Source organism: Meles meles, chromosome 11 (genome assembly GCF_922984935.1).
Source record: "Meles meles chromosome 11, mMelMel3.1 paternal haplotype, whole genome shotgun sequence".
NCBI classification, from domain to species: Eukaryota; Metazoa; Chordata; class Mammalia; order Carnivora; family Mustelidae; genus Meles; species Meles meles.
In genome coordinates, this window is record NC_060076.1 from 87,889,933 (window position 1) to 88,008,817 (window position 118,885).

General features: G+C 44.8%; 1 protein-coding gene across 1 annotated transcript; it reads right to left on the bottom strand.

Moving 5' to 3' along the window:
• Window positions 1–4,310: 4,310 nt before the first annotated feature.
• Window positions 4,311–65,440, bottom strand: FAM189A2 (family with sequence similarity 189 member A2). The gene is made up of 11 exons (XM_046021883.1): window positions 64,825–65,440; window positions 54,638–54,694; window positions 29,085–29,195; window positions 21,283–21,411; window positions 19,352–19,459; window positions 19,129–19,262; window positions 13,563–13,692; window positions 13,330–13,408; window positions 10,578–10,730; window positions 8,073–8,365; window positions 4,311–5,166 (listed from the first exon to the last, which is right to left on the bottom strand). Exons 1-11 carry the CDS (start codon window positions 65,233–65,235, stop codon window positions 4,963–4,965), a joined length of 1,809 nt encoding a protein of 602 aa, XP_045877839.1. The 5' UTR covers window positions 65,236–65,440; the 3' UTR covers window positions 4,311–4,962.
• Window positions 65,441–118,885: the final 53,445 nt, after the last annotated feature.

Here is a 118,885-nt window from a genome sequence, read left to right on the forward strand (position 1 = left end):
CTGCCGCCCCAGTTGAGTCTTCGGATGGCAGCAGCCTCACAACTGACCCGAAGCCAGAACCATCCAGCCAAGCTGCTCCCAGATTCCTGACTCTCAGTGCCTGTGACATCATACACGTTGATTGTTTGGGGATCCTTTGTTACACAGTGGTAACTGACTGATGCAGTCAGCAGGTTCTGTCCGACTCCCTGCAGTAAACACCCTGCACCACCAGCACGTGCCCTTCCAGGTTCTTCCTGTAATACAAGTTCCTGAACTTGCCGTTGAGGGAGAAGGTGGGAGGAGGATGCAGTCCCAGTCCTTTCTGGGCGCCAACAATATGGCGGGTGTGGTGAAATAGACATGGGCTGCCACATTGGACTCGGCAAGATTTAATCTCGCCAACTGTGTGTTCTGCAGCAAGTACTTTAACATTACAGAAACTCCTTTTAATCATTTATAAAATGGTAATAATAAAGCAATCAGGCATGAAGTCACGATTGCTGAGATACGTTCTGCGACGCACTAGGCACAAGCTATGCAGACCGTCAGTTCTTTCTCTTTCCCGTTCTTTTCTCTTGCTACTCACACGTCAAGGACTTCGCTGCTGACTGACTCATCTCAAAATGCCAACCACAAAAATCATGTTTAAATCCCAAGACTTATTTTTATTTTCTTTCTTTCTTTCTTTAATCTATTTAATTTTAGAGATGAAGGTGGGGGGAGGGGCAGAGAGAGAGAAGAGAGGAAGAGGAAGAGAGAGAGAATCTTAAGCAGGCTCCACGCCCAGTGCAGAACCCAACGTGGGGCTCAGTCTCACAATCCTGGGATCGTGACTTGAGCCCAAATCAAGAGCCAGACACTGAGTTACCCAGATCCCCCTCAAGCCTTACTTTTAAGGTGGATCTACTGTGGATTTACCGTGGATTTACCATGAAGCTAGTGAAATTCAAGCACCATGGCTCCTCACTTACATGGGCCCCTTTCAAGGCCTCGTACCTAGTTTTATATTCATAATTTTGTATTCTTTTTCCTCAAGAAGGGTCCCTAATCACAAAAAAAAAACATATCCTACTCTGTAGAATGCAAGTAAAGTAGTAAATAAGAAAAGCCATTGCACTAAATACATTTGTCAATAAAAATAAAACAATAAAATGAATTCAATTCCTAGCTCAAAACACTTTAAAAGGAACAACAAAGTAAACCAAAAGAAAGCACAAAAATAATAAAGATAAAAGCAGAAATTAATGAGAGAATAGAGAAACAGGAAATTGACAAATAAAATCCTGTTTTTTCAGCATGGAGTTTTTCCTCAAAAAGTTGAAAATATGACCCAGCAATTGCACTACTGGGTATTTACACTAAAGATACAAACGTAGTGATCCGAAGGGGCACGTGCACCCGAATGTTTATAGCAGCAGTGTCCACAATAGCCAAACTATGGAAAGAACCTAGATGTCCATCAACAGATGAATGGATAAAGAAGATGTGGTATATATACACAATGGAATACTATGCAGCCATCAAAAGAAATGAAATGTTGCCATTTGCGACAACATGGATGGAACTAGAGGGTATTACACTGAGCGAAGTAAGTCAATTGGAGAAAGACAACTCTCACGTGATCTCCCTGATATGAAGAAGTCGAGAAGCAACATGGGGGGGCGGTTGGGGGATAGGAAAAGAATAAATGAAACAAGATGGGATCGGGAGGGAGAAAAACCATAAGAGACTCTTAATCTCACAAAACAAACTGAGGGTTGCTGGGGGGGGTGGTTGGGAGAGGGTGGTGGGATTATAGACATTGGGGAGGGTATGTGCTATGGTGAGTGCTATGAAGTGTGTAAACCTGGCGATTCACAGACCTGTACCCCTGGGGTTAATAATACATTATATGTTAATTAAAAAATCCGATTTTTTAAAAAAGTCAACAAACGAATCATTTGCTAACTTTGTTAAGATGAATAAGAGAGAACACAAACTAAAGGATGTCAAGGAGGAAATAACCATTGCAACAGAAGAAAAGTTTAGAGTTATAAGAGACAACATCACAACATGACTTTGCAAATGGGGTTGCCTGGGTGGCTCAGTCAGTTAAGCCTCTGCCTTCGGCTCAGGTCATGATCTCAGGGTCCTGGGATCGAGCCCCGCATTGGGCTCTCTGCTTATCAGGGAGCCTGCTTCTTCCTCTCTCTCTGCCTGCCTCTCTGTCTACCTGTGATCTTTGTCTGTCAAATAAATAAATAAAATCTTAAAAAAAAAAAAAAGCTACTCATGCTAATTAATCAATCTTCTGGGGGTAATTCTGGTAACTGCATTTGGGATCTTTGTCACCACCTCTGAACTGCGGATCCTTAAGGGATTCCGAATGCCAGCAGACTGCCCTCCCTGTGTATAGTCAGTATGGACGCCCGTGTTCATCGCACTATAATGCTGAGGTTTGTCTAAGTATACCACACGCAGACACACGAACAGGGACATGAATTGTAGAACTTCTAATTCCCTCCCACGGCAAATACATATAAAATATTGTGTTCTAATTATATTGCAATTATATCACATATTTTTTACTGTAATATTCCTTTAAGTCCGAGATGCAAGACAGAAGTCCGTTTTCTGACTTCCCCAACACCTTCAGATCTCGCAAATACATGGGACAGCCCCCGGGGGGCCAGATCACGCTTCAAAGCAGAGACAGGTCCCCCCTGCCTCCTGCCAAAGTATCAAGCAATGCCCGTAGTTTCATGCACCCCTTTCCTGTTCTGGTTGTTACTGGCAAATTCCCTTTCCTCAGAATGGCCCAGACCATCCCTGAGACTGTTTCTCCGAGGCTAGAAGCAGACGCCATCAGCACGTGGGGCGCCCACCTACCTTCCCCGAGCCTTCACGGTAAGGCCCGCGATGGCGGCCGGAGGGAGGGGTGCAGACTTCAGGAGGGGGGATGGAGGGATGCATCTAAAAACAGTGCCGTCCCGGTGTGGGACAAAGCATAAAACTCCAGAGGTGAGAAAGGCCTGGACTTCTCTCCCAGCCTCACCTGGAGACCACAGGCTCCGGGCAGCCACGCAGCTGGCAGGAGAGCACCCGGAGCAGGTTCCGTGGGCTGCTTACGGCCGTCAGAGAGCCTGTGAGGGGCGGGGCTTGTAACACACTGGAGACCCCAGCAAAGGGGCCCAAGCCCCAGTGGGCAGCTCTGGTGCTGAAAACTAGGGCTTCTAGAGAAATCAAGAGGTGGCTCACCGGCAGAGAATTCAGGGCCTGGGGGTGGGCAGATAGAAGGGAGAAACTGCCATGGGAAGCCGCATCCCCCTCCTCCACAACACAGGGACCCCAGCCCAGCAGGGGCATCTCCCCCAACACACACGGCTCTCCCTGGCTTCCAGCTCTGTCTCCCTAGCCCGGCTTCCCTCCCCCCAGAGCACCTCCACACACGCTTCCCCTCTTGGTTACTCAGTCCCCAGACCCCTCGGCAATGCCGCCTCCGGCCTGGCCCGCTGGCTTGCAGCAGCCCACCTGTGCCCCCGTTAGCCACGCTCCAAGCCTCACCCAGCACTTTGTCAGACACAGAAACACCGAACCGTGGCTGCCTGGAAGGTTCTGGAGATGGGCTGCTGGCGTGTGCCTGGCTTCCACACCACTGAACTTCGGAGCGACCTGGGGCAAGATACTGAACCTCATCTTCCTCATCTGTAAAATGGGGACAGTAAGAGGCCCACTCTGAGGCCGCTGGGTGGTGGACGGAGAGTGTGGGAAGCCGCTAACAGTAGCTACAGCACAGGCCACCCAGCAAGGCCAGGATCCCCTCAGCTCACAGCTTCCTACCCCAACCGCAGCTAGTCTCCAGCAGCAATTTGAAACGTAAACTAAAGCTGTTATCCCCTGTGAAAAACTCTCCTGGGGCACCTTACTGTTAGCAAAAAATCCAGCCTGAGGGTCTCCCTACCGCTCCCCTTGCTCTCAAGTCCCATTGTCCTCTAGTGTTCCTGCATTGGCTGTTCCCTCCCCCTGGAACACCCTTCCTTCCCTGACCCTCAGAAGTCCAGGCCAGCTCAAACCTCACCTCCTCAAAGAAGCCATTTTGTAACTGTCCTCTTCCTTCTTGACACGACTCCCCAGTCTGTAATGCCGGCTAGAAAGGAGCTCTGGGAAGCTGCTCAGCCAAGTGCCGCCAGCTGAAGGGGAAGGTGCCTTGTTGCTTAAACTGGTTCGGGGACCTGCCGGGGACCTGAGAGGCTGCCCACTGCTGTCGCGAGTGCTCAACCCCTCGGAAGGAAAGGCCTGGCCACCTACACCCACACAAATGTTGTACACGGAGCCCAGAGGTCCAAAGTATGCGTTTTTATTCTCGTTTGGGCCTTCACCGTCTTGAGTTTTGCAAGCACGAATAAATGGAATCAACAAGAACCTCTCCCTAAACGTCTTTCATTACCATTTGTCACTGAGCGAGCTCCCCGTTTTTCCTAAGAGACTGATTTGGGGATGACCTAAAATGAAGCTTTACACGTACAGAACACCGGGGTTAACCATCCTGCTTCTGTGCCCATGGCCCCCTGGCTGAGCAGCGGAAGGCTGTGGGAGCCAGCAGCCACGTCTTTGGGGAGTGGGGGTGCTCGGGGAGCCGAGAGCCAGGGGGAGGGAGGTGGGCGAGGAATGTCAGCCCAGTTTCGCCCACGTGGCCTGGCAGAGGCTGGAGGGAGGCTGCCTCCGGGCCTCCAGATCAGGCCTCCAAAAGCCAAATGGGCCTGGAAGAACCCGCTTATCCACCCCTGAATGTCCTCAGTCAGCAGAGCGAGGAGCTGGACAGTGGCAACAAATGTCCTCCAGGGGGCCTGGCCCACTTCTGAGGAGAGCACAGAGGTCACGCCTCCTCCAGCCGGGTCGCTCCAAGGTCAAGGGGATCATTCCGCCTTCCAGTCCATCTGCCGTCCTGCCCCTCCCTGGCCAACGCCAGGAGCGCTGCGGGTGGGGGGGTACCCCACAGGTTCACAGGACGGTCTCCCGGATGACGCCGATGAGGCTGTGGGGCCGCTCGGCCTCTGCTCGCTGGGGCCTCCTCTCGGTTCGGGGCCTCCCTGCCGGGACGAAGGTGCTGAGGTCCCCGCAGCTCCACAGGTGCAAGAAGCCAGGCTGTCTCGGCGGGGGCGGCGCGTGGGCCCGGGAAGTGCTGGGCTGCAGCGGGGCCATTATCTTGGGGAGAGTAAGAGGGTGGGGGAGGCGTTAGGCTGCACCGGATGCGGTCCCCCCCACGCCTGCCTCCTCTCCCACCCACGCCCTGCCTGGCTCCATCGCTTTGGAAAATAGGGAGTTTTCCCAAAGTGGAACACGCTAGAGATTCCAGAGATAATTTCCACAGATGGCCTCTTTCCCAACGTTCCTAAAATGTTTCCCAAATTTTCTATTGTTTCAGCTGCCGACCTGCCTCACGTCACTCCCCTGATTTGCCCGTGGCAGGTTCTTGCTTTATCTGTAACAGTCTTCTGGTCATTTTTACCCCGTTTCCCTGCGGTCGGAGGCAGGGGTTCTCGCCTGCACGTTTCTGGAGGGGAGGAGAGGGGGCTGGTAGCACAGATTCCCCCCTCCCCGCAGCAACTGTGACAGGCAGGGCTGGAACCTCTGTATTTCTAACAAGAACCCAGGTGATCCCGATGTTCTAGAAAAGTCTGGCATTCTGTCTGGCATTCTGGCCGGCTAATAATGAGTTTATAAAATGTCACCCCAAACCAGTGAGGCTGCCAACTGGTCTGCTAACCCTGTGATAACAAAACGTAATAAACAACATAACACCTTGGCCAGTTTATTTGTAAAAAATGCTTAAGAATGGTTCTATGCTAGATCTATTTTACAATGTAGCCTACATGTAGCTTGAAATATATAATATTATCGCTCACTTTGTAAAATGGCAAACATATGGGAAACCCCTCATCCAGCTGGGACTGAGGAAGTCCGTACAATTTCCAGAATTTGCACAGTCATGCTACAGGACCTATAATACGGTTAGCACCTTGAGAAAAGCCCAGGCGTTTCATGGCCACCTAATGTCACAGAAAAACCACCAGGCTGATTTTTTGTTTAGCTTGTACCATTCTGAGATTTTGAAGTCCTCAGGTTAATCTCTCCAAAAGATGGGACATTAAATTTTGCTAACACGCTGTCCCTATATGTGTCTTCAAAGCCCTGTCCTTGTTTCCTGGTCAAAAATAAAATTCCAACATTCATAGATGTCCATCACTGTGACATGTAAGGTAGGGCCAGAGGTTTTGGCAGGGATAAACATCAAGATGGATCTAAAACCCATTCCAGTCCTACTAGGAAAAGTGAACATGTACAAAGCTGGGTAGAGTCGGAATAAACGCCCTCCTTCTGCTTGCCCCTCCCTCCTTCTGTCTGGGGCTGGTGTGGCACCAGGAAGCCTCGCGGCTGGGGCCCGCTCCTGGGAGGTCCCAGCTGATGGCCGGGTCCATTGCAACAATCCCGGCACCTGAAATTCTACCCAGACTTGGCACAAAGACCCAGCAACATCTGTAGTGAGAGCATGTGGCGAGCTCTAAGTACTTATTCATTCTCCCCAAAGCTACTTTCCGGGGCAGACTGAGCAGAAGATGCAGACTGATGGCTTGGCAGACGCTCTGACTCTCACCTCACTAGAGCTTGGCAGCCGTGGACAAGTGACTCCAAATACTTGCTCTGTGCGTCGGGCTGCCGGGGCCAGGCGGAGGGAAGGAGGCAGGGCATGACTTCTGGCATAGACCAGGGTTAGGAGGATGTACATGTCTCCCCTACAGAGATACCAACTATGGCGTGACCCAAGACCACCGGCGTCATGACCGCTGTTTGAAAGCGGACAGCAAGAGGGTCTGAGGTTCATGTACGTCTTCGTGCGAGCAACCAGACGGCTCTCCCGGGTCCCCTGAGGGGCTGGGAGAGAAACTGGCTTCTGGCTTCTGTCAGCAGAGGCCAGCAGGTTGAAAGGGAAACGGAAAGGAAAGTGAGAAGGGACTTGCTCCATCTGTCTTAACTCGCCTCAGACCCTGCAGCCCAGCGTCCAGGTTACTGCACACAGACACGGCCAGGAAACACCAGCGAGCCGCTGTGCTTTGCGGTCACAACAGCCACCCCACGTCAAGGGACAATGAAGCAAACGGCTTGATCCCAGGATGCTGAGATCATGACCCGAGCTGAAATCAAGAGTCGGTCGCTTAACGGACTGAGCCACCCAGGCGCCCCCGGGGAACGGTTTTTTAAAGAGGTGGGAAATTACAGCTGTGATCCATCCCCAGTTCTCGTCAGAAGGAAGTCCCCTTCAGACCACCTGGTCCGACACTTCACCTTAAAAATGAGAAAACTGGGGCACCTCTGTTAGGCATCTGCCTTCAGGTCAGGTCAAGATCTCAGGGTCCTAGGATCAAGCCCAGGGTCTCCCTGCTCAGCAGGGAGTCTGCTTCTCCCTCTCCCTCTGGCCCTCCCTCTGCTTGTGCTCTCTAACTCACTCTTTCTCTCTTCCTAATAAATAAATAAAATCTTGTAATAAATAAATAAATATAAATGAGAAAACTGATGACCAAAAGGATTATGTTACATGCCTGATTTTATCTTTCCCCTGGGTGACTTCAGGTGAAGGAATTGTGCTTTTTCATCTATAATCTACGGAGAAAAGATAATTTATTCCTTCAAGTCCTATCGATCTAGGTGTCTTGCCATCATTTCATGGGGATCTGAAAATTCATGTCTGTCCATCATTGCCAGACAGGACACCCTGTCAAGGGAAACCCCACTTGGCAGATGGAGAGCTGAAGGGGCCCCACGCGGCCCAGACCCCTTTTGCTCCCGAGCGACACAGCTTTCTTATCCCAGGCCTGTTCCACGTTCCAGGAAATCAGTTTCTCTCTCTGGACCTGGAAGCTTGTGGAAAAGTCATCAGGCCTGAAAAGAAACGCTCTGGGTTCCTCTCTCTCCTTCCCCAGACCTCCTTCCCCCAACTTCCTTGATACCCTGACCTTGAACTTAGGGCACCTCGGACAGGAAGTCGGAGAAGCTGTTGCAGCTGCTATGGAAACAAGCTCTCGGAGCCGGGCCGAGGTCAGTAATCACACTACCTGCTCCAAGAAGCTGGCGCTCGTGATGGCCTCCTCCATGTGCTCCTCGTCGGACTTGAGGACGGATTTAATGTTCTCCACCAGCTCGTGGATGTCTGGGGTCATACGGCAGGACGACTGCTCCAGGAACCTCGCCACCAGCAGCTTGGTGTCCATGTAGGACTTGTAATCTATCAGGGACCGGGGCCGGCATCGCGCAGCTCTGGACCGCAGACCTCGCCTCAAGGTCACCTCGGCCAGGTCCGGTCTGCCCTCGGTCTGCGTGGCGGCTTCGCAGCTGAGCACGGGGGCAGCTGTGGGCGGAGACAAACAATACATGCACATTGGCCTCGCCCCAGTGAGCTCGCGCCGACTCCAGGCAGCACGGGCCACAGCACCCGCCACAGCACGGGCCACTAAACTCAACATGGAGAGCATGTTGCAAATGCCAACGACCATGCACATCTTGCTTGTCATCTTGCAGAAAGAAAGGGGGGAAAAACAAAAAACAATGACATAAGCTCATTCCCTGCAGGTCCAACAGGATGCGTTCCCCAGAACATTTCACGGTGCCATGGAGAACACAATCACCACAGGAGCGACAGATGACAGGGGAGGGCATCCAGAATGGAGCAACCGTGCCGGGGGTGATGACCAATGTGGGGGGATGGGCGGGCGAGCAGAGGAAAGGCGGGAGATGGGTGACCTGATGAGAGGATGCTCCAAGAGAAGAGGATGCGGGAGCCTCTTGGAGAGGCTGAGGAGAGACGAGACTGCGGCAAAGGGAGTGCTCCGCTCCCTCTGACTGTACCTTTGTCCTAAACATCCTCAGGGCATGGTGTTGACTTATCCACGCTCACGCCATGGCTGGGAGGCAGCTCTAGGGCTGACTATTCACAGAAAGAAAAATCTAGGTGCAGGGAAATCACCCGTCATTCCAGAAGTCAGCAGCGGCCTGGGAAATTTCACCGCCAGGGGCTCTAATGTCCACAACTACCTACATCAGGAGGGTTAAGGACCAGCAGAACATGACTGTGCCATCGGGTGGGCGAAGGGGAACGCAGGCCCGGTCTCCGCATGTTCATAAGCCAGCCAGCAGCCTTCAGTGTACAGAACCCTGGAGGTTTCAGTCTGGGAAGGCCTGACAAGCGGGAATTTGATATTCAAGGAAGAAAGGAAGTGGAGGGTAGAGCATAGGTAGAGGAAGGGGAGCGCTCCTTTTCCTCCGGAGAAACGTAGACGCTCTAAACTGGGTTTAGCGGCCATCTTCCAGCCTGCCGCGTGCATGTCCCAGGAGAACCGGGGTTTTCCAGGAACACTCCCTACGGACACTCCTGTGTGAGGACAGTCAGGGACTACACTCCGTCACGGGAAGGCAACCCGGTCCTTCTACAGTCAAGGACTCCAGCAGGTAAACACGTGTCTCCTTCTCCCTGCAGCACCCCGGATCTGGAAGGACCTCACTAAGCTGTGCAGAGAGCCAAGCTCCTGTTGAAGCAGGCAGGTGGCCCGCTCGAGCCCTCAGCTTGCCAGGTCGGGTGGAGACCTGCCGTGAAATGGGCCTGGGGAGCTGAGGGGCCAGGTTGCCGGCCTGTGGGTTTGCAGAGGTGCTGAGTCCCGGGCGGCCGGACTCCCCCAGCTCAGAAGACAGGAGGAGTGCTCTCTCTGGCTCCCGCACAGTCAGTCCAGAGCTGCAGCGAACAACACAGGCCGTCAGAGGGACAAAACCAGGACTGCAAGGGGGTGACATGTGGCCCCAGAGACAGCAGGGTGAGAGTGCACAAAGTTGTATTTGCACAGAGCAGGGCAGAGGCACTTGTTAGAGGAGGTCACCGGAAGAAGCCTGTGCTGGCGGGATTAAAGATTTTCATTTTCTCCCTTTCTTTCCTTTATTTTATTTTTGCAGTTTTCCACAATGAAGAGCTATTTGGAGATGTTCAGGTATCCACACATTCAGAGAAAGCACTCAGGGTTATTTTAAGTCTTTAAGATTTTTTAAATTTAAAATTATTCAAATGACATCTATAACAAACTCCACACAGAAAGGGAGAGAATGCGAGTGTGACTTTCATTCTAGCTAAACTTCTTAAAACAGGTCGGATTTAAATAACTCAACAACCTATACACGGTTTAAAAAAAAAAAAGATAACTTAGGTCATAAGAGAGGGGGTAAAAAAATATATATATATGCCCCTTTAACTTTTTCCTTAAGAACATTTATTTCCAGAGGACCGCGAGCACCCAGAAATCAGAACATTTGCCTTTTCTTCATGTTGTACCTAGAACACTATCGTGTGCAACTAAATGCTTTTGTTGACAATGAAAAGACTCTACCAGCCTAAAACAAGGTGACCAGTGAATATTCCTAATGTGGTTGGCAAATATCTTTTTTTCCCAAGACCTCTTATCCTCTCTCGAGACATCTCTCAAGCTGCAGGGCGGTGGGCGGCCCGAGCCACCGCTTTTGACGGGCGCCCATGGGCAAACACACACGGCGCTGAGTAAGGAGCTTGGGGAGGGACATACCTCTCTCCGCAGAATGACGGAGCACGGGGTCGCTCCTCGATCTCGTCCTCAGGGCTGGGAAGACTGTCCTGCTTCTCGTGGGAGGCAGCTGGCTTGCAGCGGGAGTTGAGAAGGATGTGCTTTCTTCTCCAGCTGTGTTAGCAATGTCCTCACCTGATTTTTTTTTTTTTTTAAAGAAGAGAAACATAAATTTTTTCACCAGTTGCTGCCTTCACAAGGTTGGGCAGGAAGCCCCTGTGAGCCCGAACATTCAGGGGCAAGGGGACACAGTTAACCACATTTGCTTGGGCTGTTGGCCAGGTGAGTTTTTACTTCCCAGCACTGTGGGAAATGCTGCCTCTCCAGACCACCCCTCCACACCTAAAACAAGCCAACAAAAAATTGTAAGTCCACGAGTAAAGTCAAGAAGCCCTGCCAAAATGTCAGGTGTTTTGTGTTTTGTTTTGTTTTTTTTCTTTTTCCTTCAAAGGGCTTAGAATCTTCTCCAGGGAACCCTCCTGGTGTGGTGCCAGGAAGCTCCTCACCACTTTCCAGTTTCTGGCAATGCGAAGCGAGCCTTGGCGGGGTGGGAGGAACACCTGCCCGGGTCAGGGGACTTCCCCAGGGCTGCAGACCACGAAGGCAGGCTGTGGAGGTGTCCGCACAGCCCAGGGTGCAGGCTGGGATGTGAAAGGCGTGGCGGCCAAAGGCAAAGAGACTGTGGCCACCGCATGGATGCGGAGAACCACTCAAGAAACAGATGACTTCTGGGGCGCCTGGGTTAGGCCACCACTGTGGCTCAGTGGGTTAAAGCCTCTGCCTTCGGCTCAGGTCATGATCCCAGGGTCCTGGGATCAAGCCCCGCAAGGGGCTCTCTGCTCAGCAGGGAGCCTGCTTCCTCCTCTCTCTCTGCCTGCCTCTCTGCCTACTTGAGATCTCTGTCAAATAAATAAATAAAATCTTAAAAAAAAAAAAAAAAAAGAAACAGATGACTTCTGCTCAGGACAAGCACATCACAGCCTTGGTGAGCCTGAGTGTGGTCTGGGCAACTTTCTTAAGAAACGGGAGAATCACAACCATCCTTAGGGAAGAGAGCACTGCTGCCTTCTTCTAAGACGGAAGGTGAACAGAACAGAAACTCATTCCAAACCGTGCTGCTGAAAAATCACCCCCACCGAAACCAGCTCGAGAGAGTTGATCCATTATTTTTCACCCCTGCCATTTCATGCTGGTGGACAGTTCTCTAGGCCATTTAAAAACCCCTCCAAAGCCAGAGAGCTGCAATCATGCTCCCTTAAATGACAAGGATAGCTGTAAACTGACTCTTGTCTTTTGAGGCAGGACGCAAAATCAGCATTCACTAGGCTTGAAGGCGGCATGACCCAGACCCGAGGTTATAAATGACAGCACAATCTCTCAGCAAATCATCCTGCCATAGACAAAACCCATTTTTCCTTTTAGAAGAGCCCCTCTTATTTTAACAGGAGAAAGAAATCTTAGGTGGCAAAACACGGGAATGCCAAATTAAACTCTCTAATCCCTTTCGCAGGTCCCTGAGACAAGTCTGGGGACTCATCAAAGATTCTGAGCCTATCTTTATTTCTGTTCACACAGTCTCTCCTACTCGCCAATTGTTGACAGTATTTTTAAAACTGGAAAGAAGGATGCAATTTTTTTTTTAAATTTTCAACATTTACTTATTTGAGAGAGCGTGAGTGGGGGAGGGGCAGAGGGAGAGAGATGAGCAGACTCCCCACTCAGCAAGGAGCCCGATTTGGGGCTGGATCCCAGGACGCTGAGATCATGACCTGAGCTGAAGGCAGAGACTTAACCCACTGAGCCATCCAGGTGCCCAAAGAAGGATGTAATTTGAACCATTGGCTTCAAGATATCTGACCTCCAACAAAATATATAGGTCATTTTTTTTTTCAGTGAATGTGATTGTATTTAAATTATTCCAAAATAAGACTGATGAAAACACATGAAGGGGAAAAAACCCTCAAGGCCTTAGGATTTTACTATCAGCAAATTACTTCAGGGCGGGTGTTATTTTAGGCAAGTTCGAGACTCTAAATTTCTGCTTTCTCTTATCTCGTAGGAATTTCTTCTCATTTCCTGTGATACTTATTGTATATTCTGGAGAATATTTGATGACTTGTTACAGGAGTTTTTTAAAAAAAATTCTTTGCCAGCTTATTTATTTTTGCATTTTTAAAAAAATTATTAACATATAATGTATTATTTGTTTCAGGGGTACAGGTCTGTGATTCACCAGTCTTATACAATACACAGCACTCACCACACCCCATACCCTTCCCAATGTCCATCCCCCAAACACCCCATACCTCCCACCTCCCTCCACTCCAGCACCCCTCAGTGTGTTTCCCGAGATTAAGACTCTCCTATGGTTTGTCTCCCTCTGTGGTTTCATGTTGATTCATTTTCTCCCCTTTTCCCCTGTGACCCTCTCCCTGTTTCTTAAATTCCACATAAAATATAGTTGTCATTGGGGCACCTGGGTGGCTCAGTGGGTTAAAGCCTCTGCCTTCGGCTCAGGTGGTGATCTCAGGGCCCTGGGATCGAGCCCCGCATCAGTCTCTCTGCTTGACGGGGAGCCTGCTTCCCTGCCCCCAACATTTGCCTCTCTGCCTACTTGTGATCTCTGTCTGTCAAATAAATAAAATTTAAAAAATATATATATATATAGGTCATTGTTTCATGATGTCTTACTCGACAGAATCCTGCGTTTGGGCAGGAATCGTGTGTTTATTACCTTGAGTCAGTGGCAGGCAGATCGGTTCCAAGGGGCTCGCGGCACCTTCTGATCCTCCTGGCACGTGGAATGAAGACCCCTATGTCACAGGAGAAAAGAGGGCTATCTGTGGGTATTCAGCTCATCTCCCACCTGGACTCCACTAGACTTAAAACCACATTGAGGACCCGTGTCCCAGGGTTCTCCGCGCGCCAGGCTGCGCTTCCCACCAGCGGTCAGCACATGGACCGTACCTGCTCCTGGTCCGTCTGGCTCACCACAGCTTCGTACGGAGGCGGGGGGTCCAGGGGACAGAACACTTCCACACCTTTGATTCGTGCTCCATAGATATGGGGGAGGGGAATGACATCAGGACCGACCATCCTAGGAAAAGCATCTTGGCATCAGGAAGCAGGTTTACAGACCGCGGGTCTGACGGTGCTTGCTTCTGCGTGATGATGGCCTTTGCCTCGGGACGGCTATGGGCGGACAGAGCAGAAGACCCCTCACCCCTCACCGCTGCATGACAGTCTCCTGGCCCAGAATCAGGGGGATAATCTCAGCTGAGGGAGGGCCCAGAGTTTCTTAGGCAAGTGACAATGTATAAAATACAATGCCATCATTGCTTTTAAAGCCACTAGCCAAAAAGCAAGCAATAATCCATAGACAGAAAGCAGATTGGTGGTGGCTAGGGGACGGGGAACAGGGGGTGACCGCTGAGTGGGTACGGGTCTCTCTGGAGGGGATGAACACGCTGCAGAGGCAGATGGGGGGTAGATTACATAATACCGCGGTTGTACCAAATGCCACTTAATGGTCGACTTCCAAATGGTTCCACTCACGTTATGTGAACTTCACCCCGATGAAAGAAAAAACAAAACTAGGGACTCAGGGCAACACAATTATTTCTTACATTAGTACATGACAAGATTTCTTGCCTGGGTTCACCTAACGTCTGATTCATGGTGGAAACTCCCTATATGTTAAGTAAATATTTGAAAGGCTGAATTACTTTTTCTCCAGGAAAGCGAAAAACATCACAGCTCAGAGACAAAGCAGGATGAAGGAGAGCGACCCTTCCTAAATACAGTCAGTCAAGCAAACATTGGTTGAGCACCGGCTTCAAGCCAGGCATGGGGACTTCTGTCCTGTGAGTGAGAGGCCCTCCATAGCAAATAACTAAATAAACCTCAAGGTATTCTGCCTGTGTTCCTAGAAAACGACACACACACACACACACACACATACACACACCACACACACAAATAACCTAGATAATAAAGAGCCTCAACTATGAAACAGCGGTTTAAAATACACAGAAACTTGTTTCTTTTGACCACACTTCCAGTTCTAAAGTAAGTCAGTCCCAGGGGATTAAGAGACAGCAGAGTGACCACAGTTAATAATACCGTATTCCCTATTTTAAGGTTGCTAAGAGAGTAAACCCTCAAAGCTTTGATCACAAGAAAAACAATCCCGCAACGATGTGCGGGACGGATGTTAACTAGACTGATGGGGGCCATTGCTCCACAATATGCACTAATATGGAATCATTATGAGGTACCCATGAAGCTAGTAGAATGTTCTAGGTCAGTTTTATAACCCATTTTAAAAAGATACAAGGAAGACCAGAAAACCTGTGCTCAGGCCATGGGGCACTGGAAAATGAAAAGAAGAGGTAATAGCAGTAGTTTCGTGCCCGTTTCCGAATGATGAAAATGGTCATGAGCTGAAGGAGATGGGTGAAACGGCCCGGACCAGCTGCATGCTCAGAAAGGCGCTCTGTCGAGTCGTGGTTGTTTCATTTTATCCCTGTGCCCATTTATAAAAATGCAACTGGTGGAGGAAAACAAGTTGAAAAAGAGGTGATGTTCTTTTTTCCTTGCAATAAAACGCAGTGAGCCCTAGGGACTCCTTCCGTCCTTTCCAGAGGGCCAGGCTTCCGTCCTGAATTAGCAGGACCCCAGGAGCCATCTTTGCAGCGCTCTCAAATCCCCTGGCTTCCCCCCTTGAGCCAGGTCCCCACATTTCCCCCTTGCTGTGTCCTCCCCAGGAACACCCCCAGCTGTGCCTGCTGCTCTGTTAGCTCTGGTGGTCTTTGACATCCCCCACCCAGTGGCTATGTTCTCAGAGAAGAGAGGGTTTGCTTGGGGCCAGGAGGTCAGAGGAAGAGACTTCCGTTTGAGATCTTAAATGACCATGGAATCCCTTTAAGAAGCGGGGGAAGGGGACACATTTTCTTTAAGTCAACCCCAATGAACGGCTTCTTATGGTCGTTACTGTGATGACCAAGAAAGCCTCCGTGTGACAAAAGATGCTTCTAGAAAAGAAAAGGAAAGTTCCTTTCCTATGAAGCAGTTCTTGTTCCCATCTGTTCAGTACATAGGGATCTGTAGGGTGAAACTGGTGCTCTGTGTCCTCACTGGTGTTCTCCTGAACCCTGATGGGCCCCAACCCTAGCTAGGGGGTTGGGGAGGTTTGCAGACTATGGGAGGCCCAGGCCTCGCCTCCAGAAATTCTGCTCTAATTGCCTGTGGTGGTGTGCAGACAGATAAGAAGAGATTTTTATCTCCTAAAAATCAGCTAAGCTGCCATGAGATGAATAAGGAAGCTGGGCTTCAGAGATGGCAATAGACCCTCCCGCCTTGCCGGGCGCAGGGTCACCCTGGCAAGAGACCCCAGAGCCTGGGCTCCTTAAGTTCACCCAAAACTCTCCAGGAAGCCTTCGTTCATGCTCGTGAGCACTGAGTATGGACAGGAAACCCACACAGAGTACACCAAATGAGTTCTCCTAAGGTGACAACCAGGCTGTGGGAACTCCTGCAAGGGAGACACAGCAACTAATACGACCAAAGAGTGGTCCTCCCTTGCGTCCTGGGCTGGCGGTGAGGGCTGCTGGGCAGAAGCGCACTGGGCACACGGTCACCCTCCAGCAGAGCCTGGCTCCCCCTGACTTTGGGTTTTGAACCTCACGAGGAAAGGGAATGAGTTTATTAGGTTCACCACCGAGGAACAGATGCCTGTGTTCAGTTTGCCATCATAATCCGCGTTCTGTAACACGTCACGTCCCCACGGTGCGACCAGGTCCCCAGTCACGGAGCAGGTGGGAGGCTCTCCTATTCAATCCCAGATCCAACTGATTTCTGAGGGTGGGGGCGGGTGGGAGGCTCCCTGGGGCCCTGGAGGAGGAGAGCTCAGCCCCGACTGTCCTTACAAATCAAGTCACGAGGCAGAAACCCATCTTCGGGCGGAAACCTTCACTGCAATCAGGTTTCTGTTTCTGGCAGTAATTTGAGAAGTCCTTTCTCAAGCAGGGGCCAAGGCATGAAGTGGTTGTATTTATAGAAAGTAAATAAATAAACCTCTCTGAGAAGTCATGATACCTTGCAGGAAACCGGAGGCTTGCATTACGTGAAGACTCTTCATGTAACCGGTTGTGGAAACGTTAAAGAAAACATTCGTGACGGTTCTTGCCTGCCTGCTTATAAGAAAAACCACCACTTGGCGTCAGTCGGTGTCTATAAAGTAGATATGGAAAAATCTAGCAAAGTGGGGCAAAAGCAAAAATACCTTTGCTACAATATGTATCGAAAGGTGAATAAATGTAGCCGTTATAACAGTGGACCATCCTCTGGTATTGGGAGAATTTCAGAAAGCAAGGCTGTTTGCCCACTGTAGATAGGATCTAGGCCTCCATGTACAGTCTATAGTATAGTATATAAAGACTTTAGGCCTAGCAGCGTCTTCTTTCCCGCAGGGATGTATTGCTTTAATGCCCTCCCCCATGTTCCTTTCGGAAAGTTCTGAATGGTAAAGCCCTTGGTGAGAAGCTTGTCTGGATCTGGCCAGGGGCGGTCTCAGGACTCAGAGGGGTGAATCCAGAAATGCACCCACACCCTCAAGAGTGGAAACACCCACACTGGTGCGTGTTACTATGGAGGAACTGAGAAGGAAAACGGAAGAGAGGAGGGCAGGCGGGGGAGGGGCGGTCCATAGGACACGCACCGGACAGCGCCACTCCTACACCCGCATGAGTCACTTTCCCTTTCTGCCACTGCAGGAAATTAAATCTGTCTGTTGCCTCCTCTTAGGTCAACCAAGGGCTCACCTCCAATCTCAGAGAGCCAATTAATTCTCCGTCTCGAAGAGGGCATTTCTCTTCCCAACCACAAAATTACAGGCATTTTTTTTTTTTAACTGCCTTCCAGCATGTCCCTCTGCACACAGCCTGAGACTGGGCTAAGGTATGAGCAAGCGTGTCCGTCAGCACACAGATACGTCTCTCTGGTCCCTGTAATTTCTGCCTCATTTCCCTATATACTACGGAAGTCATCCTAGCCCCCCGCCCCCAGCTTTGAAATTCCAATACACCGCCCCCTGCACAACTGGGAGGCTGAATTTCCCCGTGCATCCATGGACACCCCTCCAGCTTTGTGGCCTTCTCACACTCCCCTTAGGTGGGCAAGGAGGGGAGGGCATGCAGGTGAGCAGCAAGTTGGGGGGTCACTCCTGGAAAAGAATGTTAATGGTGTCTGGGCGGTAGCCCACACCGGTGACTTGGTTCAAAGCCACAGGCAGCCGCCCTGAGCACTAGCAAGCCCATTTCCAAAAGCCCCAAGGCCAGCACCACATTTGTCTGACGACTCTCCACATCAACCTTGGGGCTTAAAAGTAGAAATTCCTGGCCCTCTGAATCTCAAGCTAAAGACACGAGTCTTTCTTACAGAATTCAAAGATTTTCTTTTGGAAGCTTAACGTTTGCTGATCGTTAAAACTCGGCTTAAGTAAGATCCTTTAAAACTCGGCTTAAGTAAGATCCTTTCACCCACGAAGCCAACCCTGACTGGCTGACTCTTTCTCCAAGGCCCTCTGCAGCCCATCTGCCATGCTGGGTTAGGTGGTCCTCCCCGGGGCACTCAAAATCTCTTTTTTGAGAATTTTTAGGATTCTTGCAACACTCATCTGTCATGACCTAGACTGTGAGTCTCCTGAGAGGGGTAGGAAGTAGGTCTATGTCATCTATCTAGAAGGTCACCAACCCAGCAGGGTAACTAATAAGTGGCAGAGGACGGATTAAATGTTTGTTGAATGAATAAACAAAGTCATTCTTTAGAGAGGTCCAATGCTAGAAGTTTGTAACAGCCAGACAAGCGCACGCAGCATTTCCTTCTGCAGATAGTCATTTCTGAAATTTAAGAAGCAAACGATAGATTTTGAGCTAGAATTTGAGAAAGCAAATAAGCGTGGTGTCTATTTTTTCTAGACCAGGGAGAAGTCATGAATAATTAATCTCTGCTTAATGGCTGGGAAGAATGTCATGATTTGGGACCCGCTGATGGTGTTATAATGAACATCGATTTGGCCTCAGCGCGTTTCCAGGGCAACCTCAGCACTCAATCAAGTCACATGACAGCGGCTGTCTCACTGGGTGTCAGTTTTCCTGGGAAGCTAATTGAAATGGAAAAAGTATATCCTTAGGTCAAGGTGGGACTTTTCTTTGGTTTCCTGCTGTTTATCAGACAAAAGAACAGGGCAGGGGAGGGGGATAGAAAATCCTGAAAGGGGGCACCTGGCTGGCTCAGCTGTACAGCGCACAAGAGGCTTGATCTCACGGTCTTGAGTTCAAGCCCCACATTGGGCAGGAAGCCTACTTAAAAAAAGAGAGAGAGGGAGAAAGAGAAAGAAAATCCTGAAAAATAACACCATCTGTCTAGATTCTGGAGAGCAGTGAGCTCATGTTATGAATCCTGGAAACCTTTCCGTCTTCCAAACCGAGGACACCTCAGGCACAGCTGGGGCAGGGACCCAGAGGAAGCCTACCTGCGGTTCATCCGGGGTGTGCACGAGTAAAACGTGGCGAAATAGGAAGGGGGGGGCACCGGCGGCACGAAGTCATCGGGGTCTGGGATCCGTCCATGTTCTTCGACTTCTTCAGCAGAAATCTGAGATTCGTCCTGATGAAACGAGCACCTTGGTTAGTCAACAGGCTTCACGACAACGGCTCCGTGGGACACGGTCATGGCACCGCGAGGTGGGGACTTACGATGCAGGCTCTTCTGGCGGCAAACATCTGGAGGTAACGAAGGGCGGCCGCCACCAAGCAGACGGTGGTCGTCAGGGCGTTCAAGGCACACAGGGCGAAAAGGACTTTCTAGAACAAGGAAACAGTAACACCCCTGAGCACATGGAAGCTGACAACCAGAAGGCAGTAGAAAAACTCCTTTTTTTTTTAAGATTTTATTTATGTATTTTACAGATCACAGGTAGGCAGAGAGACAGGCAGAGAGAAAAGAGGGAAGCAGGCTCCCTGCTGAGCAGAGAGCCCGACACAGGGCCCGATCCCAGGACCCTGGGATTATAGCGTGAGCCGAAAGCAGAGACTATAATCCACTGAGCCACCCAGGCACCCCAAAAAACTTCTTTAAATAATAATAATGATGTCTCAATAGGGCTATTCTGGTGGGAAAACACATGCGAAGCACTTTGATATCAGGCTCATGGTAAGTGCCAAAGAAATACCAGTTACTGATACGGCTCTCATACAGTCAAGTATTTTAATTTTAAAAATTTATCTTAGAGGCTTCCTGTCCCTGAAAGCCCTGATATTACAAATTTTCTTTTTGCCAGCATCAAACTGTTGTCTGGAGATGTTCCTTCCAGGAGAGCAATGAGTATCTCTTCTGAAGTTGGTGTCCCTGGCCTCCCGCTCCTATCGCCTCCCACCGCAACGGCCTGCTGCTTGAGCCGCAGCCACGGATTCTATTTCGGGAGCGACTGGCTGAGCTCCCTGGGCACCCAACTACAACGTGGTGGGGGGCGGGGGGAGGCCAGCCAGAGTGTAAAAAGGGCGCCTCTTCTCCAAACCCACATCTCAAAATAGCCGTAAGCACACTTCCAAAAGTTTCTGTTGCCACGGTCCTGGCTCCTCAGGGAGGCTTTCCCAAGAGGGGTCCTGGCTCACAGAAAGTTTGGGGGTGACTCAGCTACCAGAAATCCAGAAGCCGAAGATAGAAGGCCACTTTTACATTCTATACAATTCAGAGAGCTGGCAGCCGGGAGATTCCTCCTTCGAACAAGAAAACAAACCCCAAACAAAGATCTGAAGAAAAGCTCATACCTCAGGGTTCACCAGCTGAGCTTCTCACTCACTGGGCTAACGAGCCAAGAGACGAGCCCTAAGTCCCGACTCAACTTTGATCCAATTCCCTACTAAAGGGTAATTTTTTTCCTTCTCTGCAACTGGTACCATTTATTTTTGACCTCTCGATTATTATAGTTGTGCCCATGAAACAAGAGGCAAGGGGCATGAATTTCCCTTGCGTGTTCTAACCTATATCTCTCCTAGGTCTCTGTCTGGAGATGTTCCTTCCAGGAGAGCAATGAGTATCTCTTCTGAAGTTGGTGTCCCTGGCACTCTGTAGGTGTCTGGGCTCACCAGCATCGAACGCCCACGGGCGTCCACGGAGCCAACAAAGGAGCATCAGAACAAGGACAAACGGGCACGCAGTTGAAAGGTTTTGCCCAACAGGGGCGCCTGGCTGGCTCAGTCGGCAGAGCACGCAGCTCTTAACCTCAGGGTCATGAGTTCAAGCGCCGCGTGGGTGCGAAGCCTTCTTTAAAAAATCAGGTTAAGCTGCATCAGCTGTGTGTCCCTACACCGTGCCTGTATCTGTACGGATACACATGTACATCAATGTACCTACACACGTATGTACATGTTGAGGCTCCTTTACGTCTTTTGCTATGTTGTAATTCTCGAACACAAAGCAAACCAGCCATCATCATTTAAGGGTCACACAATCATCTGTGCTTCTTCCCGAAGTCACTCCTGTCTCTGGGTCGCTGACGAGGGCTGGCTCCTATCTGCTTTCAGCAGCCCCATTGTGTGAAGGAGGTAACAGAGTAGGGATAGTTCAAGTAGCTTTGCCCTCTCCAGAGTGTATTACTGACGGGGGTGGGGTCCGTTCAAGTTACCTTGAGCAGAAGGTGAACAGCACCACAAGGCTGAACCGGAAAGAGTTTCAAGGCATTTTCTTTGTCTGTGCATTTGGCTGGTTGAAATTCTTCACAGCAGAAGCAAATCTTGCCTTCACCCAAGTCCACCTTAAGGAGGGAAAGGCAGAACCATAATTTAATTACTGAGAATAAATACACAAGCTACCCATGGGAGCACTCACCCTGCAGAACGAGATATGGCGGTGTCTGGATCCATCAGGATAGGCCCGGGTATGCCGTCACAAGGACAAGGTTATTTTCTGAATACGCTAATGGCCACTGCAGGTTAGCAGGGGCTCTGCTCATCTTTGTCCCTTAGGAACCCACGCTGATGAAGCACACACCATTCTAGGATTGATGATCGCTAAGCCAGAGGGGTGGAAAGCACATGATAAAATGCACCTTGGCGCTTAACGTAGGGCTACTGGATAAAATATGAGACACTCAGTCAGAAAACTATTAGCTGTTTATTTGAGACCCAGATTTGTGTTTTTACTTGCTTAATCTTGTAACTCTAGCTTAAGTCTTCCTCTTGCAAACGACGCTCATCCCTTTAGCTCCCATTTCATTGCCAAAGTGAATCCTACGGCCCCACCTACCTAACTCCGAGGGGGCGAGGAGGTTCGAGCTTCCATGTGCCTGTGGGAAACACAGGGTGTATACGGCAAACAGTAGCCCTAAACCGTGTGTGTAGGCTTAAGGAGATCTCTCAGCTGGACATCTTCAATGTGGTCGCAGAATTGAAGCGATAACGTAAGTCATGAGTATCTCATATTTTGTAATGAAATGTTTTGCAAACTTCTAGCCACGTTTCGAAGGTTCTCTTGAATCAAGTTGTGAAAATACGCAACACCTGGTTTTGGCTAATGAACACCCATAATTTGGGAGCAGATGTTCATTCTTACTTGCTTTGCCTCTTGAGTTGTCGGAGTTGGCTATTCTAGTGTGGCTAAAAGGGAAAGCCATGCCCTTTTCATATTTGTTAAGGAGGCAGCTTTGACATCACTAGCTGCAAAATTCTTCAGGAGTCTTTTTTTTTTTTTTTTAAGATTTTATTTATTTGTCAGAGAGAGAGAGAGTACACACAAGCAGGCAGAGAGGCAGGCAGAGAGAGGAGGAAGCAGGCTCCCTGCCGAGCAAGGAGCCTGATGTGGGACTCGATCCCAGGACCCCAGGATCATGACCTGAGCCGAAGGCAGTGGCTTAACCAACTGAGCCACCCAGGCATCCCTCTTCAGGAGTCTTTAAGAATAATTGAACATCGGGGCGCCTGGGTGGCTCAGTGGATTAAGCCACTGCCTTCGGCTCGGGTCATGATCTCAGGGTCCTGGGACTGAGCCCTGCATCGGGCTCTCTTCCCTGCAGGGAGCCTGCTTACTCCTCTCTCTCTGCCTGCCTCTCTGCCTGCTTGTGATTTCTCTGTCAAATAAATAAATAAAATCTTAAAAAAAAAAAGAATAATTGAACATCTACAGTGTTTGAGTTACTTAAGAGGAAAGAAAGTCTTTTTTCTTATTGAATTAAGATTCTTACCTTCTTTGATGGGGGGAGGGGGGTAGGGAGAGGGTGGTTGGGTTATGGACATTGGGGAAGGTATGTGCTATGGTGAGTGCTATGAAGTGTGTAAACCTGGCGATTCACAGACCTGTACCCCTGGGGCTAATAATACATTATATGTTAATTAAAAATTAAAATTAAAAAAAAATTCTTATCTTCTAACCAAACTTACCTTCTAGTTATCCTGTAGTCACAAATTTACTGTGTTTTTCCAAATTAAGAGAAAATGTAGTTCTTTATAATATGTTGATTAGGAAGCAAAGGGAAAATTTTCCACTAAATATTACACATTTGGGGGGGTTGGGTTTCTCTTTCTTTGAATGTGAAACTTACATACACACACAATTTACATACACATTTACACATACCATTTACACAATCTTAAGTAATGCATACCCCTGTGCCAAGTCTTACCAACCTTACCAACATACAGACCATAACATCACCAGAGAACATTCCACCATGTCCTTCGCCATTAATCTCTGCCCCCACCCTCTTACAGGCAAACACTGTTTTGATTTTTTTCCACAAGGATTAGTTTTGCCTCTTCCAAAACTCCACGGATTCTATAAGATTTTTTATTCTCTGTCCCCAAACCACGTTGAAAGGGGACACATTATTATATCAAACACCGATGCCCAGATCTTGATGTAAATTCTGCCTCTGACACCAAGAACTACTGGAGTTACCTCATGGACTCCATCTCTACCCTTTCCTTTCCACTTGGTTTCTGTCCTTTCCTGGTTTGCCCACAGACACTCTTATGTCAATAACGTCCCCACACCTAAATCCACAGTCTGACCCCAGACACACACAAAAGCAAAAGACTGTCTGTGTTTGGATTTTTCTTCCATTGTCTCACATTTTTGAAGGCACCCCCTGCTGCTAAAACCTACATTAGATTTTTACTTTCTTTTTTTTTTTAAGATTTTATTTATTTATTTGATAGAGATCACAAGTAGGCAGAGAGGCAGGCAGAGAGAGAGGGGGAAGCAGGCTCCCTGCGGAGCAGAGAGCCCGATGTGGGGCTCGATCCCAGGACCCTGGGATCATGACCTGAGCCAAAGGCAGAGGCTTTAACCCACTGAGCCACCCAGGGGCCCCTAGATTTTGACTTTCTAAGGGAAAACTACTGTGGCCATTCAGACAGGATTTCTCCAGCCAGGGTCTGGGTGAGGGTGGGGTGAGGGGGGATGGGGTTTGGGAGGTTGAGGGGGGGGATTTTATTTCCTCTTGGGCTTTCTCTTAGTCCCTCTTGTATGAATTAATAATAGTCCTTACTAATAGTCCTTACTAATGGGCTAAATTCAGCAGGTAAGTGTTACTCCTAATGGGCTTCTTCCTTTGAAGCCCAGCTGAGAGCTCCCGGATTTAACACCAGCAGTACTATTTGGTAGTTACTGATAAGCCGTCATTCAGTTGCTACATTCTGCTCCTGTATCCAAGCCCCCTTCTTCCCAAACACCAACCATGCTCACTTTTCTCAACACCATGCCGTGCGGGTTTCCAGTTCTTGCACTTAAGTCAGCTTCAGAATCTCACCTACCGATTCGATTAGCCTCCCGCAGCTAATACCCGGTGTCATCTTACAAAGTACTCCCCTCCCACTTGAGTCCATTCTTGGTCCAAGGCATTCAGTGAAGAGAGAAGACAGACCAGTGTGGGCTGCACACACGTGCTGGTATTACTTAAACACAACCAGACTTGTATGTATCCGGAAACCTCAGCTATCCGGAACTTCCGGGGTGAGCTGGTCCAGAAGCAACAATTTTCCAGAAGGGTGAAGGTTAATCTCTTTACATAGGGCTTTTGGAAAATTTAATCATTATCCAAATAAAAATGAGTATCAGTGGCCGCGCCCAGTTGACACGGCAGCCCTGAGTCTCTGCACAAAAAGGTACCAGGCGACATAGCATTTTGGATTTCTTGTTCTTTCTGTTCCTGACCCTTCCCCTCCCTTCTTCATCTCGGCTCTGCCCCAGTATTTCTGCAAAGTTGTTCCAGCTTCTCTTTGATCTCTTTAAGCATCCATGAACATCCCTGTGCAAGCCTCTACGTGAAAACCATCCACGCTTCAACCTTGATGCTGTTCCCTGACACCATCAGACCCTCCCATCTCTCTCCTCATCACCAGGATTATGGTTCTCAACACAGGCTGCTCATTAGCATCTTCTAGGAAGCTTTTTACAAAGGAGGACACCTTCTTTCGCAACCAGGGCACTGCAAGCTGACATGACAAGGAGTTCTCACACGGCCACCATCAGACTGACAAACAGTAGAGAGAAACGCTTGTAGCTGGCAGAGAGTGACCAGTAGAAACGTAAGTTGAACCCTTTAATAAAGGAACTGCCTGTATACCTTAAGCTAAAAAATCCTTATTCCCCAAGCACGCTGGGAAACTGTTTAGCAGTTTCTTATAACGTTACACAGACTTAAGTTCACCACGTGACTGAGCAAATCCCCCACCCCTTTATTTACTCAAGAGAAATGAGAATGGGCCCACAAGAAAAACCACAACTCCGCAAAAATGTTTACAAGAGCTCTGTTCATTATAGCCCCAAACTGGAAACAATGGGAATGTCCATCAGCAGAAGAATGGATTCAGCAAACTGTGATATTTTTATACAATGAAATCCTAATGTGCAAAAAAAGAAAAAAAAAAAAAAGGCAATGGACACAACACAAAATCATGGCTGAATCTCCGAACTGTTACACTGAGCAAAATAAGACAGAGACAAAAAGGCACATACCCTAGGACTCCATTTGGGTGAAACGCAAGAACTGGCCAGAATAATGTTCTAGCTCTTGTCCGGGGGGTATACATGAATGTATACATCGGTCAAGATGAATGTATACATCGGTCAAAACTCAGTGAACTGTACACTTGAGATCTGTGCATTTCAGTGTAAATTTTCACTCCATTTTAAAGAATGGATGGAGCCACCAAAGGGTTGAATGTGTAATTTTTAAAGAAATGAGACAAACCGAAGAAAAACTACACCTTCCTCACCAGGAACGCTCTCTGACCTGGGAGGGGGTTGTGCAGGAGGGTAAGGGTGGCTAGATTGTTTTTATCGGCCCAAACCCAAACCACCCCAGACAACAAGGCAATAGAGAGCTAACCTGTTCAAAGCAAAGAGTGTTAGATCTGTAAGTGAGAAACACAGTATGGGGGGGGGGGGGGTGTGGATACAATATGTCCCATTTTGGGGAAAAAAATTGCAATTAGGTCCACCCCCTACCTATTTAGGTGAGATCATCTGAACACATGGAGGGAGACCCCCAGTTATTAGCAAGAATTTGGGGTAACTAGCACGGTGGGGAGGGAATGAGGAAGAGTGTCCCCTTCCCCAAAAAGATTTCATTGGTCAAATAGCCTCCCTAATGGAAAACAACAATTATGATATGGTCCCGCTGACGGAAATTGTGTTTTTAGGTATACAAAGAGGTACCCCCAAACACTGCCAAATAGTTAATCATGCTTACCCAGAAGAGTGAAATTTCAAGTGATTCTTAAGTTCTTTCCTATACGTTTGTCACTTGTCTGAGTTTTTACAGTTTTATAATCAGATACAATCACAGAGTGGGTTTTTGTGGTGGGGATAAATGTTTAATTAAAAATACACTTAAAGGGCGCCTGGGTGGCTCAGTGGGTTAAGCCTCTGCCTTCAGCTCAGGTCATGATCTCAGGGTCCTGGGATTGAGTCCCGCATCGGGTTCTCTGCTCAGCGGGGAGCCTGCTTCCCTTCCTTTCTCTCTGCCTGTCTCTCTGCCTACTTGTGATCTCTCTGTCAAATAAATAAATATCTTTTTAAAAATACAATAAATTAAAATACACGTAAAATATAAAAAGATAAGGATGCCTAGACCTCCCCCCTCCCCTGTCTCTAGGCCAATGGAGAATCTTTGGGAATGGGGCCCCACCCCGTTAGAGCATTCTTTACAAAGTCCCCGCAAGTGAGTCTACTGGGTACCCAGGATAGAGAACCACAGAATTTCTCAGGAAAGTCCATTAAATTTATCTTTGACCCCTCGCAATCTGGCTTCTGCTTTTCCAAGAGCTGCCAAGGTTCCCTTTCCACTACTGCCCTCTGAGTGTTCTCCTCTCTCAGGCTCTACCCACTCTCCTTATCTATTCACCACTCAAGGTCCACCTCCCATACCTATATTCCTTACCTTGCCCGGATACAAGCCCTGATTCTCTGCACGCCCCAGGCGCTGTCTCCCTCGGACGGCCAGACCCGCGGATCCACCTGCCACGGGACACGTATCCGTTCCCTCTGCAAACACCACTCAAGCATTCGCCGTGCTTGTCCTGTTCCGCTTGTACATCATAAACCTCCAGGTCAGGAACGAGGTCTGACTTTCCTTTCTACTCTCAGCAGCCTCTCTAATCAGTGTCTTGACAGAAGAGGAGCTACCGTTTTGCCAAACTGTCTTTCCAGATAGGGCGACTTTTCACTGTCAGCCTGGGTCTGGCCTCTTTGCCCCTTCTAATTGGCTGGGTGATGAGTAATTGGAAAACCAAGCTTGGCTCAATGTTTTTTTTTTTGTTTTGTTTTGTTTCGTTCCGTTCCTGGGAACTGTCTGGGAAGGAATGGGAGGCAGCTCAGGGGACCACTGAGAACTCCCAAATTAATAGCAAAGCTGGCATTGCCCTTGGGGAGATCCCAGCTCGGAAGAAGGGAGCAGACAGGTGTATGCAGAGCTCTAGTCCAGAAAACGAAAATGATATATGCCTGAGAGATGGACATATAGGACACTCTGGAAGATTATCTTTCCTGGGGGTTCAGGGACTGTTTCCCGAAGGAGTTAATCTTTGAATGGAGCTGTAAAGGACTGATATTTGGAGGAACAAGGACTGAAAAATAGAGAATTTGCAGGGAGACATGGTGTTGTGAAAAGTAAGAAAATAGGGCCATGCCAGGCGGTCTTTGGAGCAAGGACAGGGCAGTGCGAGCTGCCTCCCGGAGTGGCAAGACGAGGGTGAATTAATTGCACAGGGCCTTAAAAACCAGAAAAGGCTGTGAGCCTAGGATCCCGTGACGGGAGTTCATTATACAACGGTGTGACAAAATCGGAAAACTTGTGAAGGAGTGTGTAGAAAGAGCACCAGGTTTGTGGTGAATTCCTGAGTCTGCCCACCGGGGAAGGCCGGGGCTTTATCAGTGTTTTGAGAAATGCGGCCCCTCCTCCCGCGGCATCCTTCTGGTTTCTAAGGGAACACACTGCCCTGTCACCAAGTTCCAAGTAGTCGAGACTGACTACGGCTTCTCAAGACTCCAGTCCCTGGCCTTGGGCCACAGGGAAGTATGTGTCACTGAGAAGTCGTTTTCGATAGTCCGAAGTTGGCCAGCAATTGGGTATACACCCAAAAGAACTGAAAGCAGGGTCTCAAAGAGATATTTGTGTGCCCATTTTTATGGCACTTTACTGTTTTTGTGGTTAAAAGAATCATACGGTATGTGCGTGCAGTGGAATATTATGGTTGCCAGAGGCAGGGCCGGAGTGGGAAGGGCAGGGGGAGGCCCCAGAGAGCAAGGGAGCTGTTTAATAGGTTCAGAGTTTCAGTTTTGCAACAGGAAAAGTGTTCCTGAGATCGGCTGCACAACAATGTGAATGCGCTTCAACCACTGAACTGAACTCTGAAAAATGAGGATGGTACATTTTATGCGACCACATGCATTTTGCCACAATCAAAAATTAAAAGAAAATATTCAGAGATTTTGCAGGTCCACAACCTCCTCTCCACAATCCTGAAATTCAAAAAGCCCCGAAAACCAGATGTTGTGATGACAGCCTGTTGCCCCAGAGTCCGGCGGGACAGGGAGATGCTATAGCATTAAGTTACGTCTGCATCAGATTCATCTTCTCAAAAATCGGGGAAACTCTGAATGCGGAAACACGGCCGGCCTCCAGAAGTTTCTGAGACAGGACTGCTCTCCTGTATTCTGATCACCTCCATTTCCCCCCTTTGGAGGAGACCAAGTAGTTCCCTAACTAACGACGCAGGCATCTTACCGGGGCTCTGGGGCTCTGCTCGCTGGCCCCTGCTTTGGAAAGGAAATGCCTGAAGTCGGCCCGGGGAAGTGGGAAAACGAAACAAAGAGCAGGCTTCATTCGTAGCTGCTGCGGGGCACACGCTGCCCACCGCCTTCCCCCCCCCTCCCCCCAGGAAAGCCAGGGTCCGAGCAGGTGCACAGCGACAGTTTAGGACGACTTACCAGATCACACCTGGGCACGCTGGACACAAACTGGGCGCCCTGGCAGCCGAGGATAAATCCAGCTAGATTTAAGAGGACGCACACCACAGAGAGCAGCACAAAGAGATTCACCTGAAGTGGCAGGAAAAGAGGCTGTTAGAAAAGACAGTGGCTAAATTCAGAGTTTTGTCTGAGTAAAAGTAAATAAATAAATACAATTCATATTCTCTTCCTAAAGGACACACTTTTTTTTTTTTAAGTTGGAACCCTGTTCTTCATGTACCAATGTTTTGTTCATGTCGTAGAACAAGAGTCCTCAAGTTAAAGTTAAACAAAGTTAAAACTGTGTTGAGCAGGACCACTGACTCTCAAGTCTTGTCAATAATTTCAAGTCCCTCATTTTTTTTTTGCATCTAAGGAAGTTCTGACTCCCTAGCTCCGATCTCTTCGTTGCATTAAAGCCACGGCCAATTCCTCCTTGAGCCCTTGCTATTTTTTTCTGAGTTTTGCAGGATCAATTGGTAAGTAGGTAAATGGAGAATTCTAGCATGTTCTACTAGAACCCAGGAGAGTCGGAGCACTCAGAGCCCTTACGGGCCAGAAGTAAAAACAAAGGTAAGTCTTTTCTCAGTTCCAAACAGTGTAGGTACTAAAAAATAAGTCTACAGTGATCGTCCGCGTACTTTTCTCCAAAGCTAAGTGTTCCATATGTTATGCTAAATAATTCAGAATTGACAGCAATCAACCAAGAAGCCAGATTCGACTTAGTGCCAATTAGAGACTGCTCTAGCTCTTCAACTTGAGGACTATATTTATGATCAAAATCAAATCGTATCACAAATACAAAAGATTGGAGCTAATGATGATCAGCATTGGCACCCAGCATCAGTCCAGGTAGCAAATGCCAGAGTTGGCTGGGAAGTGAGCGCTCATGTGAACTCTCGTTCGGAAAGCCTATTGCGTGTTGCGGTATTCCAAGAAGCTTGAAAGCATCTCCCCTAAACCCGTGTTATGAGTCAATATTTAATATCACATGATGTTTTTTCCTAAGAGGAATTCTTTCTGCCTCTCCAGGAGTAGTCTGACCTCTGCTTCTCTCCTTTTTTGTTGAACTCTAAAAGGGCTATGCACGCTGTCATCAAATCTTGGGGGAACTGCCGGCCACAGCTGCTGTGTTACTGTTTCTCATGATTCGTCAGTGTCTGTGGGTCTTAACTGAGTCAGGAGCAAGTACAGTCTCCCCCCGGAACCCCGGGCACAATGTCGGTCATTATCCTGCCGAAGCTTTGGAAAATGAGGAGGCCAAGTTGGCCAAGGACAGAACATGATCTTCTCACCTGGGCTTCCCCTATGCACCGGCAGCAGCTACTCAAGGACACCTAATACATCTGGAATCTTCACACCCAGTAACACAGTTATTGTTACTATGGGGAAGTCTAACTTTCCTTTGAAAATTATCTTTCCTGCAACATCAGATGCCTTGAGAAGAAGGTGTGGTTATAATCCTATGCCCACCAGCACATCACAAATCTTCATAACTATGGGGCACCTGGTGGCTTGGTCGGTTGAGCGCAACTCTTGGTTTCAGCTCAGGTCATGATCTCAGGGTCTTGAGATCAAGCTCCATATGGGGCTCTGTGCCCAGCTCAGAGTCTGCTAGTCCCTCTCCTTCTGCCCTTCCCCACATGCTCGCTCGCTCTCTCTCTCAAATAATCTTTTATAAATAAATAAATAAAAATTTTCATAATTAGCGATTAGCAGCATCAGATATGGAAAGAGTGAGGGTTCATTACTTCTAGCACAGGTCCCCAAATCTCTTTATTAAAGTCTTCAATCCAGGGGCGCCTGGGTGGCTCAGTGGGTTGAGCCACTGCCTTCGGCTCAGGTCATGATCTCAGGGTCCTGGGATCGAGTCCCGCATCGGGCTCTCTGCTCAGCAGCGAGCCTGCTTTCCTCTCTCTCTCTGCCTGCCTCTCTGTCTACTTGTGCTCTCTCTCTGTCAAATAAATAAATAAAAAATCTTTAAAGTCTTCAATCCAGCTCATCAAATGACACTGTTAAGCAAACCAGTAGGCTACCCACAGACTGGGAGAAAATATTTCATGCATGTATTAAACAAAGAACCTTTATTCAGGATATAGATCTAACTCCTCAATTCAATAATAATAAAAAACAGACAACACAAAATCGGGCAAAAGACTTGGACAGATATTTCACAAAGGAAGACATAGGAATGGTCGATAAGCCCACGAAAAGTTACTCAAAATCATTAGTCATCACGAATGCAAATTAAAACCACAGTGAGATACCACTTCACATCAACTAGAATGGTTAAACTTAGAAAGAATGACAACATCAAGTGTTGGCGAGGACGAGGAGCACACGGACTCTCCCACGTTGCTTGTCTGAGTATAAAATGGTGCTGCCACTTCTTAAAAACTAAATGTAAATTTCTTTGCCAAAGAACTCCAAATACTGTTGATCCTGGTACAATGCAGGGCTGAGGGGTGCTAACCCTGAACCCCAGCATGGAGTACAAAATCGGAATATGACTTCCAAATGCCCATAAATTTAAGTATTAATAGCCTACTACTGACCAGAAGCCTTGCCAATAACATAGTCAATTAACATATATGTTGCATGTTATATGTGTTATATACTACATTCTTACGAGAAAGGAAGTTCGAGAAAAGAACATGTTATTAAGACAATCATAAGGGAGAGAAAATATTTACAACTCTGTACTATATTTATTAGAAACAAAATCTGGGGGTGCCTGGGTGGCTCAGTTGGTTGAGTGTCTGCCTTCGGCTTGGGTCATGATCCCAGGGTCCTGGGATAGAGCCCTGCATCGGGCTCCCTGATAAGTGGGGAGTCTACTTTTCCCTCTCCCTCTGTGTGCTCTTTCTCTCTCAAATAAATCTAAAAAAAAAAAGAATAAAAAGAATCTGCATGTAAGTGGACCCATGCAGTTCAAACCTCTGTTGTTCCAAGGTCAGCTGTGGTTTGTGGAGATAGTCCATCCTTGACTCCCTACTCCCTAACTGTGGGTTGTACCAGGTGAGTTCCTGCCAAAGAATACATATGGAAGGGAGAGAGAGAAATCTTCTAGTGGAGAAACCTGAGAAGTCAGGGGACCAAGGTTAATATCGCTGATAAGTCACATGGACGGCATGCACCACTGACATGATGTGATGAAAATGGCATTTTACCTCCATGTTCTTGCTCTGCCAAACTGACGATAACCGCAGTCTAATCATAAGAGAAACATCAGATAATCCCAACTGAGGTCCGTGCTACAAAACACCTGACAAGTACTCCACAAAATGGTCAAGTTCATCAAAAACAAGAGAAACCTGAGAAACTGTCTCAGCCAAGCGGAGCCTAAGGAGACATGACAAGCAAACATAATGTGGCCTCCTAGGCTGGGATAAGGGACAGAAAAAGAACGTTAGATACAAATAAGGAGATCTGAAGAGTACAGATTTTAGTTGATAATAATGTAGCAAAACTGGTTCGTTAAGTTGCAACTAAAGTAAGGTGTCAATGATGGGGAAACTGAGTATGGTGTATACACGACCTCTATTATCTTTAAAATTATTTCTGTAACTCTAAAACTGTTTTACAGTAAAACACGTAATTTAAAAACTGCAAAAAAAAAAATCTGAATATACACCTTCCTTATGACCTGCTATTCCTCTCCTAGGAACAGACCCAGAGAAATGACTGCAGTTACCCACAAAAAGACTTACAAAAGAATGTTTACAGCAGCTTTGTGCATATTAGACCAAAAGTGAAAATAACTCAAAATATCCAAGAGCAGGAGAATAAGTAAACATATTGTGGTATTTCCAAATAATGGAATACTTCCAGCAATAAAAGGAACACACTACTGCTGTACAACAACACACAGAAGTTCAAACACGTTGAGTGAAGTAAGCCAGATATTATATGATTCCACCTACGTGAAGTTCAAGAAAAGACAAAATAATCGTGGTGATAGAAATCAGAAGAGTGGTGCCTATTTGGTGGGGGGCGGAGACTGACTAGGAAGAAAGGGGAGAATTGTCTGAAATGATAGAAATATTCATGTTGTTTGGGATGTTGTCTACATTGATGTATCCAACTCTCAAAACCTAGCTAATTTTAGAACACTTTTGATCAGGGGTTTATATAAATTATATTTAGTATATTTTTTAAAAGATTTTATTCATTTATTTGACAGAGAGAGATCACAAGTAGGCAGAGAGGCAGGCAGAGATAGAGAGAGGGAAGAAGGCTCCCCATTAAGCAGAAAGCCCGATGTAGGGCTCGATCCCAGTACCCCATGATCATGACCCGAGCCAAAGGCAGAGGCTTAAACCCACTGAGCCACCCAGGTGCCCAATTATATTTAGTACATTAAAAAGAAAGTAAGATGGGTGCCTGGGTGGCTCAGTTGGTTGGGTGACTGCCTTCAGCTCAGGTCATGATCCCAGAGCCCCGGGATCGGGTCCTGCATTGGACTCCCATCTCCACAGGGAGTCTGCTTCTCCCTCTGACCTTCTCCCCCTCATGCTCTCTCTCACTCTCTCTCTCTCTCGAATAAATAAATAAAATCTTTTTTAAAAAGAAAAGAAAAGAAAGAAAGACAATTCTGAATCCATCCGCCAAGACAGGAGTGTGAGATCATACAATGAATGGGGCTATTTCTTGAATGTCAGAATAACAAACAAACTGAGAGAATGTTCCAGAGGTTCACTGCCTGGTAGACTTAGCTTCTCTCCCGCACTGGATGGGTTGCCAATGAGAAGTCAGAGTCAGATCACCAGAACACCAACCCCAGAATGAGGACACAGACAAGGCACATAGGCTGTGTACAAAATCACCGTGCCCTGTTCCCCAAACTTATTCCTTCCTTTTTTTTTTACTTTTTTTATTTATTTTTTTATTACTATCTTTTTTTTTATTTTTTTTTTACTTTTTTATTACTTTTTTTATTACTATCATTAAAACTCTGGCCGAGCTTACTGGCTATTTGGTCATTCGAATTACTCTAGTGCAGACAACGGCAGCATGTATCAGACATGGGAGCTAGTAGGATACCAAGCTTGTCTCCTTCAGAGGCTGGATCAGGTTCAAGGGTGTATAATAGTGGAGTTACAAGGGACCCAGTTGGGATTTACAGGGACTTTCAGGATAGACCTCTCTGGCTTTAACCCAGCTATAATTGTGTAATTTCCAAGACCCAAATTTCCATCCCACTCATCACCAGAGGGTGTCCTCGCAAACAGAAGGCAGGAAGACATCAGTTACTAAGGAGGAACATCCTGGTCACAAAGTCTGCTCAGCTCTGTTTGCAAAGGGCAAGAATTTCTTACATTTCTTATATTGTCATCATTCTTGCTATTTTAAAAAGTTTTTTGAAGATTTTATTTATTTATTTGACAGAGAGAGACAAAGCAAGAGAGGGAACACAAGCAGGGGAGTGGGAGAGGGAGAGGGAGAAGCAGGCTCCCTGCAGCAGAGAGCCCGATGTGGGGCTTGATCCCAGGACTCAGGGATCATGACCTGAGCTGAAGGCAGGCACTTAACAACTGAGCCACCTAGGCGCCCCAACTTCGTTCTTTTTAAAAAAATCATTGCAAGTGACTTGAATTTCTCTTTGTGGCAATTTGGAATTTGGAATCAAGACACCTGGTCCAACAATCAGGCTCTCCCACTTGTTTGCCCTGATATTTTAAGCGACCTCTCTGAGACTCACTTTTCTCATCAAACAGGTCTACAAGATTAATGAGAGAATCACACAAAATGATGTCCAAAACAGTCCTCTGCACAGTGCAGAATGCTATGCAATAGGTCTCATTATTTATAATAATAGGCACTTCCCCTTTGGGGGAGCCGCTTGTTATCACAAAATGAATCTCACTAGGCCCAGTACCGGCATTTTCTCCTTCACGATTGGGACATGCCGGAGTTAATGGCAGCTAGTGAGACACTCTGATTGTAAGAATAATCTGCTGGTGTACTGTTTCCAAAGCTTCTCCAGGAAGAATTCTTCCTACAGCCTGCAGGTAAGTTCTTAAGGGAACTCACTCCATGTTGACCATGGACCCTTGTGCGCAAGAGATCTCCTGACCCTCTGGCCTGAGCCCTTCCCAAGGAGGCTGGCCTCTGAAGACTATATCCTTGGGTCCCCTTTGGCCTCTTGTCTTTAGTGAATTTCGGCCTTGGGAGGCCCTTGCAGAAGACTGGAGGGAGGGAGGAGGGTCACAACCCTGAGATCATGACCTGAGCCAAAATCAAGAGTCAGGCACTCAACCAACTAAGCCACCCAGGGGTCCCTTTTTAGTCATCTTTCAGTTTCCCAAAAAATACCCCTGGAAGTCATTTAAACAATTTTCTCCCATTTACAGCCTTTTGATACTGCTCAAGATAAATGAAGACCAAAATACACTTTTCTCCAGTGGGGCACAAAATCTGATCCAAAGACACAAAGACATAGGGGGTCTTAAATTATACTGAACGAGTGGATGGAGGAACCCACCAATCGATCAATAAACACAGGAAAGAAAGCCAGTTCTTTATGATAAACACTGCATGGAGGCATCGTGCATTCTTACCAACATTCTGGAACAAACACAGAACAGATCTGAAAGGCAAACACGATTACTATCCCTGCTTGCGTGAAAATGGCCACCGCCAGTGCTCCTGGTGGGAACTACCACTTTCTAGAGAAAGAAGGTGGGAAGGATTGGGACTTCTGTCCCATTATATCAAAGGAAGTAGGAGTGTAGGTGATGAATGAGTGGGTAGAGGAACGGAGCACCCAGTCCTTAGAATGTAAGTTATGTTTTCCCACTGAAACAAGAACGCTGTGGAATCAAGCTGGGAATCTGACCAGTGTTTTCACATTTATGTCCTAAGCACCAGGGAGTCCAAGCTCCAAACCACTGATTAGTCACTGGTTAATAAGACGAATGTCATAGGATCTTTTTTTTTTCCTTAAAGATTTTATTCATGACAGACAGAGATCACAGGTAGGCAGAGAGGCAGGCAGAGAGAGAGGAGGAAGCAGGCTCCCCGCTGAGCAGAGAGCCTGATGCGGGGCTCGATCCCAGGACCCTGGGATCATGACCCGAGCCAAAGGCAGAGGCTTAACCCACTGAGCCACCACGCCCCCGTCATAGGACCTTTGACAGTTAATGTCACTGTTCAGTTAGCTCCTAACATTTAACATTCTAATTCAGTTTGGGGAACCATTTTAATACAAACATGTAGAATCGTGAGCAAAGTTATCGGAGTACAGCACACAGACGCTGGAAAAAAGACTGAAGATACCAAAGGAATACTTTTCTGAACTACGTTAGCAAAATGAATGTTAAGATTGACCACCCAGCACCATGGCAACCAACAAAGCATAACAAATCACAGGCCGCTCTCAAAGCCCAGACTCCTGCTGCTTTCATCCTATTTCAGGAGCTCACACACGCACCGACTTGGTCTGCCCGTGTGCCTGTAATCCTTGGATCCCTAACGAACCTACTCTGGGGCTTCACTTCCTTGACACCCTTTAAACTTCTTCCAGAAGCGTGGCAGATATGTTACCAACATCCAGACTCGTTCTCCTTGCCAACAAGCAAAACACAGGCCCGTTGCTGTGACTATGGAACTAGTCTCCCTTTCCTCCCAAAGATAGTTAAGTATCAGATTTACTCACATTATGGCTGTCCCCAGATTCTCTGTTTATAAAGTGTTTAAAATATAATAACATTTATTTCCAGTCCCAGGCTTCTTCCCATCCCCACCCCCCGAATAAGACAGAATAAGACAAATTATTATCAGTTTGGGACACAGCTTCGAGGTGAGCTTATAACCTTGGTTAAAGCATTTATAACTGAGAGTTGCTAATTCCTGGTGAAAACATACAAATCTCAGGGGTACTTTCGAGGCTCCTTGCTTGTGAAGAAGAAATCCTGCCTTACCATGGGGCCCTTTCCCCTGTTCCCTTGCAGACTCCAGCCTCAGTCTCCCAGGCTTTCCTTTCAGGATATCAGCCCTCGTTGCTCAGAAAGGTGACCTTCCTCATGACCTGAGCAATCAGGCTTAGCCGAAGAGAGAGTGCCCTCAGCGCATCTGGCTCTGTGATTCCCTGATGCAATGTAGACATTAGACAGCTCTACTGCCCTAAATGCGCATGTACTAATCGAGAATGTGGTAAGGACCAGGAGGAAGATACCCTAATGACAGTCTCAAGAGAAATAATCAAGAGGACAATGTGACATGTGAGACGGGCTATTCAAACAAGATGAAAGGAGCAGGAACATGGTTTGCTATGGCCCTTGGGAATAAGGTGGCAGGAGGAAATTGCGATTTGAAGATACCAACAGCCACAGAAAGGGGTTTTCAAAAAATATATTATTTATTTATTTGTTTATTTGACAGAGAACGAGAAAGCACAAGCAAGGGGAGTGGTAAGCAGAGGGAGAGGGAGAAGCAGACTCACCGCTGAGCAGGGAGCCCGATGTGGGGCTCGATCCCAGGACCCCAGGATCATGACCTGAGCCCAAGCCAGACACTCAACCGATTGAGCCATCCACGTGCCCCGGCCACAGAAACGTTTAAACCACAGAAAGTTTGCAGATCTGTGATTCTTGAGACACCACTTTTCTTACTTCATTATTCTTTTCTATTTTCCTTTGTGCTTCTCTAATTTTGGTTCTTTCCCTGCTTCTAGTGACTTCTCCACTGTCAGCTTTGGAGAAGCTATGCAGAGTCAACAGTCTCCACGGATGGCTGCCAGCGAGTCCTCCCTCTATCCCCACGGCTGTTCCTCACATCAGGCAGTGGAGGACAATGCACACTAGGGAATGTGAGCCAGCCCACAGGAGGAAGGAAGTACAGACCTGGGCTACGACATGAATGAATCGTGAAAGCACTCTGCTAAGTGAAGTAAGCCACAGACAAAAGGACATAGTGTATGATTCCACTTATAAGAGGCACCTACAGTAGTCAAATTCATAGAGGGAGAAGGTAGAACAGTAATTTCCAGGGGGGAATTAGAAGTTATGATTGAATGGGTACAGAGTTTCTGTTTGAAATGATGAACAAGTTCTGGGAGTGGATAGGAGGGATGGTTGCCCAGCATTGTGAATGTACTCAGTGTCACTGAACACTGTACACTTTCGAGAGTCAAAATGATATACTTAAAATATGTACATTTTACTCCAATTTATAAGAATTGCAAAAGAAAAAGAGGAAAAGAGGTGGAGTCAAATTCCCAATTTCCATCCCTATCCCCTTGATTCTAGGCTGGTCTTAGGAACTTGTTTGACCAATAGGATGCAACAGACATCAAGTCTGGATCCTAGGAAGCCTGGTGTACTCTCCCCACTTCACCCTCCCCTCCCCAACCTCCTTCCCCCACCCCAGGTCCTTGGAACACCCTTCTGAGACCCTCCCTTGCAGAATCCAACCACCATGCTGGGCAGCTGTTATGTGGGGAAGCCACACGTCCATGCTCTAGCCAACAGCTCTTGCTGAACTACCAGCCAACTACCAACTACCAGCCATTTATAAACATACACTAAAATACTTGAGGGTGAAATGTTGTCAAGGCTGTTATTTATTTCAACACAATCCCATTGCAGGAGAAAGAGAAAAGTCAGGGGTGTAGATGAGATAAGTCTAAACATGAGTCAGTGATTATGATAGCTGTAACGTGGGCACAAGAGAACCTGGAGCTGTTTATTTCTTTCAGATTAGGGGCATATTTGAAATTTTCCATATCAAAATTAGAATGAAGAGAAGGTAGAGGAGTGGGACAAAAGGATATGAGGGGGAGAAGATAAAGGAAAGGGCGGAGGAAAGGGAGAAATAAACCGGTGGACTCTTATCGTCACAAAGTCAACCCCTGGGAATAAAGGGGGGAAAGTGGCAGGCAGAGTGTTCTGGAACTGAGAAGACTAAAGAGACAGAATAATCTAATGGAATGACTGGACCTTGATAGGGTCTTGGATTTAAAAAATGTTATATAACTTTTTCTTAATTAAAAGCTTTTAACTGAAATATGATCTGTGAATATTTCTGTATGTGTGAGTGTACAGTTTGATTAAGAAAAAGTTATATAACATTTTGGAGTAACTGGGGAAGTGTTAAAATGGGGTGAATGTTACATGGCATTAGGAAATTACCAATAACTTGGAAAAAAGGAAATTACCAATAACTTTCTTTGTTGTGATAATGTTATCATTGTGAGGTAGAAGGATGTCTTATTTTTAGGGAACACCTCATAAAGTATATAGTACTGAAGTATCATAAGTCAAAGACTTTGAAAAATGAAGAAACAAAAAGGCAACAATTCAAGAGGCCCAACATCTACTAAATGTTCCAGGGAGAAAGGGCTAATGGAGGGAAGGAAATAATGAAAGAAACAATAAAGAAAAGTCCTCAGTGTTGAAGAAAGACAGATGTCTTCTAATGAAAAGACCTCAAAACCTCACAGAGTAAAAGTACTCAAAAAGGATGAAGCAAAAAGAAGACCCACGACTAGCACATCCTCATGTAATTTCAGAACATTGTCAGAAAAATTACCTGAAACTTGGAAAAAACAAAGGAGATTATTGGGTATTCCATTTACTTATCTACTTATGTAATTGGCTATTTTACAACTCTGTAGAGGCACAGTTTAAGTTGTAGATTTTTTTTCAGGAGAGATGAAAATAAATTCTGTCCAATGGAACAGAAAATCTTTAAAGGTACCATGTAGGGGGGCCTACCGGATACCCACTCTTTTGTATCCATCTCAGCAGTCCCCACTTAACATGGCCTACAAATACTTAACTTCTCAAATGTTCTTTGAAACAGTTTTCCCTCATTAATGACACATGTTCACTTTGTGTTTTCCCAGAAGTCGTGATGTTATCTTCTTGAAAATGAAGCTTTATCAATACCAAGGATAAAAAAAAAAAAAAAAAATCCTGGAAACTTCCAGATAAGAAAAAAAAGAGGCTGCTTCCTAAGGAACAAGAATCAGTCAGCATCAAGCTTCTCATCGGTGACAGAAATTATCAAGCGATGCCTTCAAATTCTGTATAGAAAACATTCATTCATTTATTTATTTATTTATTTATTTAGAACCTAGAATTCTCTATTCAGGTAAACCACCCTTAAAGCGGGAGGGTAATAAGCAGGAGGGCAAAACAAAGACACATCAAGACATTTAAACCCTGAAAGAGCTCCCCTCTTCCTTCACATCATTTCCGAAATTTTTTTTTTGATCATGTTCTCCAGCAAAATGAAAAAGGGATTCAAGGAAAAAGAATACATGAGGCCGAGATCTAAGAAACAATAGTTGTAATCCAAGAATACAAAGAAAAGAAATATTCAGATGATATCTGTGCAGCAGGCCTAGAAAACCAGAGAAAAGTCCAAACTAGAACAGGAAGTCAGTAGTCCCAGAGATGTCCAAAGGGAAAAGTGGAACAGCTAGCAGAGAGTGTGGTTAGAAGTCGGATGAAGAAACCTCCCACTTAGACTCAACTGATTTTCAACAAGTATTCCAAGACAATTTAATGAGAAAAGTACAGTCCTTTTAATAAATGATGTTGGGACAACTGGAGACCCACGTTCGAAAGAAAGACCGCGGACCACTGCCTCACACCATATGCAAAAGTTGATTCGAAATGGACCACAAACCCAAGCATAAACTGAAACCATAAAACTCTCCCAAGAAAATATAGAAGCAAGTCTTTACAAACCTGTTAGATCAAGGCTTCTTAAATATGAATGCTTAGCAACACAAGAAAAAAAATAGATAAACTGGACATCATAACGATATAAAAATTTGTGCCTCAAAGGACACCATCAAAAAAGCAAATTGCTAATTGGTAAGAGATTTATAATAAAAAAACAACCCAATGGAAAAATGGGCAAGGAATCAAATAGTCATTCCTCCAAAGCAGACAAGCAAATGACCAATGAGCACAAGAAAAGAGTGTCAACATCAAATCAAAAACACATCGAGAGACCACGTCACACCTATAACGGTGGCTCTCATCAAAAAGACAGACAATAGCAGTGCCTGGGTGGCTCAGCTGTTAAGCGTCTGCCTTTGGCTCAGGTCATGATTCCAGGGTCCTGGGATTGAGCCCCACATCGGGGTCCCTGCTCAGAGGGAAGCCTGCTTCTCCCTCTCCCACTCCCCCTGCTTGTGTTCCCTCTCTCACTGTGTCTCTCTCAAACAAATAAATAAAATCTTGTTAAAATAAAAAAAGACAATAATAAGTGTCGACAAAGAGGACCTGGAACCTGCACCGACCGCTGATGGGAATGTAAAGTGACACAGTTGCTTTGGGAAACCGTTCCTCAAAGTGTTCAACATAGAGTTACCATATGACTCAGCCATTCTCTCCTATGTGTATAGGTAAGAGAAACAAAAACATGTCCAAAAAATCTTGCATGTTCATGTTCGCAGCAGAGTTATTCATGATAGCCAGAAAGTGGCCATGATCATCAACTGATGAATAGATAAATAAAATGTAATATATCCAGAGGCGCCTGGATGGCTCAGTCATTGAGCGTCTGCCTTCGCTCGGGTCATGATGCCGGCATCCTGGGATCAAGCCCCATATTGCGCTCCCTGCTCAGCGGAGAGCCTGCTTCTCCTCTCCAGATACCCCATGTTTGTGTTCCCTCTCTCGCTATCCCTCTCTGCCATATTTAAACAAAATCTTTTTTTAAAAAAATGTTAATACCTCCATCAATGGAATAGTATCCAACAATAAAAAGGGGGAAAGGCACTAATACATGCTATCATATGAAGGACCCTTAGAAATACCGTGCTAAAATATACTCTGAGCGAAAGAAGCCAGTTACAAAGAATCATATATTATAGGATCCCATTTATTTGAAATGCCCAGAAGAGGCAAATTTATGGAAACAGACAGTTCATTAGTGGTTTTCTAGGGCTGGAGTATTACAAGGAAACAGAAAGGACTTTTTTAGGATTGATTTATTTTGAGAGACAGAGTGAGTGTATGCTCTTGCACATGAGCGAGCTTGATGGGGAGGGTCAGAGGGAGGGCGAGAATCTCAGGGAGACTCCATGCTGAGCAAAGAGACTGACACAGGGTTTGACTTCATGACCGGGAGATCACGACCTGAGCCGAAATCAAGCATCCGATACCTGGGGTGCCTGTGTGGCTTGGTTGGTTAAGCAACTACCTTCAGCACAGGTCCTCATCCCGGCATCCGGCTCCATGCTTGGCAGGGAGTCAGCTTCTCCCTCGGCCCTTCACCCCACTCATGCTCTCTCACGCATGTGCTCTCTCTCTGTCTCAAATAAATAAAATCTTAAAACAAAGGAAAGAAAGGAAAGGAGAGGAGAGAAAAAGAAAAGACAAAAGAAACGAGTCAGACGCTTAACTGACTGAGCCACCCAGACACCTCAGATATGGGAGGGACTCCTTTTTTTTTTATCTTTTTTTTTAAAGATTTTATTTATTTGACAGAGAGAGAGAGAGATCACAAGTAGGCAGATCAAAAGAAGGCAGGCAGAGAGAGAGGGGGAAGCAGGCTACCCACTGAACAGAGAGTCCGATGCAGGGCTGATCCCAGGACCCTGAGATCATGACCCGAGCCGAAGGCAGAGGCTTAACACACTGAGCCACCCAGACGCCCCATGGGAGGGACTTCTAATGGGTACTGGGTCTTTTGTGGGATTGATGAAAATGTCGTACGACCGGTGGTGGAGATGTTTGTGCCTGTCTGTGAACATGCAACAACTACTGAACTGTACCTTTTACGTGGGTGAATTTACAATGTGTCAAATATAGTTCAATAAAACTGTCGAAGAAGAAGAAGACGATGACGACCACGACGACGGCCATGGCACAGCGGTCAGATCGTCTCTGAGATTAGAGCCTTTCTTGGCCAGAAGAAAAAGAAAAGGGGCATTTAGAAACTCCAGAAAAGGAGACTCAAATGCGTATTTTTTTAAAAACTCCGGAAATAGTACAAACATATCTGTCAAAGTCATGGTCCAAAACTGAAGTAAAGAGAAATGCAAGACGGAACCCAGCAAATGACAGAGAATAAGAAAAAACAACAGATTTGATGTGGTTGTTCAAAACTATCCCCCTCTGAGGGACAACAGGGTTACACTTCCTGTTCTCTAGACTCAATCACTCACGGTGCTGCTACCAAAAATAATGTTGCTGATCCCTTGAGTAAGCAGGACTCTCGGGAGCCAGCAGAAAGCCACTTTGTTCTCTCCCTCCGTGTTGTTCAAGCCCACGCTGCAGGGCTAGTGTGTCCTGACTCCTTAGATGAAATTTGGGCCTGGGCCTGTGACCTCTCTGGTCAATGTCAGGTGCAAAAAATCCTCCAGTCACTTTATGTTACAAAAATTCCCATTTTCGTAATTAACGTGTCCAGACCTGGGTCCCAGACAAAACTTGGAACTTCAGTTTTAGCTTTTCTCTCTCTCTCTCTCTCTTTTTTAAAGAGTTTCTTTATTTCTTCATAAGAGACAGAGACAGAGAGGGAGGCAGAGGTGGAGGGAGAAGGACGCTCCCCAAGGAGCAGGGAGCCTGGTGTGGGACTCAATCCCAGGATCCCTGACCCTGATCTGAGCAGAAGGCGGACAATTAACCATCTGAGTCACCCAGGCGCCCCAGCTTTTCTCCCTCTTATCTGACAGGTCACTGTAGGGAAGGAGCCAGCCTGCAGGGGAAAGGCAAGGGGCTGACTGCCATCTCCTCTGTCTCCCTCTTTTTGGGTCCACTTCTCCTGAAGCCTGCCAGCCACAGCTCTGTCCCCTTGGAGAGGAGGGAGTAAGGGAGACTGCGCCACACTGGTAAAGAAGGTAAGGGCAGTTCACGGGACTCCTCCCGTCTGCTTTCAGTGTTTACAGAGCACTTGCTCCCGAACACTGTTCTTGGTTCCTCTGCGACAGGACTGTGGAGCCAACCATTCCCTTCTCTCAAGCATCAGATAGTGCAGGTCCAGCCTCTCTCGGCTTGGTCTTGGTCCAGGAAAGTACAATGATTTCCCGACAGTAGTCTTTAACTCTGAGGCCACAAGGCACTCCAACCAGCCCTTTAAAATTCCCCAGGCAAGTGCCTGATACCAGTCTAGTCAACCAAGGGACCGGTATCAGGTTCTCCACGGGCTTATCTTCAAGTCCTCATTCCCTCCCCCATGAGGAGGTGGACTCAAAATGCCACAGCAGTTCAGTAACTTTCTCCAAACCATCTGTCTCTTTAATCCCTAATCTTTTTATAGGCTGGGGGATGGAGATCAGCTAAGGGTTGCAAAACTGGTTTTTACCCAGAAGTTTTACAAGTCCTGCTTCAACAGTCTAGCACTGGAATGTGGAAGCTGTTGGCATCTCCTCTACGAACTGCAGCCCCAGGTGAATCTGAAAATGAAGAATCCGAGGGTGCCTGGGTGGCTCAGTGAGTTAAGTGTCTGTCTTTGGCTCAGACCACGATCTCAGCATCCTGGGACCCAGCCCTGGGATTGAGTCCAGAGTCAAGCTCCTCACTCGACGGGGCGTCTGCTTGTCCCTCTCCTTCTCCCTCTACCCCTTCCCCCTCTTTAAAAATCTTTAAATCTTTAAATCTTTAAAAATAATTTTTAAAAATTTTAAATAAAGACTCCAATTCTCACATCCTCTTACAATCACGTTCACACAGTGAAAATACTGCAAAGCCTATTGTTGGTTTTCGCTCTTTTAGACACGACTTAAGATCAAAATCTGAATGGTATAAGAGCAGGGTGTAAGTGTTAAAGCACGGAGCACCTAAAAGTAATGGTTTTACTATCAGAAGGCGGCAGAAGGAGGAAAAAAGTAGATCTGAGGCTAATTCCTTCATCTTATAAAAAGGAGTCAAAGGATACTACCTCAAGTTGGTGAATCGAGAAACAGAAGTTTATAAAAATTATTTAAAATTATAAAGTTATTGAGAGGAGAAATAAAAATAATTTCCCCCCCAAAACAAGAAAGGATAAATGGGAGAAAATGTTATGAATCCCTCATCTTTAAAATGGAGACAACCATCAGGGCACTAAAATCAGAGTTTAAAATGGCTAATTTGAGGGGAGCCTGGGTGGCTCAGTGGGTTCAAATGGCTACTTTGGGGAGTGTGCTCAGGTCTGGGGTACTTGGAGAAATGTAGAGAGGTCTGATGACTATTTTTTAATGAGAGTTAAGGCCGCTGAGGAGCGCCTTAAATAAAAAAAGATTTTCTTCCTCTTAAAAGGCATTTAGCAAATTCTCGAATGTCACCATGTCACAGTGGTGTGTTTGAAATACATACAGACAGATACACGTCGTGCACGTGTATGTCACACATATGGCACACACACACACAACGTACGTACATATAACACACACAGGTTTGATCGATACAGCATATACGCCGTACACGTGTTTGATATGTGCGTATATATGGACTATATATACATGTTGAAATATACAATCTGCATATGTATATATAAATATATTTTGTGGATACAGACATAAAATAAATAGGAGAGAGTCTCAAAGAGGTGATTTACTTATTACGCCCTAAATTATGCACTTAGGGGACCCAGATCAGATCCAGATCTGACTCAAATCTCTCCTCCTTTGTCTCCATCAACTTGCGGGATGCCAGCTAAAAGACAAAGATTTATACATTATTCTATTTCCTTCTTTAAAGAATTCCTCAAGGCCACCCTTCGGTATCCTCATTAAGAAATTACATCTAGTAAGACCTAGTTCCGCCACCGACCCAGCCCTGACACCCAACACCAAGCACTCGCCATTAATTAATCGAATTTGAGCACCCACAGGACTGCTCATTTTTCCCCTGAGTTACCATCAGTGACCAAATATTTCAAATGAATCCCTTTCACTTATTTTTGAATTAGCTTTTTAAATTGTTATAAAAGCAACATTCATAGAAGACAGAAGTCGCAGTCCTGCGGCAGAGTTCTTGATTACGTTACGAACAACGGAAACCAACCCCGGCCTGTTCGAACAGAAAAGGAATTTCTTGCAGGACTATCAGGTAGCTCACAGAAGCCCCAGGAACCAGGCTCAGAAACCTGGGGAGGAGCCAAGGGAAGCTGGGTGCTCGCACCTCTACCAAGGTCATGGCCCAGGAAAACCAGGTCCTTGGTTGCCAGGCTTAGACCTAAGGAGGTCCAAGCAGCCTGGCCTACTCTGTATCAGTGATTCCAGCTTCAGAGTCCGGGGCAGGAGCTTCCGTGCGTGGAGGTCCTGGCTGCTGGCATCCAGACGTGTTAGCATCTGGCCTCAGAAGCTTCCATCGCTGGAAGGGCCCGGCCTCCCACCGAGATTCCCACAAACGCAAATAAACAAAGCCCCAGCCTTCTGATACAAAGAGGCCGGCCACCAAACCCAAACAAAGCAAGGAAATCAAAAAAGTTTCTAGGTCCCACAACACAATGCATGTCCTCTCCAGGTAGAAAGTGGGAAGTCCAAGTCTCCCTCCTTCCCCTTCCCACTCACACAACACACGCTACAGAAGTGCCTACTATAAACTTTCCCGTATATCCGTTCTGAAATTTTCCAGTGACTATAAACATGTAGGTATAGATCCCCCAGGTTTAAAACAAACAAAAACGAACAAACAAACAAACAAAACCCACAAATGGCGCCGTACACATTATAACTTTCCACAAGACGCGGTATCGATTTCAAGATGCTGGCCAGTTCAAAATGGTCTCCCCTCTTGCCCCAGATGGCTCGTGGTTCCTGCAGTTCTCTCATAGACGTGTCAGAAATGGATCCCTCCAAGCTGTGGGGCCCAGACAGCCCAGATGCAGGGCTCAATCACCACCACCACAGTGGGCCCTGTGACGCGCTCCAGCACCGACGGTGAGATACCATGAACGTATCAGTTGGTCCACGTGACACCCTCATCCTAAGGACGGTCAGGAATTCAAATTCCAGGATAATCAACCAGCATGTATGAGCAAGGCCATACTCCAGAAGATTCCTTTGCTTTCATCTCTCAGCAACAACCAAGCAACTTTGTTATATTAGCAGAATGACTGTGGAAATGAGTTGTCCCATTGACGAAACGCTTAGCTTGTCTAATTTGCACAACGGATGTTAAAAAGGGGTACTCCTGGACATGTGTGGTAAGAACGAAAACCAACATAATTTCCTGTCCCAACTTTGATCAGTTCTGCAGCTGGCCATACTTTTCTGACCCTATATTAAACAATACTGAGAACAAGCAAAGATAAGGCAGCTCCTTGCCCCAGGAAATATTTGTTCCTCAACTCTAAGACTGCGAACCAACTAAAATCATTCATCCAAACGAACAGCTCCCTCATCAGATCTTGCTTCCAGGCCCTCCCTTCTAGTCGACCACCAATCAATCCAAAGCTATTAGGTTATAAGCTTTTTGCCCAAACCCTATCAATTTCTTATCTTGCAAAGCTCAATTTACAATGCGCCAACAGGTATCCTTCAACCCTATAAATGGGCAAAAAGAGAAAACAGGCTCTCTGATTCACCCCTTCTGAGAACTCCTGGCAAGGAGGTATTCTCCCCGACTGTGCCAGATCCAATAAACAGAGCTTTGCTTCCTCAGCAGAATTTCAGGGCATCAGCAATGGTTTTCAAGACAAATGGGTACAACAAGAACTAGCAGTAAAAAATTGTTCACATGGTTCTGTGCGCTCAGTAAAAACCTTAGTCCTCTACCCTTTAAGCTTGCAGAACAGAGCACGTGAACGATTGCTTCATCTGTTGGCTAATAAGTGTGCGCATGTGTAGCAGAATTGGGCCTGAGGCTCACTTTCGTTGTAATAATGGACTTGGCAGGAAGGGTACCTCGAAGCCTGGGCAAGGACCTGTCACTGATAAACGAGCTGCTAATGAGAGCACACCCACTTGGCTGAGGCCGGTCTGCAAAGCAAGGAATTGCTCAGGCTTTGATTCTGCCCGGAGATGGGCCACCCAAAAGTCCTCCCAGCCCCTGAGGATGCCAGCTTCTTACCCAACGCACGCATTTGGGAAGCAGGTGATCAGAGGAGAGAAATGAAGTTTCTGTTGCCAGCAGACCAGGCTCACTGTGGTCCCAGAAAAGCTCAGCCCAGGGTGCTTTAACGATGCCTACGTGCATAGTTTGCTGCTATGGGTTATCTAATGACACCAAAATGAGAGCCCAAATCTCCTCTCAAAGATCTTCTCAAAGGATGATGAAAATGATTCATAACGTGCTCGCCTAACCTTAAATCCCATTTTACAGTTCACAGGTTTTGTTAATATTTTACTTATGTATTTGAAAGAGAGAAAGAGAGCACAAGCAAGGGAAGCAGCAGACAGAGGGAGAGGGAGAGGCAGGTTCCCTACTGAGCCCAGGGCCTGATGCAGGACTTGATCCCAAGACCCCAAGATCATGACCTGAGCCGAAGGCAGACACTTCACTGACTGAGCCACCCAGGCGTCCCCATTTTACAGTTTCGACATGCATCCCAATCTACAATCCTGAGAGATGGGTACAGCCCCAGTGTACAAATGAGGAAACTGATCAGGTAATTTCCTTAGCCGCTCAATGGTGGAAAGTGACAGGATTAAGACTCAAAGCGGACCCTCCTGTTGCCTTATTCAACTCTGCCACTTGCTCTTTTCAATGAGGGATAAATTGACCACTTTAGAACTTGAAAAGAATTAGGCAGTCACAAATACAAAAATAATTAACTTCACACACACACACACACACACACTCACACATTGTTGGGCACAGAGAAGTACCTAGCAATTTGCTAATGGAGGAGGAGGAGGAATGGTACCAGGAAAGGAGCACTGGACTGGGAGTCAACACCCCCCCCCCCCCCAGTTCTTTCTAATAATAGTTCATGTGTTTGTCAACTGGACAAGCTGGTTCACTCCGGAGCCACTGGTCCCTCAGCTATAAAATAGGAAAAATACTTGCCATATAAGCCACATGACTAACAATATAAACTCTCAAGCATTATATGCCTGCAACAGAGTGTTATTAACTATTCTGAATACGAAGAACAGCCATCTATTTTTATACCTTAAAAAACCAAGAGTGAAATAATCATAGTATTTATACACAGGGAGCTTATGTTAAAAATGTCCATCTAAAGTTAAAATGCCCTCCAGGGGGCGTCTGGGTGGCTCAGTGGGTCAAAGCCTCTGCCTTTGGCTCGGGTCATGATCCCAGGATCCTGGGATCGAGCCCCACGTGGGGCTCTCTGCCTAGCGGAGAGCCTGCTTCCATTCCTCTCTCTCTGCCTGCCTCTCTGCCTACTTGTGATCTCTGTCTGTCAAATAAATAAGTAAAATCTTAAAATGCCCTCCGGGTACCTAACGAGGATTCTAGAAACCTACACAATGAGAGCGAAAGGACTCTTAGAAGACTGCTCTGATGTAAGTTCATAATTTTTCAGAGGCAGACCCCAAGAGACTTCCCCAAGGTCACCGATAACTAGGAGTTACGTGTCAGCATTAAAATGCAGGTTTCTTGAACTCTCAAACCAAGGCTCATTCCGAACTTTTGACAACCAGGAAATAGACTTAGAAGAACCAGAATGCACAAAGCCAGAGCTTCAGAGCTCATTTTATAAATGCAGAGATCCCTAAACTGCCCACGGGTCTTCTGACCCCTCCTGGTCTTCATGCCATCAGAAATGAAAGGGCTACCTTCTGTCTCACAGCTAACCCACCTACAAGTATTTCTGACTATCAAATGGGGTAATTCCCCAATCTCTTGACAGTGTCTGGGTAATCCATGAGCCTCCCTTCAAGGCACAGTAAGATGGAAAGACCCAGATCCCCAAATGACTTCATAGAGCAGAACCATCTTTGCCAGCCTAGCCTCTGTAGACAGGTGAGAGGACAGAATGTCTGTAGATCTTACCGAAACCATTTTTTAGTCTCTTTTTGGGTAATGAAGTTTTACCCTAAATTCCATAATCTTAACGTTAGAAGAGAAACTGATGGATCTTTTTTTTTAAATATCCAGTTCATTTGCCCTCCGATTCTCAGTCTGCGGTGCAAATCCACATGGCCCACCGTTGAGAACAAACCACATATATCACCCAGGAACAGTACCAAAGAAGTACCTTCATTCTTGATGCTAAAGAATAAAGCAATCTTAACCACCCTTCAGGTTATATCCCTCCCAAACTCTTCTAAACTGACAAGAAAAACAGCTCAAATGACCACTTCATAAGCAACCAAAATTATAGGCAGAAAGTCTGGCTAGGCTTTCATGGTGGGAATTCTTACCCAATGGACCACCAAAGAAAAACATCTTACTAAGACAATACCATTTTTGAACTGAGGTGACAAGACAAGACATTCTTTGAAGTCACTTCCAGCACAGAGTCTATAATATCTAAAAATTTATAAACCATTTCATTAGGGTGAAAAAGAAGGTAATGCGAAGAAATAACATTCTTTAAAGATGAAAATGGGGGTGACTTGGTAGCTCAGTGGGTTAACCCTCTGCCTTGGGCTCAGGTCATGATCTCAGGGTCCTGGGATTGAGCCCCGCAGCTGGCTCTCTGCTCAGCAGGGAGCCTGCTTCCCCATCTCTCTCTCTCTGCCTGCCTCTCTGCCTACTTGTGATCTCTGTCTGTCAAATAAATAAATAAAATCTTTTTTAAAAAATGGGAAACACACAGTGTTTAGTGTGATAGAAAACACACAGCCTGAAATGCATGTGGGCACACACACACACACATACACACTCACACACACACACACACTAGCCTGATCCAAGTCATGGTCAAAAATAGCTGTCAATGTTTACAAACGATGTTCCAAGATTATTATTTTTGTCCTGGACACATGAGTATTTAATCGGTATAACGAAGAGGATCCAGTAAATGAACACTTCCATCTCCAAGTTTCCACAAAAACTTGAATTTGAAGGAATTGGGTCAGGCTGCGCCTTCTTTGTTCACACCAGTATAAAACCGAATGTAATCACTGCAACAATCCCAAAAGAAGCAGCACCAATATAAACAGTCCTCAGAAGGAAATATTCAAGTGTTCTAGATGAAGTGTGCCCCCAACAACGCAAAACGAGGACAGCGTGCCTCTGAGAGGGCCCTGGAAAGACCACCTGCCCCCTCCCAACCTCCCCTACCCATACACTCCCTAAACCCCCTGAAGTAAAAAGGGGAAGACTACCATGCTGTAGAGGACAGAAACTAGTGGGAGAGGTTTTAAGAGAGAAGTAAAAAAGAAACGCTGAGGACCTAGGACCTACATTTCTTATTGGCTGCCAAATTCGCTTCACAGTCAACAACAGATGTGTATTGGGCACACTGTTTCTGGGGACACTGGGTGAATGAGACGGACCAGACCCGTGTCTTCATACAACTATCCACAGCGGGGAGACAGACAGCCAGTAGAAAATGAACAACACATAGGCTAATTACAACCTGTGAAGCCAAAAGTCAGTGTGGGGACGTGTTGAGAGGCAGGGATGATGGGTCACTGTCACTGGGTGGCCGGGAAGGTCTCCTTCAGGAAGCGACTGCTGAGCTGAGACCCAGAAGGAAAGGAGCCAGGTAGGGAAACAGCTAGGGGAAGAAGGTCCCCATTTGGTTAAGACAGCCAGGCTGTGTCCCAGTCAGACGGTGCCCCTGTGGCTACAGTATAGGGGAGAAGGGCTGGAACTGACCAGCCAAGCCCCCATCTGTGGGAGCAGAGACCCAGAGGGCCCCCTCCCTGCTGATTCTCTGATGGAATGTGACCTCCCACCCCAAATCATCCAATGGCACATTCCCTAAACTCAGGAAGGGGTCCGGGGGTGGGGGGAAGCCAAAGGAAAGGTGAAGCAGCCATTATGGGGAGGGTTGGGGGAGTCTGAGCCCCCCCCAACTTGGTGTCACTAGATTAACCCCTTCAGTTCAGAAAAGAAAACTACACTCAGGAAAGTTAAGTGGCTTCTACATTACACAGCTCTTGGGGGGATGAGCTGGGACTCAGACTAGAGTGTCTGACAGGTGTGCCCCATTTCTTTCATAACATCATGATTTTTAAAAATTTTTTAACATAACAGAGGCATATGGCACAAGTTATAACAGAGTATTATGAAGATTCATGTGAACTGAGGATTTTTCACTCAGGATGTTGACCAAGACTCGAATGATCTGTTGCTATACCCAGAACTCTTTGTCGTTGTACAATTCTTATCAACTAATTTATCTTCTTTATAAACCGATGTTAATTAGCATTTCAAAACAATCTCTACTTGGTTCTATATACTTCTTGATTCTAAATACTTCTAAATACATAATTCATAACAGTCGAAATACAGAAGCCCGTGTGTCCGACAGGTTTATAACTGACGCTAACACAGAAATAGGGCAGAATGCCTTTCAGGCAGGCGTGTGGACTCCTGATACATGGAAACATAATATTTACTGATCCGGACGTGATGAATGTAATGTTTAAACAGAAAAAGCAGCGCGCAACATGGTACGTACAAACTAGTTGTAGCTTTGATAGAGTTGTACCTATGCTTATCAACAAAGCTGAGAAATAAATCCAAAGGCATAAGAATAAAGATACATCTCTACTAAGGTCATGTTCAGTAATAGCTGTTTGAGCTCAGATAACGAGAATCTATAAAGTACCTTTCCAAAAGAAAACCACGTTAGAGAAATAAATGTCTTAAAAGGTTCTTACAAATATCCACCCAGAACACATGCCCATACTCTTCTCACCACTGGGAATCTTAAAAAGACAAAGAGCATTAGGGATTTTCTGATTTTAATTTAAATACTTGAGGTTTGGGGCGCCAGGGTGGCTCAGTGGGTTAAGCCTCTCTGCCTTCGGCTCAGGTCATGATCCCAGAGTCCTGGGATCAAGCCCCGCATATGGGGCTCTCTGCTCTGCAGGGAGCCTGCTTCCCCATCTCTCTGCCTGCCTCTCTGCCTACTTGTGGTCTCTCTCTGTCAAATAAATAAATAAAACCTTTAAATAAATAAATAAATACTTGAAGTTTGTATTACTGAGCGTTTCAATATTGACCCAATGGAAAAATCAGGACAAAAATGACTCCCATAGCCAAATATTAGTATAAACACTGGACCCCATCCAACATTTTTCTAGAGAGTTGTTGCAAAAGATACCTCAGCCACTCATAACACATGCCATAAAACTCATCCAGAGCCTCATTTTCTCCTACCCTGCCATCTCATAGACTAAAATGCTGACCAATAATTTACTCCTGCCAGAAATATTAAATGATGGACTTCTAAAATGTTACCTAAATTGTCTTGTGGGCCTGAAAACTCTTTTTAGTTTTTCAAGACCATCATCACAGTACCAGGATGAATTACTCTGACTCTATTCTACCGCGGACTTCTCCCTGCTTTTAAGAATTTAGCTAGTTTTGTATTTATTACCCACCACCCAGCAAATAGTGGTCTGTTTAAGATGAACTGTTAAGCATATACACAAAATGGTTCTAGAAAATTATTTAACCCTATTCAAAATGGATGGGAGAAAAATCAGAAGAGATACAGATGTTATATAGAATTCATTATATGTATTTCAAATTGCAATTGTCAGACCTACTTCATCTTTGAAAGCTGGCAATTCCATTGGCAACTGTCTATTTTTTATAGCATTCCCTAAATCCAAAGGACATAACAAACAAAAACAAACAAACCAAAAAAATGAATATTGGGAATGTACTAAATGCCACTGAACTGTGAACTTTAAAACGGGTTAACTTTATAGTATGTGGTAAATATATCAATATCAAAAAAAATCAATGACTAAAAAAAGGATAAAGTTAGCAATATAGGTCCTTATTACCATGAAAATATGGTAGATCCGTGATAAAGAGAGTCTAAGTCATGAAACTGTGAGGTTGTTCAACCAAAGCATGATGACAATAAAAAATTATGTATTCATGATTTAATAACTGAGATTTACTTCAAAAGACTATTCAGGGAAAAAGAACATGGGAGCACAGGAATGGGCAGGGGTCCAGCTGAACAAGGCTGGCTGAGTCAGGAGTTGTTGAAGCCAGTGATCAGTGTAGGAAGTTCACTTAATTATTCCCTCTGCTTTAGTGAATGTTTAAGAATGTCCACAGCAGGGGTGCCTGGGTGGTTCAGTGGGTTAAAGCCTCTGCCTTCGGCTCAGGTCATGATCCCAGGGTCCTGGGATCAAGCCCCGCATCGGGCCCTCTGCTCAGTGGGGAGCCTGATCCCTCCCCCCACCTGGCTCTCTACCTACTTGTGATCTCTGTCGGTCCAATAAATAAATAAATAAATCTTTTTTAAAAAATGTCCATAACAAACCGATTTTTAAAATTACATCTTTACAAGAGATCTAAGTCTGGAACTAGAAACACATTGGGTACATAAGAAGCTTAAGATGAATCAGAAAACTGACAGAACTATCATCTCACTTTACTGTTATGAGAAGGTCTGACTTCTAATGGTATCCCTTGTGAGCTTCTTTTTTCAATGAACAAGAAAGCTTCGGTATTTCTTCAGTGGTTGATTCCAACAGACTTCTCACATAGCACATTTTACAAAGGGTAACAATTTATGAGATCAGTACATACCAGGAGTATCATAGGCCGTTTCCAAGTTGTTAATCCTATGATTCCAGAGAGTATCACCTAGAAGGATAAACAGTATCATAAATCTAGAAAAGGGATCAATTCCAATAAACTAATCCTAGTCTCTAAAGTTGTTGTTGTTGTTGTTTTTTCCCAAAAAACCCTGAAATTTCAAAGCCTTCTAATTCTAACATTTAATGTTCCTACTGCTTATGTGGGCCCTGATAGACCACTTTGGACTCTCCTTCCCTCCAAGGCCCCCAGAGCTTTCTTATTGACTGTGCATGTTTTTTTCTCAAGGTCAATTAAGAACACACAAAGACGGGGTGCCTGGGTGGTTCAGTTGAGCATCTGCCTTGTGCTGGGGTTGTGATCTTGGAGTCCTGGGCTTGAGCCCCGCTTTGGGCTCCCTGCTCAGCAGGAAGTCTGCTTGCCCCTCTGCACCTCCCCCTGCTCGTGCTCTCTCTCAGATAAATTAAAAAGACCTTAAAAAAAAAAAAAAAAAGCACACAAAGAGAACAGTCTATGCTTCCAGTTAGTGAAGGGATCAGTTTTGCTGATCCAAGCTCCCTGTCCCAGAGCACTGAACCTGTTGCCTTGTCGACCTCATACGACACATGCATGGCTGCAACCCTCCCTTCATTCGGTGGGTCCCCATCCTTTGTGGGACAAGTGAACTCCCTGAAGTGGTACCCCAGGTCTCTCGGGATCTTCTTCGGCCCGATTCTCAAGCCTGGTTTCTATGCACCCCTGCCCCTCCCCCGACCCCTCTTCCTCCCAGGCACACCTGTCCCCCACCAGGCTGGCCAGGCTTTAGACACGACAGGGCTCTGTGCTTCTCTTGGCTACGGTGTCTTCTCCCGGCTCCCCTCATGGCTGCCTGAGATCTACACGCATCTTGCAAGATCCTGACTAGCAGTCACCTCCTCTGAGAAGCCTTCATGGATCCCACCACCCCACGCTCCTGCACACTGCGGGAAGCCCTCCACACAATGTTCCCCCCAAAACGCTCTCTGTCCTAATAACCTGCCTCGCCTGCCGACTGTCAACTCCTACCTCGCCTGCCGACTGTCAACTCCTACCTGTCTCCCAATCCTCGCCTCCCAGCCTGGCACCGGTTACATGACTGGCAACCGATGACTGTTCCTGCGCCTTTATTCCTCAATGAGGGGAGGGATTACAGCGCGAAAAGTCTCACATTGCAAAATTACACTTTGATAATCAACAATCTAAAATCCTTGGTAAAGAAGAATCGACATTTGGCCAAAACGTAAGCTGGAAATCACCGTCGACCCTCTGGATCCCCCAGTTTGCTAAGCCCAGCGGGAAGAACAAAGTGATTCTTCAGCTCAGGGACAGGGTCCTGTCCCTGGAGAACATTTTCCCTCAGGGAACAGTGTGCACGCATCTGTTCAACGCTGTTAGGAGGGTTTTCCTTTATGTACTTCTTACCAAAATCCCTCGTATGTACAGTTCACAATTATTGTTCATCAGCTACACTTCAACAGGGATTTTAGTGTTACTTTGATTCCAAGCTCACAGGCCTGCTACCATGCCCCCCTTCTGTATTTACTGGCTGAGAGTCCATCATGCCACAGTGTCAAACCAGCAGAGGACATGTCTACCCCCTTATATCAAGGGCCAGAAACTGCATATGGGCAGATAGGCAACCGATCCTTGCATCCCGGGGATGTCTAAACATACTCTCAGCTGCCTGCCCACCAGGCGCTAGATCTTTGCAATCCTCTTACATTCAGTAGCTCCTTCTGCATGCTGAACGAGAGCTGCCTGGAGACACGCAGGGCTCGGGTCTGCCGGTGGCCGCAGCTCCTTTACAAACTGGAACGTGACATCCAGGAGACCTTGGGGTCCAGGTTCCCCACCTGGCTTCTAAATAAGTATGCACCCTGGGCCAAGTCAGCTCACTTTTCTGGTCCTCACTCTCGTTTCCTTAGAAATGTGGTAAAGGGGGGAAACCCTCTCCCTGTCTCTTCTAACTCAAAAGTTTCCCCTGCTGTGACGGTAGCGATTCTTCCAGATTCCCCACAATCCAGTGCTGGCTGCCCGTGTGTGTGTGTGTGTGTGTGTGTGTGTGTGTGTGTGCGTGCGCGCGTGCACGTGCTTGCTCCCTGCCTGCCCACCCTGCTGCTTACTGGACTCAGCTGAGGAAATGCAACTATTTTTGTAAAAACATAACTGAAACAGTTGACTGCCCTTGAGGGAAACACAAACTGCCCACTTCACTAAAGTATAAATATGATGTGAATGACCAGTTAGTGTTTGCTATTTAGACCACCTGCCACCCTTAATGCAGAGCCCTGTGGTTCAGCTTTTGGAACACACTTTTTTTTTCCATGAAATCGACATTATCTTAAAAATGAGGTGCCCAGCCCAGCCCATAAATTCCCATTAAAAAGTAGTGAGAGCCCTCAGCTCTACTCTCCACCTCCCCCATCAGCCACACAATCGCCCCCCTCACCCACATGAACAATTTGGTGCGTTTATCTATTTTACACATGTATGGATTTTTCTTTAAATTCTTATTACTAGACAAACATGTGTATGTGTACATATACACATGCACAGAGGTGAACTTTTATAAAAAATGGGTCATAAAAGATACTTTTCCTCCTCTTCTTTTTCTTTCTCAATAAATATCTCAAGGGAATGTTTTCATGTCTACTGGAATAGCTCTCATTCATTTCTGTTTAATGGCTACATGACATTCCTTTGTATGGTTTGCCCAATACACTCAGTCATTTTCATGTTCATTGATAAGCATTCTATTTCCAGTTTTTTGCCCTCACAATGAATGCTAGGGTAACCATCCATGGCCAAATAATGCTTAAAAACAAGTGCTTTTTATTTCTGTTGGATAAAATCCCAGTAATAGGGTTGCTAAGGTGAGAGGGGTAAAATATATATATATATTCATTTATCTAGTAGATCATGACAGATACAATGGTCATTTAAAATCAAGGATCTCTGGGACACCTGGGTGGCTCAGTCAGTTAAGCGGCTCCCTTTGGCTCAGGTCATGATGCCAGAGTTCTGGTGTTGAGTCCTGCATCTGGCTCCCTGCTCAGCAGGGAGCTTGCTTCTCCCTCTGCCTGCCGCTCCCCCTGCTTGTTCTCTTGCTCTCTCTCTCTCTAGCAAATAAATAAAGTCTTAAAAAATAATAATAAAATAAAATCAAGGGTCTCTGGGACAAAGGGACTAAGCTATCTTTATTATTTTTTGAGAGGGGATTTTGCATATATGAACAATAAACTAACCTTAAAACATAACTTAAAAAATATGTACAAGATGTATTTGCCAAATACTAAATATCGATAATCTCAAAATACATATGACCTTAAAGAAACTTAAGACCCAGTAGGAAGAAATACAAACCTTATTAAGCAGAATTAAATGAAGACTCAAATCAACATATACCATGTTCATGGATTGTAAGGCAAACTATTTAAAGGTAATAAATACATTTCCATTAAACTGTTTTATAGGCTCAGCACACACTCACATTAAATCCCAACAGAATTTCTGTAAACCACCCTTCTTTACAGGGATTTAAGAAATTACATTCCAGTTGCAAGTGGGACTTGTAGTTACAGCCACCTCAGTCCTAAACCTAGCAACAAAGGCATATACCTACTTCTACTCAATTTCTCCCATTCTCCAAGCCCAATTAAACCCTATGACGTTTATGGGACCCTGTGAGAGGTGAGGCAGAGACTGATCAGTTAGAATCCGCTGGAATGCAGAAGAGAAGAGCTACAGCTGGGGATGACTTTTTAAGAGCTCAAGACTTAGGAAATAGATGCTCCCATTTCACCTGGGGCTGGGGGAATTCATAAAAGGCAAGAAGGGTCAGAGAAAGGAGAGAAGGAGCCAGAGGATTCAATACCTCCATCTCCCTCAAATGACAGCAGTAGCTGGAGCTCCATCAGAAGGGACCAGAAGGTCCCTTAATGCCGGCCCCCCATAATACCCATTATACCACAATGGTGTTACTTGTTTGATTGTGTTTTACACTCACTGGTAATCCCATGAGGGCTTGGAGCGGTGAGTATTCGAGGCTCCCAGAGTCACTCAGTTAGTTATGGCCAGAGTCAACAAATAAATGAATGGACGGTGAATAAATGAATAAAGATCAGAAATGGGGGATGAACCTGCTTGAAGATGACTATTTCAGCCTAAATACATTTTCCACTCTTGTGCTTCCTAAGACTTTACCAACAGCAAAAAGCAACCTCATCAGCATTCTTCCCACCCAGTACTAGATGAAACTTGCCCTGAATGAACAGGCAAGCACCTATTTTCTAACATTGAATTATCTCTATATTATTATAATGAGATTTATTATAATTTTGGTTTCACTCACTTGTAACCCATTCCTCATAGCTTATAGGAAAAAGCAGAGGCCTTTCTTTTTTCAAAGATATTGCAAAGAAGGATTCCAAGATACTTTACGCAAGAATCGTTGTTACCCACCATATGTGGTTAATGTGCCTTAATTTCCCAACTTAAAAATCAAATCATTAAGAACAAAAGCTTATTATTTTACTGTCCTATTTTTCCTTTGCTATCCATGAACATGCCTTAGGGCTAAAATGTTCTGGATTGTTTGCCAAAAGTTGCTATATCTGAACACAGAGATAAAAAGATAAAAAGAGATAAAAAGGCTGTAAATGTACCATGTCCACCTTATGAATTAAGCACACAATAGTCAAACCTCTCCACAATCAATCTTGACTTACAGCTTTTACACTGGCAATTTTAAAACAAGTATGTGTGCAATTGTATGTATTGGTATGTGTCATGCTTCCCTATCTGTCCAGCATGATTCATTAAAAAGACTGAGAAAGTGGCCACCTGGATATTTCTAACGTATACATGATGGTTACTAGAATGTCCCAGAGAAAATTGGCCTTTTCACTTTACTTGGATTACATATTGCCTTGATATTTAAAAAACACGGACAGAGGTTCAGCTATATGCCAGGCCTGGTACTAAAGCCCAGCAGCAAGTGTTTCTGTATGTTGTCTAATTACACCCTCACAAAATCAGTTCTGAGGCAAGAATCAACGCACCCATTTTACAGACAGGTAAATGAAGCTGAGAGGCTCAAAGACTGACTCAAGAATTTACCACTCTGCTGCCATGCAAAATAAAGGACCAAAGAACATCAATAAAATCATCACCAAAGTTATATTTAAAATGGCCCATAAATATTAAAGTAGTATTTGGTGATTATGATAGAAAAAAATGTATTTACTGTTGTTCAGCTGGTAGAAACTTCAGAATTTTTGAGTTAGTTTCTCCTTTGAACCATTCATTCTTTTTATTCATCACTGCAATTATTTTTTAAAGATTTTATTTATTTATTTGACAGACAGATCACAAGTAGGCAGAGAGGCAGGCAGAGAGAGAGAGGAGGAAGCAGGCTGTCCGCAGAGCAGAGAGCCCGATGCGGGGCTCGATCCCAGAACCCTGGGATCATGACCTGAGCTGAAGGCAGAGGCTTTAACCCACTGAGCCATCCAGGCGCCCCCATCATTGCAATTTTTTTGAAAAGGTTTATCTTAAGGTTCACCAATGTCTGTCTCTTTATAAGGAACCGGAATCTTGACAAAGAATTACAGACTCAAATGGGGTGGGGGGCGGGGAGCATGAGTTTAGGTCAGTGACTCAAACAGAGATGTATGCAGATAATATTAAGGATGTTAAGGCTCCCAGAAAAGAGCAAAATTTAATAATAACCAATTCTATACCATTTGCCTAAAATATCTCCCAAGGATATGTCATCAGAATAAGGAACTTTTTTGAAGGAGAAGACACAAACCAATGCAATCCTCTACCCTTTGAATAATCCAGTGTAGTAACTAAATGTGTCCCCAAATCAAAAATCAGGACACCACGACCTGAACATGGTCTTGGAGATTTTCCTCCTGCAACCCACCTGGGGTCAAACGTCGGGATGCTTTTAAAAATGGCTAATCTCTTAGTTTCATGCCCTTCAGGAATAATGGTAGACTGAGTCACTAACCAATACCAGGAAGAAGATAAATGATCACAGAATGCTCAAAAACAATGAGTATGTTTAAAAACACTCCCTTCGAACTACTGATGGTGTGAATGTAAAGTATGGAAAAAGACTCTTAATAGGACTTGTCAATTCTGAAAGATTTGCCAATTTAATCGTGAGAGCAGAGGAAGGCACGTCATGGTCATTCAGAGTTTAGAGATGAAGATATCCTTCCACTGTGTTCCATCGTGGGTCCAAAGTAACCTTAGACAAGCTGGCTCTACCACTCGACTACCTAGTTTCATATGCCAGCAACACTTCCGAGGGAGACATAAAACATCCTGTGTCCATATGGTGGAATCTCACTAGGCAATGAAGGAACAAAGTGGGCCATAAGCACGTGCCATAATCTGAATGGACCTTGCAAAATTACGCTAAGTGAGAGGAGCCAGTCACAAAGGACCACATATTGGATGATTCTGTCCATATGAAACGTCCAGAATAATCCATAGAACCAGAAAGTAAAATAATCAGTAGTTGCCTAGGGCTAAAGGGACCAAGGGGGAAGTGGGGGGGGGTGACTGCTAATGGGTACAGGGTTTCTTTCTGGGATGACAACAACTTTCTAGAATTGGTTATGGTGATGCTTGCCCATCTCCATGAATTCACCAAAAATCATTGAATTGCACGCCTTAAATAGGTAAATTGTATGGAATGTGAATTATATCTCAATAAAGCTGTTATATATATATGTGAAATATAATTCATATATATACATATAAATACATATATATTATATATATAATATATAATATATATACACATATACATACATATATATAAATACATATATATGTATTTTAAAACCCTGCTGTCCTCGTCATAATTTTTAAACTTTTTTCATAAAAACCTCAATTTAGCTATATTTATATTAGTATATTACAATGTGCTCTTGAGACCTTTCTTTGTCTATTAAGCTGCTTTCTTTTAGAAATCCAAACTGAAATATTTCAGGGCTGAAATTATGATACCAGGGAGTTGCCTTAAAATAATCCAGTACCAGGGACACCTGGATGGCTTGGTGGGTTAAGCCGCTGCCTTCAGCTCAGGTCATGACCTCAGGGTCCTGGGATGGAGTCCCGCATCGAGCTCTCTGCTCTGCAGGGAGCCTGCTTCTTTCTCTGCCTCTGCCTGCCCCTTTGCCTGCTTGTGCTCTCTCTCCCTCTGACAAATAAATAAATAAAATCTTTTAAAAAATAATAATAATCCAGTAGGGGAGTGGGTGTGAGTGACCAGTGGTCATGGGTAGATTAACTATCGAACCTGGATGATGGGTAAATAGGGGTTCATTATACTATTCTTTCTACATTTGGGGAGATTTAAAATGTTCATTAAGAAAAGTTGGGGGGGGGTTCTTAAGACCTGCCTGGTCACTTCTATGCTGTCTCCTTATTCTGTTTATATTTTCTTTCTGTTTAGATTTTCTTTTCCAAATGATACATATATTAAACTATTTACAGATGAATGGTGTGATATCTGAGATTTGCTTCAAAATAATGTGGGAAGTTAATGCAACAGGGAGCATCATGGAGCTCATTCCTACCCCCCTTAAAACACTCATCCTTCCGATACTATCAGAACACACAGAGCCAGCAGCAAAGTCGGCCAGAGGCAGAGATGAAACAGTTGTTGGAGCCCGGTGAGAGGCATAGGAGGGTTCACTGAACAATATTTGAGTAAATTTAAAATTTCCCATAATGCAGGAGTGTCTGGGTGGCTCAGTTGTTAAGCACCTGCCATCGGCTCAGGTCATGATCCCAGGGTCATGGTGTTGAGCCCCACATTGGGCCCCCTGCTCAGCGGGAAGCCTGCTTCTCCTTCTCCCACTCCCCCTGCTTGTGTTCCCTCTCTCTCTATCTCTGTCAAAGAAATAAACAAAATCTTAAAAAAAAAAAATTCCCATAATGCAAAGTTAATAACTAACACACAAACATAAAGTCTCTCTCATGTATATAAATTCAAAAGGTACACGTTACTGGTGAAACTTTTTTCCTAAAACGCCATGGTCATGGTGCCTAATGCCATCCTCAAATACTACCCAGTCTTTTTGGACACGCAGTTTCTGCTGGTTCTACAGTCACTTTGTAAATTCTGCGGTCAACCGCAGAAACAGGTCACCAAAAAATAAGCATAATGAACAATTGCAGCTTTGCGTGTAGAGCTGAGGGGTGGGGTGTGGAAAACAACCTGACCGAAGAGAAAGGTCCAAGTCACTGATCTTTCCCTGCTCTGTTTTGCTGGGTCCTAGATAACAAGGACACGCCCAGCCAGCAGGTCCAGGAAGAGCCATTTTTATTTTGTTTGTTTATTTATTAGCTATATGTACTTCATCAAATCCAACTGTGGCTTGACTGACATCGAAGGGCATTCACCTCTGAAGTAATTTACAGTAGTACACTGATTTGGGGGTTTGATTTCAGAAGAGAAAAAAAACGGTTTAAATCCTCCTAAACTAGCTGTCTTTGAGAGGACAAGAGATTATGGTTTTTATAAAGGGAAAATCCCTACAAATGTATGCAAGATTCACTTCTGGTCCATGGCATTTAGAGAAATGAAATGCATCCACCGTTTGGCTGAATTTAGTCTGACGAGTGGACTAGGGAGCATGATGAATCTAATCCCGACCCTGCTGTTTTTTTAAAAAAGACGCCAGGAGGCCATGGGGAGAGCCCAGTGGCGGGGCCAAGAGGGAGGGATTCCTCCAGCACGATGAACAGACCGTGAACTCCACAGCAAGTGCTGTTCCACAGTCGGCCCATCCAGTGTCCACGCATTTCGAAAGGAGAGCAGACTGGCATCCGTTTAGGTATAAAATGTCAGGCCGGGCTCACAGCACTTAATGTTCTTGATGTTCTTATTCAAACAACTACTTTGGGTGCAATTAGTTCTCCCTAGCGTCTTAAATTTGCTCTTGAATCTGGGTATGCGTGAACCCACAAAAGGGCCTTTTTTTTTTCTTTTCTTTTCTTTTTTTTTTTTTCAAAAGGGCCATTTTATGTTTATTTGGCACATACATTCATTACGGAACTTCTTCAAGCTTTCAGATTTAGTTACTTCATAAAAAGTTCCTTTACTTTCAAACACCCATCTTCCACAATCATTCCACAAAGACCTATTTCCAAGTCTCTCAATGCCCAGCAAACCTCAAGAGGTTGGATGCCTTAGATGCTAGGACATTTTAGGAGTGAGGGGTGAGGAGCCACCCAGAGTCCACAGACAATGAAGGCAGCAGCCTTCCCCAGAGGCTGGGCACCTTTTGCCCCAGAGCAACCTCCCCCCCTGGGAGGAAGCAGGGACCTGTCGCTGCAGGTAGGTAGGTAGGCAGACATCTCCAGGGAGCTGCCCCCTGCTCCGGAGGCTGTGGGGAGCTCATGCTTAAGGACACTTTGGGTTCTTGAGAATTAAATTCTGCACAGCAGCCCGCCTGGCTCCCTTAATCCAGTGGCCGCTTAGGGCCCTCCTTTAATGACCAGGTACCCACGTGGTGTGCATACACCCTGTCATTACCTCCTGAACTTGTCCCCAGCTAGAGTGGAGCCATCCTACGCCATACATTTCACATTTCTGTGTGCCTTGAAGTGGAATAAAATAAATGGCATGGCCCGGTCAGGTTGTCGCTTCAATCACCCCACAAATACACCTGCTATGTGCCAGGCACTGTGGATACCTCCGTGGACAAAACAGATCAAATGCCCGTCCTCCCCCCGCAGGTGTTTCCGGAGAAGTGAATACTCAACCGCCCGAAGTTGAATCATTTTTCTCCTACTTTCCTACCACCCACCCCCATTCTTCCAGTCTCTCAGAGCGGGAAATCTATTTGAGCCTCTAACTTGACAGGAACAACAAAATCCTCCAGCCTGCAAAGAGCAGACACGGTCCAGGTGCAACCCATTTCACGCCTGAACTACTCTCTCTTTGAGCCTTTTTTCCCCCCACCAGCCTCAATGTTTCCAAAAACTTCAACTGGCTTAAGGGGCTGTGCTCCCCAACTTCAGCCCTGGTGGGTGGGGGGCTGCAATGCCGGGGCAGTGGAGGCGACCCCCAGAGGCCCCTGCTCCAGCGAACCGCCCGGCCCAGGCGAGCGGGGGGCGCGCGCGTCACTCACCGAGGAGCCGGCCCAGAACGGACACGAGTTCTTCACCTGAGGGGAGCTGCTCAGCGACAGCGCCCCGAAGCTCAGCGCCACCATGCAGCAGCCCAGGATCAGCTGCAGCAGTCCGAGCGATAGCAGCGGGCGAGCGGGCAGCAGCGCCGAGCCCGGGGCGGCGGCGGCTGCGGCGGCGGCCCGGCGGGAGGAGAGCGCGGGCGGCCCGGCCAGCACCCCGGCGGCGGCGGCGGTGGCGGCGCAGCGAGGCCGCACGGGGGGCGGCAGGGCGGCCCGGGGCCAGCGCGGCCGCAGCGGGGGCAGCGGCGGCTCCTGGGCGGCGGCGGCGGCGCCCGGGCCCCCGGCCTGCGGCCCGCCCGAGAGCCCGGCCACAGGGCAGCAGGAGCCCGGGAGCACCACGGGCAGGGACATGGACGGGCGGGGAAGGGAGCGGCCGGCGGCGGCGGGAGGGGACGCGGAGCCGAGCGGCGGGCGCCGCGCACTGGGCACCGCGGGCAGACCCCGAGGCCGAGGGGGAGGGTAGGAAAAAGTGCGGCCCAACCACTTGCTGCCGCCGCCGCCGCCGCCGCCGCCGCGGGCCGCACCCACCTGCCGCTGGGGGTCCGCCTCCCGCCGGCCCCGGGCGCGCCCTCGCTCTCCGCCCCGCACGCCCGCGCCGCGCCGCCGCCTCCCGGACGCCGCCGAGCCCGCGCCCGCTCCGCGGGGTCCGGGAAAGGAGCCCAGTCCCAACTGGGTAAGTAGGTCCCTGGGGCGAGGACGGACCTCGCAGTCTGGCGCGTCGGAGCCGGCGGGGGACGGTCTGACCGTATGTCCCCCGCGCGCCGAGCAGGGGCCGAACGTGAGCGCCGCGGACCCTCGCCCCCTTGCAGTCCCGCTGAAGTCAGGACCCTGGCAAGTGCGATGCGAAGGGAGCCCGGCTTTAAACTACTCCCCCCCGCGCCCCGGAATGGGGGAGATGGCAGGAAGAGGGGCTGTGGGTGACTTGGTGGGAAAGTCTTCGGGCTTCGGGAAAGGACGAGGCAGAGCGAAGTCACCGCTCGTGCGGGCTTCCGGACGCCGACACTGCGCTGCAGCCCCGCTGCCTGGAAGTGGGGGGTGGGGGAAAGGGGCGGGGGAGCGGGGCCGCTTTCCTGGCACCGAGGTTGGGAGCCGGCGTGAACGCGAGGTTACCTTGGAAGTATCCAGCACCCAGAGAGAAAGAACGGGGTTGGGGGCGGCCCGGAGGGTGTGGCAGAGGTAACACGGGGTCCGCCTCACCTTGCCTCCTGAGCTAGAACAGGCATCACCCGGTGGAACACAGAATCCCAAACTAATAAAGAAATATCCTAATAAAATCCTAACCTGTTTTTGGAAACTTATAAGACACACTTAGAGCTTTTAAAAAAAATGATTCTCTTTTGCAAAAAGATTTACTCTAGGAGTATATGCCCTTCGCTCTGAGGATTCTTACGTTTTGATAGTGCTCTTATACGTGAACCCATTATAATGGATTTTTTTCTCTAGGTTCAGAAGCAGGACAGTGTCGCTTTGCAGAGAGTCGGTCTCAGTATTAGGCTGTTCCTCTAATCAGTAAGGTGGGGGTATTGGGCCTCCTGCACCATAAGCCCAGGGAAATGTGTATCTGTTTTTATGCTCTGCTTGCAAACGCTGTATTTATTTTGGTCGTTACTTACTCCAACCCACAATGTGATGCATTGCCAATGGGCAGGTGTGTTTACATATACGCTTTTTGAATTATTAAAGCATCTGTGATTAACAGTCCCAGGACTTCTTTTACCAAGTCCTCTTGGAAATAAACTTCAAACTCTGGAGAAACAGGGAGCTGTATTTTAAGATAAATGTATAAAGTAAATTGCTTCATGCACTTTAAAAACATCTTACGGCCCATATTCTTAAATTGCAGGTAATGTTAAAGTCTTCTACGTTGAGTTTATGCCTTTTATTTTATACACAAACCTAAAGATATTTCATTTTTTTTAAGATACTTCTACACCTTGCAATATCAAAAGTCTGTCTTTAGAAATTCTTTCAGCTTCATGAATTTATTCCAGTGGTAAATTCTAAACACCTGAATGTACTATCAAAATATATTCTTTGTGTCTGGGAATATTGGTGCTAGAAGTTCGATATCCTCCTTCCCTTAGACCAGTTGATGAATGGAAAGGCAAGAGTTCCAGGGGAGCTGATAACCATCCGTTTCTTGCTGCAGGTGCTCATTATGTGGGCAAAGTTTATTTTGAGAAAATTCACGCAGTTATGTTTTACCTACTTCTCTGTGTTTTATGCATAAATACTATAAAGTATTTCTAAGTACTTTACCCTTAAATTTTTAAAGTCTTCTTCCCTGTACAGAAGTCCTCCCTTACCCACAGTTTCAATTTCTGTGGTTTCAGTTACCCACGGTCAACTGCTGTCCAGAAGCAGGCAATGCTCCTGACATATCATCAGAAGGTCAATAAGAGCCTGACACCAGGTCACAATGTCTACGTCATTCCCCTCACTTCATCTCATCATGTAAGCATTTTATCGTCTCACATCATCACAAGAAGAATGGTGAGTGCAGGAAATAAAAGACAATTTACCACGTTCACGTAACTTTTTCTACAGTATATTGCTATCATTGTCCTATTTGTAGTCATAGCTGTTACTCTCTTACTGTGCCTAAGTTATAAATGAAAGTTTGTCGTCGGTGTGTACATAGGTTTTGGCACTATCTGTGGTTTCCAGCATCCCCTCTGGGGGGGACTGGAGCACACTTCCCACATAGAAGGGGACGCCACCATACAGAAACAGATGACAATGCAGGGAATGCAAATCCCTAGTTTCAAGCCACTAAACCTTTTCCAAAGCTGGTGATTACAAGCTATCGTACTGTAGTACTGTACGTTTTCTTTTTTTGTTGTTACCGGCCCCATCTCTAACTGTGAGCTTCTTTTTCTGCTTATCATACGCACGAATCCAAGTAACACTGCCCCAGCCTTTAAGGTTGGGCCGGGTATAACTCTTCACTATTTGCATGTTGGACTTTGTAATCCAAGCCTGACTCTCAGCAACCCCCAACACTCACTTACGGTAAGTTCTTGGCTACACCGGGTCAAGCTGGGCTGCATATAAATGGAATCTTAAGGGACAATTCAGAGTCATTGGTTTCAGGTTGGCTTAAAAGACATAGAAGTGAGGACTTTGGAAAAACAGTCTGGCAATTCCTCTGAAAGTTAAACACAGGGTTATCACCAGACCCAGGATTTCCACTCGTGCGGACACACCCAAGAGAAATGAATACAAAAGCTTGTACACCAATAGCATGATTCGCCGGCACCAAAAAGTAGAAACAAACCAACTATGGGTGAACAGATAAACAAAATGCGGTAATCCGTGCAATGGAATATTTTGGGCAATAAAAAGGAATGAAGTACTGTACTTGCTACAGCATGAAGAACCCTGAAAAGTTCATGCTAACTAAAAGAAGCCTGTCACCAAAGCCCACGTATTATATGATTCCATTCATTCGCAATCCCCAGAACAGGCAAATACATACAGACCAAAAGTAGATTAGTGGTTGGGGCGGGGGGAAGGGCGAGGGGGGTGTGGAGACTGAATGGGGGGAGGGCGAGCTGTAAAGGGTATGGGGTTACTTTCTGAGGTGATACAATGTTCTAAAATCAATTGTGGTGCCGATGGCGCACCACTGTGAAGATATGAAAAACCCACTAAAAACCACTGCATTGTACACTTGAAATGCATAAATTGTATCTCAATCGAGATGAATGTGAATTATATCTCAATAAGGCCCTTATCAAAAAAAAAATTGAGAATAAACAAAGTGAAGAAGAACATGTGGAAAATTTGACCCAGGCATTTCATTGATGTAGGTGCCGGCTTTCCTGAAGATCAAAGCCAAATTCCAAGGAGAAATTTCCACCCACTCTTCCCTTCCCCATACCTCATTTCCACTCCCATTTTCCACTCCAAGCCTTCAGTGCTCGGGAATTAAAGCTCTCTCCCTCGGGGCGCCTGGGTGGCTCAGTTGGTTGGGCTGCTGCCTTCGGCTCAGGTCATGATCCCTGGGTCCTGGGATCGAGTCCTGCATTGGGCTCTCTGCTCGGCAGGGAGCGTGCTTCCCTCTCATTCTCTCTGCCTGCCTCTCTGCCTACTTGTGATCTCTGTCTGTCAAATAAATAAATTAAATCTTTAAAAAAAAAAAAGCTCTCTCCCCCAGGTGTCCCCGGACACCCTTCCACAAACTGCCCAGCTCCCCCCAGCACTTCTCACCAGCCCCCCACCTGTCGGCTAAGTGCAGGTGTCTACTCCCTGCTGGAGTGGGGGGAGATGCTGCAGAAACTCTTGAGAGAATGTTCCTGAAAACCTTCCTCCAGCTCCTGCACTGTGCATTTTACAAAGAGAAGAGCTTCTCAGAGCAAGGCACGGCGGGCTCTGGAAGACTTCATTTCATATGGGGCAGCTTCGCAAAGTGTGGTCCACGGCCAGCAGAACCGTCTGGGGGAGCATGTCAAATTGCAAGCCCACGGGCTTCCAGGAACATCCACACAACCCCACACCCTGGATAAGAGGCCTGGGAACCTGCATTTTAACCAATGCTAAACAGGAATGGTGGATAGTACTATTCGGACTCCAGAATCTCTACATGGGGATTTGTCTGTGAGAGGGGACTAGTAGGAAGGAGAAGGTGGAGGATATGGTTTGAAAACAAACTGAGATGTGAATAGGCTCTAGGGGAGGGGCTCCGCGGGCCCCCAGCCTGGCACGGGTTGCCCAGCTGACTCGTATGCCCAGGAGGGATGTAGACCACTGCAGTCTAAAGCGAAGGGCACCATATTAGAAGCCAGACATCCTGGGTTCCAGCCCCTCCTCCGCACTGTGATCTCGAGCCAGTTCCAAGCTTCTCTAGCTCACCGTTACTTGATCTGTCAAGTGCAAGTTCACGAGGCTTCATCAGCTCCAGGCCGAGCTGTATGATCCGCTGGAGGCCCTGAGTGAGGTCTGTGATTTTGAAGTTCAGACATTCTAGGAACAGGATTTCTCAGCAGACCATGCGGAGAGCAGGGGCCAAGAAATGCAGATGAATTGGGATGTGGAATGGTTAAAAACTCGCAGGCCCCCAATACCCAGGACAAAACTGGAGATTCATTTTAAACTTTAAGGCCTTGCATGCCACGGTCTCCTAGCTTTGCATGAGCTACAGTGTTGCATGAGGGTTGTGTCAAGGAAACAGAAGCGGCTTCACTTTTACCTTTCCCTTTGCAGAGAAACGGCTGCAGACCTTTTTTTATCTTTCTTTTTTTAAATTAAGAGAGTGAGACTAGGGGCGCCTGGGTGGCTCAGTGGGTTAAGCCTCTGCCTTCAGCTCAGGTCATGGTCTCAGGGTCCTGGGATCGAGCCCCGCATAGGGCTGTCTGCTTAGCAGGGAGCCTGCTTCCCCCTCTCTCTGCCTGCTTCTCTGCCTACTTGTTAACTCTCTCTCTGTCAAATAAATAAATAAAATATTATAAAAAAACAAAGAGAGAGTGAGACTAGAAGAAAGAAAGCAGCGCTGAGCAGCGCTGGGCAGACGGGACACTCCATTTTTCTGAAACGACGGTGCAGATTTCTAATGCCACTGGCCTCAAGACAGACTTATTTGTTATTTATTTGACAGACGGAGATTTCAAGTAGGCAGAGAGGCAGGCAGAGAGAGAGGAGGAAGCAGGCTCCCTGCTGAGCAGAGAGCCCGATGCGGGGCTCGATCCCAGGACCCTGAGATCATGACCTGAGCCGAAGGCAGAGGCTTTAACCCACTGAGCCACCCAGGCGCCCCCAGACTTATTTGTTAAACTGACGAGCTGCAGCCCTACTTTCCTCATTGTTGAAATGAAACGCTGAAGACTCCCTGCAGTGCAACTCCATTTCACAAAAGGCGATCCAAGTCAACTGCCCTAAAGATCACAGCTTATAAACTTGTAAGGGCGACAAGCCACACTTACATATGTAATAAAGTGTGCCTTGTAAGAGTGGGGGGGGAGAGAGAGAGAGAGAGAGAGTGTGTGTGTGTGTGTGTTAGAGAGAGACCTCGTCATAGAGCTTTCTGCAAATTCAAGTTTCAGTAGAAGTCAAAGCTGCAGTTCATCTTTGGAGCAGAGACGACGACTCTGTTCTGGGGAAATCCCTTGAACAGGACTTTTGGTTATGCAGATGTGAAGCCTACACCACTTGGAAACAAAGATGTTTAGGGAACAGCTGTGTGATAATGGGCTCCAGAAGCTGCCTTTGCCTGGTGGGAGCCCCGCTGCACAGCTCCCTCCATGAAGCCGCTCTTGGTCTGGGGGCTTCTCAGACTCACCAGAGGGACTTTAAAAAATAGATGCCATTTCGAAGCCCCAGGTGCAGAGATACTGATTGGTGAGATCTGCCGTGGGGGGAGGACCATGCAGATATATTTAGTAAAAGCTCCCCTCAGCTGTGTCAGAGTCCAGCGTACCTTCGTGACTGTGTGCGCATGCGCCTGCGCGTGCATTTTTCCCACAAACATGCATGGAAGAGAGCGTCTCAGGCCCCCAAAGGTTGTGTCAGAGGATGGCCTTTAATGCCCGACAAGCTGCAGGAGAGACAATAAGACAGATTTGGCCTGGGCTTAGTGCAGTCCATGTAGACAAAGCTGTGTGTGCCCCCCTACATTGGGTGTTCCCGGACTAACGAACCCTAACTGTGGGAAAGGTACAAAGTCACTAGATTTGACATGTCTTAGCCATCGACCTACTGCAGACCACAGAGTCACCCAGGAGAAAGAGGTGGGGTATCCCCAAAAGAGAGTGCAGGACTGCTGTCAGCCATCCAGCAGAAGGTCATTCCTGGGGCAGGAAATGAGACCTGAGGAAACTGAGAGCTTAGGGAGCTAGAAGAGGAACACCACTTTGCTGGACAGCCTGCCATGACCGGGCCTTGCACACATTATTTCTAACCCTCAAAGAGTATGTCAGGTTGATCCTTGGCTTAACTGGGTCAGAAAAGAGGAGAAAGGAAGAGAATTATTCGCCTTTTGCCTTTTGCACTCATGGTCCTTATTTGCCACAATTTCAACAGTCCATAAGGATAGCAGGAAATAAAGTTTCTCTCCATGAAGTGTTAGGATACTAAACCACTCTTCCAGCTCTCCTGAGGCAGGAAAACAGCTACTCTTGGCAGCAGTTGTAGAGTTTGGTGTGTTCGAAAGTTCTGTGCGTTCTTACCTGTGCACCTTGTCCTGATTTAATAAATTGGCATCCTGATATGTCAGTCCTTGGTGTCAAACTCATTTTTACATTCGAGCTTTCAAATGTGCTGTTCCTTCTACCGAGAACACTGTTCTGTGCCAATAGCTTGGTCCTCACTTATATATACGCACATTCCCCTGGGACACTCCTACCCATCCCAAGATTACAGGTTGGAGCTCCTTTGCTCCAGAAGGTCATCCTCAACATTCCCATGAACGCCCCAGAGACCAAGTGAGGTGAGCCTGCTTTGGGCTTCATGTCACCCTCTACTTCCCATCATAGTTGTTGCCACACCATATTGTGATCATCTGATTTCTTGTCTCGATTGCTGTCTAGACTCCACCCGTGGGAGACACTCATATTTTTGTGGCATGGCCAAGATAAGATCTTTCTGAAACACTGGAAGTTCCTGTTCCTGTTGAGTCCTAGGAGCAACTCCTGATGAGAACATACAATTCGTTCTATCAAATGAAGAGCAGCCTTGGGTTCCCTCCTTACCAGCTGTCAAAACTAAGTCCACCCAGACCATCTCCAAAGCAGTAGGTTTGTTAGGAAAGAGTTGGCTGTGTATTTGTTCAGAATCTTTCCCTCAAAACTCAACAGCCCAATATAGATCAGCTCGAATGGAAACAAGTACATACTGCCCACTAGAGATAAGAAACAGTCATGGGTTGGGGCACCTGGGTGGCTCAGTTGGTTAAGTGTCAGACTTTTGACTTTGGCTCAGGTCATGATCTCAGGGTTGTGAGTTGAGCTCTACATTGGACTCCAAGCTCAGTGTGGACCCTCCCTCCCCCTGCTTGCTTGCTCTCTCTCTCTCTCTCACTCTCTTTTTTAAATAAATAAATATCTTTGGGGAAAAAAAAAAAGAAACGAAAAAAGGATCACGATTAGTGCAGTGTGGTTCATTTGTCCATTCTTCAGACAATCCCTGAAGCCAGGACAACAGAGTACTACAACTGGTCATGCTGACTTACATTCCTACTCTGTGTTTAAGAGGTAGGGTCTGCACAGGAAATGAAGAAAGGAGAATGGAATGTGTTAGACAAACAAAAACAAATAGCTTCCATGCAGCTATACCAAATCTTGGCACATCCCATCTGTCTGTCACTTTGGTTTACCATCAGTCCTTCCTGCAGCAAAACCTTCACACCATCCTCTTGAAAGCCATTATCCTGGTCACAGGAGCCCCTAGTGTCTCCTGACTCTCAAGAATAAAGAAGCATGCTATAATCACTGGACATTTTCATGGCACTCTGGACTTGAATTTGAGAAGGTGGGTCGCAAATGAAAGGAAAAATAAGATAATTGGTACAACCTACATTCACCACTCGATAGTAGAATAATGTCATGACTCAGAGAGCACAGGGTTTCAGCATGGAGCTCCATATCTAAACACGATCATCTAAGTGAAAAAAGGCAGCTCAACAGGAGAAAGTTCTGTTAAGAAACAAGTTAAATGTGTGCTTTTAGGAGCGCTACCTTTTAGAAACATAGAGGATCATATCTCAAGGACACTTGAGTCATTCTTTAGGGCCGTGATTCTCTATCTGGAGGTCAAGAACCAGTTGGACACCATGCCTTATCTGAAGACTTAAAAGTAATATCTCATATGGCTATTTTTCCAAATGCACAGAGATATGTTCACAATTGATAAGGAAGCATTTAAAAGCCTTACTAACTTTATCTAGAATTAACAGATACTAAAATAGAGCTACTATCATATGACTGTCAGAGAAATGTTTGAACTTTAAAAAAAAAAGCTTAGACAATTCAGTTCCTGGGTATAAACCCAAGAAAAATGAGTGTTTTATGTCCAACAAAAGACATACACAAGAATGTTCCTAGCAGCTTGTTCATAAGCACTCCAAACTGGAAATAATCCAAATGGCCATCAATAGGAGAAAGAAAAAATAAAATGTTATATTCATGTAATGGAACACTGCCAAAAAATAAATAAATAAATAACTCTGCTACTCTCAACAACATGGATAATCTCAATAATATAACTTTGAGTAAAAGAAGATAGGCATAAAAAAGTTCATCCTTTATGATACCTTCTATACGAAGTTTAAGAACAAATGTATGTATGCTGATAGAGGTCAGATGGTTGTCTTTGGCAGTGATTAACCAGAGGGAGACAAATCATTAAAAAAAACCTTCAAAGACCCTGAAATGTTCTACATCTTGATCTGGATGATGAAGTCTTACACGTATACATAATGCCAAAATTCATCAAGCTGTGCACTTAAGATGTGTATACATTTTGGTACTGAGTTATAATAACCACAGCAAAAAAGTCAGAGTACATGAAAAAAATTGGGAACTTACTCATTTTATAAATTAAAAATTAACTTTTAATTACAGCTTTAAAAAACAACAATCCGATCTTCAAAGAGGGTTTGACCAATGATCGGACATTCAGTAGGAGAACAAAGATTGTCCCTTGGGTCTCCTGATCTCCAGGTCAAAGCTGTTTGTGTTACGCCACGTTGAGGTACTAGGTCCCTGCTGTATCTGTGAAGGGTGTAAGTTCTGTTCCAACCTAGGCAGCATGGTGACTTCTAAGTTCTTATAGTCACCCCTAGACCTGGGCACCGTGTGACACAAAGACCCTTGAGACACCCCTGATGACTTTAGAAGCAATGTGGTTTGATGAAGGAGCTCTGGATGGTGAATCCAGATATCTTGATCACAGTGGCCTCCTTTCTGCACCAGGGCCTTTGCACCTGCTGTTCCCTCTTTCTGGAATGCTATTCTTTCCTATATGTCTTGCCCCATCATTTCATATACTTCTTAGAGAAACAATTGCTGACTTTATCAAATGTGATACTGCCCGTCCTCCTTCATTCTCTAGCCCCATAGTTGGACCTCTTCCTAACTCTTATCACCATCTGACATTATGTTGTGTTTTTTTTTTTCTTGTATGCATGGCCAAATGTAAGCTCCACAAAGGCAGGGACTTTGTGCTAAATAAACCTATGTTTTCATCTCCTAGAACAGTGTCTGGTAAATAGGAATCAACAAACTTTTATTGAATGAATGGATAAATGGTGGTTTGCTTTTGCTCTCACTTGCTGTATGATCTTAGACAAGTCACATCACCTCGACAGGCTTCAGTCTTTCCAGTGGGGTGGGGGTGGGCATGGCAGGGTTTAGACTAGAGGATGTATATGGTTCTTTCTGGTTCTAACATATAATTCTACATGCTCTCTTCTTACAGTGCTTTGGTCTCTTTTGAAAAGTAATATCCTGATTACGCGGGGCGCCTGGGTGGCTCACTGGGTTAAAGCCTCTGCCTTCGGCTCAGGTCATGATCTCAGGGTCCTGGGATTGAGCCCCACATCGGGATCTCTGCTCAGTGGGGAGCCTGCTTCCTTCTCTCTCTCTCTGCCTGCCTCTCTGACTGCTTGTAATCTCTAACAAATAAATAAATAAAATCTTTTAAAAAAAAAAAAAGTAATATCCTGATTACGAATCCTCTGAGTGGGAAAGGACAAAGAAACGTGTGCGCGCGCGCGCATGCGCGCGTGTGTGTGTGTGTGTGTGTGTGTAAGTAAATGAAGCTGAAAGAGAACCCAGGGCCCTGAAGCCCTGGTGTCAGGCTACCCTGACTATCAGGTGTCCACTCAATGTAGCCACGTGATCTGTCAGCCTCTGAAGTTAGCCACAGAGAGCAGAACTATGTCCCCCTTCAGCTGGGGGTATGACTAGGGTGCACTTGACCATGACAGAGTGCTGAGGAGACTCTCGTATCTAACAACCAAAACACCTTGGCTGGGATTGGGTGGGTGAATGGAAACCTAAGGCACCAATGGGGCAGGAGTGGGGAGTGGGGAGCAGTGGCGCATGGTTTCCAGTGTTCTCAGAAGTGTGGATGGACGCAGTCTGGCGAAAACCCCTGAGGACCCTAGAGGCCACCAGCCATGGACCTTATAAACAGAGACCCTAATGGCCACACGAAGTAGAGGGGCGGACGTTGAGAAACGCTGAGTACGCTTAACCAGAGATGAATCCAAAACAGCTTCAGAAAGAAGGGGGCTGTGCAGCAGCTCAGAGAGGAGAACACAGATCAGATGTCTCCTGTGTGTGTAAATCTTTCTCTCTCATACCTCGTATCATACACCAACGGCCATGCCGGCAGTTAATTCTTCCTCACCGAGAGATGAAAAGCTTGAGGTCCGGAGATAGAGAATGACTTCCTGAAAGTCAGACTCCAAGACTTCTGACTTCTAATCCAGTTTCTTCCCAGTATACCACAGCCATAGTGTGTGCATAACGTTACTCGGGATTCTGGAGAGTGTGGCAGAGGGTTCTGGAATGGTTGGATTAAACGAGACGTAGGGGTCAACGTCAGGCCGCTCCAAGATGGGCCACTTTGCATACTGATTATTTTAAATAAAACTTAATTTAAGAGACAGTCTAAGCAGGAAGGACTCTCAGACCCTCCTCTGTCCTCCTGAAAACAAGAAAGAAATCTCGCACATGAAAGTCCCCTCCCTGTACCAGGAGGTAAAGAGACATCCTTATCACCAGAGATAGGAAATTTAGAACCAGGAAAGTTGTATAAACAACTCTTGTTACTTACTAATTTACTACCCCAGTCCAAACTGTTTAGAATTTGGTACTAATTTAGGCTCTGAAAGTTAAGTTTCCTTTGTTCTGTCAATTCTTTTTCTTTTTAAGAATTTTTATTTATTTATTTGACACAGCAAGAGAGGGAACCCAAGCAGGGGCAGTGGGAGAGGGAGAAGCAGGCTCCCTGTCGAGCAGGGAGCACGATTCTGGGATCGATCCTAGGGTCGTGGAATCATGACCTCAGCTCAAGGCAGCCGCTTAACGACTAAGCCACCCAGACGCCCCTGTTCTGTCCATTCTTCACAGACTTATAATCTCTTTGTCTGAAAAGCACAAAAATTACCTGCCGTCATCATTTCTTTAGGTCTCGATTTCATTTGGGGGCCTCTGTGTGCATGCAATAAAGCTTTTTCTTTTCTCTTGCCAATCTATCTTAGGTAAAATTTAATTCTTTGTCCAGCTGTAAAACCTTAAACGGTAGAGGAAGAGTTTTTCCTTCAACATCTTCAATTCTGTCTGTCCACCCCCATTTCTAAGGACGGCTCCTTACCCTATCCCAACCATGAGGTCCCAGACGGGCTGCTGTGTTCTTGCCTGACTCCACCCCCTGCCTGGAGACTGGGTCTAGAGCAGGTACCTGAACATGAGGGGAGTCCTTTCAGTTCCTCCCATCTGGGCCATAATCAGCTGGTCCATTTCAGTAGAATGACTTCATTATTATAACTTCAAGTCCGACAGATCCATATGAAATGTTCAAATTAAAAAGTAGGCTATCCTTTGTAATATTTCCTAAAAACATGTTTGACCAAATTCAGCATCTCTTTCTCTAAGTGAAAAAAGCCAGTCGCAAGAAATCACATGTCATATGACTCTATTTATACAAAATGTCCATAAAAGGCAAATTGATAGAGGCGGAAAGTTGACTACTGATCGCTTAGGGCTGAGGGGAATGGAAGGATAGCTAAAGCATATGAGGTTTCTTTTCGAGGTGATGAAAATGTTCTAAAATTGACTGTGGTGATGATTGCACATATCTGAATATACTAAAAACTAGGGAATGATACACTTTTATTAAATGGATAAATTAGGGGTGCCTGGGTGGCTCAGTTGGTTAAGCATCAACCTTTGGCTCAGGTCATGATCCCAGGTCCTGGGATCGAGCCCCGAATTGGGCTCCCTGCTCAGTGGGGAGTCTGCTTCTCCCTCCACCTTTCTCTCTCTCTCTCTCTCATGAATAAATAAATAAATAAAACCTTTAAAAAATAATAAGAAGAAGAAATGGAAAAATTATATAGTATATAAACTACATCTCATTAAAACTTTTAAAAAATCCACTCTTATCTTTTAAACTCTCTTAACAAAATAAACGGCAGGGGCGCCTGGGTGGCTCAGTCAGTTGAGCATCCAACTCTTGATTTCAGTTCAGGTCATGATATCAGAGACCTGGGATTGAGCCCTGCATTGGGCTCTGCACTCAGCATGGAGTCTGCTTGAGATTCTTTCCCTCTCCCTCTGCCCCTTCCCCCACTCTCACTTGCTCTCTCTCAAAATAAATAAATAAAACCTTTTTAAGAATAAAATAAAATAAATGGCATAATTTCTTAACATTATATCTATCCCAATTTCTTAACATTATATCTATCCCAAGTCATCACCAAAAACGTACAAAGCAGTATGTTTTAGGAATAACTTAAGAGTGTGTATGTTCTCCACCTGAAATGTTCTAGGCTTTCTAGCTAAGTAATGACATATGTTTGAAAGGATAATTATAATTTCAAATATATGACTTGTACCTGAAAAAAGTATGATAACCCTATATATCTGGAACATAAAAGAATAAATAATACATCAAAGTCAAATATCTTTCAAGTTCAATTAAAAAATGCTTAAATAGCAAAGGCTACCATCAGTTTCAAAGTTGGATGGAAAAAAGTCATTCTGTAGAGTAAAATCAGACAAATGCAAATCCAATCAAGTGACCAAGTGGGGTCCTTGCAGATTTTGTGAACAGGTACAGACTTGAGTGTTTAGATAAGATAAATCTAGCTAGTGGTCTACACAAGTCACACTTCGTTTTTAAGTTTGGAAGTCATGTCACAGGCAACATCTACATGGCAGTGGGTCAGCGACAAGAAAGACAATGGGTGTCTGCAGTTGCAGGGGGATGGGGTAACTGGGTGACGGGCATTAAGGAAGGCACGTGATATAATGAGCATTGGGTGTTATATAAGACTGATGAATCACTGAACTCTCCCTCTGAAACCAATACTAAATTATATGATAATTAATTGAGTTTAAATTTTAAAAATAAGTAAAAAATAATCACAATAATCCCAGTTAACTGAGATGGTATCATCTCTCACCTGACTTAAGATATCATCATTTTACATATCACTAAGAAAGGCTAAATGTTGCTAATTAAGGTGCCACTGATTATAAGACCAAATTTCAGAAATGTTAAAAATATGAAGGAAAAAAAAAGTGCATCTTAAAATAGAAGAAATTTTTTTAGTGCATGAAAATTTTCACCGGAAAATTTAGAGTTAAACATTCAGAGCTTTAGGGGTACATGGGTGGCTCAGTCAGTTGAGCATATGATTCTTGGTTTTGGCCAGGTCATGTTCTCATGGATCATGGGATGGAGCCCCACATTGGGATCCCTACTTAGCAGGGAGTCTCCTTCTCTCCCTCTCCCTCCGCCCCTCCTCCCACTTGTGCTCACTCTCAAATCAATAAACACACCTTTTTAAAACATATTCAGAGCTTTCTGGAATTCTACTAGTCTTCCTTAGTCAGCACCAGTTTTTAATTATGGGAAGGTTTAAAGTTTAAGTGTTAAAAATGTTGAAATCAGAACCATGGTGTTAATACTTTGGTGTTTAGAAAGACTATAAGTATTTGATGTCCTCTACATTTGTAATATTGAAGAGAATTTGGTCTCTAAGGTGACAGCTTCATAACTCTAGTTTAAAATATACAATTGAGGGGTGCCTGGGTGGCTCAATCGGTTAAGCAACTGACTTTCAGCTCAGGTCATAATCTCAGGGTCATAAGATCAATCCTAGTATTGGGCTCCCCACTCAGTGGGGAGACTGCTTGGGATTCTCTCTCCCTCTGTTTCTGCCATTCTCCACTGCCATCCCTACTCCCCTCCACAAGCTTGTTCTCTCTCAAATAATAAATAAATAAATCTTTTAAAATAATATAAAAAATAAAGTAAAATATACAATTGAGTAATTTAGACTTAAGATGTTCTATTGAAATCCTACCAAGTTCTTGCACAGTATTTGGACACCTAAGAGAAATATAGGTCTCCTTTATTTATAAGATCAATGTATTGCATTTATAGGAGTTTCAGTCTTCAGGAAGATTTATTTGCTGGGCTAAGCAATTAAAATACTTAAGAAAAAAATTAAGTGTATTAAATTGATAAACGATGTTTGAAATATTGAAGCAGTTTAATTAACGGAGTTTTTAAACAGATCAAATAATATTTAAATAACCCTTAAGAAGTGCTTGTTAACAGCTAGATTTATGAATAGAATTAAAAGTTTTATGAAAACTAGAGCCATAATAAATTGAAAGCTACTTGTTTCAACCAAAAGTAAACTTTCAAGGACTCTTTTCTCCAAGTAAAACCCACTTTCAATGTAACCAAAATCTTCATTAATATTCCAGAGGGGCACGTGATTCCAGTTGGCCAATCAGAAATCTTGCCTAGAATTGTTCCACCGAGCTGGAAATAAGAGTCTTTCTGGTGGTGAGAGCCTGGAGTCTAGGGTCTTTCGAGCAGCCTGTAGTCTTGTCTAGGACTACATGGAGGAGTCCAGCCTCATTGGAGAGTGAACTTAATGGGCAGAGAGATAAAAAAGTAAGACCCAGAGAGAGCGAAGATGTCCTTGTGGCATCCAAGTCCCAGTTCTAGCGATTCCTCAGGCCCACCTGCTCTTCCCACTTTGTGCTGTCAGACAATTTGATTCTTTCTTCAATTTCATGAGATACCTCAATATCTTTACAACAAAGATCTCCTTTTCTGACCACTCTGATTTGGATTTCTGCCTCTGGCAACACAAACCTTTCCATATTGCCACTCTACTTTGATAAATTCAGGTAAAAGCTTTCTATTTGGAACACCCCAGCTTGCAGATGAAGACTTGTGTCATAGTTAATGTCACCATTATTCATTATTAACAACTTGGAAAATTCCGCAATAAAACTTGTATTTGAGTTGTTTGTCATTTATGGAATAGTAAGCCTAGAACACACAAAAATTAGCTCATAAACATAAATGTAAGAGCAAAGACTATAAAATCTCTAGAAGAAAAGACGCGAGTAAATCTTTGTGACATTGGGTTAGGCGATGGTTTTTTAGCTGTGAATTGAAAAGCAAAAACAATGAAAGAAAAAATAGATGAATTGGACTTAACGAAAATCTGAAACTCTTGTGCTTCAAAGGATACCATGAGGAAAATGAAAAGACAATCCATAGAATGAGAGAAAAATTTTGCTAATAATATGTCTGATAAAGGATTTGTATGCTAAAGAACCCTTACAGCTCAATAATAAAAAAAAAGACAACTAATCCAACTTAAAAATGGGCAAAGAATCAGAATAGACATTTCCTGAAGAGGATATATTTTAAATGGCTGAAAAAATGCTCAACCTCATTAGTCATTAGGGGAAAAAAAATAATGAGATACCACTTCACACCCACTTTACACCCATCAGGATGACCAAAATAAAAAAGACAATACAAGTGATGGAGAGAATGTGGAAAAATTAGAACCCTTGCTCATGGCTGGTGGGAGTATAAAATGGTGCAGCCCATGGAACATTCTCCAAGATGAACCATTTGTTGAAGGATAAAACAAATCTTAACAAAATTTAAAAGCCTGAAATCATATCAAATATCTTTTCTAACCACAACTATGTGAAACTGGAAATCAAAAACAGCAGGAATATTCACAAATATGTAGAAATTATATAACACAATCCTGAACAACTAATTGATGAAAGAATAAATCAAAAGGGAGGTCAAAAAGCATGTTGAGACAAATAGAAAAATGGGAAAACTGGATATCCATGTGCAAAAAATAGAAATTGGACACTTATTTTATACCATAACCAAAAATTAACTCAAAATGGATGAAAGACTTGCATAGAAAACCTGAAGCCATAAAACTACTAAGGGAAAATCTCCTTGATATTGTTCTGGACAATGACTTTTTGGGCTATGACACCAAAAGCACATGCAACAAAAGCAAAGCTAGACAAGTGGGATTACATCAAATTAAAAAGTTCTGCACAGCAAGGAAAACAACAGAGTAAAGGGAACCAACCACATGCGAGCAAATATTGGCAAACCAAATATCTGATAAAGAGTTAATATCCAAAACACATAAGAAACCCATACAACTCAATAGCAAATAAATTGCCTGATTTTTTTTTTCCCTGACTCCCAAATTGCCTGATTATAAAATAGGCAAAGGAGTTGAGTATTTTTCAGAAGAAGATATGCAAATGGCCAAAATGTGCTTGTCATCACTTATCATCCGAGAAATGCAAATCAAAGCCATAAGAGATATGACCTCACACCTAATAGGATGGCTGTTATCAAAAATACAAAAGATAAGTGTTGTCGAAAGTATGGAGAAAAGGGACTCCTTGAACATGTTGGTGGGAATATAAATTGGTATTATGAGAAACATTATGGAGGTTCCTCAAAAAACAGAAACTAGAACTACCTTATGGTCAAGCAGTCCCACTTCCAAATGTGTATCCAAAGGATTCTCTCTCCCTCTCCTGCTGCCCCCTCCTACCCTCTCCCCTTCTCTTAAAAAAAAGAAAAGAAAAGAAAAAAAAGGAAATCCTTCCATTTGCAACAACATGGTTGAATATGGAGGACATTATGCCAACTGGAATTAGCTCGATACAGGAAGACAAATACTGCATGATCTCACTTATATGAAGAATCTAAAAATGTCAAATTCATAGAATCAGACAGTAGAAGTTGGTTGTCAAGAGGTGGGGGTGGGGGAAATGGGGAAAATATTGATCACAGTATACAAATTTTCTGTTATAAAAGAAATAATTCTGGAGATCCAACATACAGCATGGTGACTATAATCAATAATCACATATTGTATACTTGAAATTGGCTACGAGAGTAGATCTTAAGTATCCTCATCACACACAGACACACACAAATGGTAACTACGTGACGTGATGGTTCTGTGAATTAACGTGATTGTGGTAATCATTTCAGAATGAATGCACACATTAAAAATCATCAGGTTTTACACCTTTAAAAAAACATATGGTACAATGTAAATATAGACAATCTTTATTTGCCAATCATACCTCAATAATGTGAAGAAAAAAGCAATTACAAATAAAGTAAAATGAAATGAAATAAAGTGATATAGCCACATTTAGTCTGAATGTTCCTCAAAATGTTAAACATATGATTTAGCATATTTCAATCCTAATTGTATATACAAGAAATAAAAACCCATGTACACACAAAAACTTGTATGCTAAGACTCATAAACACATTATTCATAAAATCCTAAAGAGAGAATCAACCCAAATGTCCATTAGCGGATGAATAGCTAAACAAAAATGTGTTCCATCCATACAATGGAATACTATTCAGTCATAAAAAGGAGAGATGTAATATTACATGTTATAACGTGGATGCACCTTGAAAATACACTAGTTAAAAGAAGCCAGGATGTTGTTATATGATTCCATTCACACAAAATTTCCAGAATAAGAAAATCTATAGAGACAGAAAGTAGATTAATAGTTGTCTCGCCCTGGAGGAGTGCAGATGTAGCGAGGGGCTAGAAAAGGGTAGGGTAGATAATGGGTATGAAATTTCTCTTTGGAATACTGAGAATGTTGTGAAATTACGTTTTGGTCATGGTAGCACAACTCTGAATATACTAAAACCACTGAACTCTATACTTTAAATGGGTAAACTATATGGAATGTAAATTATATCCCAATAAAGATGCTCTAAAAGATTCTCCTTAGAGTTTATGTTTAACACCCACAGGAATTGCAGGTTCTAAATTAAATCTTTTCCAACACCAGGATCTTAAGATTTCAGGAAAACAAGTACTGTTCTTTCCTCTAAAAGGCAGAAGGTAAGTAGAACGAGTAAATGCATAAGAGGGGTACCTGGGTGGCTCAGTTGGTAGCACCAGCCTTCATCTTGGGTCATGATCTCAGGGTCCTGGGATCAAGTCCCACATTAGGCTCTCTGCTCAGTGGGAGTCTGCTTCTCCCCTTCATTTTCTCTCTGTGTGTTTTCTCTCTCTCTCTCTCTCTCCCTCTCTGAAATAAACAAATAAAATCTTTTTTTAAAACCGCATGAGAAATAGCTTAAGAAACGTTTTAAGAAAAACAATCTCCCAAGTGCCATATTGGAGTGCCCTCCTTAGCAACAGACTTTCCTCCTCAGTACAAAAATAAAGTCTAGACTTGCATTCATTACTGACATCTTAGAGGTGTTGGTGAGCTGTTGGTAGAGACCTGGAAGCTTCTTGCAGGTTCTGGTGGCTCCAGGTGCTCCTTAGCCGTGGCTGCATCCTTCCAGCCTCAACGTTCATCTTTATGTGACCTTTTCCGGGTGTTTCTCTTCTCTTACAAGGATACCTGTCACTGGATTTATGGTCCACCCGGAAAATCCAAGATGCTCTCATCTCAGCGTCCTTAACCTAATTACATCTGCAAATACCCTTTCCAAATAAGGTCACACCCACACGTTCTGGGGGTTATGAAATGAACCTGTACTGGGGGGAGGGGTTGCACCATTCAACCCAGTACAGTATAGGTGAGGGTCACTAAGAAAAGCTGTGAAAGAAGCACATGGATTGAATGTATGTTACAGGAGCCAGCCGATATGGCATTTAAAGAAGACAGAAAATAAGTCATCACCATCCAGATCGTCCTGTCCTCCTCTCTTTTATGTTAATCGCTTGCCCTGGAACAATCCCAGACCTAATCAGTTAGGCAGGAGGTGCTTCCTTTTCTTTTTTAAAACAAAAAAACTCCAAGGTGTATTATATCACCCATCCTATTGTTTGCTCTTTCCCTATAAATGCTAAAACTTTTGATTCTATTCTGCTCTAGACCCCACTACAACCACTAATGAAGAGCAGACGCAGAATTAACTGTGTCAGAATAGTTCTTCCCCTCCAGCCTCATCCTTGTTGAATTCTAAAACTCCTGTTGAAGAGAATCAGCCAGTGTCTATTTTCTGAAAACGAGCTGAAGAGCGATCACCTTGCTTCTCCAAAGAAGCCGTACCAAGTTTGGTTTCTCCACTCCAAAAATAACAGAAACTTTTGGCAGACAGTCACATGGCTGAGAACGAAGGAGAGTTGGAATGCAAAGCCTTCCCGTCTTTGGTGGGAGGCTCTTGAGTCGTTAAGTAGTTACATTCCAACATCACAAGGGGGCCTAAGGGGGCAGCCGCAGCAAGAAGTGTGTTAGAGGCAGCCCTGGCTCTCCTCTCCTGGGAGATAACCAAGTTTGGTCATGGCCTGTAGAGGTTAGGGCACCCGGCAAGAGGTGCTGTCATCACCGTCATCCGAGAGGCTACCTGGAAGGAAATGCTGTCTTCCCTGAGTTCTGATCCGCTGCAGACGACCCTCGCAGACACCCACCTGGATGCCACCTGTGTTATCCCTCACCCTCCTCCTCACTCCAGACAAGTACACAACAGCTGGGCGTTGCTGCTTTACCTAGCAGCAAAGATGAGGGTCCATTTCTTCCCCCGTCCTTCCCACGGTAGTCTTTCTCCCCACTGTATCCACAGAATGACCCCTATTTTCCTTACTTTCTAATAGCACGTGACTGAGTTAATTCCTCCTTGAGCAATCCTTCCCTCTTACCCAACATCCTGTTGCCCCCAGTATTCCTGCACCTGCCACAGCTCAGGCCCAATTATGTCGATAAAATCTGTCTGTCTGCCTCGGTCCCATCTGCAAATGAAAAGTAAATAAAAGGAAGGATTTCTTTCAACAAATAGTGCTAGAGCAACTGGATACCCACGGGCCAAAAATAAATAAATAAATAAAAATATAAAAAATAAGCCTTGACCTAAACATCCCACCTTACACAGAAATTAATTCAAAACACAGAGGTAAATGTAATGTTAAAATTATAAATCTTTTTGAAAAAATAGAAAATCTTAAGGATCTAGGATTAGGCAAAGAATTATTAGGTTTGACACCAATCACACAATCTATAAAAGAAACATTTGAAAGTTGCACCTCATCAAAATTAAAAACCTTTTGCTCTGCAAAAGGTCAGTTAAGAGGATAAGAAGACAAGCTGCAGACAGAAAAAAAAGAATTGCAAACCATTTACCTGACAGGGGATAGAATATAGAATATACGAGGAACTCAGCAATGAAAAGACAAACAATCCATTCAGAGAATGAGCAAAAGACACAAAGTGCCATTCCATTGAAGAAGATCTATACACGACCAACACACACCTAAGAAGCTCAGCGTCGTTAGCCGTCAGCGAGATGACAATTAAAGCCATGACCCAACTGTCAGAATGACTAAGAAAAGCGACAACAACAACTTGCTAGCAAGGATGTAGTTAACCGGGTCAGTCATACATGACTGGTGGAAATATAAAATGGCACAGCCGCTCTGGAAAAGAGTTTGGTAATTGGTGGAAAAACTAAACACGGAACTACCAGGCAACCTGGCAACTGTACTCGGAGGCACGTCTCCCACAGAAATGAACAGAATGAGATATTGATACAGGCAACCACTTGGACGACTCTCCAGGCAATTATCCTGGGAGAAACAAGCCAATTTCAAAATGATAGACTGGAAGACTATATATGTAGTGTTCATTTCAAGATCATTGTAATAATACAAGTGGAGGGGAGGTTAACAGTTGCCAGGGTGTAGGGCTATGGTTACGGAAGGGCAACAAGAGATCCTTGTAGAAGTGGAACAGTGGTGGTGATCCCCAGAATCTACACATGTGATAAGACTACATAGAATAAAACACATAAACACACACACCCACAAGTTCCTGTAAAACTGGTAAAATCTCAATAAGGGGATCAATTGTATCAATTCAATTTCCTGGTTGTGATACTGGATTCTAGTTATGCAAGATGTCGCCATTGGGAGAACCTGAGTGAAGGGAGTATGGGATCTCGGTATTATTTCTTATAATGGCATATGAACTCAATTATCTCAAAACACAAAGTTTTGGCAAACCTAACGATGGCTGATATGCATAAGATTAGAGTTAAGGAAACACCTGGATTAATGAAAACACAAAGTATGAATCTGTGAGGTAGAAAAAAACTGATCTCACTGAATGGAAATAGCATGGAAAGAAATGTCTGGAATAATCTTTGCATCATGAAACAGAGCAGGCAATTACCTTGTCTGGATGTCCCTAGATTTCATTTATAGATTATTTGCCTGAGACCAGGCCTAACAGTGGGTAGCTTTTTTCCTACCCTTAGGAAAAGGAAATGGAGAAAAGTGTTCTGAAAGTATAAGCAATCACCTCACCAAAACCTCCGGGGCTGAGGCTGCCTCTCCTTCCTTAGGTGGGTGGTTCTGTTCTGACCTACCAAGATTTTTCAAGCTCCATCTCCTCATTCAGGTCCTCCAGCTTTGGGAACCTAAACAGCATCACCCTATGCTGGGAGGAGGGACAATCCACAAGCTGGACAGCTGGCCCATATAGTTCTCTGCCTCCCTCTCTTCCACCCCAGAAGAATCCAGGTTTCTACTGCTGATCTAAGAGATGAAAAGTGGCCCATCACTCAGCCAGGCAAGAGCATGTGCATACAACCTCAGAGAATGTTCTATCTGTTCTTTAATTCTGGTTCAGGCAATGTAATCCAATGCATATGGGTTCCAAGTTAAGGAAGCTCCTTTCTATTTTTCAACCTTAAGGAGTGCCAGACTCAAGGAATGGAATAGAAAGCAGTGGGAAGAGGACCAGATAAAATGGCCACAGAATAAATTACCAGGATATGTTTCTCAACAGGGGAATAGATGGGTTGGAAAGAAAGTATTAAGACATCATGGAAAATAAAAGTCATATATCAGAAAGGTGACATTAGCAAGATGACAGACCAGGAGGTCCAAGCCCTCATCCCCCAGAAAAACAAAAATTTAATGGTGTTTTTTTAAGGGGTTGATGTTATTATCAAGTTTAAATAGATGCTTTTAATTACAAGATGTTTTATGCAAGCTGAAGGATAATCACAAAGAAAATCTATAACAGATACCGAGAAGAAGAAGAGTCGTCAAAGCAAATTGCTACCAAAACAAAATATCATCAAATATCAAAGGAAGACAGTAAAAAAGAAAGAGGGACAAAACAACTGTAAGCAGATAGAAAATGCCTAACAAAATGACAATAGTAAGTTCCATCTATTAATAATTACTGTAAATGTAAATGGATTACACTCCTCTATCAAAAGGCATAGAATGGATAAACAGATTTTTAAAAGATCCAGTGATATGCTATCTATAAGACACTTTAAATTTAAGGACACACCTAGGCTGAAAGTGAAGAGATGGAAAAATATATGCAAAGCAAATGGCAATCAAAAAAAAAAAAAAGCAGAGATGGCTACATTTGTGTTACACAAGATAGACTTTAAATAAAAAACAAAGAAGTTATATAATTTTAAAAGGGTCAACTCAACACAAAGATATAACAATTATAAATATACATGCATCCAACATTAGAGCACCTAAAAGTATAAAGCAAATATCAACAGATCTGAAGAGAGAATTGACAGCAGTACAAAAAGAATGTGTCAGTGAGGATGTGGAGAAAAAGGAGCCTTTCTGCCCTGCTGATGGGAATGCAAACGTGGATAACCATCCTGGAAAACAGTGTGGAGCTCCCTCAAAATTCAAACAGAATGACCTTATAATCCAGCAATCTCATTTCTGAGAATGTATCTGAAAGAAATGAAATCAGGTACCTGTATTCCCAGGTTCATTGAAACATTATTCACAATAGCGAAAATATGGACACAACCCTAAGTGTTCATTGACAGGGGAATGGACTATATATAGTGTGTGTGTGTGTATATATTATATATATTATATATAATATATATAGTGTGTGTATATATATTACATATATAGTGTGTGTGTGTGTCCACATGTATATACATTATATCGATCTATCTATACAACAAGCATGGTGATATATAATATGGGCATTATATATATTTTAAAAATGCAATATTATCCAGTCCGAAAAGAGAAGGAAATCCTCTTGTTGGCCACAACATGGTTGAACTCAGAAGACATTAACCATGAATGAATCTGGAGGCGAAGTGAAATAAACCAGATACAAAGAGACCAACACTGCATGATCTCACTTAATGTGGAATCTAAAATAGTCCAATTCATAGAGGCAAGGAGTAACATGGTGATTTCCAAGGGCTAGTGGGAGGGGAAAATGGGGAAATGTTGGTCAGTGGGGTACAAAGCTTCAGTTATACAAGATAATTCAGTTCTAGAGATCTAATGTACTACAATGTGACGGTGGTCAGTAATACCCTATTGTATACTTGGAATTTGCTAAGAGGATAGATCTTAAGTGTTCTTACCACCAAAAAAAAAAAAAAAAAGGGCGGGGGGGGAGGGGAGGGCACTGTGCCTGGTGGCTCAGTCGGTTAAGGATCTGGCCCTGATTTTGGCTGCGGTCATGATCTCAGGGTTGTGAGATTGACACTGGTTGTGGAGCCTGCTTAGGATTCTCTCTCTCCCTCTCCTTTTGCCCCTCCCCCTGCCCTCTACTTGCACACACACACACACACAAACAAACACATACACTCTCTCTTTCAGATAAAAAAAGCGGGGGGGGGGGGGAATGGGGACAGGGGACAGAAGTAGAAAAAAAGAAAATAGTAAGTATGTAAAGTGATGAGTGTATTGATTAGCCTGATAGTGACTATTTCATAGTGTGTACATATGTCAAAACACATGTCTGCACAACTCCCTCCTGATCACGCCCATCCTTTCCTCCCAAGGATGAAGGGCTGGTCCCCAGATTCAAGTGCTTTGGGTAGGGGACTCAGAGGAGAGCAGTAGCATGGCTCTCACCCTCCTTGCGAGGGACTCTGTGAGCCCATTGCATTTGCCAGTATCCAGTCGTGTATTCTTTTGTTAGACCCCATGTTTGTTGGAGGGGAGGCAAAGCTCCTCTTTGAGACCCTGCCTTCAACTCTTGGAAGTCCCAAAGACGAGTTGATGCCTGTCGATGACTCCTCTCTGGGTCCAGCTCTTCCAGACCCAGTATCAGGATCCTTTTGAAAAGCTGTTCCACCTACATAGTGCCTGGCACCCAGACAGCCTCTTGCTTCTAGAGCCTCCTGGTAACGGATGGCATCTAATCATTCTCCCCCAGCCACCTGGAGCCCACATGGGCCGCACAAGGTCAGGCCCGCAGAAGCAGCCAGTGTGCAGCACGGAACAAAATGCTCGGCCCCGTGTTGAGCTTTTGTTAACGACTCCTGATCTATGAAACCCTGAGTAAACCCAAACCGCAGACCAACTACTGCTTTTTGTTCTGGATTTTACATGGAAACATCTCTGTTTAAATGGAAGATAGTAGGAGAAAAAGTTGCTGCAGCTTTTCACTCGACAAAAACGCATTCACTCTAGTCCCAGATCAGAATTTTTTCCTTTCATCCCTTCTGCTGCTGGGGAGATAGCAAAGCAATTTAGAGCCTAGGAGAGGAAGCTGATTTGACCTTGGCACAAAACTTTCTGTCAAGTCGAGAGATACAGAGGCTAGACATTCTCCAGGCGGTGTGGGAGCATCCAGTCAACAGCAGGTCAGAGTTACGTGTGAGCAGCCCGCTGCAGGACAACTATAAGGACAAGACTGTGGGTTCAGGAGGGTTCACCCCAGAGGGTCACAAAAGCTGAATTTAAGGCTTTCCACACCCAGGGAAAGGGTCCAGACCGAGAGCAGATTCCAGTTTCCAAGACAAGTCCCTGCGGTGTCCAGACGAGTCTCTCTGTTGTCCAGTCTTTGCTAACGGCGTTGCTATGGGAAGGGAGAGTCCCAGAGTCTCACACTATTTGCAGTGCACTCGTCCGGCCACCTCGGGAAACTCCCGAAGGACTTCTGTGGTCAGCCTTTGTCACATCGAACCACATATCCAGAAAGAGCCCCTTGAAACTGCTCCTGTTTGGTGTGGATGACCACGAGGACACTGTCTCTGATGACACACAGGGCCTCCTGAGAGTGGTAATACAGGAAGTCCCAGGAACAGCTCTTCTTCTCGTGAATAGCAAAGGTTTATTTTTGCTTTAATGATTGTACGCATCTTGTCATGGACGGCCCCGCCCACTTTGTTTCCGCTACTGACCGGCTCAGAGTCCAGCCTGTGTCACACACCACCAGGAAACAGCACAGGATCCTAGGACATGACTTTCATACACCTGAGTCCTCCCTGAAACTAACTTCTTTCCTACCAGACGTTTCCAATGGCATTGTCTTTTGATCATTATTTTTTAAATTAATTTATTTATTTTCAGCATAACAGTACTCATTGTTTTTGCACCACACCCAGTGCTCCATGCAATACATGCCCTCCCTACTACCCACCACCTGGTTCCCCAACCTCCCACCCCCCCGCCCCTTCAAAACCCTCAGGTTGTTTTTCAGAGTCCATAGTCTCTCATGGTTCATCTCCCCTTCCAATTTCCCTCAACACCCTTCTCCTCTCCATCTCCCCATGTCCTCCATGTTCTTTGTAATGCTCCACAAATAACTGAAACCATATGATACTTGACCCTCTCTGCTTGACTTATTTCGCTCAGCATAATCTCTTCCAGTCCCGTCCATGTTGCTACAAAAGTTGGGTATTCATCCTTTCTGATGGAGGCATAATACTCCATCGTGTATATGGACCACATCTTCCTTATCCATTCGTCCGTTGAAGGGCATCTTGGTTCTTTCCACAGTTTGGCGACCGTGGCCATTGCTGCTATAAACATTGGGGTACAGATGGCTCTTCTTTTCACTACATCTGTATCTTTGGGGCAAATACCCAGCAGTGCAATTGCAGGGTCATAGGGAAGCTCTATTTTTAATTTCTTGAGTAATCTCCACACTGTTCTCCAGAGTGGCTGCACCAACTTGCATTCCCACCAACAGTGTAAGAGGGTTCCCTTTTCTCCACATCCTCTCCAACACACGTTGTTTCCTGTCTTGCTAATTTTGGCCATTCTAACTGGTGTCAGGTGATATCTCAATGTGGTTTTAATTTGAATCTCCCTGATGGCTAGTGATGATGAGCATTTTTTCATGTGTCTGATAGCAAATTGTATGTCTTCATTGGAGAAGTGTCTGTTCATATCTTCTGCCCATTTTTTGAAATGATTATCTGTTTTGTATGTGTTGAGTTTGAGGAGTTCTTTATAGATCCTGGATATCAACCTTTTGTCTTTACTGTCATTTGCAAATATCTTCTCCCATTCCGTGGGTTGCCTCTTTGTTTTGTTGACTGTTTCCTTTGCTGTGCAGAAGCTTTTGATCTTGATGAAGTCCCAAAAGTTCATTTTCGCTTTAGTTTCCTTGGCCTTTGGATACAAATCTTGAAAGAAGTTGCTGTGGCTGCTATCGAAGAGGTTCTGCCTATGTTCTCCTCTAGGATTCTGATGGATTCCTGTCTCACGTTGAGGTCTTTTATCCATTTCAAGTTTATCTTTGTGTATGGTATAAGAGAATGGTCGAGTTTCATTCTTCTACATATAGCTGTCCAGTTTTCCCAGCACCATTTATTGAAGAGACTGCCTTTTTTCCATTGTATATTTTTTCCTGTTTTGTCAAAGATTATTTGACCATAGAGTTGAGGGTCCATATCTGGGCTCTCCACTCTGTTCCACTGGTCTATGTGTCTGTTTTTATGCCAGTACCCCGCTGTGTTGGTGATCACAGCTTTGTAGTAAAGCTTGAAATCGGGTAACGTGATGCCGCCAGTTTTGTTTTTGTTTTTCAACATTTCCTTAGCAATTTGGGGTCTCTTCTGATTCCATACAAATTTTAGGATTATTTGCACAGTGAGATGTCCAGTACATCAAATTCCTTAATAACCTTCTAACCTGAACTTTTTGTTATATACACCCGTGTTTTTCTTTTGCTTTTCTATTTTTTAATTTTTTTAAATTTTAGTTTAGTCTAGTTTATTCTTTTTTAATTTTTATTTTCTAATATACATATAGAGTTAAACTTCAAGGTAATCCCCTTTCCCCAATCAATGCTACCCCTATAGGTAAATCAATTTTTAATCCCCCTTTATCTTAGGAAAGTTGAGTCCCTTCACAAAAACATCAAGATACATCCAGGAAGAATCAAAATAACCTTCCTCGCCCACACTGAGAATTTTTAACCACTCTCCCATCTTTTCCTTCCGCCAGTGTTTCTGTGTATTTGTGTTTGTCCTGATAGTATATAAAACTTATACTTGGGGTTCTTTCTGATGAGGTTCTTCCTTTTTTTTTTTTTTTTTTTTTTTTGCTTTTATATATATATATTTTTTCTCTTGTCATATACTTTTATCAGTCTTTTTGTTTGTCTGTTTTTGTTTGTATACTTCATAAATCTTACCTTGGGGCCCATTTGGGCTGAGCCTTCTCTTTTATCTTCCTTTTTTTTTTCCTCTCTCTCTTTCTTTTCTTTTTTTTTTTGGTCTTTTTCTTCTCTATTTCTTTTTCCTCTCATTTGGGTGGGGAATCCTGATTGCACAGAAGCGTTCCAGGGTGCACCTTGACTGCACCACAATCGATACATCCAGCTGCATCTGTTCAGTCATCTCTTACCAAAATGACTAGGAGGAGGAATCCCCAACAGAAGAAAAATACAGAGGATGGACCTTCTGCAACAGAGCTAATGGCTATCGACATAGACAATATGTCAGAAAAGGAATTCAGGCTAACAATTATTCAGGCAATAGCTAGGTTGGAGAAAGCCATGGATGATCAAACAGAATTGATTAGGGCAGAACTGAAAGCCACCAGGGATGATGTTCACAATGTTAGGGCAGAACTGAAAGCCACCAGGGATGATGTTCAAAATGCTCTCAATGAGTTCCAATCTAATCTAAACTCTCTCAAAGCTAGGGTCACTGAGACAGAAGATAGAATTAGTGACCTGGAGGACAAACAGAGAGAAAGGATCAGGAGGAAGCCTGGAACAAACAGCTCAGAAGCCACGAAAACAGAATCAGGGAAATAAATGATGCCATGAATGTTCCAACATCAGAATTATTGGAATCCCTGAAGGGGAGGAAAAGAAAGAAGTCTAGAAGATATAGTGGAACAAGTTGTCTATGAAAATTTTCCCAATCTCACGAATAGAAACAACGTTCATGTACTAGAGGCAGAGTGGTTTCCCCCCAAGATTTTAGATTCTCAAAAGTCCTCACGACACCTGATAGTTAGAATGAAGAATTATGCTTCAGACAGACCCTCTTAAAAGCAGCTAGGACAAAGAGGCTCCTTACGTACAGAGGAAAGCCCATTAGAATAACATCAGACCTCTCCACAGAGACCTGGCAAGCCAGGAAGGGCTGGCAAAATATATTCAGAGTACTAAATGAGAAGCACATGCAGCCTAGAATACTCTATCCAGCAAGACTGACATTCAAAATGGATGGAGAGATAAAGAGTTTCCAAGACTGGCAAGGCTTAAAAGACTATGCAACCACCAAGCCGACACTGCAGGAAATATTAAGGGGGATCCTATAAATGAGAAAAAAATCCTAAGAATATCATTGAACAGAAATATAGAGACAATCTACAGACAGAAAGACTTCAAAGGTAACACGATGTCAATCAAAACCTATCTATCAATAATCACTCTCAATGTGAACGGCCTAAACGCGCCCATAAAATGACACAGGGTTGCAGATTGGATAAAACGACAGGACCCATCCATATGTTGTCTACAAGAGACCCATTTTGAACCTAAGGATATACACAGACTGAAAGTGAAGGGATGGAGAAGCATCTTTCATGCCAATGGGCCGCAGAAGAAGGCCGGGGTAGCGATTCTCATATCAGATAAATTAGATTTTAAACTAAAGACTGTAGTCAGAGATACAGAAGGACACTACATAATTCTTAAAGGGACTATCCACCAAGATGATCTAACAATTGTAAATATCTACACCCCCAATATGGGAGCAGCCAACTACATAAGAAAACTATTAATCAAGATAAAGAGTCATATTGATATGAATACATTGATAGTAGAACTTAATACGCCTCTCTCAGTAATAGACAGATCGAAGCAGAAAATTAATAAAGAAATAGAGCATTGAATGAAACATTGAACCAGATGGACCTCATAGACATATACAGAACATTCCACCCTAAAACAGAATACTCATTCTTCTCAAGTGCACATGGAACCTTCTCCAGAATAGACCACATTATTATTTTTCCATCCTGTTTAATTCTACACGTCTCTACCAGCCACTTGAAACACTGCGCCTGGGTGGCTCAGTGGGCTAAGCATCTGCCTTCGGCTCAGGTCATGATCTCAGGGTCCTGGGATTGAGCCTCGCATCGGGCTCCTTGTTCAGCAGAGAGCCTGCTTCTCCCTCTCCTCCCCGCTTGTGCTCTCTGTCACTATCTCTGTGTCTCTTTCTCAAATAAGTAAAATAAAAAAATAAACACTCAGTGGGAGAGAGATAAGGTATAAACTAGTGAAAATACATCAGACAGGTAATTGACAGAAATCATGTGTTTTAAAATACTTTTATCCCATTTCTTTTGTAATTTTACCTTGTCTGCCTTTAAATGGCTGTGTTTACAAGCCATCATTTTCCTTATTGAAGTGTATATAGAATGTATTTTTAAATGAATGTGGTTTTTTTTTAACTCTTGATGGACTTATTCTATTGGACTTCTTCCAAATAATGTGCCATAAAGAGCTTCTAATGAGCTCCGCAAGAGCATTCGTGGGAGAGGGGTGGTTCCCAAGACAAAACAGACTTCTAGATAGTTCTTGGGAGCACCAACAAACATGGGCAGTGGTGGAAAGCAGCACAGCTGAATGGAACAACCCAGAGGTCTGAAGTCACGTGTAAAGCGTGACACGTAGGAGCAGGTCCCTCTTGTCACTCTTCTCTGTATCCTTCCCACTGCCCTCTTCCTCTGGCCACAGCAAATGGCCCACCTTCCACCTCCTCCTCAGGCTTCTCCCCAGAATGATGTGGAGAGTTGCCAAGTGGTTGGATCCGGTTAGGAGCACAGCCCAGGAAGACACTGTCTGGGAGGGCAGGCTTAGAGACAGGGAAGTCTCCAGAAGCAATGGAAGGATGGATGGCCAAGAGGCATGGCAGAGAAGCACTTCCCATCCCAGCCTTGGCCATGACAGGCTCTAGGAGGCACATGAGTGCTGACTGGGAAGCCTGGGGGCTTCGGGGGAGGAGGGCTGGAGTGGGAGAGTGAACCAGAGACTCCGTCTGCATCAGGAAGTGATGGGTCTATGAAGCACACGAAGGATTATCAGAGTTTTAAGGGATCGAGCAGTGCTTATCGTGTTCACACAAAGCTTCGGTTTTTATCACTCTACTTCTCTCTCCCTAGGATCATTTTTTTAAAACCAGACATATCTCTTTTTTTTTAAGTTTTTTTTATTTGTTTGTCAGAGAGAGCGAGCGAGAGAGAGAGAGCACAAGCAGGAGGAAAAGCAGGCTCCCCACTGAGCTAGGAGCCCAATGTGGGGCTTGATCCCAGAACCCTGGGACCATGACCTGAGCCAAAGGCAGACACTTAACCGCCTAAGCCACCCAGAGGTCCCCAGACATATCTTTTCTAACTGTCTTTTTATTGCAGTAAAACCCGCATATAACATGTACCATTTTGACCCCGTGTAAATGTGCTGTTCAGGGACACCAAGTACATTCCCACCGCTGGGCAACCATCCCCACCATCTGTCTCCAGAGTGTTTTCTCATCTGCCCAAACTGAAACTCTATACCCTTTAAACACCAGCTCCCCATTCTCCCTCCCCCACTCCAAGCCCCTGGCAACCACAATTCTACTTTCCATCTCTACGAATTTGACTATTCTAGATACGTTGTGTAAGTAGAATCATACAATTTGCCATTCGTGAGTTGCTTGGTTCACTTACATGATATCTTTGAGGTTCACCTGTATTGTAACAGGTGTCACAATTTCCTTCCTTCTTAAGTCTGAAAAATAACCCATTGTATGCATGGGGTACCTTCTGCTTCTCCACTCGTCCATCCATGGATGTTCGGGTTGCTTCTTCCTTTTGACTCTTGCAAGTAATGCTCCTATGACCATGGGTGTACAAATATCTGGTCTACTTTCTGCTTTCCATTCTTTGGGAGTAGATACCTAGCAGGGGAATTGCTGGACCATAGATACCTCTTTTTTTAGGAAGTTTTTATTGCAGAAAATTTCTAACTTGCACACAGATAGAGAGGACAGCATGAGGAGCCCCACGTACCTCTCACCCAGCTTGAGCCATTCCTGATCCGAGGCCAATCCTGTTGCACTCATATTGTCTACTCCCTCCCCACTGGAGTCCTATGGAGCAAATCCCAGATGCCATATTATTACATTTATAAATGTCTCAGACTCTACGTAGAGCAGAAATACTCTAGATATTTCTTGGGAAGTAATGTACATTGTGAGTGCCTAATTACTAAACACCCAAATGGGTAAATACACATTGGATATTCATCATTGTTTGGAAATGTTCAAAGTGGCAGCCTTTTAAAGACTAAAAACTTTCAAACATACTACAAACTAGAGAAAATTGAACAATGAACTCCTACCTGCCCATCACCCACCTTCAATGACTATCAATAACAAAATGGTATGCCTTTTTAAGATGTAGGTATTAATCTGAGAAACAAGACAGGTGATCATAGGGGAAGGGGGGGGGGAATGAAACAAGATGAAACCAGAGAGGGAGACAAACCATAAAAGATTCTTAATCTCAGGAAACAAACTGAGGGTTGCTGGAGGAGAGGGCATGGGGGAATGGGGTAGTTGGGGGATGGACCTTGGGGAGGGTATGTGCTATGATGAGTGCCAGGAAATGTGTAAGACTGATGATTCACAGACCTGTACCCCTGAAACAAATAATACATTATATGTTAATTTTAAAAATGTTAAGTATTAGGTTGTTCAAACAGTATTCTGACACTTTATTCCTCTGGAGGAGAGAACAGGGACTGGAAAGGAACTGACAACAGGAAAAACCCTTTTGATTCTGGAAAGGTTTATTACTCACCCCTAAAAGCACATATTTTTAAATGACTGAATCTTTGCTACAATTGCTCATAAATATCAGTCTGAGTTCTCAGCCACAATGTGACCTGTGGTTTTTCTGAGCTTACTTGTCTTTCCTCCCCGGCCTAAATCTAGGTGACTTTCAGCTTTCCCCACCTAGATGGTTATTTACAGAAAGAACATGTTGACATTTAAATAAACACAATGGCTAAGATGTCATTTCTCCTTTTATCATAAACACAGATATCCAACTTTTTATTTAATGAGGAGTCAGTGTAACTTTAGAAACAGATGCATTTCGTGATTAACTTTATAAATGAAAATATCACTAAGATTCTGTTGCATAATAAATCACCCCCAGGAGCACCTGGGTGGCTCAGTGGGTCAAAGCCTCTGCCTTCAGCTCAGGTCATGATCCCAGGGACCTGGGATCAAGCCCCACATCAGGCTCTATGTTCAGCGGGGAGCCTGCCTCCCTTCTTTCTCTGCCTGCCTCTCTGCCTACTTGTGATCTCTGTCAAATAAATAAATAAAATCTTTTTAAAAATAAATAAATAAATCACCCCCAAAGTTGAGTGGCTTAAAACAAACACCAAGAGGGAAGGATTCTCCTTATTAGATATCAAAACTTAGTATATGATATTGACACTAAGATTTTATTGCCCTTGAAATTAGAGTACGAGGTCTAAGAATCCACAGTACTGTGTGTTACTCTTCACCAGGCATTAGTCAGAACGTATTTGTGCTTTATGAACCTGATGGTCATGGCTGTTTACGTTATCATCACTGCTCATCTGGATAGCCTGCACTGTTACATGCATGTGTGATGTGATCTTCAGAAAGATTATACTATAATTCAGCATGAAAATGAGAAGTTACTGTGTATCTATTGTGTATCTGGGAAGGTGCTGAAACAGATCAGTTGGAGAAAAAATTGATTATCGGTGAAACAAATTTTCATTGTTGAAGATTTGACCTTGATTAGATAGATATTTCTTTGCAGAGCTGTGTTGTATGGGACCTGAGAAAAATTAGATGACACGGTGTTATATTTTGTAGCTGAAATGCAGGCAAAACAACTGCCGATCACAAACTAAGAAGGGGTAGCAGCAGCTCGAGTAAAAACATCCTCCAACAAATAGTTGAGCATTCCTTTAAAAAGAGAGACCTCTTTTTTTTTAAGGATTTTATTTATTTGACAGACAGAGATCACAAGTAAGCAGAGAGGCAGGCAGAGAGAGAGAGAGGGAGGAAGCAGGCTCCCTGCTGAGCAGAGAGCCCGATGCGGGGCTCAATCCCAGGACCCTGGGACCATGACCCATGTCAAAGGCAGAGGCTTTAACCCACTGAGCCACCCAAGCACCCCAAAAAGAGCTACCTCTTTAATGCTCTTGATGGCTGACAAAAAATCCAAAATACCATTGGCTCAAGAAGCTGTAAATTAGTTTCTCTGAGATATAAAAGAATTCCAGTGGCAGACTTCACAGGGTAGGTAGATAGTATTACAAAGTTATCAGGCCTGTGGGTTTGTTTTATTTTGCTGTTCTGCTACCTTGGGCACATGACTCCTGCTTCATGGTATAACATAGCAGCTTCAGATCCAGACATCACATCCATATTCCAGCTAACTGGCTGGAGGAAGCAATGAAGAGAGAGCAAAGGGCAGGCTCAGGTATCCTTCTAGAGACTTTCCCAAAAGTTGCCACACAATATTTATTCTAGTTCATTGATTAGAACATGGTCATAGGACCCTGCAATTGCACTACTGGTATTTACCCCAAAGATACAGATGTAGTGAAAAGAAGGGCCATCTGTACCCCAGTGTTTATAGCAGCAATGGCCACGGTCGCCAAACTGTGGAAAGAACCAAGATGCCCTTCAACGGACGAATGGATAAGGAAGATGTGGCCCATATACACGACGGAGTATTATGCCTCCATCAGAAAGGATGAATACCCAACTTTTGTAGCAACATGGACGGGACTGGAAGAGATTATGCTGAGCGAAATAAGTCAAGCAGAGAGGGTCAAGTATCATATGGTTTCACTTATTTGTGGAGCATAACAAAGCACATGGAGGACATGGGGAGATGGAGAAGAGAAGGGAGTTGAGGGAAATTGGAAGGGGAGACGAACCATGAGAGACTATGGACTCTGAAAAACAACCTGAGGGTTTTGAAGGGGCAGGGGGTGGGAGGTTGGGGAACCAGGTGGTGGGTAATAGGGAGGGCATGTATTGCATGGAGCACTGGGTGTGGTGCAAAAACAATGAATACTGTTACGCTGAAAAGAAATTAAAAAAAAAAAAAAAAAGTGGGGCGCCTGGGTGGCTCAGTGGGTTAGAGCCTCTGCCTTCGGCTCAGGTCATGATCCCAGGGTCCTGGGATGGAGCCCCACATCGGGCTCTCTGCTCAGCAGGGAGCCTGCTTCCTCCTCTCTCTCTACCTGCCTCTCTGCCTACTTGTAATCTCTGTCAAATAAATAAATAAAATCTTTAAAAAAAAAAAAATAACATGGTCATAGAACCAATCCTAGGAAATCATTCCTTTCTACTTGTAAGGAACACTAGTTTGTGAATTTGTTCATGTTTTCTTATAATTCTATCAGTTTCATATTTTATACTTAAGTTGTTGAGTGGTCTTCCTTATTACCATTAATGCTTTTGTTTTTTTTTTTAATTTTCTGCCATAAAAAGCTTTTTTTAAAAGATTTTATTTTATTTATTTGACAGAGAGAGAGAGATAGTGAGAAAGAGAACACAAGCAGGGGAAGCAGGACAGGGAAAAACAGGCTTCCCGCTGAGCAGGGAGCCTGACCCATGGCTTGATCCCAGGACCCTGGAATCATGACCTGAACCAAAGGCAGATGCTTAATGACTGAGCCACCCAGGTGCCCCCATGAGAAGCTTTCTTTTTAGTTAGTATTTGCTTGCTATATCTTTTTCCATTCATCTATTTTCAACTTTTCTAGTGGTGGTGTTTTAGATATACCTGTTGTTAAGTATAGTTACACTTTGAAAACCCAATCCATTATCTCTATCTTTAATAGGTAATTTTATTTTATTTTATTTTTTTTATTAAAAGATTTTATTTATTTATTTGTCAGAGAGAGAGATAGAGAAAGATCACAAGTAGGCAGAGAGGTAGGCAGAAGCAGAGGGAGAAGAGCAGGCTCCCTGCCGAGCAAGGAGGCCGATATGGGACTCGATCCCAGGACGCTAGGATCATGACCTGAGCCGAAGGCAGCTGCTTAACCAACTGAGCCACCCAGGCGTCCCGGTAATTTTATTTTTTTAAAGATTTTATATATGAGAGAGAGAGAGAGAGAGAGCACGAGTTGGTGGTGGGGGTGAGAAAGGGGGCAGAGGGAGAGGGAGAAGCAGATTCCCCACTGAACAGGGAGCCCAAAGCGGGGCTCAATCCTGGAACCCTGAGATGATGACCTGAGCTGAAGGCAGACACTGAACTGACTGAGCCACCCAGGTGCCCCAATAGGTCATTTTAAATACATTAACATTTTTTGTCCTTGTTGATTCATTTTTACTTGCTTTTACCATTATAGTATGTATTTTCCCTCTTTAAGCATACTTTTCTTATATTTCCTCTATTCTAGACTGATGAGTTGATAAAGTTTTCTATATTTTCCCTTTCTATCTCCCTCTGCTGCTTTGTACACTGTATTTGCATTTCTGGACTCTTAATACTACTGTCAATGCCATCCAACTTTTTCCACAAATATTGAAAGTTACTCCATATTTCTATGCTATTCCAGGACTTGAAAAAAATGTCACCACAATTTGCACATAGTAATTCTTCACCCATCTCCTAACCCTTCATGTTATCATTGATATGAATTTAAATTTGCCATCTCATCAAACAAGAAAATAGCTGTATTTTATAACAAATAAGGATGTGATATACATAACAATGGTAACACAAAGGGGAGAGATGGAACTATATTTAAACAGAGTTGCTGTATCTTAGCAGAATTAAATCAGTATCAATTGGAAGATTCCTTTAAGTTAAAGATACTTATCACAATTCCTACAGCAACCACCAAAAATAAAATCTCGAAACTCAAAAATACATGCAAAACAAAACAGGGCACCAAAATTACAAACAATGACAGAAAAAATAGATAAACTGGAAATAATGAAAGTTTAAAAGGTGCTTCAAAAGATACCAATAAGAAAGTGAAAAGACACTCCCTGAATGGGAGAAACTGTGTGCAAATCTTGTATTGATAAGGGACTTGTATATAGACCATATGAAGAATTTTTATAACTCTGCAATAAAAAGACAAATAACCCAGTTTTAAAATGAGCAAAAGATCTGAATAGACACTTCTCCAAAGAAGATGTAACAGTGACCAAATAAAAACATAAAAAGATGTTCCATATCCATAGGGATGTATGGAATTGCTGACTCGCTGTATCATACACCTGAAACTTACACTGTATGTTAACTGCCCTGGAATTAAAATAATAATTAAAAAATAAACATGATGAACACTTTAAAAAAATGCTCAATATCATTACTCATTAAGGAAATGCAAATCAAAACCGCAGTGAGATCCCACATCACATCCACTAGGATGGCTAGAATTAAAAAGACAGTAACAAGTATTGGCAAGAATATAGGGAAATTGGAACCCTCATATACTGCTGGTGGAGTAGAAAATGGTGCAGCTCCTTTGCCAAAAAAGTCTGACAGGTCCTCAAAATGTGTAACATAGAGTTACCATAGGACCCAGCAATCCCACTTCTGGGTATACACCAAAAAGAAATTAAAACATACGTCCACTCAAAAACTCATATGCAGGGCGCCTGGGTGGCTCAGTTGGTTGAGAGACAGTCTTCGGCTCAGGTCATGATCCCGGACTTCCAGGATCGAGTCCCGCATCGGGCTCCCAGCTCCTTGGGGAGTCTGCTTTTCTCTCTGATCTTCTCCTTTCTCACTCATTCTCTCTCAAATAAATAAATAAAATCTTAAAAAAAAAAAACTCACATGCAAATATTGCTAGCAACATTATTCATAATCGCCAAAGAGTGAAAATAGCCCAAATGCTCATCAACTGATGAAGAGATAAATAAAATTTGGTATATCCATACAATGGAATGTTACTTAATAACAGAAAGGAATGAAGTGTTGATTCATGTTACAACATGGATGACCTTCGGAAACACGCTAAGTAAAAGCAGCCAGATACAGAGGACCACATATTGTATGATTCTATTTATTTAAAATGTCCAGAATAGGCAAACCATAGAAACAACCCCTTCTTCCATCTTCCTCCCTGGAGAACTCAGGCATAGATGGCTGGATCTCCAACAATGACCTTGAAAATGGAAGCCAGTGCTAGGAAGGATGGTGAAGCCTCCTCCCAGATACCTTGGACCCATCATATCAGCTCCAGAAGTGTGACTTCCCAGTTTCTCTTACTCAAGAGGGAAGAAAATTCTATTTAAGCCACTGTTATTTTGAATTTTCTGTTATATGCAACTGAACCTCATCTTCACTGATAAAATAACTACTGAGACAATGGTGGGAGGGAATGTACGAAGGGAAGTGGTTAAGAGAGTCACACCCTCAATAACAATAAGAGGTCACTAAACAGATACTGTCAAAAATAGATAAGTCAAGAAATAACAACACAACCATACTATTTAAAAATGGAGAGGAGTTAAAAAAACAACAGCAACAATAACGACGACAACAACAATAAAAAAAAAAAACGCAAAGAAACAAACAAACAAAAAAACCAGCTAAAGGAGTTTGAAAGCTATTGCCTCCAAGAGCAGAAATGGGGAGTGGGGCAGATGAGGAAGGGGCTACTTCATTTTGTTAGAGGTTTTTTACAAAATATTTGGGGTTTTTGATTATGTGCATGTATTACTTTGATAACAATCAAAATTCATTTCTTTAAAAACAAAGCAAATCAAGCACAAAACAATTTCTCTAGAAATCTCAGCACTCAGAATTTAGGGCAGAAAAATCTGAGCCTTTTCTCCCACAACTTAAGACCCATTAAAAATTCTGACTCTGATTCCACTTCTAATCACCAACCAAGATTCTGCACCCAGTACTAACATGGCTGGGCGTTCCCACATCACCATGCAACTCTCAGGCACCCACTGGGAACCTGATGATTTTTTTTAATTTTTTAATTTTTTTATTGACATAATAATGTATTATTAGCCCCAGGGGTACAGGTCTGTGAATCGCCAGGTTTACACACTTCACAGCACTCACCATAGCACATACCCTCCCCAATGTCCATAACCCAACCACCCTCTCTCCACCCCCTCCCCCTGGCAACCCTCAGTTTGTTTTGTGAGATTATGAGTCTCTTATGGTTTGTCTCCCTCCCAATCCCATCTTGTTTCATTTATTCTTTTCCTACCCCTCAAACCACCCCGTTGCATCTCCCCTTCCTCATATCAAGGAGATCCCATGATAGTTGTCTTTCTCTGATTCACTAAGCATAATACCCTCTAGTTCCATCCACGTCGTCGCAAATGGCAAGATTTCATTTCTTTTGATGGCTGCATAGTATTCCATTGTGTATATACACCACATCTTCTTTATCCATTCATGTGTGGATGGACATCTACATTCTATCCATAGTTTGGCTATTGTGGACATTGCTGCTATAAACATTCGGGTGCACGTGCCCCTTCGGATCACTACATATGTATCTTTAGGGTAAATGCCCAGTAGTACAATTGCTGGGTCGTAGGGTAGTTCTATTTTCAACTTTTTGAGGAACCTCCATGCTGTTTTCCAGAGTGGCTGCACCAGCTTGCGTTCCCACCAACGGCGGAGGAGTGGGAACCTGACGACTTAACTCAATTCTGACACTGTCTGGCTGGAAACAGCATCAGACCCACAGGTGGAAGCCTCAGGTCTACAAGACTGCCCTGTCCCCACCCACTTCTGATGCCAGTTACAAATCCCGCTTGTCACCAGTTTCTGACCCACTGGATATAAATGGAGCTCGACTGTGGGATTGGTTTAATCTGCTACAAGTAGCTCATAGAACTCAGAGAAACATTTTACTTACCAGATTACTTGTTTATTACAAAAGGATAGAACTCAGAAATGGCGTGAGGGAAGAGATGCATGGGGTGAAGTAGGGAAAAAGAGGGTAGGACATCTAAGCTCTCTCTGAGCACACTACTCTCCCCGAACCTCCACGTGTTCGCCGACCCGGAAGCCCTCTGAAATCTGTTTTTTCTGCTTTTAGTTTTTTGGGGTTTTGTGGTTATTGCCATTGTGGTTTTATGCACGCTTCTTTACATAGGCACAATTGATTAAATCATTGGCCATCACTGATCAATTTATTAACAAAGACTTTTATGGCTCTATCACTCTCATGACTTAGGAAATTCCAAGGGTTTTAGGAGCTCTGTCTGTGCTAGACACAGTGGATAAAGATCAAATATATATTTCCTTTTTTTTAATTAAGATTTTTAAAAAGATATTTATTTGAGACAGAGTACAAGCAGGAGGAGGGGCAGAGGGAGAGGGAGAAGCAGGCTTCTGGCTGAGCAGGGAGACCGATGCGGGTCTCGATCCCAGAACCCTAGGATCATGACCTGAGCTAAAGGCAGAGGCTTCACCGACGGAGCCACCCCAGCACCCCGTGTATTTATAATAAATCACAATATTGTACCCATCCTCCTAGTTCCTGTCCTTGCTGAGCTCCTGGCTATTCCCTGATAGAAGGACACTCAGAACGGCCATTTACCATTGAAGGGTGACACGCTCTCAGTTCCCAGAAACTTAATGTCTCAGACCTCCAGGACTGCTTCAATATAACCACATCTCACCACAACATAACAGCCCCAACATTGGTGAAAGTATTAAGAACTTTATTGAACTAAAGAACTATAAGAACTAAATCTAAATAAACTTTATATTTATTTATATATATAAATATATTGGGGGTGTCATCTCCTTATGCAAGTTCTCCAAATTTTCTCCTCATTCTCTTTTGCTCCTAGAAAATTTTAGGGGAAGAAGATGAAGTAGTGTCTATTTTCCTGTTATGAATTTACTGAATCCCTTCATATGCCCAGGACAGGAGCTAAAATGGAAGGGGGGAAAAAAGGAATGGTTATTCTTTCTTTCAAGGAGCTTAGAGCTTTGAGGAGGAGAATACCATTCAAAGGGCAATAATCGACATTTTTAGCAATGTGAGAAATTATTTGCTAGCGGGAAAGCAAAACTGCTGTGGGAACCCACGCAGGGGCCGCCTAACCCAGCCTTGGAAGGGTTCCCAGAGGAAGCAACATGTAAGATAATACCTAAGGCAAAAAAGAACAGTCGTCCTTTAGCTAAGAAGGAGAGCTGAGGGGAGCCAGAGAGAGCCAGAGACAGAGAGACACAGAGGAGTCCGGAACAATGGAGAGAAGTTGCTCTTCTGCTGAAAAGAAGGCAAGGAAAAGATCGGACTACCTGACAAAGGTTTAGAGGAAATTTCCACGAGTATAGACCTGGTGGTCTCCGCCCTACTCCCTGGAACGCCCTAGACCTGAAGCTTCCCTACCCTGTCCTGGTATTTGCCTCCAGAGCTCCCAGCGTCTCCGACTGTCTCATTGCCTGCAGATGGGCCCATGGTGTGTAGGAAGTATGCTCAGCCTGGGTCTGGGCATGAAAGACTGGGTGTGAGGAACAAGGCATTAGAGCCAAGGATGGAGACAAGAGGCCTGACCAAGGAGAGCACCTGGGAGAAGGCTGAGGAATGCTACAGACAACACCAACAGCACTGAGCCATCTGAGACTCTGTCCCTTGACTGTGCATTTTTCCACCTCCAGCCGCCATGGCTTCGGGGGGGAAGAGAGGAGGATGCGCCTGTTGATGGATCTATCAACTCTCATCTACCCTTAGGCTGCTACCTGAGAGCCACTGTGTAGAGAACCCAGAGGGTACCTCTGTGAACCCTTGGCTAAGGGGGAGTTCGGAAGTCACAGTAAAAGGACGCTCCCGCCTCAGGCTCCTCCCCTCCCTCCCCTTTAGGCCAAGTCTCCCGACCCTGCTCCTCTCTTTCATCCTCCCATCCTTTGTTTAGCATTTGCCTGTCACTCTCTAGAGCACGGTACAGGCTCTGGAGTCACTAAGACACAATCTTACCCATAGCCAACATCCGGGGCCTAATAATCACTCAATGAACCCACTCAGGATATATGAACTGATGCACGCAATCCTGTTCCCTCTCAGCAGGGACTGAATTTCTAATGGTGTCGCCTGCAACTTGCAGGTCCCTTCCTTTGGAGGTGGCATGAAGAGAGAAGTGGGTCAAAAAGCACACACAAGGCTTGAGGGTCCTCTTCACGGAGCGCCTCAGAGGCTTGCCACCCTGGGGTACCTTGGGATGCCAATGAGCCGACAGCACAGCCCTCACCCAGGACACGCCGAATGGAACCTGACTGGTCAAGCTCAGAACCAGTCTCTAGTCTCAGATCTTTGCCAATAACCCAGCCCTGCCCAAGGCCCCCTTGCCCACATGTTGCTGGGGCCGGATGTGTGAGGCACTTTGGACACCAGTCGGAGCAGAGCATACTTGGTCTCTGGCTTCACAGAGCTCTGTCCTTCCAGTCTGTCAGAAGAGTCAACTGTTTAAACTGAAGATCTCCATAGTGGGGCAGGGTATTTCGAACAACCAGGTAACCAATTTTGACCTCGGCTCCTTCCTACGGCCTTCCGTTTCCTTAGACTTTCTCTCAGAGATTGCTCAGGGAAACCAGACCAAACATCTACCTTTGGTGCACTGGGGCCAGCCATGCTCTTTCCCAACACCATCTCCGCTCTCTATTTTAAAGTGTAATTATCCAGGGGTGCCTGGGTGGCTCAGTCGGTTAAGCATCTGACTCTCGATTTCAACTTGGGTCATGGTCTCGGGTCATGAGGTCGAGGCCCATGTTGGGTTCTGGGCTGGGCGTGCTATCTGCTTAAGATTCTCTCACCCTCTCTTCCTAAATTTAAAAAAAAAAAAAAAAAAAGTATGATTATCCAGAGTCTTGGAAGTACCTTGGTATACCCACTTAGAGACCGATGAGCGACAGTGGCTGACTGTGTTTTCCCAAAGCCATCACAGCAAAATTTCCAGTCTCCCATTCTTCCAGAACCTGGCCTCTCTTCACTCAAAGGCAGATTCTATTTAGTCTCTGAACCTGACTGGGACTGATGGCTGCTTCAGTGAATAGACTGTGGTAGAAATAACGACTGCCGACTCGTGAGGCGAGGTCAGAGGAGGTATCGTTTCCTCTCGGCTCCTTCTTCTGGAGCACATGCCTTCAGACCTCAGCCACCGTGCTGTGAGGAAGTCTGCACCAACTCTCCGAGAAACCCCATGGGAAGGCAGAAGCAAAGAAGAGCTGAAACTCCACACAACAGCCAGCATCAGCCAGCTAGACCTGTGTGCGAGTGAGCTCTCAGAAGTGTCCAGCCGTCAGCCTCCAAGGCCTCCAGCCGAGGCCCCAAACATTCGTTGTAATCTTCACTTAAACTGCTCAAGTCTAGAGCTCGGCAAAGGGGGAGACTACCCTCCAGCCGCAGAATCCTGTCGCTTCACAGGAGCATGTACTGTGCAAAGAAATCTTAGAGTTTCATTGGTTTCTCTCAGAAGCTCTTAAAAAATGCAAGACAAATAAAAAATAAAAATAAAAAAATATATATACACACACACATACACATATATACATAAATGTGTATATGTATATGTACATATACATATATGTATATATGTGTATGTATATATATCCTTTTGACCTCCAATCAAAAGCCTCTGAGAGAAAAAGTCTCCAAGTGTACAATGGAGAATTATCTGGCAAACATAGACCCAGGGCTCCCGGCTGGAAGCCCGGCTGAGAAGGAACGTTCTCTGGGACCTTAATAAGCCTCTCCAGGCCATATTATTTGGGCGATTATGCAGCTGACAAGATTTCAGGAAATGCATGGACAGCAAAACCACAGACCAGCGGCCGGCTAAGGAGCGAAGAACAAAACTGAGTTTTAGGTCTATTACAGAAGCCCTGGCAGGGAGCAGATTTCCTCGTGGCCCCATCGCTGTCACCGTCCTTCATCAGTCAGGTTCCTATTCTTAGTTTTCAGTATCTCAGTTGTCGCCAAAGAGAACTCTCAACCGGCTGAGTAATTACAGGGGCCCAGAATAGCTCGTTGGAAGCTGGGAAAAGCTAGCCGGCAGGCATTGCTAAATTGTTCAGTGAAATAGAGTGGGTCGGAGGGGCATTCTGAACACTGAGGATCCAAGAGCCGGCCTCCAACACCACCTTCCTTTTTACCTAAGAAAAAAGTTGGCATAGCTGGTTTGTTGCAAAAACAATGGTTTAATCAAAAACTAATGCTGTATTATATGTTGGCAAATTGAACATGATTAAAAAACGAACAAACAATGCTTTAGGGAAGGAGAAGCAAATTCAAAGTAGAGAGCTAATTGCATACTAGCCCCCCAAAAAAAGTCTTTATTCATTTATTGCCTTTAATTTATTTTGCCAGATTAAAAAAAAAAGGGGAGATAGTTTTGTTGTCCTGTAGTTGCAAAAATTAATGTCTTCTCGCTGTAAAAATTTCAGATGTACAGCAGAGTATAAAAAAAGAAAGTAAAGGGCCCCTGGGTGGCTCACTGGGTTAAAGCCTCTGCCTTCGGTTTGGGTCATGATCTCAGGGTCCTGGGATCGAGCCCTGCATTGGGCTCTCTGCTCAGCAGGGAGCCTGCATCTCCCCCCTCCCCTCTGCCAGCCTCTCTACCTACTTGTGATCTATCTGTCAAATAAATAAATAAAATCTTTAAAAAAAAAAAAAAAGAAAGAAAGTAAAAAAAAATCACTGGGAATTCCATTATCTAAAGCTCAGTGACACATTTTCATTTTTTGGTGTTTTCCAGTACACAGCTGGTATTTGCCACCCAGAACTTTTCCCCCTTCCTCTAGGAAACTTCTTCCCAAACTTATTCTGGGACATATTCTCTGCCTCTAGTTCTCAGCCTGGTGGTTTAGGGATTGCTTTGATATCAGCTCCAGGGCTGAGTCTTTTAATGATTTCAGCTAACTGTTAAAGCCCACCCCCTGGCCAAGGAATTTGGTTCAGGGGAGGTCATGTGACCCAAGCCAGTCCAACGAGAATGAAGTTCATGTCTTTTTCTGCTGCACTGAAACAAAGAGGCTCTCTAGGTCCTACTGGGCTCTAATGAGGAGACACGTAACCCAGGAACTGTTGGCAGCTCTCTTGGGATCCTGAGAGAAGAGACGATTCCATGCAATGCAGGAGAGAGAGACAGAAAGAAACCAGGTCCTCTGGGACATTACTGGGCGCCCGGAAACCCTGCCTGTTGAGCTACAGGAGCGGATAACTTGCTTTACTGCTCAGTCAGCTTTGAGTCAAGTTTGCAGTTACTAGCAGTGGGGGAAGTATTCTATTCAGTATCAGTTCCTTCCCACGTCTTTCTGGCATACAGCCCCCTCCAACCCCCTCCCACACTTAGGGTTTTATGGAAAAACAGGGCTAGTAGTAGCTCTTTATGTAAGGAAATACAGACCTATATAATAATGCTGTCCAATTCCTTCTTGCAATTTACATCTCAGCAGGCTTTTCCTGACCTACTTAATCTAAAGTAGCCCTCTCACCCATCACTCTCGATCACACTCACTTTTAATTTTTTTTTAAGATTTTGTTTATTTATTGAGAGAGAGTGAGAAAGAGCACATGAGCACAGGACAGGGGCAGAGGGTGAGGGAGAAGCTCTGGAATGGGGCTCGATCCCAGGACCCTGGGATCATGACCTGAGCCAAAGGCAGAGGCCTAACAACTAAGCCATCCAGGTGCCCCAGGTGCATTGCTTTTTAAAGAAATTTTATCTTTTGCTCATTTTTGTATTGACCTTTCAGCTTTCCTTATTAATATGAAAGAATGTTTTTATTTATTTTTTTTTAATTTATATATTTGACAGAGAGAGACAGTGAGAGAGTGAACACAAGCATGGGGGAGTGGGAGAGGGAGAGGGAGAAGCATGCTTCCTGCAGCAGAAAACCAGATGTGGCGCTCCATCCCAGGACTCTGGGATCATGACCTGAGCCAAAGGCAGACGCTTAATGACTGAGCCACCCAGGCGCCCCTGAAAGAATGTTTTTAAAAGAACAGATCAAAGGTATTAACTTACACTTTTGTACGATATCAATATCCAGACACGTAGTTCTGAGCCTTCAAACAGTCACAGAAGTTAGAAAGTTTAGCTGCAGTTTCTGGGTCTTCCCTTGTGGGTGGGCTTCTCAGAGAGGGAAGCGATGGGATCCCAAGGTAGTAGAGGCCAAGTGGCTGCACTTGGCTCTTAAAGACGTGGTAGGCATGGCTCTAGTGATGGGCAGCAGAGGGATATGGAATCATTCGCCTGACCTGCAGAGGTCTTTGGCCTGGGCTAGTTGGTCATAGTGTCCTCAGAACATACGGACAGCTAGCCTTCAAAAATCCGATTTGGGGGCACCTGGGTGGCTCAGTAGGTTAAAGCCTCTGCCTTCGGCTCGGGTCATGATCCCAGGGTCCTGGGATCGAGCCCCGCATTGGGCTCTCTGCTCCGCGGGGAGCCTGCTTCCTCCTCTCTCTCTGCCTGCCTCTGCCTAGTTGTGATTTCTGTCAAATAAATAAAATATTTTTTTTAAAAATCTGATTTGATTTCTATAAGCCAAAAGCTTCTATTTTGGTCAAGAGACGTGAATAATCATAATGGAAAGGCACAGTCCCTCAGTTTCCAGTTGTGAGCAGTTCACACACTCAAAACCCCTTGAATGAGGGGGAGACAGGCCCCCGTTGAGGTCAGAACTTGGGACACCACTAGAGATTTAAACCTCCTCACCTTCCTCCAAGGGAACTGAGGCTATTTATCAGATGACTGTAGATTGGAAAAAGAAGAAATAATCAGACTTCTGGAGGACTACTGATCATTTGTTTAAATTGAGTTACTGATTTGAATTGATTCTATATTCTTGTGACCCAGAATACCACTATTACCCGCCTTAGTGTATGGAGGTCAGATAATCAGTGGGCTTCCGGTCCATCTCATGGTGGCCCTGGTAGGTCCCTGAACCCATCTCTCTATTTCAAGAACACACAATTGGATTCAATCTACCCAGTATAACTGGCAGAACTGCCAAAGTCGCTATATCCACCGACCCACCCACCCACCCATCTACTCACCTACTCTTCTTACTACCACTACTGATACTATTACTACTATAATTAATAATCACAAAATATCAAACGAGGCACGATGATACCAATAATAATAACAGCTACCTCCTATTGATACGAAGTTTCAAAGACCGTCTAAGCTCTTTATATGGATCTATTCACTTGTTTCTCGCAACACAGAGTTCGCTGGGAGCCTACCTCATTTTGTTCAGGTTTTTCTCTTTCTTCCTTTCCTTCTCCCTTCCTCCCTCCCTCTTTCTTTCTTTCTTCCTCTCTTTTTAGAGAGAGAAAGTGTGAGTGTGAGCAGGGAGGGGCAAAGGGAAGATAGAGAAAACCACAAGCACACTCCACATCCAGTGTGAACCTGACTTGAGGCTCGATTCTCATGACCCTGAGATCATTACATGGGTGGAAATTAAGAGTCCAACACTCAACTGACTGAGCCACCCACACACCCCTACTCCTTTTTGAGGCCCTAGAGACCAAGCACTCAATTAAGTGTGTATTACAGGAAGGGCCTATGACTGGTTTGTCTGGTGGTTGATGATAGTCTTAAATAGACCTTCCCTGTAGGCAAGGGCTTTGGGATGTTCCCCTTGGAATTTCTCTCCCCTTCTTCAGGCTTGACACATGGCCTGCTGACCCTCTGCCTGTTAACTCCATGTTCAGCACCTGCCTGAGGTCCGGGGATGTGGAGAAGACTGGACACAGTTTAGGAGGCTCCCCAGCATTCTAGTCCTTCAACGTGGGGCTTGCCCTCCAGCCTGATCAGTAGTGGCTCATTAGCTGTAGTTGTGGGGAGGGATGGCCCACCAGCAAGGGAGACACACCCAGCCCTGTCCCTGTGTCATTCTGGGGTTGCAGTGACCTGCAGTGTTGTCTCCCACTTATCCCAAAACATCTGGCACCCAAACACGCAGAGAAGGAAGCTCTATTTATCCTAGAAGGCATTTGAAACATTATTGGTTTGGGGGTTTAGTCTCTTATGGTCACTTTCAAAAAGGATCCTAATAATTCTGGAATGTTAGACAAGTTCAAGGGGTAGTGATAATCAACATAATGGTTTTTGAGACTTCAAGTTATTATGCTACGTGAAAGAAGCAGACACAAAAGGTCCCATATTGTAGGATTCCACTGATATGAAACATCCAGAATAGGCAACTCTGTTGAGAAAACAGACTAGGGGTGGCCAAGGGCTAGGGAAGGGGTGCATGGAGAGTAACTGCATAATAGAAACAAGGTTTCCATGTGGGGCCATGAAAATGTCTTAGAACTAGATAGAGGTGATGTTTGCCCAATACCACTAATGTGCCAAGGGCCCCTGAATTGTACACTTTAAAATGGTTAATGGAGGGGAGTGTGTCTGGGTGGCTCAGAGGGATAAGCCTCTGCCTTTGGCTCAGGTCATGATCTCTGGGTCCTGGGATTGAGCCCCACATGGGGCTCCCTGCTCAGTGGGGAGTCTGCTTCTCCCCACCCCCCCACACGTGCTCTTTCTTTCTCTCTCTCTCTCTCTGTCAAATAAATAAATAAAATCTTTAACACACACACACAGGAAAGGAAAGGAAAGGAAAAGAAAAGAAAAGAAAAGAAGCCAACATATATCAGTGGAAAGTTTGGCTCATATTTGGACTGGGCTGAGAAACAGAAAACCTTGTTTTGAATTCAAACTGTATGTGTGATTTAATAGCTCAAGCGTTCTGAGCAAGTTACATAGTGAAGTGATGGATTACTTATAAAATGGGCAGAGCTACACCTGCCGTTCTCACTCTGCAGGGCTGTTGCAGAGAACCAATCTGGCTATCTATTAATGAAATTCCTATACCAATAACTTGCTGTGTAAATGCCTGAAAGTCAGAGAATGGCTCATATGAGAACATAATGCTTTTGTTTAGCTGCACACAGACACACTCAACAAATATTTTTAATTGACTTAGCTTGCCAAAATTCCCGCTATAGTCCAAATTTCAGGAATTAATCTTTTTAATGATCTACAAAATAACTGGTGTGACTATTAAGCATAATTCACATGGTGACTAATTAGTGCTAAAACTATTTACCAAAGTTCCCAGACTTAGTGGAAATTACATGTTATTGTGTAAGGTCTTATCTGATAGAGGTACAAATAATTTCCGGGTGGTGAAAAATGTTTCTATAAAAGTAATCATTTACTGTTCCATGGGCTATTAAGCAGTTTTGTATGTAACTCAGAATTCCTATTGTAATATTGCTTAATTAATTGCTTATATGTACCTAGCTCCTCAAATGCTCTTCAAACCAGTATGAACACGTTACTGGTTCCTTCATTAAATAATGTACTGGAAAAAATCTTTGCCATGGGTTCATTTTATATTTGCATGAGAATCACAATTTCATTCTTTTGAAAACTACACTTTGAGTTTGTCTTTCCCTAGAAAAACTAATCCTTAGCAGTTTTTCTTGACTTGTTTTACTAATGTTCTCTAGTTTAAATCAGCGGTATCTGAATGGAAGTTTAAACTGGGCCCAATGTCAGCAAATCATTAGGTCACTAATAAGCTCTCGTGGAAGACAGACATGACATTTGAATTCATTCCTCCCTCATTTATTCATTCCATTTTTCCAACAAGCATTTCCGGAATTTATGCAGGACACTGAAGAGGATACAAGGATGAGTAAGTCCCACACATACTCCCCTTGAAGAAGCTTAGAGATGAGTGAGAAGCACGGGTGTACTTAGGTAACTAGAGTATCAGAGAATATAGATCAAGTGCTGCGGGAGATTATTGAAGGAATTGGTGTTATCAGAGGTAATAGAGGTATCAGAGAAGGCCTGACAGAAAATGTGACCTAGGGGAGCATGGGTGTCTCAGTGGGTTAAAGCCTCTGCCTTCAGCTCAGGTCATGATCCCAGAGTCCTGGGATCAAGCCCCGCTCTGATCAGCAGGGAGCCTGGTTCCCCCTCTCTCTCTGCCTGACTCTCTGACTACTTGTGATCTGTCAAATAAATAAATAAAATCTTAAAAAAAAAAAAAAAGAAAACAAAATGTGACCTATTAGCTGGACCTAGAAGGATGAGTAGGGTTTTGAAAGATAAAGAAAATCAAAGGGTATTCTCAGCGGAAGGAACAGCAGAGAATTCAAGAACTGTATTGGTCAACCGACATCAACTTTTTTATGGTTCCCTGACCCAATTCTGGGGGGTGCAGATTTGGGGAAGTTCCCCGTACACAACACCAAGCAATTCTCAACTACCACTTGGGTGTCACAGAATTCAACTCGGTCGTGACACTGTGGACCCAGAGATAGCATCAGATTCCATAGGTTAAAGACTCAGTCACTCCACTCAGTTCAGATGCCAGTCGCAAGCCCCAGGCAGTTACTTGTACTTCTGATCTACCGGCTACAGACTACAGGTTCCAACCATCCCCTCCTCAGGGTCTTTTAATGTGCTAGAACAGCTCACAGCACTTAGGGAAACACTTAACTTATGTTACCTGTTTATTAAAGAATATGATAAAGGATACACAAATCAATAGCCAGATACATAGGGCAAGGGAGGGGGTAATTTTGAGGAACTTTCATGCCCCCTCCTGGGTGCCACTCTCCCTGCATCTCCACGTTCTCACCAATCAGGAAGCTCTCTGAACCCAGGCCCCTTGGGTTTTTATGGAGGTTCCAATGCATGGTCATGATTGACTAAGTCATTGTTCAATAGCTGGTTCGGCTTTGGGGGGGTGGGCACTGATGTTTCCAAAGCTCTAATCACATGGTTTGTTCTCCAGGCAACCAGCCCTCATCCGTGGGTGGGGACCAAAAGTCACCTTGCTAATACAATAAAAGATGTCTTTACCACTCTTAACACTTACGAAGTTCCAAGGGTTTAGGGAGCTGTGAACCAGGAACTGTGGACAAAGACCAAAGTGAGAAATATATTTTGGTTATCTGAACGACCAACTATGTATTTCTTAAACATCATAGTATCACAGTTGGGAACAAGCCCTCCTATGAAATTGGAATATACATGGGTTTTGCAGGAGAAAGTTACCTGAAAAAGGATTTGGGGGTCTACTATTGTATAACAAACCACCCCAAAACTCAGTGGTTTAAGACAATACTTATTATTTCTTATGCATCTGCCGATATAGGCTGGACTCAGCTAGAATGTTTCTGCTCCACCTCTCTCTCACCCTGCTCAGAGAACAGCTGCTAGCCTGAGCAGTTCCCTCTCATAAGATAGCAGAGGTGCAAGAGAGAAAAACACATGGTCAATCCAAAGCCCAGGGGTGGGGAAATGCATTCCAACCCTTTAGTGGAAGGAACTGTAAAGGCATGGGGCAAAGGACATGGCTGAAGAGAGGGCATGAAGAATTAGAAACAATGATGCAGTCTACCACAGGAACAGACAGTAGAAAACCTTGAATGCTTTGCTAAAGAACTGAACTTTATTGCTAAGAGACTAGGTCTTACTTTTTCTCACCACACACACACAAACAAAAAACTATACTTGTATAATATGATACAGGTGTTAGCTAACACTGAGGTGGTAATCATAATGCAATAGATAAATGTATCAAGTCAACACTTGCACACCTTAAGCCTACACAATGTTATATTCAATTATATCTCAATAAAAAATAAAAAGAATTAAACTTTGCGGTAGACAAGGGAAGTCATCACTTTTTTTTAAGCAACAGGAAACATTCTCAGATCTATTTTAGAAAGATGATTCTGTTTAGCTGGGGAGAGGATTAGAAAGTTTACAACAATCTGAACTAGGGTAGTGGCTGTGGGAAAAGGGACAAAGGGATAAATTAAAAATAGTTCTTAAGTAGAATAAAATAGGTCATCCTTTGGAGGAAGAGTAAGAAAATCAAAGACAACACTCATGTTTCTAAATCGGTGTGGTGAGACCACTGACAGCTATAACGCTACTAGCTACTTTTACTGAGCATTTATTTTGTGCCAACTACTACTGCAATGTTGCCGTTTCCTGTCCTTTTATACATGAAAAGAACCAGACTTAAACAGTTGAGTAACTTGCCCAAGGTTCTATGCTAATAACTGACAAAACTGGAGATTGATGTAAAACTGCTTTAATTCTAGAACCTGAGCTTATAACCTGTGAGGGCTGCCCCTGCAGGAGGTCTCTATCTACCTCTGCCTACTCTACAGATTTTGGAGGTACTCATCCTATGAGCCAATACCTTAAAATAAATAAAAATACATAGACACACATCCTGTTGGTGGTTTTTTGTTTGGTTTGTTTGTTTAGATTTTATTTATTTATTTGACAGAGAGAGAGAAAGCAGAAATAGAGCAGCAGTCAGAGGGAGAGAGAGAAGCAGGCTCTCTGCTGTACAGGGAGCCTAACAGGGGTCTTGATCCCAGGACCCTGGGATGATGACCCGAGCAGAAGGCAGACACTTAACCAACTGAGCCACCCAGATGCTCCATCCCGTTGGTTCTGTTACTCTGGAGAACCCTGGCTGATACAGGTGCGTAGGCTTTCCCCTCCCTATTCTGCCTAAGGACAACGCCCTGGTTCTTCTAATGTCTCTCCCAGCCCGTCACTAAGACACTGTGCAGAAATATCTCTCATCTTGGAGGCTTCAGTAGATCCATAGCCGACTCATCATCCTGACACATGCTGTGGGGCTTTCTAGGCCCACGTACCTTGCTCCGCAGGGCGCTCCAGCTTCTCAGCCGCCAGTCTCTTGCACTAAGACCTTTGTTTAAGAGTGAGGGGCGAGGACGTGCAATGCGCGCACGTGCACACACACACACACACGCGCATGCGCGCGCACACACGCAGGGCGCATGCGTAACATACGCGCGCACGCGCACAGACCAGCCCTCAAAAATCCGAGGCAAACTGGTGGTCGGGCTCTCCTACCGCCTGAGTGGGAAAACTATGAGGCAAGTGTTTTACACAGTTCGAGAGCGTTTTTTGGTGGGATTAAGCTCCGGCCTCCCATGGAGAAGTTACCTTGTACTTCCCGCGCAGTTTATACTCAGGACCTGGTGCTGGCGCTGCCACCCGAGTTCAGATCTCCCCTGAGCACCCCCGCCCCCCTCTCCATTTCTAATGTTCCTGAAGCAAAAACGTGGTTGACAGAAGGAGGAAGTTCGGGGACCGATGGGGTTAGGAAGCACTGCTCTGATTTGCAGAGACGGAGCACGCCGCTTGTGAAGCAGGACCCCCGCGCGGACGACGCCAGAGGCGCGGGCCAGGCGTGGAGGCCCGGGGCCGCGCACCTGCTGAGGAGGCAGTGTGGTTCGGGTAAGAGCCCTGTTTTATTCTGCAAGTCCGTGTGAGGTTTGCGTGGTGCTGCATGACCTGCCCTGTGTTTTAAACGCCGTTTTCCCCCTCCCTCCCCCCCCCCCCCGCCCCGTCTTTGAGTAACATGGAGTTTCCAGAAAGGTGGATGTATGTTTCTTGAGGCTTTATGCCTCTCATGTTGCTATTTGGGAGGCATTGGCCCTGGGTACTTTAGAATTGATGTCTGGATTAGACCACGCTCCGGGGTGGTCTTTCTCCAGAATGTTTACCAAAGGGCCCGTGGAATTGTGCTACTGGCTTCCAGGACATGTAAGAAACACGTCTGGCGGGGTCCTGGCTGGCTCAGTGGGTGGAGCGTATGACGTTGATCTCGGGGCTGTGAGTTCAAGCTCCAAGTTGGGTGTAGAGATTACCTAAAATTTTTAGGGGCGCCTCCGCGGTTCGGTAGATGAAGCGG

Excerpts from the sequence above, each read along its gene's own strand:
- FAM189A2 (XM_046021883.1), bottom strand. The coding sequence starts at position 65,235 with ATGTCCCTGCCCGTGGTGCTCCCGGGCTCCTGCTGCCCTGTGGCCGGG. Across the intron at positions 19,263-19,351 it reads CCGCCAGAAGAGCCTGCATC|GACGAATCTCAGATTTCTGC; the intron begins GTAAGTCCCCAC and ends TCGTTTCATCAG. Across the intron at positions 8,366-10,577 it reads CCGTCATTCTGCGGAGAGAG|CTGCCCCCGTGCTCAGCTGC; the intron begins GTATGTCCCTCC and ends CTCCGCCCACAG.